Source organism: Plectropomus leopardus, chromosome 9 (assembly GCF_008729295.1).
Source record: "Plectropomus leopardus isolate mb chromosome 9, YSFRI_Pleo_2.0, whole genome shotgun sequence".
Taxonomy (NCBI): Eukaryota; Metazoa; Chordata; class Actinopteri; order Perciformes; family Serranidae; genus Plectropomus; species Plectropomus leopardus.
In genome coordinates this window covers 4,114,055-4,258,233 of record NC_056471.1, presented here as the reverse complement: position 1 = coordinate 4,258,233, position 144,179 = coordinate 4,114,055, and the positions used below count along the sequence as shown (strand labels likewise).

General features: G+C 39.4%; 1 protein-coding gene across 1 annotated transcript; it reads right to left on the bottom strand.

The window, feature by feature from the left end:
• Positions 1-39,961: 39,961 nt before the first annotated feature.
• On the bottom strand, positions 39,962-104,033 carry gfra3 (GDNF family receptor alpha 3). The gene is made up of 8 exons (XM_042492760.1): positions 103,993-104,033; positions 72,317-72,613; positions 65,306-65,377; positions 63,119-63,473; positions 61,792-61,901; positions 58,222-58,356; positions 52,102-52,238; positions 39,962-40,203 (listed from the first exon to the last, which is right to left on the bottom strand). Exons 1-8 carry the CDS (start codon positions 104,030-104,032, stop codon positions 39,988-39,990), a joined length of 1,362 nt encoding a protein of 453 aa, XP_042348694.1. The 5' UTR covers position 104,033; the 3' UTR covers positions 39,962-39,987.
• Between the last annotated feature and the right edge of the window lie 40,146 nt (positions 104,034-144,179).

The following is a 144,179-nucleotide window of genomic DNA, read 5'->3' as shown; positions in this document are numbered from 1 at the left end:
GAACAACATTTAGCTTCAGGAATTTGGCTTTACCTCATGTATCTTTGACGGGACTAATTGACTGGAGCACATTGATTAATGTGCAAGCCTTTATTATGACAACACATTAACATTTCAACAGGCTCTGCGTGTCTTCATCAGCACAATACATGAGCTCAGTCCACCGGCTCTGCGATTATGGTTTGATTAGATAATAAATACAGTAGGTAGGTGATCTCAGAGGCAAACTCTGAAAAAAAGCGGCGGCCTATGTCTAGTAATCAGTCACCAGAAGGAAATGTTGGTAGTATACGTTTCTGCAAACCACAAATGTTATATTTGTTTTATACATATCTTTTTTCTGTACATATACCATATGTGTAAAAACCAGAATCAATATGGCTTGCGCTCTCACAGTACTCTTTTAATAACGGTCAGTCCCCGAGGTTTGCACAGAATTTGACAAAAAAGCTTTTAACAATAACTGCCGTCCCCTCCATTTGGAATAACGTACAGACGGACTTAAAACTGTCTGAGCTGATCACTATGGGAGAATTTAAGTCACTTTTAAAATGTCTTTAAAAGGTTAACTGGAGATTGTACTTTGTTTTGTGTGATAGGTGTATTCGTCTGTCTGTATTTATTGTTGTAACCTTGTTTTAAGATGCCATCTTGGCCAGGTCACTCTTGGAAAAGAGATTTTAAATCTCAATAAGTCTTTTACCTGCTTAAATAAAGAATATATATATCACATTAATGTTTCTGCAGTGATGCAGTAGCCTATATAAGTGGACTTATCATCTGGAGGTTGTGGATGGTGTGTCACCTAGGTGAAATGACTGTCAAGCTGCAGACCACCATTCAAAACCAACAAACAACAAAACTGGTGCATTTTTTTAGTGACCTATCCTGACCTTTTTATTGAGACACAGCTGTGTAAACAGCTGGATTAGTGCCCCCAAAACCAGGTTATAAGCCAAAAATGTGACCTTTCTCTTGTGAAAACCAAGACGTTTTTGTGCTTGAACCTAGCCATATGTTAACAGCATTGTTGAAACATGAAGTCTCCATTTTGAAAAAATGTATGATGCCATCATTTTTTCTGGAGATTGGGTTGCTGGTAATCCATGCTTAAGTCAATTTTGTCATGATACTATTATGTTTTTAGATGAAAAACAAAACAACGCGCGCGCGCACACACTAATAAATGAATTATTTTCAATATATTATATATATATTTTTTTACCACTGCCTGAGCCGAGTCTGCAGCATTTTTCTCCTTATGGAAATATTTTGAGTGTCACATATGAGATGAGATGAGGACCCAAATGCAAAACAAAAAAGGGAAGAAAGGTGTTCAAAAAACAAGCAGGTGACCGAAACACAAAGTACAATTAAAACACAAATCAAAAAATAAACTGAAGCCTCCAAGGATCAAACATGGTGAAGATAACAAGGAGGATGAGAGAGCAACTGATGAGGAACAAATGGGGGATACAGATATATATACACACTGAACTAATCAGGAGAACGAGACACAGCTGGGGAAGGTGGATACAGAGAAAAAGGAGGGAAACACAGGGATTGGCTAACAATCAAGGTGTGGCAGGGAACACGAGGATGGAGCACACAAGACTAAATATAACATTACACAAAACTTAGGATCATGACATCCGGCCAGTGTAGCACCTTTGCCCTTGCGGGCCACCTTTAATCACTGGATTGTGTTTTCTCGGCCTGTCTTATTGTTTTATGCCGTAAAATGTGATTTCCTTCAAACCCATACTGACCATGAGACACACACAACTGACACTTTTCTCACACATTAGGGGGTGAAAATTTGATGTCTTGCAGCAACATTCTTTTAAATTTCTCTTAATCTTAATATAAGAGAAGTCGACTCCAGATGCACCAAACTCTAAACCACCTAAATCTGCTCTGATCAGGTGTGCTCTATGTTAAATCACATGTGATCATGAGTCACCTGTTAGGCACAGTTAACACTGTAATAAGCACAGGTTTTGTGCTGTGTGTAAAGACTTTGGTACATGATCAAGACTGGAGACATGATACCATGTATCTCTGGAGAATCAATTTGGAAATTACATGTAATATTGGAAAAAAAAAGTGAAATTCTGTTATTTTAGTGCAGATGCATTAGAAAGCAATTAATTTGTTTGTAAATATTAATTTATGCTTGTCCATGTAAGGGTTAATGGAATAAATGAAAGAAAACGTGAATAATGACCTGCAAGGAAAAAAAAGTACATCCTACATCATCACGCTGTTATCCTGTTGTGTATATTGTGTACAGTCAGCTAACAAAGCCAAGCTGACCTAATGTAATCATCTCCAGGTCCATGCCTTCATTTATATATTAAAAAATGCTCTGATGACTCATGTGGAGTATTATCAGGTGAGGAGACCAAGTCTGTGGTTTGTGTGAGCTGAGTGACGACATGTCTACTTTGGGCTATTATCCTCACAGCAGTAAATGTACCTTCCTCCAAAAACAGAGGAGAAAAAAGTTCTCTGAATGCACCCAGAACACAGTGAATACAGTGCTACACACAGGTTACACTCATGATTGTTTCATAAAAGTAACATTGAGAGAAGCAGCTGGGATGTTTATGAGCTGTTTAGTGGTTGGAATACCATGGCAGCACACCTGCATCTGTCCTTCTGTCCTTCTGTAGCTGACAAATATAGCTGCAAGGTGGCGAGCAAGAGCGCGTCAAGCCGTGTATACTTCACACAGGTACAATTAGAACAAGTCTACCCCACTGAGCAATTTCGAGATATAACCCACTTCCCGCTTCTGTCTTTTCCTGCCATATTTGTCACAGCCAAAATAGGAGATGAAGAAAAGTCTCTGCAATAACTGAGCGAGTGTGACAGAACTGCACGAGTGTTCAAAGTATTTGTTCACTCACAAACTCAAAATATTATTCAACCTTCTTGAATTAATGCATGAAGTTTTAATTCAAAGAGCACACTGTTCAGTGAACGTTTCCTGCTTTGAACCAGGAATCCAGGTAAGAAGTAGCGCACTTCAAAACATACATGGGTAGGAATGTTCTTATGTGCTTGTTAAACAAGATGAAGGGGGACAAACCCGAATGTAAGTTATGCAAATTCAATTTGTGCAGAGAATTATCATGGAATTTGGATTATGTGGTTGCATCTGTAATCCTGTTGACCAAAGTATGGATCAGTATCATCTGGACAAGTTCAAGTCAAAATCATCAAGTCACAGCCAAATTGTCAAAAGCCAAACCCTCTTGCCAAACATAAAGTTGATACTAAATAAAACTATAGTACCCCGGATTTTTTTTTTGACATCAATCTTCAGTGTTTAATGCCTTCCCTATAAGCGCACTTGCGCATCTTATATTATGTGACTACTGGCACCGTTATTATCTTTATCTTATCTATTAGGATTAGGGCAAAGAGGCACATAAGGTGTAGAAAAACCCCCACATTCAGATAGGAAGCAAACACCACACTACTGCATGAAAGTCCAGGTTCTGTTGTTGCATTTCATGCGGATGTGACAGGTTTTGTCTGGCTGTGTTCTCAAGTGATGCCGGCTATGTTGTGCATCACACAAATGTGGCGGGTACCGTCCAGCTGTCCGTCAGCGTATAATAATACTGCAAAAGGGTCTGTCCGGGTGTGTTCTGAGCTGATGCTGTCCAGCAGTGTATCATGCGGATGCAAAAGATGACTTTTGGCTTTGGGATCTTACCACTGACAGCTTTCAGAATAAAAGCTGAACAGGCTATACCCTAAATTTCACTAAACTATATTTATAGCATGTCTTGGCACACTGAACATTGGCATTGGAGGTAAGCATGTGCTGTATATATGAGCACAGATTCTCTAAGTAAAATGGGCTGAACATCCTTGTGAATAGCTAAAATTAAAACTTCACCAATAAAACAACGGAATTCATTGACTGAAATTCACCACCCTCTATTTACCTAACTTTTAAAAATCCCTTTCCATACATGAAAAGAGTCAAGTTGTGGGCCAAAGGGTTGTAAAGAAACTGTTGAAATCTGTGTACAGATAAATGAAGGACTTCTATTTCTGCCGAGCAGTTGTGACTTTGATCAGGCACGGCTCACTACCTCCCTTGCCAAATCCATTGGCATGCCACAGCTGAAGAGTTTAGGCATCCAAAGATGCTTTCTTTCACATATGGTGAAGATTGGATCAAATACGTAGGAGAAGACACAAACCATTTGTTTCTGGCAAAATTCGGAATGGCAGCTGAATGACTTGGCTGAAATTGACAATATCTGTTGGGCTTGTGTCGAAACAACTTGAGGGAAAAAGAGTTTTACTAAAACACAGAGCATCTCATGACTTTAAGGACAAATGAGAGTTGAGAGTTTGAACTGATGGTGAAGCTAGACTATTTGTGTTGGTGCCATATTTAGAGTCCAACCAACTGCATACATTCTCAGTGTAAAGATGTCGTTTTGTCAAACAGCCAAAGCTTAGAAAAATAAGCCTAAGACTTCTGAAGTGAGATAATCTCATCAACAACCAATTACTTTCTTCTAGAGTTGTTTCATTGAATATATATGATGTTATTGGTCTGTCTAAAACACACACACACACACACACACACGTATCAGTTTTCTTAGTCTTTCATTCCTCTATTTCCTCCCCCAGTAGTATGCCTTCTACTGCCACTGATGTCTTTCTATCCTCCATTACTTTACTCCTCAGTGGAAAGTTAGTTTTCTTAATAAAATTACATTTTTATGTAATTTGTCTAAAAAGTCACATGTAAAACCACCTTACATTTCCTCTGTGTCAAAATATATATTGGTTATTGTAATGTATCAAAGAATTACTCGCCCCACTAGTAGTCGTACCTGGATGGCCATGTTGTGCAGTTTGATGTAAAATTTGGTCTAGGAAGGGTATCTTGCCACAATATCCATTTTAGTCAAGTCACATATTGCTTCTTTTCAGTGGACTTCTGCATTTACGTATAATGCCCTATCCTTCTGTGTCTGCTGGTGACATTCAAGGATGCAGCTGATGTCAGTACAAGCACATGGTGGGATGAGGCTGCACGTGGTTATGTTTAGGCAACAACAGCACATAGCAACCAATGCCAGGACGTCAACAAAATCACATGCTGGCACAGATGGTTAGGATTAGGCAACAAGGGCATGGGTTAGGATTAGGGGAAGGAGGCACATGATAAGGTGTCGAAAAAAATAAACATTCAGATGGGAAGCAAACACCTGACTGCTGCATGAAAGTCCAGAGTTTGTTGGACCACCTCTCCTGTCCTGTTGTAATTGGCAGCATTTCAACCTGATGCTGTCCAGGGGTCTATCATGCGGACGCGCCAGGTTCCTTTCGGCCATGATGCCAAATGTCAGCATATCATGCTGCTGCAGCAGGTGCCATTTGGCTGTTGGCCAGCATACAAGATTGCATACGTTTCTGTCTGGCCACGTTCTCAGGTGACACTGTCCAATGCCGTATCATGCTGATGTGAATGGAGGCTTTTGGTGTCAGGATCTTACGCTGAAAGTACTGCAAAAGTGTTTGATGACTTGATGACTTGATGACTTCGGAATGAGATTGGGCTTGATCCTTTTGCCAGGATGGACGGACATGCATTGATTCATGAAAACTGCACTCTGTATTATTCCAACATACATTAATTGCATGCTGATCTCCACACTAAAATAATGTTTTCTCTCCGCACTGTGCAGGTAAGGTCTATGTTTATCTGACCCCATCAATACACGAGATGAATACATTTAGTTGAGGTGGAGTGTGTGCCATGTAGCAGGCACTCATCCAGGTGATGGTATTAAGCTTTTTGCACTGGCTCAGCTCATTGTAAAACAATAGTCAAAGATTGACTTTATAGATTGCACACCAGATGCAGAGCTCATATCCATATTATATTTGCAGTTCAGCTCCATGGTTGGCTGGTTGGTTGAATGATTGGCTAGTTGGCTGGTTGGCTGTAATAAGCTGCAGATCAGCAGTATTGAGTTAGTTAAATCTGGTCGAATCTATTAGTTCTGGAGAATTTCAAGTGAATGTGCAAATAGAGGGGACACTATCAGCTGGCTGCACACCTGGAGACAGAGAAAGAGAGGGGGAGAGAGAGGACGGGGGAAAGGAGGAGAGAGAGCGGTGAGATGATGCCTAATGTGGTGTGTAATGCTGTTTTTCTCTCTGTGATTGGCTCTATTTAACCCTGAGTAACCCCCCCACCTCCCCTGCCCACCTCTGTGCCAGCCAGCTGGATGACTGGCTGAGCGGCTGCCAACCTATAGGCTGTACAGATCGGATATGAGGAAGTGTACTTTTGCCGCTATCTCGACCTGCTTTTGGAAGAAAATTCATCTTTATCTGTCCTGACCCAGTCGCTGTTACCTGACCGTGCTGTCTCAGCCACATCTACTGTGAATCAGCACAAACCACAACCCATCGCTGGTCACACAGAGGGAGATGCGGATAAGAGGAGAGAAGTGGAGAAAGTGGTGGGAGAGAAGACAACGAACTAGGAGAGAGAGAGAGAGAGGGAAAGAACTAATGAAATTATTCCAAAGATCATCACGAGGACATCTATTCTGATACACATATCCACCAACACCCACATCTGATATTACAAACATGTCATTTTAATTTAATTTCAATTTTAAAATTAGGAAGATACTGTAGAGAGATTGTTATGGTGCAGCTGCAGATCCATTTACTAATGCCATGAGCAAAAATAATGGTATGATAAGGTGGTGTTTTTTTTTTCTTTCTAAATGTAGACTAGCCTACACTGTCAGCTGTCGTATTCACAGGGGATTAATATTCTGGGGGAATGTGGGTGATTAAACATTAGTCATGCTGAACTGATCATTCATAACCAAATTTTGACCGGTCCCAAAAAGAAAGAGATTCCATTTCACAATCTGTTGAGGATGTGTGCACAGCCAGGGGGCAGGAAAGGCACTGGTACCATGCCATGAACAGATTCAGACTCAGCTTTAATGGCCAAGTATGTGTGCACATACAAGGAATCTGACTTACACAGCTAAAAAGCTAGGTAAACGAGGTGAGGTAAACAAAGTAGAAAACATTTTACTACAATGTATATGAAGACGTATAAAAAACAACAAAAAATAACAAAGTTTGTCAAAAAAAAAAGCAATGATAGGATTCAAATAGACCCCTACTTGCTGTTTTTATTAGTACATTTACTATGTATTACTCATGCCAACCTTTTCATAAAGTTTTGTATGGCACACCACTCATTAATCAGTGACGACCAGTATGACAAGCCACAAGAAAATACAGGTATAAACGCAACCAAAATGCATTGAGGACAGATTGTAATTTGATCTGCCAAACCACCTCCAGAGACCACATCGAACACAAGTGTGAATGCGTTTTCAATCCACACACAATAACTAAGTGGGCAAGAATATGTTATTTTACTTTGTTCTAAACCAGCAAGGTAGCAGGCCTATAAAGGAGGATGGCTACAGCAGTTTATGGACTGAGCGATCGGATCTTAAATGGATCTCAATCTAATCTCAATTGAATCTTGATTGGACGTCAGAGGACAGGTTTCTATTAACCCTAAAACTGTGCAGATTGAAATTGCAAATATAAAATATGTCTAATGGAAACATGTCAATTTTGAAAAAAAAAAAAAACACTTTTATCACTAAAAAGGTTTTACTCTCACATGAGGTGGTATTTCAGGTAATTTTACAAAGCCATATTTTGCAAAATTGCGATGGAAAAATGTCTTTTGGCTCTTCTAGGTCACATGATTCTATGACTATGTGCTTGTCAGTAGGAACTAGCTCCCTCATATTGCAGAAGGCGCTACAAGAGGTGTTATTGCATCGCATAGCTCTTTAAAAATTGAACAGATTATCCGTAAATTTTGAATCCACAATTCCTCTGTGAAATTGTGGACTAGAAATGCCTCATACATGGCCAATCCCACGTATAAGGGCCTAACCTTTCCATTATTGCTCACATAGCACGCCGGCTGGTGCTGTGACGGCAATAAAAATAAACCTGCTAAGGTTCTGAACATCCATCACCATGCTTCTTGGAATGTTGCCGTGGGAGAAGTTGCAGAACATCACTCAATGGAAATGCAGTCATCTTGCAATTGTTTTTTATAGACATTTCAAACATATTGCTTAAGTTTTGCACAAATCTGTGATGGAAACCCACCTTGTATGGATACAGATATTAATACAAGGTGTTTTATAGTAGATGCTCTATCTTTTCTGTCAGAGCAGCCTGTTTACACCTTACCCATTTCATGATGAGTTGGACAAGTGTTAAGTGACCATCCATCGTTTTGCCCTATGGAATTAGACATGTTAATTTCTGCTGAAAGCAGTATGTCCTGTTGTACCGACACAACTGATAACATGACTAGTGAGCATGCTTGTGATGGTGTGGACTTCATAATCTTGCGCTGGGCCCTTTGACCTTCCAAGGTAAGTGACAAAGGCAGTTATGAAATCTGAGCACAGGTAGTTTGATGGTGACACATAATAGGCACAGCTGTGAATGGTGATGTTTCTTGGCTGTGTTAGGATCACTGAAACACATGCTAATTCTTGGTGTAAACAGGCTCAGGTTTTGTATTTGTTATTCGCCACTTTGCATATGTATGTTTCTGTGCACTGTCTGTTAAATTTCCCTGTGGTACAATAAATATAAATCTAAATATCTATTCACTCCACTGTAACCTGGAAATAAAATGCAATCTGTGTGTGGAATATGTTATTTGGATAAGAAATGAACATGTTTAAGTCAGGTGTAAATGCATTTATTGGTTCAGCTAAGCCAGTCCAATTGCATTGCAATCACAGTGTGTTCTGCATGTATTTATATCTCTATCTTTATTTATATTAACATGTTTTTTTCCTGCTACTGATAGGATATGTTAATGCAGATTGCATGAATTAATGTATGGTATAAATAGGATATAAAAGACAGCATTAGTTGCTTCTGTGTCTACTACCATTGCTACTACTCATACTGTATGTCTTAAGCGTATATGACCTTGGAAATGGTTTGTTACCAACAAATTCTTAGCACAAATTTCATTTGCTGAAAATTTCCCAACATCTTAATGCCTGCAGATGGAGTTTGCTTCACAGATCAGAGTAGGAAATAGTCCTGAAATCAGGAAATAAGTTTCAGCACCTCGAGTTCCCTCATCTCAAAGTCAATACGTTTTTTGTTTCGATGCCTGAAATAAGGATTTCAATGTTTTGGTCTACAAAATAAAATGCATTAGTCAATACCAACTTGTAAATTTTGAAGCTTTTATGTGCCTTATAAAGGTGGTTGCTAACATGTGAATAAACAAATGTCTTTGCTCAGAACACGGCTGCACAGCCTCGTCGGGGTGGCAGCCTTGAAGTCATGCAACCATAGTGTAGTTCAGTTATATCCTAACATTAGCTTTTTATATCTGGCAATCGCATTCAAGCTTCAAAAGTCATAAAAATGGTGTTTATTTGTGAAAATGATCTTGCTCAACAAAGCATGTATTGTAAACATTTGTTTTCCACAGAGTTTGTTTTCTACAGTTATCCAAAATCCAATGGCAAAATCCCATAGGCCTTTTGTTAGCTTCATGTTGGCCTGCATGAAAATGACATCAGCACTCTGTTGTCATGGTTCAGTTGTCATCATGTGACCCAAGTATTGAGCTGTGTCACATGATGGTGATGGGAGACAACCCCTACAACTCATGTCTACTCAAGGATGGTCTCAAGTGTTGGAGGTGAATGTCCTTTGTCTTCCCCTGGTCACCAGCTTTCTTCTGGTCACCAGTTTTCTTCTGACCTTTGACCTCTTTGAAGTGAATGCTGTTAGAGGTTATGGTGTGTTTACAGGCAGTTGATGTTTTTTGTTTCTGTTCATTCAGTCCCTTGTCTGTGGTCCTTGGTGAAGACAAGAATTGAAAGAGGAAGATGCAGCATGAAAAGGGGCTCTTTACAAGTACTGGATAATAAGAGATGACCCTGAACACGGGTTTCACATTGGTCCCATGCCAGAATGCCAAACAGAAGAGCTACCCAAGCCAGCCCCAGATAGGTAATTGCACCCATGTGGACAACTGGCATGTGGTCGTGGTGGCACTGACATGGTCCTACTGGACGCCAACTACTACTGCCATTATTATTAGTAATAACTACACTAATATTATAAAAGTATAACTGTTACTGCCTCATAAATAAGCTACAATATTACATTAATAAATGTAATTTGTAATAGCATGTAACATTACATGCTATTACAAATTACATTTATTAATTTTTATGTCTCTTACTATTGTCATATGTTATGTTATTGTTACCATTATTGTTGCTGTACATCTCTAACACTCACATTCATTTTTTTCAAATTCAAATTGTCTTTATTGGCCTGAATGTTTAAGTTACATTGATGCCAAAGCAAAATAACAGACTACTAAATGATTACATTTTGCACAAGAAATACATTACAGAAATACATTCATCACATAGAAACATTTAGTGTAGAGCTTGTTTCTCTTAGATTATGACAACATTTAACATATTTTGCTCTCTCTCTCTCTCTCTCTCTCTCTCTCAATCTCTCCTATGTATCATTTTGCTATCTACTGTTATTTTATAGTTCATTATGACATATGAACATGACATGATTTTTTACCCCATTAAAGCTCTTTCCTTAGATGATGTGAGGGTCTAAGGACAGAGGGATTTAATACACTGTAAAGCCCTCTGAAGCTAAATGTAATGTGTGATAATGGGTTTTAAAAATAAAATATAATTAAATTGAATTGAATTATGGAACCCATGGACAATCCCACGTAGAGCCCTTTTTTCAGCCCAAATGCTACCTATGTGGGCCCCACATACAGGTCATGTGCCACCTGAGAAAGGCATTTACTGAAGAAGGCCATGAGATACCTTAGAAAGAACTGGGAAATGTGAGCAAGTGAACCTTGAGTTTAGAATATTGTATGGCAGATGTATTTCCAAGGTCAATTTTAACAACCGAATTTTCTAATTGTTATATTATCACAAAGTAAATGTTGGAACTATAATATATTATATATATAGATCTCACCTTGAAGTGTTTTCAACCAGTAAAATTGACTCTGGTGTTTTGGTAAAAATTGGAAGTCTTCACACTTTTTGTCCTTCACGACACATGATTGAACACCACTGCTCTGACATATCATATTAAAAACTTACCACAAACTATAACAATATAAAAGTTACCACAGGGTATTATCTAACTTAATAGCTATCTCAAAAGCTCACCTTGTAAAATCCTACTATTTTCAGCTGTGAAAGTAGCAAGTCATGAATTTCAGAACGCACTCTGCAAAATGAAAGTGTGGTGTTTTGTGGGGGAACCCTTCAGAGAGACGGAAAGATGTGTTTAGGTAAAGTGTAATTTACATTGTGGTATATTCTCCCTGACAGCAACACGCTGCACTTTATTTGCACATTGCACGATGACTATTTTAAGACCTAATGTATTTTTCTTTGTATTCTTCCCTTTCTGTCTCCATTTCTCACACTGTCACTTCGTGTTCTCCTCTTAATTCTGCCCCCCCCCTCTCTGGCTGGCTGTTGCCCTCCCTCTCTCTTCCGAGTAGAGCCCTATAACCAGCAGTGATTTGATTACTCTGCGCAGCTACGGTCTTTCTTTGTTATCAGCCTTCATAAATGTTTAAGGAGCATTAAGGAGACGCAAACAGAGCAGACGGACAGGGGGGATATCTTAATGCTTAAATGACCATTACCCCTCTCCATTTACAGATTAAAAGCTTTACTTTGTTTCCTCCGCCTACTGCTCATCCTCCCCTCGCGCACCGTCATCCCTCTCACTGCATTTGTCAGGGCTCTGGAGAATCATTTTTGTTTGGGTAGATGAAGAAAGGATTCAACGGACGAGAAGCAGAAGAGGAGGGACGAAAGAGAGAAACAGGCCTCTGACAGAGTGAAAGAAAAAAATGAAAATAGTTTTGAATATAAGTCAGATGCAGTAAGTTATCGAAGGTCAGATCTGGATCCATTTATTCACGACTCACACAAAGGCTATGATGCAGTAGATTTGAAAGCTATTAATGGATTCTAAAGAGATCATTCAAACAAAAAACACAGAAGTATGAATAAACTGTATTGTTCACGATGGCACTGGCAGTAAAGTTAGTCTAAAAATTCTAGTTTTCACTGATGTAGCTGGGTTTCTCCTTGTGTTACTGCTGTTCAAATTACTTCACAGTACTTGCTGCTCTTTGCATCCATGCTGCTCATGAGGCATTCACAGACTATATTCCAATTTTTTATTGAAACAAGTGTGTGTACATAGAGCAAATAGAAAACAGACAATGTTTTCTTTTCATCAAAGAGTTATCAAAACCTTAAACCTAACCGTAAACCTTTTTCACTCCAACCCCAGACTTTTCCGCAGACCTCTTCTATGTGCTCTGATTTGTGAAGTGAGTTAGTAATTTTCCAATAAAAAATACATTTACTGAAATCAAGTGAAGGTTATCTCTTAAAACTAGATGATCCTTCTTTCACAAAAAAGCATAGCAGCTTAAAACCCATATAAAATGTAAAAAACCTTGTTTCATCTGAGGAATTATGAAGCAAAATATTTAAATATCATAAACTCTCGTTTGCCACAAAGCTTATTTTCCGCCATAATCCAAAATCCCATGGGCTTTTTGATGAGGTAACCCATGTCGGCCCACAAAGACACTTCATCCCTAGAACACTCTGTAAAAGCTGTTTGCAATGCCAATGTTTAAGTATCATTAGGCGGGTTTCCATTACAGATTTGTGCAATAAAACACAATTGCGAGATGACTGCTTTCCACTGAGTGACGTTCTGCAAATTCTGCAAACATTCCAAGAAGCACGGTGATGGATGTTCAAAACATTAGCAGCTTTATTTCTATTGCAGCCACCACATTAACCGTCATTATTCAAGGCAACGTAGGCATGTTATGGAGCAAGCCCCTTACACCTGGCCACATGTGAGGGATTTCTGGGAGGTGATAGTCCACGATTTGAAAGATCTGGTCAACTTTTTAAGTTATGTGATTCAGAAACACCTCTTGTAGCTCCTACTGCATCATGTCTGAGGGAGCCAGTTCCTACTGACAAGCACATAGTCCTGGCATCATGTGACCTATGAAAGCCAAAAAAGTGTTTCCATTGCAGTTTTGCAAGATATGGCTTTGTCTATCATCATTTTTTTGCAATATATGGGAGTTTTTTTCAAAATGGACGTGTTTCCATTAGGGGTATTTTATATTCGCAATTTCAATTTGCGCAATTTGAGGGTTAATAGTAGTGTGAACCTTTAAAATAAATGTGTTATATCAGTATGCATCAGGACAAGAAGAACAAGAAACATGAGAATGGAGGGTGGGTTTCAAAGTGTACAGTGAGAATGAGCAAAGATGTGTGTGTGTGAGAGGGGGTTTGGGTTTTTGGGGTTGGGTGGGGGGTTGGTAGTTTGAGATCAAAGGGATGGAGGTGGATTTGGAGGTACAGAGAAGCTCAGGCCTGGATTCAAACAGGGTCATTGGTGAGAGATGAGCCATGGAGGCTGAAAATACTCAGCGCTAATTCTGGAGCTGCTCCTCAGAGACTGAATGGCAGCGCTGGAGGACACACAGACACACACACACACACACACACACACACACACACGGATAGACAAACAACATAGACCTCCGGATTTGTGCGTGCACACCTACACACTGACATATAAAGAATCCTGCCTGTGTTCATGCACAGCTTTCCTCTCTGTCTGTCACACACACACACACACACACACACAGTGGTTTGCTGAGGAGCAGCCGATTGGTTCTGATTTTTGCCAGTGGGGAAGAAACCTCTCTGATTATTTAATAGGCCTTCAAAATGGACCTCACAGGGAGCTCTGTGTGTATGTGCGTGTGTGCTCAGGTACTTCTGTCTTTGTGAGGACTGCTCAAAGTTTTATGACAAAATATTAGCCTGATGGTCAAATGTCTGGCTTTAAAGTTAATAACCCATGACATATAAATAAAAGCTCACTTTTCCTATTTTCATCCCAAATTGCTAACACATAATAATTCAACCAAAACTCACTTTATGAAAGCTTCTGTTTGCTCCTCCAAACACCTGAGGCTCTATCAGTGTGAACCAATGGCGCACGGCACGAGAGCACGGGGTGTGGCGGGTGATTTGTGGTAATTTTTGTGGCCTGAGGTGCACAGTGTAACTGCAGCAGAGTTGCAAACACTATGGGATTAGTCAGAATACATTAACGGCCGGTGTGGTGATGACCAATCACATCACCCCTTCTCCCTTCCCTGTAAAAGCAGAACCCTATCAGAGCAGAATGGAGCCATCTGACAGAGTTGGACACCAGTGTCCTTGTGCAGAAGTACGTGCAGAATTGCCACAGCACTTCAATTTAATTATCTTTTGATGAGACAGAGCATTTAGTTACTATGTTGCTCTCATCGTAGCAGAAGCGCTGTTAAATGTAGCAAATGGGAATTAATAGAGGATGAGGTCAGTATCTCTGGACTCATTGCAGCACATTCTGTGGATGACAATAATTCACACCAAAGACACATAACAAGCTAAGGGACACGTGTGCTTCAATGTAATTTCTTCTTTACTGTCTTAATAAAATGATATGAAATGTATTTTCTGCTGGAGGTAGGGCTGAGCATTGTTTAAAAGAAACACAGACTTTGTGTTGGTTTTAGGCCTGTGTCCTGTAGGCTTGTTCAGTAGTCCATTGATGCCATTATTAGTACCTGTAAGGTGATAACTGTACCAGCTGAGTATTTATTTCAATACCATGATGTCGATATCGTGGCCTGTAGTATGGCCATACCTTTTAACAGTGCGGTGGCATCTTGGTATGTTAAACTGCCAACTCTGTCAAGAGTTCATGCTCAAATTCACCACACCGCAAACTTAAACGTTATGGCTTGTAGCTGCTGCAAGATTGAATGGGCTAATTGTTAACTTCACATGGCTAACAGTAACTCACCGTTTCTAGAGTCAAGCTATTTTGGTGTTGGTATAACACCAAAAAGCCTGTGTAAATGCCAAAAGATCAGCAAAAAGATCCCAAGGTCCAGAGCCACCTTTTGCTTCTCCATGATCTTAATCCTGCTGGTTCCTGCTCATCAGCAACAACTGGTGAGGGCAAGGTGGGCTTGGAGGAATATGCGTCATTGGTTTGTGGATACTTCAGCAAATGCATTGATGACGTCACCACCACCAGGAAAATAACCGTCCGTCCCAGTCAGAAACCTTGGCTGAATGGAGAGGTGTGGTCTCTTATGAGGGCATGGAATTCAGCCTTCAGGTCTGCAGTGGCACTGAGATCAGCAAGGAGGTAACTGGAGGCTGGTATCAAAAGGGCTAAGGCTACTTATGCTCTGAGGATACATGGTCATTTTTCCACCAGCGACCCCCGAGTATGTGGAAGGGCATAAAGAGCATCACAGACTATAAAAGGAGGGATGTTGAATGCTCTCGGGACCCGTCTCTCCTTGATTCTCTGAAAACCTTTATCCAACTCCTCCCACAGCACCAGGTGAGCTGCCCTTTAGTGTGTCGGCTGTTGATGTGAGGAAGACACTGAGGAGGATCAACCCCCCAAAGCAGCAGGCCCGGACAACATCCTGGGACGGGTTCTAAGAGACTGTGCTCATCAGCTCACAGAGGTCTTGACAGACATCTTTAACATCTCCCTCTTCCAAGCTGTGGTGCCTGTTTTTCTCAAGATGTCCACTATTGTTCCAGTGCCTAAAACCTTGTAGTTAAAAGCATGAATGACTATCATCCCATGGCTCTCACCCTGATAGTCCGGAAAAACCAGTCTGTGTCTGACGCAGTGTCAGATGTCGTCCACTCTGCTCTCACCCACCTCGAGAGCAGGGATTCCTATGTCAGGCTGTTTTTCCTGAACTTTAGCTCTGCCTTTAATACTGTCATCCCGCAGACTTTAGTCAATAAACTGCTGCTGCTGCTGGGATTAAAAACATTTCTCTGTAATTGGGTCTTGGACTTCCTCACAAACAGGCCACAGTCTGTTGGATCCATGGCATCTCATCTTCCATCATCGCACTAGACACCTGCTCCCCACAGGGATGTATCCTGAGCCCCCTGCTGTACACCCTCCTCACATATGATTGCTCTACAAGGTACCGAAGCAATCATATTGTGAAGTTTGCAGATGACACGGCCGTGGTTGGACTGATCTCCAACAAAGATGAGTTAATGTACAGGCAAGAGGTGGAATATATTGTAGACTGGCACAGACTAAACAATCTCTGCATCAATCTAGAAGATGGTTGTGGACTTGGGGGACTAGGAGGAGAAGACACACCCCATCTCCCCTTTTCAGCGGAGGAGCAGCTGTGGAGATATTGTCCACCTTTAAATATTTGGGCTTGCACATCTCCAACGACCTTACATGGGCCACCAACACAGCCAGCATAATGAGGAAGGCCCACTAACACCTAGACTTTTTGAGGAGGCTGAAGCGGGCTGGTCTTAGCACTACTGTCCAGACCTCCTTTCACTGGTTTGTGTTGGAGAGTGTACTGACATCCTCCATCACTGTCTGGTATGGGAACTGCTCTGAGGCTAACAGGAAGGCGCTGCAGTGAGTGGTTAAATCCATTCAAAAAAATCACCAACAGCAGCCTCCCTTCCTTGGAGGAAATGTCAGCAGGTGCAGAAGCAGAGCTTCATGCATCATGAAGGACCCCACCCACCTGGAACACGAACTGTTCACGCCCCTCCCCTCAGGCAGTAGGCTGCACAGCCTCAAAGAAAGAACAACAAGGCTAAAGTGCAGCTTCTTCCCAGAGGCTGTGAGACTCATGAACTACTGACCTGAAGTCTGTCCTCTGCACTTTGCTTCACTGCTGCTGTTACGTATTGACATGCTGCTGTTTAATTTAATATAGGTTTTACGTTATTTATTACTATTCATTTCTTCGGTCTATTTTAGTTAATATTATTTATTCTGTAAGCTGCTGAACCTGGGAAACGAATTTTGTTCCTTCAGGTTTTTGTCAGGTTTTGAATGACAATAAACTGAACTGAACTGATATGCCTTGGATGATGTCAGCTGAGAATGGGACCAGACAGGACCATTTGTGGTGTAATTATATGACAGCGGACTGCCGGATGGCACCTGCCATGGCAGTACAGTATGTTGCTGGTCAGTGTCAATTGAGAACTTTATGCTTATAATGTGCTTCAGGACGGCATCAGGTTGAAATGCCGTCAGTAACAATGTAATATAAAGAGCACCAAGGTCCATACAGGGCAGTTGAAAGGTGAGGTGGATCCAACAAACCCGAGATTTTAATGTGGAAATCTAGTGTTTGCTTCCCTTCTTAATGTGATGGGTTTTTTTATACACCTTACCATGTGCCCTTGTTGCCTAATCCCAACCATGTGCTTTTGTTGACATCCCAGTGTTGGTTGCCATGCGCTTTTGTTGCCTAAACATAACCATGTGCAGCATGATTACACCATGTACATGTGTTGACATCATGGTAGCTGCGCTCTAGAAATACCTAGAGCATGGTATATTGACACAGAAGTCTACTGTAAAGTGGCAACATGTGATGACTTGAAATGAGACAAACAAAAAGGATCTAATAAGGTGTCATTTGACGAGAGGTTTTGATTTGGTACTAGGTTATTTCGGCTGATACCTTCTCAAATGTATTGAGTACTGATACTCAGCCTTACCTGAAGCATGCATTTTGCTTCATAAAATACATAGTTTTAAAAGTTTGTATTTCATATTTTTTGATTCACGAACGTGTGCCGTGTGCCGTGTCAATGGTCAGAACACCATCGTCTGTGTAGCTGTGAAAATTCTTTGTATATAGCCAATCAAACAGTTTGTTTTATTTCCATAAAGGCTTAACGTCACTGTGCATCCCTGGCTGACGGTGACGCTGACACGCATCAAAAAAGAGCAAAAGACCCACAAAGCTGTAATGTCCTTTACGAGTATGAACAAATTTCGTGTTGCACTTGAGTTTGCTAATTGTGGCCCCCCCCCAAAAAAAACACTTAAGAAAAGTGCTCTGCTGACATTTAGCAGCAGATCCCAAGTTGCTAAATGGTGTGGTCCTTATTCTTTAACAGCAGTGCTAACAAAACACCTGTCCTTTGCTTAAAAGCTACAGAATCCACTGTGTCTATGCATCTAGCTGTCACTCACACAGGTACACTGGGCTGCCCACTCACAGGCTTTACGGCTAAAGAAGCATTTTTGATGTATCTTGAAAGACCCTGTTTTCTGTGTAATAGCATACAGACTTTCAAAAAAAAGTATACATTAATGCCTGGCATGGCTTTGTTGAATATGAAAGTTTAACAAACTTTCCCAAGGTTCAATACACATAACTATACCATAACTAGCGCTGGTTATATAAAATGTCATCTGAGATTTATTACAAAAGAAAATTATAGCAACCGAACATTGCAATACCAAAAACAATACAAAAAGTAAACTAACTAAAAAGCCAAAAACAACAGATTGTATGGTCTAAAATTACAGCTGCAAAAATATACAAATAGAGTCCACACACTAGGTAATGCTCCCATGAACATTTATCACCTCCACATGTGTGACAGTTTGGGATCAAGCCCTTCTTCAAAAAAGAAATGTCACACATGTGGAGGTGATAAATGTTCATGGGAGCATTACCTAGTGTGTGGACTCTATTTGTATATTTTTGCATATTATTGTTCTGTCCAGCATCTTGTATTTAAGTGCCTCTGGATGTTTGCGCTGTCAGACATTTTTCTTAAAATTTCAGCTGAACATACATATGGGGAAGACTTATTGTGATATCAATTTTACAAATTGGCTTTGTACTAAAGGTTGAATTAGCCGACATTAAGATGCAAGGGAGTATGTATGTAACTTTTGCTGAACAGTCGCCACTGTGGCCACATTTGACAAGTACTGGGCAAGGTTTAAAGTTAAAATCATAGATTACATTAGTAATGGATGTAGCTACACTGACACCAGCCATTGGTTTGTGGATAGCCATTTTGAAGCCTTTAGTCTGGCATTTTGGCCTACGATATCTTGTTTTATTTGGAGCCAGAGGTGCCCATACTTAGATGAAAGGTTGGAGCTGTGGAGGACATGTTCCTATCCCTCGTCATGACATGTTGCAAATTTGTAGTGGACATACACGTCTAAATGTTATTCTCTCGTTATCCTGCTGCTTCTGCTCTTTACGATCTGGGATGCTGCTTCTGTGATGTCAACACAAGCACATGGCAGGATTACGCTGCATATGGTTATATTTAGGCAGCACATGACAACCAATGCTGGGATGTCATCAAATGCACATGCTGGCATGAATGGTTAGGATTAGGGTAAGGAGGCACATGGTAAGGTGTCTAAAAAAACATCACATTTAGACCGGAAGTGAACACTGGACTCCCGCATGAAAGTCCAGGGTTTGTGGGACCCATCCACTACTCCCCCACACATCTCATGCAGATGCGTTTTGTCTGCCCGTATTCTCAAGTGACGCTGTCAATGTGCATATCATGCAGAGGCAGCAGGTGCTGTCTTGCTATTCGCCCACCGGAATATGTTAACACCATAACTGGTTCTGTCTGGCCATGTACTCCCCTGACGCCATCCAGCGGCATTTTATGTCAATGCAAAAGGTGGTTTTTGCCATTGCGATCTTAAGCCGAAAGCACCATCAAAGTATCGGTCTCTTACAAATTCAGAATGAGAATGGGCTTGTTTACCCCTATGGGCCCCTAATGGGTTATGCAAGGGCCTGGATAGCAAGTAGGTATGGGCTCAAAATTCACATCTTATCTAGAGGCACTTAAGTGAACCCACCCATGTGGGCAATTGGCATGGGGCCATTATGGAACCCAAAGACAATCCTATATATAGCCTACTTTTAAGGCCATTTACCACCCGAATGAGCCCCAAATACATACTGTATGTTGCCTGGAGTGACTTATATAAAAATTCACACCTCTAACATGCTGTTTTCATGACTGTTGACTATTAACTTCAGAGACCTAACCTGTTTTTTTTTTTTTTTTTTTTTTTCTGTTTCTGCCGTAAAGTTGGTTATTTTAATATGGGGTTTTGCGGGGTTTTGACTCTGATTTGAAGTCAGCCTCAAGTGGCCTGTAGAGGAACTGCAGTTTTTGATTAATTTCATTTCAGCAATGGCTTCATTTTACAGCCCTGGAATTGTGCGCTTAGTTATAACATAGTAGCACAAGTAGAGGGTGGTCACACCGGTCTGTAGCCACATAAAACCCTGAGTGTGCTTAACTGAGTAGGTTTGTGTTTTATTACTTATGGCTTCAATGTTTCATTTTTAAGAGGAAGACTTTAAAGGCTGAAGGCAGTTTAAGGTTGAGGCAGTGAACGTGACCAATGGCAGGTCCTTGCAAGTATAGCAAAAATAGCCTCCGGTGTGTGTATGAGTGTGTGTTCTTGTTTTCATTGTGCCAACATCAAATGAGTTTTTAGATATCAGTGTGTTTTCATCAGTCCCACACTGACAGGCTCTATTAAAAACACCCTTGGACTCATTCTCGTCACAGTTTGACAGGAGTAATTCCCATGGCAAGCAGGGTGATGAGATGGAGAGCAGACAGGAGTTAACACATATCCAATTTTAACATATTTTTATGGAGCTTGATTTATTTACTACATCAGGCTAACATTAACATGCAGGTTCTTAGCCTGCAAATAGAACCTACAGGGCAAATCATTTGCAGTGAATTGCAAGAAAAGCACAGCAGCGGTTTTCTAAGTTTCTCAGAGGCAGACTTTTTAGTGAGCTGAATGCGGGAATGAAGGTATTGTTACTGAGGACTGGATCTTGCTGTATCAGGCTATTTGTGTGGGCTGCAATCTGTCCTGTACTTAAAACTACTGCCTGAAGGAAAATCAATCTGCCTGTAAAGTCGATTCAAATTACAGCTATCCCTGCATGTAGTACGTGTGCATCATTATGTATGTGCATGCTTATTACTATGGCCATATGTTCGAGCAGAGGCCCTCCCCAGTGAGCTCGAATATCACTTCGCTGTTTGGAGTCTTGATTAATGCAGACTTTTTTTTTCAGATGCATAGGATTGTTTACTCCTCGCCATCCATCTGTATGCACCACGTGCAGCCGAACATGTTCAAAGCAACAGTTAGTGTGACTGTCAATCTCATTATCCCGGCGGGTGTTATAAATCGCTTTTGTTCACTGAAATCCTTGTATCTCCAAGTTTTCAGCTTTTCAGTGAACAAAGAAAAACAGTTCTATTGTGTTTTTAACACGTCTGGTTCATGACACTGAGAAAAGTGTTTACCCAACAGTAAAGAAACCATGTTTTTCTATCTCACTGCAAATCATTGAAAGCTGGAGATATGCAACCATCCATGCAGTCCTTTATGTGACATGTATGACAAAGCGATGTGAAGGAATAACCTTAAATAAATGAAGTAGCCTATAATGGTCCAATATTCACTCTCCTTTAACTTCAGAGAAAAAATATCTGTATCTTCAGCAGCTAAATGCTCCCATATTTTACCTGCTAGTTCAGCCTGTTCCTACTCCAAACTTGTCAAATAGCGCCGCTCTGTCAGTGCTTTCAGTGTACGAGCATGACACCAAATGCCACCTTCCACATCCCGCTGGGCCTCGTCAGATGAGACAGCACTCGGACACAGTGTTGATTGGAATTGTTAAACTATTGTACCGTAAGAAAAAATACCGTACACCAGTCACAATCACGAATAAGAATTGGTTGCATTTATAAGTTTATTAAACAAGTATTTAGTAGTATATTTAGAGTATTTAGAGTCTTTCCGAAAATGAACGACAGCAGTGCGTGCTCGACTGTGACCCAGCACATTCATGTCGTCATGGCCCACACCAAAGGCGACTGACTGCAAATAGATCATGTGATAAATGATGCTGAGTTGGAATGCTGTTTAATGCAGCTGATGTCTGGGAAAAAGCATGAAGCCATTCGTTGTGTAGCATAGACCTAGTAAACTGGGGATCCATCTGTTAAATATAGTTAAACCTAAACCAACAGTTTACATGAAAACTAAAGGCAGCACTTTTTTGGAAAAACTAAAAGGTGTGGACAAGTAAAGTGTTTGGACAGTTACACAGTCTCTGTTGTCTTGGCTCTGTACTCCAACTTGTTGGGTTTGAAATGAAACGGTATCCAAGAATTTGCTGACTCTCATTTTTAATTTACAGCCCATTGTCATTCTCAGGGCATAAAATACAGACACTTTGTTACACCTGTCTGCATGTGATATGGACACAAAATGTTTGGAGCCAGTTCAGCGGCAGAAATCAAAGTCTTTACTTTCAAAAAAGGTTTGGCACACAGGCAAACAATCCAAAGGGGCTGGGCAAAAGACAAGGTCAAAATACAAGCACAGCTCTATCGGGAACACCAACACTGTGAAAACTTGGCACAAGTTTTGTCCAAGGTACAAAGACAAAGTGGCACAGGGAGCAGAGAGCACACTGATTAAATACACAGGAGAGGCTGGGATAATTGGACACAGGTGAAACATATCAGGGTGGGACAGACGATCACAGAAGAGGGAAACACATGAAGGCAGGAAGAAGTGGGGATCTGAAACAAGAGGAGAGTAACAAAATAAAAGAGGTAATTAATCTAAATAATGAAAACAATGAAAAACATAACTTGGAGCTTGATGAGAATGTAAATCAATCCATGGTAAAACTTGCTACTGAGAGCTACTGATATTATGAGAAGTATATGAAAGTTACTGTATTGTGGGAGGGAGGGGAGGTGGACGAGTCCAACAAAACACGACTTTTACTCAGGAGATTGCTGTTCATATCTAGTGTGAAGCCAAAAGCCATTTATTTTTCTTAATGCAACATTATGTAGTTATGTAATTTCTGTATGGTTGTTACACACTGACGTGATGTGTTTACATCACGTTACATCACAAATGTCTTTATTTTAACCCAAAACTTTTTTCTTAACCAAACCAAGTGGGCTTTGCCTAAACTGAGATGCAAGTGTTTCACAACATTAACACTTTGAAACCTGGATCAACATCACATTTTTTTTTGTGCTTCACCTTTCACAAATATTTAAACCTTTGAATCTGAGTGCAAATTGATATCAATTATTTCAAAAACATAGGAAAAATAAAGCAATGAGCTACTTGGCGAGGAATACCCCAAAAACTGCAAAAAGTAGTAGATTTATTTATTTAGAGTATTATTTTCAAAAAGCGAGGGGAAAATGTCTGGAGCACTTTATTTATAATTAGAAAAAATAAACAATTTTTCAGGTCATCTCCTTTTTTAACAATTTAATAAATTTTGCTTCACTTTCACATTTTTTGTTTGTCTTCATTCTAATTATGCAATTATTTTCTTGTATGTTTCCTAAGTTCCTTGCTATTTTTGGGGTAATTTCTTTTGTTGCTCAGTTCCATTCTTCCCATGTTTTTGAAAGAAATCAAGCCAGTTTGCCCAAATTTAAGAGGGGTTAACCATGTGTTACATGTTTTGTTTTATGTTTATGACAATTTGTGTGCACTTGAAGATCTGGAATGAGCACTGATTTGTTAATCATGTCTGATAAACAGACTTCCTTATTCATAATCCCCAAATTTAAGGCAGGCATAATAGTTGGATCATCATCATAGTCTGACGCTGAGGGAAGTGACAAATAAAACTGATTCTGATTAATACTTTTTTTGTAGAATGTGAATGCAGTTTATGATCCATAGACATCAGCAGGCTATTATATTTCTGCCTTCAGTGAAACAGGTGCTCAGATGGACTGAAGTCAGTCAAAAAACTTCTGTTTGCCCATAAAACCAAGCTGTGTGTGAAGGACCATTACTCTGCCCATTATTATACCTTTATATTTACTCGTATCAGGACAGACAGGATGTTTTTTGTACAGATTAATCTGAGAGAGTGGGCAGAGGTAAATAAAGCCACCATTGTTGAAGTAGGGTCTCGCTTTTAAACCCACGCAATAATTCTGTAGTCTACAACATTTGTTCACGTTTGCTTTCATTTAGACATTAAAGTTTGTTTTCCTGTCTAACACTGTGGGCGTAATTGGCATTTTAGACTGACATTTGTCAAATAATGCATTAACTAGAATTTCAGCCTTGTGTTTGTATGCAAACTGCTCAAGTTGCACTTTTACTATTACATCCATGTCTGTGAAAACAATGATACTTCACACACAACTTATATATATTGCATTAGATTTTTTTTTCATAATTAGTGTATGAATTTTTGACTTATGGCCACAATCACAGTGACCTTGACCTTTGACATATGACCTTCAAATACCAATCACGTCATTCTTAAATCCACGTGGATGTGTGTGCCAAATTGGAGGAAACTCCCTCAAGGCCTTCTTGAGATATTTGGTTAATGAGAGTGAGATGGTCATAAGGCCACAGTGACCTTGACCCTTTGACCACCAAAATCTGATAAGCTAATTGTTGACTCTGGATGGAAATTCCCTCAAGGTGTTATACAATATTTTGTTCATGAGAATGTGATATGTGGGGTCACAATGACTTTGAATGTTGACCAAATAATTTTAAGCAGTAAATCAATGACTCGAAGTGTACGTTTGTACCAAATTTAAAAAAAAATCCTTTAGGTTAATTAGAATAAGACAGACAAGGTCACTGTGACCTTGATCTCTGACCAAATCAAATCAATTCATCATTAACTCAAAGTGAACATTGGTGTTACATTTGAAGGAATTCCTTCAAGGCATTCTTGAAATATTGCTAGACACAAGAACAGGATGGACTGACAACCTGAAAAAATAATACCTCCAGCCATGGCTATCGCAGGTACAGAGGCATTACAAAGTCCAGTTTTACAGCATTATCTTTACACCTTCTGATAAGCTTCTTTGTGACTCAAGAAACATTGAAACAAAACACCTGTGAGTGGGGGGGTGGGGGGTGCTCTGTAGAAAGAGCTTCACTTATTACACACAGTCAGATTTTATGATCGAAAAAGTCGAATTATTGTGTCAGTCCAACTAAAACTTTACTTTGAAAATACATTAAAACACGTTAATCCGACTGGAACCGTACCACGTCAGATTTCTCGAACTCGAACTAATACACCTAGATAATGTGTTTGGGGTCGATTAACTCCTTCGTGTATACCCCTAAATCGAACCTAATCCAGACATTCTGTCCCCACACTGGGCTTTAACCTGGAAGTCGAACAGCATAAATTTGTAGAAGAAAGCTGGGAAAAACAAAAGAAGATGAAGAAGAAGGGAAGAAAATTGTTTTGTTTTATTTAAATGTTTTTAACGACACCTGTTGCCATCTGTCCATCCTGGAAGAGGAATCACTCCTGAGCTGCTCTTCCTGAGGTTTCTATCAATTTGTTGTAGGGTTTTTTTGGGGGGAGTTTTTCCTTAGTCTATGTAAGGGTCTAAGGACAGAGGGGTGTCATATGCTGTAAAGTCCTCTGAGGCAAACTGTGATTTGTGATAATGGACTTTATAAATAAAATTGACTTGATTTGAATTGACTAGAGCTAGAACCACACATGCAGCCTGTTTGTCACATGCTAGCTTGTTTGCTATGTGACTTAATAGGTAAACCGAAAGAAGGTCAAATAGCAACTAGCTGAAAATGGGGATATTAACTCCTACCATGGCAGTGTCGTACTTAACATATTGGATAGCTGTCCAATTAAATGGTGTTATCAAGCTGTAACTGCAGCTCCTCTTAACTTTGCATGGAAACATACTGATGGATATGGGTGTGAAGAACATCAATTCAAGCTAAATTGACACTTAAACCTCACAGTTGCTTTTTAATCCAATGTTCTTGATTATGAAGCCAAAACAAGATGAAAGATATGTAAATCCGCACAGCAAAATTGACAAGAGGTCACTGGAGAAGAACAGACACACTGAAAGTCAAGGTAAGGAAATGTCAGCTTGAACATTTATTTTAATATTCACAGGTGAAGACAGCAGAGGTATGGAGTGTTTCATATCCCCTCTGGGGGCACATTCAGCAGGGCAAAAATGTTAACGAATGATCAGAAATAGAAATATTTAATGCAGGGCCACATACTGTATATGCTGCCCCAGAGATACAGAGTTTATCACCAACACAGTTTTAAACCAATCGACCACCGATCTCTATTAATTATTTTTTTTAAATTCATGTGCAAGAGAGTCAAGTGCCTAAGAAACAGTTAAAGTTTCACCAACAGGCAGAAAGCACAGGACCAAAGGAGGATGGATCACACACTTAGAATGGGAGAAAGCGGGAAAAGCCCCGTGGTGATGTGACTCCCTCACTCTGGCACTGTACACGGACATGCTTTAGACAGGAAGTGTGTGAGGGCTGGGGGACGTGAGGGAGTGTTTTTAGCCTCGGTCAGTGTTCTTTAAATGGAGTACATTTATCTCCACCTGCTTGTCTCCTGGGCTTTAGTTTGGAATTACCCAAAGGAAAGGTTTACATTTGACAGAATGAAAGAGAAAAGAGAGATCCGTCCGTTTCCACATGGAGGGATGAAAAGAGCAGAGCAGAGTTCCCTTCAAGTGACAGCTCAATCCGCGCGGCTGTCTTCCCTTTAGAGAGACAACTTTTCATTGAGTCAGACAGCGCAGCCGCTCGCTCAGGAAAGCCAGTCTCATTTCCTAGTCTGTGTGTATGTGTGTGTGTGTGTGTGTGCGTGTGAGTGTCATCGCCTCAATCTCCATGGCGATGATGTCCCATTCAGCCAGGCACCTGCCGGGATAAGAGGTAGGGGGAGGAGGGGGGGTGAAGGGGCTCAGTCAATCAGGGGGAAAAGAAGCATCAAAATGGCCGCCGCGCCCTCGCCAGGTGTTGGTGTATTGAAAAGACTCCTGAAGATTATTCAGCTCCATTTACCTTTTGGGATCACCCAGGGTGCAGCAACCTAGGTGAGACCGAGGTAACCATGGCGACGCATGCAGACGGTGACAAGCTTGTGCATCTGTGTCAGCTGGGGAAAAAAACATTCAGCGAGAGGCTGAAAACGCTTTGTGGGAACACGTCGGAAACATCTTTTCATGTGAAGGGAAAGAGGTTCTCAGAGAGTCCAGGAAGTCCCAGGAGTGCACGGGGGGATCCAGAGGGGGTCCTAAAGGGAGCACCAGGAAGTCCCAAACAATCCATCCACAAGATGTTTAATTATAAAGACATGATCCATGCTGAGCGTGCAAGAATGACAGTAAAATACCAGGGCTGTACTGAATATTATCTGTGTTTTAACAGGTAGTTTTCAATGTCTGACGTCATATTTTAGCACATCACTACCATAAAATAAATACATAATCCTTTAAAACTTTGGGACCTGACAAAATTGATTTTATTTCTTTTAAAAACAAAGGCATTGTGCAACTTGGCAAGAAATCGGGCTGCATGAAAAAAAATTAATTGTTCATAGTTTTTTCTAATTTCTTGCAAATTTTTAGGCCATTTCTTCTTAAGTTGCTCATTGTCTTCTTTCCATGTTTTTGATTTTTGTTTTTTTTAAGAAATAAAGCCATTTTGCTCAGGTCTCAAAGGCTTACAGGTCAAGTGTGTGGGAATTAAGGGAATATTTTAGCAGAAATGGTACCTAATATTCCTAACTATGTTTTCTTTAGTGTATAATCCCTCATTAATAAGAATTGCCGTGTTTTTGTCACTTGAATGTTGATTTATAAATGCGAAGCCTCAGACTATTCAGTACAGCCCTGTTAAAACACTAACTGAACAGCTGAAATGTTCACATATAAGTCTGGGAAATTAATTACATTTCAGCAATTAAAGCCTGTTTTCATTCCAAAGTCATCAAATACCTCCACTTTTTTAGTGTTTTTAGTGCAAACCACCAACATCAAAAGCCAGATATTGCCAAACCATGATAACTTATCTTTTAAACATAACCACTTACCATGTACTTTTGTGGACATGCCAGTAGGCATCCTAGCACACAATATGTAGATGCGGCGATATGTGACGACTTGTGGCGAGAACGAGAACGACAATGTTGGCATATACCATTATCCCATAACTGGTTCTTAGGGCTGAAGTGACCACTGCTAAGCAAAAGTCAAACAGTCTTAGTCCATCTGACCAGCATGACTTTAAGTAAAGCCCCATGACGGTCTAAATTCAGATACAGCAGGTTGTACAGGGTTTAGTCAAGCTTAGCGTGAAGACGAAGCTGGGGAAAATAGCTAACTTTAATGGACATTATAAAAAAAAACCTTGCAACACCTCCAAAGCTGTCTTTTTAACATGAACCAGCTCATCATGTAATCTTTGAAAATGACTGCTTATTTAGCACAGCAGTATACAGTTTCTCTGCATAGCTACAGATTCTCTCTATTTCTACACAGCTGGTCTATTTTTTGTTTTTTCTCTACAGCCAGCTCCCTTCAATAGGTAAAAACTTCATAGAAACACACTTCAGAACAACTTTGTCGGTCTTTTTTTACATTTCATATTAAAATAAATCAATCAAATCAATGCACCCTGTTGTTAAAACGATCCAGTTGATTAATTCAGTACCAGTAAATATTACATACGCTCCCAAACCCTGCATACCTAACTGTATTATCACTGGGCAAAATTCAATACACATACCGTGAAGCAGCTGTGAGAAACATAATATTCTATCCCAATTCCAGATAGGTCCCTCTATGACGAGGACAGTACATATGAGATGTTGTGGTTGGTCAAATTACATTCCAAAATTCTATAAATTCGACATTTGATAATGAATGAGTTATGTGTTGTTTTTTGATCTTTTGATGAAGTCAAATATTCCCCTGCTTCCAGTTGTTATACTAAACTAGGGTAAACATGTAACCTGAGACACAAATGGGAAATTAATAACATGTCCAAAAGAAAGCAATAGATTAAAATGTCAAACAGCTTCTTCACATATAATGGTAAAATAAAATAATCTGAAACATTAGATATCAAACGTTCAGTTCACCAAAATGACTCAAATAAATAAGTAAATAATAGGGTATTAAAGTCACTGTGAGCAAAGATAGCTGACATTTCAAGAATAATACACTAAAAGTATTGTTGTTATGAAAAAACCCAAAAAGTTGTTTCTTTTTTTCCTCATGGTTTCACAGGAACTATTACTGCAAAGGTCTGATGATGATCCAAAATAATCTTTAAAATGTAATTCTTCAATGCCAAAATCTATAGACCAAATCACAATGTTTTTATTTGCAACAAATTTTGGGTAGAAAACTGTCAAACTGTGCAGAGCAAACGTTCCCCTTGTTGGTTAGTTTTTAGTCGCCTAAAAAAAAAAAGTCCCCCAAGAAGTTTATTTTATAGTTTATGTTATATTATTACTGATTGTTTTTACTGCTTTACGTCACCGTTGGACAGCTCTCTCTGACCGGGGAATGTTATAAGTAATTTTACTTTGCACAGCGTGGGAGTTGCTGGTCTACCACTGCCACGATTGATTAGTATGAAATAAATAAAATAAAAAAAATACTCCAAATATGGCATAAACTTATGCTGATACTGATTTTTTTTTGGGGGGGGGGGATTGAAATATGCTTTGGTGTGGCCCCAGTCCACAACAGTGACATTGCATTGCATAGCTTATGTGCCAGGAGATTTGGTTAATCAAAGACATAAGTAAAGCAACACAGTACATTAAATGAGCACAGCAGAAACATTGGATAGGCCATTAACTTACATCTTTATACTTTAGAATTATGGCTGTTTTCACGAAATATTCCTATGTTTTCCTATAAAAAGTGATGCACCAAAATTTGTGTATATGACGCCCACTAATCACCCTCTGATAGAGTTTGGTTGTATCGGTAAGGTTTAGGCAAGAGGAGTGGTACTGGTTAGGGTTAAGGTAAGTATGTCAGGGTAAGCTGATCAGAGGCAGAGTAACATGGGCCACTCCTTTGCGATCCTAGGAAATGCAAATACGCCCCCAGGAGACCAGTGTTCAGAGCCCTGTGAACTTTGATTGGACTTTGAGTTATTTTAAGCTACATCCTCACTTTTTTTTAACAACTTGCCTAAAACTAACCTCCATAACTTTACAGTAAGGACATATTGTTATTTGTGGGGCACTAATTTGTAGGATATTTTATGAACTGTTGTCGTATGAACCTTACCTTGAGGTGAAAATTACACCAGAAATAAACAAGTCTGTCAATTTCACATCTCAGCAACTGATATCAATTGCCAGTTGTCTACCCAGAAGTGATTGTCATGGTGATTTGGTCTATTCCTCTGGATTGTGGTAAGGTGAATGCTGGAATCTCAGAAACAATATAAATATAATAAACATGAGCAAAACCCCCCAAAACCATCTGAATGCATAGACACAACTTGAAGTTCATTTTCATACAGTCTCCTCTCAGTACATGCTGTTGTATTGTGATGTCAGCTGACAGATTCCTAAATGTAACAAAGTTGGTCACTGGTGCAGGAGAGCAGTTCTGGGATGAAGCATTTAAGTAGATTCTCCATCACCAAAGCAGTTTTAAAAAGCAGCATTAATATGATTCAGGGGGAACTCTGCTTTTATAATATTTGGTGTAATAGACTGAAAGCAGGGATCCAAGCAGCAGAGAGAGTCAAAGGCAAAAGCTGCAGGAATTTCAGTTTAGCCACTGTGACTATGTGTTTGTGCATCTTTGTTTATCTGCATGCATGACTGAGAAATGGCAGCGAATGAGTGTGTGTGCATGCGCAGAGTGTGTGTGAATTAGAAATCAGAAAAAGAGGGACAGAGGCTGTGTGTGCGGCTGTGTGTTTGTGTGTATTTGAGTGCCGATGCGTCAGGACCTACAGAGTGTGAAATGGAGCAGGGAGGTTCAGGCTTCAGCCGTGACACACTGCAACACACACACACACACACACACACACACATCTCTCTCTCCGTCTCTATCTCTTGCTCTCTTGCCCCGGCAACCTCTCACCCTCCTCTTCTCCCTGCCTTAATTTCCCCACTTTTCCCACTCACATTTTCACCTCCTTTCTCCTCCTCATTTTCTTCTTCTGCTCCTTCCTGCGTTCACCCCCCACCCCCCTCCCCACCTCTCTTTCCATCTCTTCAACTTCCTCTGTATCTCTCCGTCACCGCTTTATTCTGCCGCTTTATCTCTCTGGATAAAGCTCTCCCTGCTGTGGAGTTTGTTTTTCCCCCTGCTCTGCCTTTATCTTCCGTTTGGATGCCGTGTATGTGCAGTAGCATGGAGAGAGACATAGGCGGAGAAAGAAAGGAGAGAGACAGCATCCCCATGTCAGGCCAATGATGGATTAGAATACTAAAATACTGGAGAGAGAAAGCAGACACACTAGACGCTCAAATCTGACATGGTGTGTGTGAGCGTGTGCGTGCTTCCGTGCATGTAAATCTATTGCACGGCAATAGAACAATAAAAAGAATGCTTCTTTCCGAGCACACACACACACACACACACACACACACACACACATACATCCTTCTGTGTTCCTCTCTCACCCTGGAGGCTCGCTCTCTCTCTCTCTCTCTCTCTCTCTCTCTCTCTCTCTCAGTTGATTTAACGCATGGCTTCTCTGCTTGTTTATTTCAGTACATATTAATGTAAATCACTGGTGTCCACTCCCTCCTCTCTCTCCCTCCGCTGTCTCCCTTCCTTACTCCGTCCATCCCTCTTGTCGTCCTGCCATCGGGTGTCGGCCTGACGACAAACAGCCCAGACAACAATTAAAACGAACAACGGGTTCTGGTAAAAGGCCGCCGCCCTGGCCACGCCAATCAGACAACCCCCCTCACTCCCCTGCTGATCTCAATTAACCCCTGCTATGGGGTTGGAGGCGGTGGGGGTGCTGGAGGGGTTCTGACCTGGCTATCTTATTCTATGTAATGCAGAGAAGGATGGATGAGGGAGCAATACTGAGGTCAGAGAACTGCTCATTGCCTTTTGAGCTCATTTACTGTGAACTGTGTACACTATCAGCTCGCTTTTGTCAAATTAAGAAGAGAATGGCCTTGCTGTTACAGCTCAGCAGCCAGTAGATTCGCCACATTCAGAAAGTAGTCAGACCCCTATATATTCGTCATACTTGTTATGTGCAGCCTTAAGTTAAAATCAGAATTTCAACAACGTTGCAAATTCAGCACCTTGAAATCAGCTCATCCAAGTCTCAAGACGGTTCTCTGCCAGAAAGAAGTGGATTGCCACCTCTGGGTTGGGAGAGAGTTCCTGCCGCAGGCATAGGAGGTCAAGTATCTCTAGGTCTTGTTTACAAGTCAGGGTAAAACAGAGAGTGAGATGGATAGGTGGTTTGGCGCAGCGTCTGCAGTGATGCAGGTGTTGCGTCAAAGGCAAAGAGGGAGCTGAGCCAGAGAGTAAAGCTTTTGATTTATTGGTCCATCTACATCCCAACTCTCACTTATGACAGCCTGGTCTCCGAACTTGTCAAATATGTCTGCTCTGTCAGTGCTTTTGGCGTATGAGCGTGACGCCAAAAGCAACCTTCTGTATCCAACTGGAACGCAGCTGTATGGTGACAGATGAGAACACACTCAAACAAAATCCCTGCCATTGTTATCATACACCGGTGGACGGCCGGACGGCACTGGTTGCGTGAACATGAAACTCTGAAGGACAGCGTCGGGTAATAGCGCAGCCAGCAACCATGTTATATAAGGGGCGCAAGCGCTTTTAGGCTGGGTGGGAGTCCCACAAACAACTAACTGTCATGCGAAAATCTGGAGTTTGCTTCCCATGTGGATGTGTGTGTTATTTTTTATACACCTTACCGTGTGCCACTTTTACAAAAGCTAATCATCTATGACTTTGTTGCCTAATCCAAACCATGGTTAAAGTATGCGTTGGCTGCCTTGTGCTGTTGTGTAAACATAAGAACCATGCTGCTTCATCCCACCATGTGTATTTGTTGACATCATGGTAATGGCATCATGGTAAACAGTTGACACAGAAGGATACCTAAAACGTCATAAGAAGACGCAGAAGGTTAGTGACAGAATGGCACCATGTGACGAGTTTGGATGAGAATGTGTTGCCTCTCATCATGAGCTTTCGGTAGTGATTGAAGGAATGAGATCACGGATACAAGTGGCTGAAATGAGTTTCCTCCAGGGACTGTGCCTTAGAGAGTGGGTTAGGAGCCACTGCTCCTTCACATCAAAAGGGGCCACCTGAAGTGGTCTGGGCATTTGATCAGGATGCAACCTAGGCACTTCCCGTTAGAGGTTTTGTATCTCATCGGACCTGGGAATGCTTTAGGGACCCGCAGGAGGCACTGAAAAGTGTTGCTGGAGAGGGGAGAGGGACATCTGGAACCCAGCCACAGATAAGCGGATGAAAATGAATGGATTTGCAGATTGATTAAAAACAACAAACTGTAATACCACATTAAAATAAGTATTGAGACTCATTGCTATGACACGGGAAATGTATCTCTCTTCCTTTTTTCTTGATCATCTGTTAGGTGTTTCCACAGCTTTATTGGAGCTCACTTGTGGTAAATGCAGTCGATTGTACATGTACTGGAAAGGCATACACCTGTCTATGCAGATTGTTGTCATGCATTTTTCTACAGCTTTCCTACAAAAAGTAATGCATCAAAATTCCTACATATCCCACGAAGGATGAGCCAGCAATTTGGCCATAACCCACATATTTCGGAAGGCTGAGATCACTTGACCAATGTGCTGATGGTAACAAAGGGTGGTCGATGGTTAACAAAAACACAGGACTTTCTTTCAGAATTTCTCCCAGAAGATATGTATTCAAGTCCAAACAAATTTAGAGTAAACTTTTAATCATTTTAAGTACATCCTTACCATGCTTCTTCTTGTAAACCTTATCTCCATAACTTTATGTTAATTACATAACTTTACGTTACGGACATAAAGACAATTGTGGGGCACTAATATGGATATGGCTGTACTTGGATATCAATCATACAAACTGTTATGATACGTAAGTCTATGTAAGGTCTCACAGCTAACAATGTATATCAGAGCAAAAAACAGCCATGAGGTGGAGGGAACTGCCTGCAGAGCTAAGGGACAGGATTGTGTTGATGCACAGTTCTGGGAAGGCTACAAAAACATTTCTGTTGCATTGAAGCTTCTGATGAGCAAAGGGCCTTCAGAGCTGGCTGCTTGGCTGAATTTAGCAATCAGGGGAGAAGTGCCTTCAAGAGAGGAGATCCAGAAACCTGATGGTAACTGTGGCTGAGCTCCAGAGATCATGTATGGAGATGAGAGAAACTTCCAGAGGGACACCCATCACAGCAAAACTTCAGCAATCTGGGCTTTGTAGCAGAATGGCCAGACGGGAAACTCTCTTAGATAAAAGACAAATTAAAGCACCTTAAAGGACTCTCAGACTGGGAGTCTCTGGTCTGATGAAACCAGCATTGAACTGTTTGGCATTAATTCTTAGACTTCAGATTGGGCAGAAGATTCACCTTCCAAGAGAGCAATCTCCCAAATCTCAGAGCCAAGACAATGCAGGTTTGAGATAACTCAATAAATGTCCATAGCCTTCAGCCAGATCCTTGACTTGAACCCAATCAACCATCTCCAAAGAGTCTTGAAAAGGGCTGTCCACCACCAATCCCAATCCAATCTGACAGAGCTTTAGAGGATCTTCAGAGAGGAATGGAAGAAAATGCCCAAAACTACAAGTAGAAAGCTTGTTGTGTCATACACAAGAAGACTTGAGGCCAAAAGTGCTTCAATAAAGTATTGAGTAAAGTTTTTCCTTTTAAATACATTTTCAAAAATGTCTTAAAAATATTTTTATTGTTTATAACAACAAAATGTGAAAGACGTGAATAAGAAAAAGCCAACACATCATGTTAAGTACATGACGATGCTCAATCAAGAATCTTTTCCTTAAACTCAACCTAATAAGCAGTGTTGCTGGTTTGTAAGATATCTTATGAACAGTTGTATGTGGATACATTGGTTTCAAATACCCTCTCAATTTCAAAGCATATCTGAAACGTCTTAAATTCTGATCACTGCCCTTTCCCAGTTCAAATAACCCTATTTAGACTCACCGGTGTGATCCCACATCAAAAACTCTCAGACAGAGCTGAACCTAAGGCTGTGTATGATCTCCAACATACAGCACCAGTTGTAAGCTCATCAAACCATTTCTAAATTTTCCTCCAAGAAGTCCTCTCTAACCAGACACCTCAGCCATTTTGTCAATGGAGCCTGTTGAGGTGTGTTCAGACCAAAGGCAAAGCAAATTTTTCAAGCAGCCCAATAACAGAAAGTCAATGAAAAGATGTCAATAGACACAAACAAGTATCCGCATAAGTTGAAGAAACTATTGTCAGGCATATTGGTAGGCATCCAAAACTCTGACTCAATGTCAGTACGGTACAGACAGAACAAGAAAAAAGGACTCAGGGAAAAGCGAATGATAACATGGTAGGTTCTGCAAATATGTGATTCTATTTCTGACTTGTGTAAGCTTTATTGTTGAGTTCCTTCTTAGCAAAATGCTCTTAGAAATTTAAGCTGGGCTTCTGTTGTAAAAAAGGATAAAAATGAGAGGAGTAAAGTGATATATGCTGCCATGGACAATGTGAAAATTTTAAAAATTAAGGCTAAATCAGATCAAACAACCTCATTTTCACTGTGTTCACAACTGATTCCAGCTTTTTCTTGTACTTTACTACAAACTGAGTTAGCATTAGCTATTGGCTGCCTATCCTAGTCAGTTAGCACAATTGTTAGCAAATATATGCAAATTCTGAAATAGTCCAAAGAAATACTTAAGTGGCTGAATTTGCGCAATTAATACTAGAAGCAAATTTGCTTTGTGCTTGTTTTGAGCATACTACACAGCCTTGGAGACTGATCAGAAGACCTACTTATGTATCAATTTTCTGACTTGAAACTTCCTTTCCTCTCAGATTTCAATGTCCTCACAATGCAGTCCATTAGGGAAAAAAAGCAATGCCACAAAAGCTGTTGCAAATTTGTGTAATTTAGGCTGCAATAATCACATGAAACAATAAAATCCTGGAGGGATGGAGAAAAAAAAAGAAGAGAAATCTGATGAGAAATTTTTTCTATTATCTCAGTGAATTGGCAAAATCCTTTCTACAGACTACAGTGCATGTTGATGGTAATGAAGGGACATGTCACCCAGTGCAACAGCGTGACTCACTGATGTGTTTTTAACAACAATGGAGCTCTATGGCGCAGAGGAAGAAGATATATCAGACTTTGATACACACGCTTGTTAGAAGGATCAATTCATTGTTGGTGTGTGTCACATGCGCATGGGATTTATTGAGAAAAATATAGAATTGCACCTCGCTCTTTCACTGTTCCTTCAAAGTTGACACCAAATGACTTTAGTCGGATGTTTTAAGGTGCTTTTTGTGTGAGTGAGCCCTCTGATGATTCCCTGTAAAGCTTAATGAAAACACTTCATTTGCAGTCATTACTGCGAACCATTGTAATCAGTATCTTCTGTTAGATGACAGTGCCTGATTGCTGTTTATGTCTCTTAGTTAATACTTCGGCAAACTCACAGAGCAACACTATTTACTGTTGAGGCTGCTAAATGTTTAAAGAAATGTCTCAGGTGAGCCGACAGAGCTTTACTCCGTCTCTTATCGCTGCTGCGCTGATTGACAGACGCTTTGTCTGAGGGGTGTGTTCAGGCGGAAAGGCCTTTGAGATCGTGTGTTTGCGTGTGTGTGTGTGTGTGTGTGAATTTCTCAGCAGTGGCATGCTGGAGCAGCGCCTGAGGAAAGGGAAAGAGAGGTCAAAGTACAAGGTAGACCTGTCACCTCTCTCTCTGTCTCTCTCCTCATCCTTTCATTCCCGTCGCTGTGTGTTTCCTCTGTGGCTTCACAAAGCAAAGCTCCTCTTCCTCCTTCCTTCTCAGTTCTGCCTTTTCTTTTCTCCTACATTTCCACTGTTTTTGTTGCTTTTACCCTTTTTATTTCTGTTTCTCTTCTGTCTTAGTGCACTCTTTTTCCTCCTTGTCTCTCCTTTCATCCACCCCTCCTTGCTGTATTCTATTCCTCTCATCTTTCCCTCCTCTCCTTCTGTTTTGTTCTCTCTTTTTGTCTCCTATCCTCTCCTTTGCTTTCTTTAGTTTGGTTTCTGCCTCTTCTCTTTCTCAGTCCTTACCTGCACTCTTTTTATTCCTTTTCGTTTTTGTCGCTGTCATTTCTTGCAGGCTAACTCCTTTTCTTTCTTCTTTCACCTGCCTCTCCTTCCTGTGTTTTGTTTCTCTCCTTTTTTCCTTCTCTTCCTCCTTTTTGTTTCTTTTTCTGTCTCCTATCCTCTCCTTACTTTCCTTATTTTTGATCTGCCTTTCTTCTGTCTGTCTTTTCTTGCTCTCTTTTTCTTCTGATTCTTTCTTCACACATATTCTACTTGCTGCATTCTCTCCATCTTTCTTCCTCCCCCTGCTTTTTTTGTCTTCTATCCTCTCCTTGCTTTCCTTTTTTTGAGTTTCCCTGTTTTCTTCTCCTCTCTTCCTTTGTTCTCTCCCTTTCTTTCCATTCCCCCCTTTCCCATCTTTCCCTCCTCTGTCTCTGTGCCCTCCACCATCACTTGCGCCCCTGCAGATGGAAGTTGATTTTACACGTTCCAAGAAAAAGGAACGGAACAGAGAGAGAGAGAGAGAGGAAAAAAAATTAGTGTCAGCAAAAGATTTATAAGACATAGAAAATCAAGAGCCGGCGATTCTCTCTGCTATGTTTGTGCTCCAGGGTCTTTTCTGTTCTCGCTATAGCACACTATTTCTATCACTGCCTGGTACCCCCACTTCCCCACCCCAACACACACACACACTCACACACACACACACACACACATACACACTCCACCCCCCAGGAATCTGTCAGATGATAAAGAGATGTTGTCAGGGACTGATTATTAGCCTCCCAACTAAAAACAAGTAAAACATCAAACGCACAAAGACCACACGGGGACTTGGCCTTATTTTTTTCCCCTAATTTCTCCTCCATACATCTATCTCTTCTGCTCCCTCTCCAACTCTCATTTTGTGTCTGTGTTGGTGTTAGAAGTAGCGTGTGTTTTGCGCCTGCTGGGGAGCTATTTGATTTGTTCTGCCGTTTTAGAGCTCATATTGTTTCTGGTGTGTTGTTTTTATTATGACGGCTTTATTCATATCGGTGCCTGTGGCAGCTCGGGTCCCGGTCCTGAGTCACCGGGGATGGGAGATGGGGACGGGGATAGAGCAATAAAGCAAGAAAGAGCTGCATCGGCTCAATACGTGGCAGGCAGTATGTGTGCAAATGCATGTGCGTGTGTGTGAGCGCGTGCGGTTATGTGTGGCTCTGCTGACGTGGGTGGGAACGATGAAGTGCAAGTCTCAAATTATAACAAAAAGCTTTACCCCAATTTTCTTTGCAATCTCGCTTGCCTGATCCCCGCACGCACACTTGCGCACAAACACACACATCACACACTTGGCACTTGATGTTCATTAAACAATGAGAGACAAGTGTGTAATTTGTCATTCAGCATGGCTGTAGAATAGGGACGGCGGCAGGGAGAAGAGGATCACTCCATTCATCACCGTGATAAAGTTAGACTGATGCGTCGTATATCAACGCCTCTTCCCCCTTCAGTCATTGTTAGGATGACCCGGAGACAGGTGAGTCGCAACCAGTGGGACAAATCATCATCTGTCAATGACTTCAAAAAAACAAATAGACAAGACAAAAAAATAACAAGGTCCAACAGCAGCTGCTGTTTTTCTGAACAAACCCAATCTGCTAAAACACCGTTTATGCTCTTTACTGGCCCATCATCTGCTCTGAGTCCAAAAAACATGAAATACACTGCCTATTTGTATTGTGTTAACCTTTTGATACATGAGCAAACTGGCATGATTTCTTTCAACAATCTTAACAAAAATTGCCCAAAATAAGCAATAAAAAATAAGCAAAAAAAAAAAAAAAAATAGGGAAAATTATATTTCCATTTATCATAATTACATATTCAAAATTATCTTGCACTTATTCCACATCATTTCCTTGTTTGCTTTTCTTGTTTTAATTCCTTTCATTTCATTTTTCACTAATTTCTTGCTATTTTTTTGGTTATTCCTTCTTTCATTGCTCCTTCCCATATTTTTAAAAAGAATCAAACCAATTTGCACAGGTTTCTTTTAAAACATGGGGAAAAGGCAATGAGCAAGTTTGCAAGAGTTGTTCCACAAATTGCAAGAAATTAGTAGATTTAGAAAATTATTTTTTAAGATGCTAAAAAAGCTAGGGAAAATATATATTTATAATGGTGATAATTATAAGGATGCTACAGAGTTATTATAATTTTAAGCACTTTTCCAGTCATTTCCTTGTTTTTTCTTGTTTTAAAATAATTTTCAGCAATTTTTCTTGTACTTTTTACTAAGTTTTCTTTTGCTAATACTTGGGTCATTTCTTATTGTATTGATTATTGCCTTCCTCCCATGTTTTGGAAAGAAATCAAGACAATATGCTCATGTTTCAAAGGGTTAAGGACCAGCATTATGCTAATATGTTAACGGCTACTCATGAACACCTACCACAGCTCTGCCTTTTGTGCTCCCAGGACTTTATTATGCCTCTGCAGCTGCTGTCCGACCTTGTTAAACAAAGTGCCGTTTTCAAAAGAGGGAAGGAAGGAAGCAAGGAGTAAAGTGAGGAATCGAGGGGATGCTACTGACAAACGTGAAGTCCATTTCTTCACTATGTTTCCTAGGATTTTTACAGCGATCAGTCCAGGACTGTTGGCAGGTCCATCATATGTGAGTGTGCATGGTGCATGTATGTGTGCATGTGTGTGTGTGTGTGTGTGTGTGTGTCTTCTCTAACTCCTCTGTTCTAGCCCCAGCTGAGGGAGGCAGACAGGAGCAGGAGGAGCAGTAGTATGACTTTAGGAGGGCCAGTGTTGAGGGATGCAGCCCCACCTGTCCCAGAGGAGCCCAGGTTGGAGACGGTGGCCTTCTCGGAGTACAGCGGGATGACGTCAAACTGGCCACCTTCATCGGTCTCCTCCTCCGTTTGCGTCAGCTCTTCCTCTTCCTCACTCTCCACCACCTGACAGGGAGGAGACAGTGAAAAACTGTTGGCACATTCCTCTTTTTAGACATTTTCACAATTCTAAAAACAAATAGCAGATACAAGCACCCCACTGCATTAGGAAATGTTCTCAGATAAGGTTGATTTATCTGAATTTTTTTGGGGTGAATACTTGTGCCTATTTTGGTAACTCAAAATTTGTAATAAATAGCTTTGAAAAGAATATTGAACTTTAATGTTAAGATCCAAAATTTCATGCCGCGACCTTCAGACAGGTGCATCAGGAAGTTGGTTCGAAATTGGTATATTTAGGCATCGCTTCCTCTAAGTTTTCATTGAGACACTCAAGTGTTAACTGTTAATAGTTTATTTGTAATTCTGTTGTTTCTGTTGTTATACATGTATGCAGCCAGGCCTTCTTTAAAATTATTATTGTTTTAGATTTTATTAATTTCTTTAGTTTTTGATTACATTTTTTGTTGTTGTGTGTTTGTTTGTTTTTGTTTTTTTCTCACTCTCTCCATCTGTTCTTTCTTTTCATTGTTTGATTATTTCTTCTCATCATAAGAAAACACACATCGCATGTATACAATTTTTCAACATACACTTCTGATTTATTTTTGATTTTATTTGACCTCTCTCCCACTTTATTGTAAAAAAACACAGAAAAATATAATGAAGGTATGCTGTGCTGTATGATGTGCACCAATTTTGATTCTAATAAAAATTTAAATGAAAAACAAGGAAAAAGAAATTTGTAATTCTCATTTTTATATTATAATTTTAAATGGTTCGACTGATTTGATCAAACTGAATACATATGACCTAATCTGAATTGAAAATGAGCTTTTATTGAAAGAAAGAAGAAAGAAATTAATTCAGTCAAGCAGTGGTGAAAGGGGAAGTCATCTCTCTTGAGACGGCATTGAAGCACTTTAAAAGAACAAACAAGCTTCAATCAAGCAAGTTTCAATCAGCTCATCCCGTATGATGCATGGTGTGCAGCCATTTTTTAGGACCACTCAAATTATTTTTGGGGCACTAAGCAGAATTGATTTGCCCCCCATCTCAATATTAAAATCACTGAAAGAAAGAGAATAAATTGTCGTGATCAAACAAGCAATCAGTGCACTTTTTTTGCATTTAATTTGTATTTTGTAATTTGCATGAGAAGTGAATTATGAAGAAAACAAAAGACTTTGTATTTTAAGTTTGTTTGTTTGGGGCGGACATTTTATAATCAAGCTGAGTCTGATATTTTTCTACAGCCCTCGGCCAACTCACTTCTGGAGCCAAATTGTTTTTGTTCTAATTATTCTTCTTTCCTCTTATTCCTTTTCCCATCTATAAGTATTTCTGCAGCAAAAGCCTTAAGACAAAAACGAATCTAAACTGGCAGACTGCAAATTCCACCCGCTACTCAGGCCCAGAAATGACACTCAATGACCTCAAGGTGGCGCTGTAACAAATAAATTTGCTTTTTTTGCAGTTGTCTAAAAAACATGGCTTACAGTCAAGATTATTTAACAATATTATTTTCTGAATGTATTTGCATCTTTGCCCAATGATATTCTGCTTTAAAAATGTCAACTTTTGCAACTTTTTCTCAGTTTTCTTTTAATCCTTTTATTGTTAATTTGCCCCAGATTGTTGGTCCAGCTGTTCAGAAACTTTGACAGAATCATTTACAGACATTCCTGACCTTAAGCTATTAATACATTCTGATATGTCAATCCATTTTGAAGTTATACATTTTTAAACGTTTTTCTTTAAGTTCAATTTTATATATTTATAAGTTGTTATTGATCAAAAATGGCTTAAGTGATTATAACCAAACTCGATGCACATGTGCAGATGCTTTGTTGCTAAGCAGTCTTGGGTTATTCTGCCACTAGAAGGCACCACAAATATAAAAAGTTTATATGTCTTAATCAGCTGCTGGGATACTGTATGTATGAAACTTGGCTTGCACCATCTGGGGTCATGACTCAGTCAATGCACAAAATTTTGTTGATTTAATTACTTGAAGTGGGTGTGTATTATTAAAATAAATCTACATTTGTTGAAATTTCATTTTCCGAACTTAAAAAATTCACAATAAATCGCCAAGACATCGTACAGCGCTTAAAGTTTTCAGCACATCCCCTGAATTATGACAAAAGTTTGCCTCACTGCAAATCTACAGGACACACAAACAGACAACTGTTGTCCCTCTTGAGTTTCGGATCTGAAAATGCATCTAGGGGTCTTTCTAAAGGACAGTTATAAAAAACATATTTTGTTATTTAATTTGGAGGATTTGACTTTTATTTTGTTGTGTCCCTGCTGTGTGCAAGTATAAGACAGACGCAATTTTAAATGCAGGTTTGATATTTTTTATCAAATTTGAAATTGAGATTGAAATTCATAATACAATGCTACATTCCATATAGTATTAATGATGCCATTTTTTGGCAGACATTTAGCTGTAAAAAGCACATAAACACATTTATAATACAGATTATTGTTCCATATGTGCTTGAACAAAAATCAGCCAATAGAAATCTGATGTCATATTTTATTACACATATTTGTGTTTGCTTTTCTATTAAACATGATGTAGAATGCATCATGTGTGTCCATGAGCACTTTGAAGTTAAGTCTTTATTTAAAACTTTAATGCTGTTGATGAATATGATTCACTGCGGTGTTATGGGTGTTGACGCCCAGCTGTTCAGCCTCAGTGATATGCACCAACATCTGGAGCAGCCCAGGGCCCGATGCAGGGTTATTGTGCGCAGATTGTTCTTCTGCTGATAATAATACAACAGCATCATTTCATTGAAATACTGCCTGTGATACCTGCTTGTTTCATGGCATTCTGATGTTTTTGACTCATTTTTAACTTTTCATCAGCGAGTGTGACAGTTGCAGAAGCTGTAAATTAGGCAGTCGTCTCGCTCTCCTCCAGGGTAGAAACACATTATGGGTTGGCTCTTTTCACTTTTACAAAGTGATGTGAAAATAATTTAGCAGTGAAGTAGATTCTGATATGTATTGTGTACAGTGTTTGATAGTTGTTTAAAATGTATTTTAGCCTGAGCAGCAGGAAAAGAACCTTCTTTCTCGACTGTTCTCCAGTCTGCAGTTATTCTTAGTCACCATCTTGTACTGCGAGTCTTGTGACCTTTCCTTTGATCTGCTGCTTTTATAACACATTGGTAGGGGACAGAAAAAGCCTCAAGAACATTGTTAATATTTCTTTGAAGATAATTGCAGTGAAGAAGACAGATTGGGTTCCTTTTAGGACCAGCACATGTCCAGGGAACACGGTCATGTACTTATTATATACAGTGCTGCTACAGTATGTCAGGGGTCGCATGCTCAGTTGCTGTTGTAAGAATGAATATAGTTGTTAAAGTAATTCATTGTAGATTCACTTTCCACCTTATATTAATATGTTATGTGTATCTGATAGAGAAATGCATCTTAATACATGAGTAAATTAACAAAGAATGCTTTGGACTTTTGCCTGAACCTAACCCTCGTGACAGTCACCGCTGTTGTGTAAACATAAAGACCCCGCTGCATCATCCCATCATGTGCATTTGTTGAAATAATGGAAACAGCATCCCAGAACATAAACAAGTGACCATATAGATACCTGAAATGTCATAGGTGGACACAGAGGGTCACTGACAGAGCGGCACCGTGTGACGAGTTAAGATGAGAACATGTTGTGTATTCAGAATGTGAGTGGATCAGCCAGACCACAGCTTCACATGGTCTGACTGGAACTGAATTCACATAACTCACATAATTCGCTGGAGCAATATCACTTTTCACATGCTGTTTTCAGACGCCTTTCACAAGAAGAAGAAGGGGGAAAAAAAGCAATGAGCAACTTACTAGTAGATTTGGAATTTAAAAAAAAAGTTTTATAGCTAGGCAAAAAATGTCCGCGGGGAACAAAAAAGACAGAAAAAGCTTGGGAAAAATATATTTATAATTCAAAATTCAAACTGACATATTAAAAATATATTAAAGAATTATTATATTTTTTGAGGGTTTTTTTCCAGCTCATTTCCTTGTTTTTATTTCCTTCTCATCTTTTATTTTCAGATAATTTGCCTGTGCTTTTTATTAGTTTCTTGCCAATTTTGGGGGTCATTTCTTTTTTCATTGCTCATGGTCTTCCTCCTGTGTTTCTGAAAGAAATCAAGACAATTTGCTCAGTTTTTAAGGGGTTAAAGAAAAACAATAGATGCGGGACTGTCAAATTCTGGGCCATTACTGATACGATTTTGTTGTGTTATTGTCAATTCTTTTGCTTTTGGTATTTGCTTCTTCCTTTGTGCCAGGAAAAGGAAGAGATATTTATTATTTTAATGAAAAAACAGATCAATTTAGAAGCCACGCAGCTCCATCATTACACTATCACTAAACAAGTCAATCCTACAAATTTATTAAACAGCTTTTAATATGACTTTTTACGTTAAAAATAACTGCCTCAAAAGCCTTTTTACAATATACTAGAGTAGTGCTCGTTCAAAATATATTAAAATTCCAAAATAGAGAAATAGTGAAAAGGAAAGCAAAACAACGTTTGCCTTGGCCCCAAAATCACTAAATCCGCCCATGAAAAATACACCTTTAAATATTAGCGGAGGTATTAATTTCTAAATAAGAGTATTTTTCACTTTTTTTTAGCTTAGCTTGCAGCTTTTTTCCAGGATTGCTTATCCAAACTATTTCACACATGACTCTACATTTCCTCAGATCTGATTCTCAAAGTTTTATCGCTGGTGCTTGAAATGTTTGACTTTGCTACAATGTAACATCTTTCTGCTCAGTTCCAGAGAGCCCTGCGGCTGGCCACTGGCTGTCATGTAATGCAGAGCACGTGGAACAAAATGCAGGACACTGCAGACAACTGCAACTCAAACAGATCTCTTTTTTTCCAGGTCGGAACGAGAAAAACAGAACATCACCAAATCATAGATCCAACAGAGACTAAACCGAAAAGCAAAAAATACAAACCAGACTGACAAGCAGATGAAGTACAGGTGGAGAAAAAGAGCGGAGAAGCTCAGGTGAGGAGAATAAGGTGATGAGGCAGAAGAACGGGTAGAGAGCTGATTGGCTGGGAGAAACTTAGGAGCAGGAAGGACTAATGAGGCTGATACAGGACAGCTGTGACAGAAAAAAGGCGGGAAACAAGGAAAACAACGAAGGTGGAAAGACATACGCAAATGAGCAGCGAAATCTGGTTTGCTGGGTGTTTATCGGGCAACTGCAGACCAGATTTCACTGCACGTGTGCTGCACCCCAGTTGTGCGACATCATTGGAAACCGTGACTTTTCCTCTTTCCACCCTCCGTGGAAAAAAGTAGGAAAAGCTAACGCTGCAGTCATTTGATGTTGGAAGGTTGTAGTTTCCGAGATGGGAAGTCATTATTTGGACTTTGTTGTGTTTGTGTAATTTGAGGTGGTGGAGTGGGAAAAACATGGAAGCTACAAAGAAGATAAGTTGCATTAAGGGTGTTTAAACAATCAGTTGATAGATGTTTGTATTTTAATTGTTTTATATATATATATCACATATATTACTTTTATATGTTTTTCTATTTCATGTAAATCACTCTACATACACAGCAGTTAACATTAATACCATATTACACTTTAAATGTGATCAAGAATTTATATTTAATACGTGAATTAATAAAAATTTTTCTTAGCATTGAATAAACATTGACTTTTGTCCACCATGTTTATGCACTTATGATGTCAAGTCGGCAACTCTTGTTGTAAAATAAAGTTGTTATCAATGTTAGTATACTCATCTGGCATGTTTTATAGTTACACGTTTGCTTGCGTGCTACAGCTAATAGATGCATATACTAAAATGTCCAACTGCTAAAAGTAAAGAAAAAAAAAGAAATTGCATCATTCTTTTATATTCTCTGACTGGCTGGATAGCACACTGTCAGTAAAAATAACCCTTTGAAACCTGAGCATATTGGCTTGATTAAAAAAAACAAAACAACATGGGAATAAGGCCATGAGCAACGAAAGAAGAAATTACCCAAAATTTAGCAAAAAGCACAAGGAAAAACAAAAGAAAAGAAAAAAAAAACAAGGAAACGACCATAAAAGCAGAAGATCATAATAACGCCAATGTAATATTACTATAATTAAAATTATATATTTCCCTGTTTTTTTCTTCATCTTGCCCTAGACATTTTTTCTAGCTTCTTAAAAATAATTTTCTTGCAATTTGTGGAGCAGCTTTTGCAAACATACTCATTGGCTTTTCCCCATGTTTTGAAAGAGATCTGTGCAAATTTGCACGATTTCTTTAAAAAAACATCTGAAGAAAGCAATGTGCAATTACCGAAAAAAAAACAAAATATGTATTAAGATAAACAATTTTTCCTAGCTTTTTTGTCTTTTTTCCTCTACATATTTTTCCCTAGCTTTTTGAAAAATGAACTTTCTAAATCTTCTTATTTCTTGCAATCGCGGAACATTTCTTACCAAGTTACTAGTTGCCTTTTCTTCTCCATGCTTTTGGAAGAAAATGCACTAATTTGCTCTGGATTCAAAGGTTTAAATACTAGATGCTACCTATAAGAAAAGTGATGTTGCTCCAGGTTTCAAAGGGTTTACAGGCTACTGGTATTCAGAGCCACATTGAAATCCCACCTCACTCCATATTTGATGACATTCCTTGTGGAAATGTAACATTTGAAACAAAGAGCACTCGCCTGTGTTTCTAAATTTGACATTTTTCTTCCCACTGCCTGAGCAGATACTCAGCTTTCTGAAGTGAAGCCTTTCAAACTGGAAGAAAATCACTCCGGAGAAACAAGCCAAAGCTCCTCAGAAAGACAAGGCGAGCAGCTGGGTGACCGACGGATGAGGAGATGTGGAGCAGGTACGGATGAAGGGGGATGGTGGGGCGCAGAGAGTGAAGACTTGCAACACGTTCTCATCCCCAACTCGTCACATGGTGCCGCTCTGTCAGTGACCTTCTGTGTCTACCTATGACGTTTTAGGTTTCCCTCTGCGTCAGCTGTTTATGTTCGGGGATGCCATTACCGTGATGTCATAAATGCACATGATGGGATGATGCAGCACGGTCCTTATGATTGCACAACAACGTGGACTGTCACAGTGGTTGGAATTTGGCAACAAAGTCATGAATGGTTCAATTAAGACAAAAGCACATGATAATGTGTATAAAAAAAACCCACATACACCACCACACAGGAAGTGAAGTTCAAACTATCGCATGAAAACTGGTTGTTTGTGGGACCCATCCACCTCCTCATCTGCCCGCCCTATAAGCAAACTTGCACTCCTTATATTCTGTGGTTACTGGTAGTGTTATAACCTGATGCTGTCTTTCAATGTTTCAGGCGCAAGCAACAAGTTTCCGTCTGGCAGCGTTGTGTAGTGACGCCGCCTGTGAACGTTACACGTGGACATGCCCGCTGCCATCTGGCTGTCCATCAGCATATGATAACAACGCCACTGGTTTCATCCTGCCACTTTGTCAAGTGACGCTGTGAATGTGAACGCATCTAGTGCCTTCAGGCCATCCACTTACGTTCAATAACAACACCACCCGTTCTGTCTGACCACGTTATTATCTGACGCTGTCCATGGGCATTGCATGTGGACGCAGAAGGTGGCTTTTGCAAGCAAATACAGAGTGGCACAATTTGACAAGTTCGGAATGAGAATGGGCTGAGACTTGAGGATGCAAGAGAGAATAAACTGAGAGCAGAAAGAAAAGAACAAATGAGTAAAAGAGGAAAAGGTAGGAACTGAGAAAAGGACAGACGGAGGAAAGACGGAGGAAAGTGGGAGATTTAGGGGAAGGATGAAGAGGGGGGGGGGGGGGGGAACATATGGGCATGAATAAATTCATACTAATGAAGCCTGACTGATGCACTGCTTCCAACCAACACCTCATCTAATCCGCTCACTGGGAGAGAGACACAGACGGACACAGAGATGGAGAGAGAGAAGAGAGAGAGCAAGTGGAGGAGGGCAACTGCGGAAGAGAGAGAGAGTTGGAATCCCCTCTTGTCTGGCGGCCCAGATTATCTCTGGCAGTGAGGCATGCTGGGAGCCAGGGAGCCACAGCCACGGCAGATTGTGGTCTGGCCAAGGTTACAGTAGCCAGGACCGCGATTGGATTGGACCACGTTTAATGGTCAGTGATGGACAAGGGCAGCCAGGAGCTGTGGTGCTCTCAAAACATATGTGTTCACAGCACATTTCAGCATGTCTGCGGGTCGGCTACTGTCTGCACATTACTGAGCTGGCACACGCACACATGATCAAAAAAAGGACTGGAATCAAAGCACTTGAGGGCCAAGACTTGTCTGAGCGCCACAGACTGTGTGAAACCTGATTGGTTGGGGGAGGACAGTTTGAACATTTGTTTGGTTGTAGTTGAGGTCTGACTCTGATCCCCTCACCACCCACCTGCTGAGCACCACCAAAACATGATTATGAACTGAAGGATCACTTGTTTGAGACTGGAACATTTTCACACCTAAACTGGCTGGATCTGAAAATGCCATTTATGTGTAAAAAACAACGTCCAGAGGTTTTCAAACTGTGAGGTCTGCCTGCAAATTCATTCCCAGCACCGTGACAAGGGAGCTGGAGAATGAAATATTCACTATTCAGTCATTTCACTCATTGTTCCGGACAGCATTTTAACCATGGTGAAAATAACAGGATGTGATCTGTAATAGACATTCAGCAGGACAAAAGTGTCCACAGCAGGGAGTCGGAAAGCTGAAGAGGCTGCAAAGATACTGCAGGAGGTGAACTGGAGTCAACTACAATTGCCACCATGTTGTATGCTGCTGTGCAGAAGTCAAGCTGCACTTAAGTTTACATCCATGTCAGTGACCTTCTGTGTCTACCTATGAAGTTTTCGGTATCCTTCTGTTTACGCTCTGGGATGCCGGTATGGCGATGTCAACAAATGCGCATGATGAGATGAAGCAGCATGGTCCTTAAGTTTACACAGCGCGGACTGTCACGATGGTCGGGATTAGGCAAAAAGTCACAAATAGTTGAATTTAGGTAAAAGAGGTGCATGGTAAGGTGTAGAAAAGAAAAACCACACACCCACATGGAAGGCTAACTCCAGACTCCTGCTCGAAGTTGTTTGTAGGACCCATCCACCTCCCTCATGCCAGTCCTATAAGCACACTTGTGCTCCTTATATTCCATGGTTACTGGCAGTGTTATTACCTGACGCTGTCCTTCAGCCATTCATACACACACAGTTTTGGGCAAATAAGGCACTTGGTGAGGTGTAGAAAAAAAGTCTGTTGTTTGTTGATCCCATCCATCATGTACTTACACTGGTTATATTACGTTGTCACCAGCAGTGTTATTACATGATCTGTAGTTACCTTTTATACGCACTCAACCAACAAACCCCAGACTTTCATGCACGAGTTGGATGTTTGCTTCCCATCTGAATATATGATTTTCCTACACCTTACCATGTGCTCTTTTTGCATCCTAACCATTTGTTCCAGCATGTGCGTCTGTTGACGTCCCTGCATCAGTTGCAATGTGCCTTTGTCGGCCAAATGCTGCATACTCTCGCCACGACAAACAACAGTCACCATTTTCTTTTGAACAAATCAAATGACCACAGAAAAACAGATGAAAGTTCTTTCTATCCATTCTATTTATATGAGAATGCCTTCATCAGCAGTTTAGAGTCCTCGCTCTTTTACAATGTCTTCACAGGTGACCGTGCTTAAAAGATTTGGGGCCCTGTTTGAGAGTAAATGTGTTCAAACAAAAGACGAGTACAGCTCTGGTGTTCTTTTGAACACTTTGTTTGGATGGCTGGTGGAAGCTGTTTGCTCTCAGCTTAAACCAAGCTCCTCTCAGCTGTCATTGAAAGATGGCAAATCACTTATATATTTCTATACCCAACTTCCCCCAGGTTTACAGGTGAAGATCGCACATTTGTTTGTAGGGCTAGATAACTTCTACTGCGTTCATGAGGCCTCTCCCATCATCTGGACCACAGCAGTGCTAAAAACACTGCTCCTGCTGGATCGTACACACACTCTGTAAAATCTTTTGAGTGCTTTGATAACTCCTGCCTCAGAGCTGCTGCTTTGATCTTCAAATCAAATCCCGACTTACTATTGTGTTCCACAGATGAGAGGTTTGATCTCCTCGTTAGGACCACAGCTACCAGATCAATCCTAACCATTACTGAGTGCATCACTGAAAATGAATACATCACTCTTTCACCTTCATGTCATTTGCAACTTCCCTCAAAACATTCCTCCTTTTTTTCTATTTGCATACATTATATGGTATTTATTAGGTTTGTGTGAAATGTCTGCATTAGTGCACCATATCTTGTACTGCACAGGAATGGCTTCCTGCTGCTGCCTTACAGTAAAAGCCTTTCCAGCTGCACAGCTGCGTTTACTGCAACCTTTATGTCCGTCATTTTATATCTCTCAGGTCCTTATAATAAATCTAAATCAATCATTACATCGAATGACTACTTTGTCTTTTATACTGCACCTTGAAGCATTTAACGTTCCCCTGTGGAGTTTAAACAAACTAAAGTTATGTTCATTTCACTTTCAGTTAATCACCATAATGCATGTCCTCGAGCTCTAACTAATATTTTGAATGCATTTCCTTCCCTACTGTAAAAACATTCTAATACTTACATACATGGTCATATTTTATACCCTTATAGTATGGTTCAGGTCAGTTTTGACCCAGCCCAAAAATCTTGTGATAACAAGGGTCTATACAAAAGTTTGAACCACAGATGTATTTAGAATGTATAAGTAGCCTACGTGACATTAATAATTGGGTGATTGATTCTTAATTATGTTTCAGAGAACAGGAGAGTGTATTTTTTACACCATATGGAGAAAAAACTTTAAATGCACAACATTGTGTCTTATTTTAGCTATGACAAAAACATAAAGTAGATAAATAATGATTTGAATATACACTCAACAGCCACTTATTTAGGTACACCTTGCTAGTACCGGGTTGGACCCTCTTTTGCCTTCAGAACCGTTTTAATTCTTTATGGCATAGATTCAACAAGGTGCTGGAAACATTTCTCAGAGATCTGTCAGCCGCACATCCATGATTTCAATCTCCTTTTCCACCTCATTCCGAAGGTGAGCTACTGTCGTCATGTCACGTCATGTCACGCCACGCCACGCCACGCCACGCCACGCCACGCCACGCCACGCCACGCCACGCCACGTCACGCCACGTCATGTAACAAAACTGCTCCCAAAAACAAATGATAAGCATTTAGCCATTTCATTAGCTCATAGCCCCTTTCTAACCTGTATTCATGAGGCTTATAACAGCCATTCAATTAAGTAATAACATCAAAATAAAAAAATTAAAAATCTAATATGTTTTGTTAAACTGTGACCAAAACTTCTAAAGACAAACTACAGTCTCCTTTAGAAATCCTTGTTTTTTGTAAGGGTGTCAAAACTAGTTTCCACACATAGGTGAAATTGTGAGATAGAGGACATGTGGTTGTTTGTATTAAATTGAAATTAAAATTAAAATCTAAATTAAATTGAATCGACAAATGCAAATTGAAGGACTTGGCAAATATATATAGAAGAACATCTGTATACACAAACTTAATCTTGTGTTGTCACAAACAAAAAGTGAATAGTAAGAGTAAAAATAATAAAACTGATTTTTTAAAAAAAAGTCCCAGCAATGGAGATAAAACAAATACAATAAATAAAGAACAGACAGTGTGACAGTGACAAGATGAGCTCAAACAAAAGATAATAGAAAAGGCCTGGGGATAGAAGTCTGAAAGTTAATTTAAAATGTGAAGGCGATGAGCGTGATGAGCTGGAGTGTACTCACGATGTTGTTGTGCTCAGGCAGGTGGTTGTTGCTCAGCAGCTCATCCTCCTGAACCAGCGGGGAGGGCCTGGGAGCAGGAGGGGGGGTGATGTCTGCAGGCAGGGTGCCGGGGCTCCCCATCCAACTGATAGAGTTACCTGCACGGAGACACAGCCTCATCACTGCCTCTGCGTGTGTGTGTGTTTCAGTGTGTTTTTGCGCTCGGCTGGCCCGCGTGCTGCGATGCTGCATCTGAGTGGGCGTGAACCTACATATCTATTTGGCAGCTTTATTGTTTGAGCTGTCGGCAGCTTGATAAATCACCAAGCTTTATGGGAAGTGCATTGACACATCGATCCAGGCTTTAGTGTTTGGACATACAGGCTCAGTGTGTATCGACAGCCTTATTGACAGCTGCTGTGATTGAGTGACAGCTGGAGGGCTTTACCCTGCGGCGCCTCTCCTCACACCTCTTGAGCTCTGCAGAAGCCCAAAGCTGCAGATACACACTTTAAGACTCTTATGAATGCTAAATCTTGAGCATGTAGCTGACATATGAAGAGGTAGAGTTCAGATCGTGCTGTGAGCATCGCTGCGGGAGTCAACCACCCAGACAGATCCAGCAGACACCGCATCTAAAAAGTTTTTTCATTTATTCCTTTTGAGATGTTCCTCGGGGTATCTTTGACTGTGGCACATTAATTTTTGTTTTCATGATTCTGATCCTCAGATATATTATTAAAAACAGGCTTTTGAAAAACAATGAGGAAGCGATATGTTTGGTGAGTCTTCAAATCTCCCCGACAATCCCCAAAAGTCTAATTACTCAAGTGATTTAAAAAGCATCTGAAACAGCAAACAGAGCTTAATAGGGCAGTGACACATGCCATAAAACCATAAGTAATAAGATCCTTTTTTTTAGGATATTTTTAATAAAAAATGGTTCCACAAATTTAGCTTAAACTATGTCCTTTTTTTTAAATAAATAAAATCCTTACATGCAGTGAGGCTCTAAGGAATTCTTTCAACCCAACTTGCACAAATATCCTTAGCAGGAAAAATAAGCCGACTTTGGGGAATGTGCTTATTATTGTTATTTCCAAGAGTGAGATGAGAAGATTGATACAAATCTGTGTTGAGAACAGACCTGGGGCCAGATGTATAAAACTCTGTGAGTATGCACAAAGACAGAAATATGCCTTTGCTTTCTTTTTGTTCAGATTCATAAAGCCACACATACGACTGGTTCTGTTTGTAAATCTCAATTATTGTGGTGGGCGCATGTGCATGAGCCTCTCACAGTTTGTATTAATGGATGTAGAAACAATTCCGTTAGCATATTGATACTTGTGCCCAGTACACCACTTATCAGACCTGTCAATAGGCAGGTTTCCATTAACCCTCAAATTGCACAAATTGAAATTGTGAATGTGAAATATGCCCAATTTAAAAAAAACAAAACAAAAAAAAAAAACTCCTATTCATTGCAAAAAAAAAAGTTGTACGCTTACATGAGGTGGTATTTCATGAGAATCAAAAAAAGTCATATTTAGCCAACTGCATTAGAAACACTTTTTGCCTTTTATGGCTACAAGAGGTGTGATTGCATTGCCAAAGTTGAGCCGATTATCAAGAAGTTTTGAATCCACAATTTCTCTGTGAAATCGTGAACTGTCACCTCCCAAAAATCCCTCATACATGGCTGCTCAATCAAGAAGTCTATGTTCCCTTCAATCGGATGTCTAATGACGGCTAGTGCGGTGGCTGCAGTAGAAAGAAACTTGCTAATGTTTTGAAAATCTGTCACCATGCTTCTTGGAATGTTGTTGGGAGAGAAGTCGCATAACATTGCGAGAGTAGTGCCATCACTTAATGGAAACGCAGTGATCTCGCAATTGTGTTTTATTTACATTTCAATAAATATTGCAAAATTTTTGCACAAATCTAGAGAGATACAGTGAAGAAAGTGCAATTAGTTCTTCCTAAGTCATAAGTTCCTCTGTGCTCCAGTAACAGATGATAAGAAGTTTGGATGGCACCAATCCGTGAAGTCAATTTTCCATAATGGCCAAAGGTGGAATTACACCATCCTTGTCTATCATGAGGCCCAAAAAGACTTCTTCCCATAGATTTCCATCATGAAAAAGACGTGTGCCCCCACATCATTTTATTATCGAATTTGATCCATTTAGTCTGATAACATTTTAGAAAGTGTTAAAAAGCTGCACAGTTCAATAATTTTATCCCATTCAAGTTAGCTGGGCACTAAACTGAAAGTAAGCAGTTTGGCCGGCATAACTTAACTGTTCCCCACAATGCGGAAAATCAAAGTAATTTCATACCATCGAAAAAGACATTTTCTAGCCTCATATGCTGCTGAGCAACTTTTGTAGGAATGAACGGGCACCCGTCTCCAACATTGTATTCATGTCTATTAATACATCAATGGGCAGAGCCACAGTAAACTTGACCATTTTTAAAACAGAATTCAAAGACGGTTAAAGGGGGTTCTGTAACAGCCTTTAAAGACATATTATATAACAGTCAAATCCTAAGTTAGCTATGGTAAAAAAATGCAACCTAACTAGCTAGCTAATGTATAGCCATGTCAAAGTCATTCAAATGTAAATAAAAAGGGATTAAGATGAATCACTCATAAACAATTTAGAATAAATTAGTTAATAAACATGCCTTTGATTGAGATTATAAGGCCATGCAGCACATAAAAATTATAACGCAATATGTAAAACTGGCAACACACACACACACACACCACCAGCTCTAAAGCTCACTGACTAACGTGATGTCACTTTTTTGTTTAGTTTGTACCCAAACAGAGATGGAAAAAACAGTTTGGAAGAATTTCTTCCGAACAGCTTATCATCCACCCAACACTTCTGTGCAGTCTCCAGCTACAGAGTCTGTTGCCAGATTGGATTGCTTTTGGTCTCTGTACAGGTATGTTGGTACAAGCCTGGCAACCTCACTGTGACAACAAAACTCTGGTAAGCTGTGCACAGTCACGGTTTCCAACTGTTGTTTGCCACAAAATAGTTCCAGCACATTACTACATCTTACACGAAAAACTTGGCATTTTCTAATTTCACCTTGTGTATGGATTAAATAGACAAGATAAGAAATGTGTGAGCTTTAAAGGTGTTAATTATTATTATGTATATTATTGAAATTTAGACGGACCAAGGCTAGCTGTTCCTCCTGCCTCTGGTGTTTATGCTAAGCTAGGATAACCACGTCCTAATTTCAGCTCTCACATAAAGGAATGCTTTGCCAACAAAATGATCAATGATTCAATTTCAATTAATTTTAATTTCAGTTCATGGAGAATGTTAACCTTTTTTTAGATTCTCTGTCTAACATGAAAAAAGAAAGTTTGATCACAAATTCACATGCCATGAGTGATCATTATACATAATAATCAGTTTGCGGGTATGCAAATGATACTTCCAAAAATACTGAACTATTCATTTCAGGCACCTTAAAATGAACTAAACCCTTCACTTTTGGCTTGAGTGCCTCCTCCCTGGAATGTGAAACATGTTTAAAAAATTGGAACGGCTGGGAGAGGGCTAAGACACGCCCAGTCACCAAATCGTGCCACCTCTTGATCCACAGTACCTCCCTGTCTCCTGCACACTCACAAAATAGTTGTTTGGTGAGAGGGTGATGACTGGGTGATGACTGGGCGATGATAGGGGGCTTGGCTGGTGATAAAAAGCAGGCTCCTGCTACCATCATTAGCCAATAGAAAAGTATTTTGTATTTTGCAGTAGTAGGTTTCAACCTTTAGAGGTCAGTCACTATTTACATTTATACACAATATGTAGAATTCTAATAATTTAAACTCAAAGTCAAGAGTTGGACCTGAATCAAGCAACAACACTACTTAATAACCATATATATTACTTTTCCACTGAAAAAACAACAAGCAACAAATTATTTTTTTTCCATTGACCAACAGGATGAAGATGTGCCAGTCTCCTCCTATACTGCTGCAACATATGTTGCTTCAGACTGAAACACCTTCTAATCACATTTACTTTGTAGTATCTGTTTGTCTAAGGTTAGATTCATCTACAATATCCAAGTTTCACCTCCTCAGGACAGTGTGGCTCCTTTCTGTCTGATTTTCACCAGACATTTTAATAACCTCACTATAAAAACAACAACAATAAAAATGAGCTGAGGGGCCTTATTGAATTCCTGCTCTTATATGTGAATTAGTGCACACAAGTATCTATCAAGTGCAGTACACATAGTACAATCCATTTGGCATTTTAATCACATTTTGCTGATAGAATCCAAGAAGGACTCTGAATATATTAACTGGCCCAAGGTCGTGTAGAAATTATTTTGTGGTAATTGGACTAAATGCAGATTTAGGTGATACTTTGCTTTGTGTGTGCATATACCCATACAAAATTGCAACTAATCAAATTACCACAATCAAATGAACACACTTTGAACCAAAGACTTTGGTGGTCCTTGGTTGGTCTGGGGGTCTTTGCCCAGTTGGAAGCCCAGCCTTGACGTTAACAGTTTGGATTGGAATCAGGATTTGTTTAACCTAAGCAAAAAAAGGTTTCATTTTCCTGCTGGAAATGAAAAAAATAGGTTGGATACAAAATTTTATGATGGCAACACATCAACTGCAAAAACAGCTTACATTACAAACAAACAAGGCTGTCTGCCACCACGAACCTGTCAAGTAGCACCCACGATTTACGTCCCTGTCTTCCCCCGGCAACACAGAAGATCCATACAATCACCAAGTTTCAAGGTGGACACCCAAGATTACTGTCACCACCTCAGTATCTGACTAAATGTCTCCCCTTCTGCTCCTGTGTTATGATGTTGAGTAACAGTTAGAAAAGTGTTTTTGCAGAACATCATGGTGTCACAGTGAAGCTGACCTTTGTCTAATATGTTAAAATGATAAAGTGCTGACATTTGTCATTTGTGTGAATTTTTGATAGATTAGCACATGAATTTCTGACTTATGGCCAAAAAAGGTTTTCTGTATTACAGAGACTTTGACCTTTCACCTTCAGCCACCAAATTCTAACCATTTCATTGTTAAGTCCAGGTGGACGTTTGAGCAAAATTTAAAGAAATTCCCTCAAGATGTTTTTGAGATACCACTTTCACAAGTATGGGACAAACAAGGTCACTGTGACCTTGACCTTTGAACTCAACAAACTCTATTCAGTTCATGGGTGACTCAGAGTTGATGTTTGACGAAATTCCCAAAAGACGTTCTTAAAATATCTCGCTCATGAAAATGAGACAGATAAGGTCACACTGACCTTGTCCTTTGACCTATGACCACCAAATTGTAATCATTCCATCATGATATCCAAATGGATATTTGTGCCAAATTTGAAGAAATTCCCTCAAGGGGTTTTTGATATATCATGCTTGAGAAAATGGGACTGACGGATGGATGGATGGATGGACGGATGTATAAATTTAAAAATGGTTAGGTTTAGCATAAGAAGCACACAGTAAAGTGTAGAAAAAAAAACTCGCATCCACACAGGAAGCGAACTCTGGCCCCCCCCTTGAAAGTCAGTTGTTTGTGGGACCCATCTACAGTACCTCCCCACCCGCCGGACAGGCCTCTAAGCGCACTTGCAGACCTTATATTACATCATTAGAGACAGCGTTGTCACCTGATGCTGTCCTTCAGCGTTTCATGTGTACACAACCGGTAACACCTGGCCACGTGTGCGTTGCATGCGGATGCGTCCAGTGCTGTCTGGCTGTCTGCCAGAGTATAATAACAATGCCATTGCTTCTGTCCCAGCGCGTTCTTCTCTGATGCTGTCCAGCTGAGTTCAGGTTGGACACGTAGGGTGGCTTTGGATCTCATGGTCATACGCCAAAAGTACTGACAGAACGCATGTATATGACGAGTTTTGAGTGAGAACTGGCTGCGCCGGCACAGAGGCATAAAAAATAATAATACTGTTATCCCTGAATCAATTCACTATAAAGGGCCCATAGACAACAAATACATAAATCACACTCATCATATCTGTCATAGTCCAATTCTAGTAAATCACTACATAGACCAAACATGAAAAGACCAGTAAATGTAACATGAATAGAGAGTATACTCACGCAGACAGCTGTTGTGGGTGAACATGCGCTGCAGTCTCAGACAGTCTTGCCACTGGTTGCCACTGCCTTCACAGTTGCACCACAGTGACACGTCTGCAGAGTTGTTGCTGATGTAATTGGGGGTCATGATGGTTCCTACAGGTCAGAGGGAGAGCAGATTTAGCTTCCATCAAGTCAAAGAACGTACATGTTTTAGCTTTATCACAGTCTTTCAGAGACATGAACACCAGAAACAAACGAGACCATGTCCAAAAAACCTGAAAGCTTCTCCTGGCTTCTACACTGCATTTTACTTTGAGCAATTTGGGAGGAAATCAGCTAAAATTGCTTTATGGCACGACAAAGAAAGAGAATATTGTTCTTTCACTTCAAACAAAGCTGAAACGTAGCCTGTAGAAAAACATGATGTAGACTCTGTGACTTCTCCTCGGGGAGCTGAAGGGACATTTTGAAGCCTGGGGTTGGTGTTTTTTTTCTGCTCAGTGCCATCTTGGCAATTTTTAGAGGCAGAAAGCCCAAATTTTGACAATAGGCTGATGCCTGGATGAAGCTGAGGTAGCAAACACCACAGCTGAGTGCAACACTCACTCTGAAAAAACATCCCACTTCTAAATCTTGAAGAAACAGTTCAACATTTTGGGAAATACAATGACTGGATTTCTTTTCAAGGGAGAAATGACAAAAACGACTCTTGTGTCTGTGCATTAACTTTGACATTGGGTTGAAGAGCTGTAGATTGATCACCCTAGATTAACATAAACACTAAAAGCAGGGGAAATGGCTATCTTGGCTCTGTCTAAAGTTACATTTAAGGGTTTCCTAACATTTATGTGTTTGTGGCGGCCCACCACGATTAAAACATCTCCCGCCACAGAAAAGATTTTCTAGTTTTGGAACTGTTGAACTGTTCATTAGGAGCGCTGTTTGGTAGAGATGTCAAATTCGACACCCAAGATTGAACAGTTTCAAGCCATTTAGTCACTTTGGGCTTCGCGACATAGCTCAAGACGGGTTTCGAAACATCACGTGATTGGCCACCAAAACCGATTTATAATAGATCCATGTACCAAACCTGACTAGCGGGAAATGCGGGAGTTTGAGGTGTCATGGCGAGGAAGTAAAGGGAGATATGTGCGAATTGAGCTGAGTTGTTGGCCAATTGACAGAAAGAGAGATAGATAGATTGACAGATACATACATACATACATACATACATATAATATAATAATATATTATATATAAATTGATATACACACACACACACACACACACACACACACACACACATGCACACACACACATATATATTTGTAGATTTATATAGATTCATATAACTATATTATATGTATACAGGTTTTTGGGCTGGGGAAAAGGGAGCTCACAACAAAAACAATGATAAATGGGTGCAATGCAAGCTTCTACCAGCAGATGCCAATGTAGAGCAAACAGGTTTTGAAATGTTTCAAAATGTTTCAAAATGATGGTTTAAAAGTATTGAAACGTTTTAAAGTGTTGAATTTGCCATCTCTACTGTTTGGTTATTTATAGCATCACACCATCGGTGCAATCTAGGGGCAGAGACGGAGCAGCTAAAAGTTTCACATTCACAACAGCATCTGCTCTTCTCATCCTTTGATCTGAGCTCTGGATGGATCAACAGATGAATCAAACTACCCCGCAAGTCACAAACTGCTGCTGAGGAAAAAAAGTACTCATAGAGAGCTCTGCCCGCACTGCGTTCACAATCCCGCAAAAGCCTCCGAATTTAGAGAGGGGTCACAGAATGATACATAGGGACACGCAGTCATTTAAAAGAATAAAGAAAATTTGCTTTAGCTAGGTTAGCTGTTTCCTTGTGCTTTCAATGAGTGCACCAGAGAGCGGAAAAACAGGCAGAGGTAACGGGAATCCACATTCATAATAAAAGATGACGGTCGTCTGGCCTCCCCTGGTCCCCTCCGTGGTCCCCTAAAATGTGGTTGACCTTTTATGACTGTGTGCAAAAGTAAAAGTCAATTAAAAAAAACTAAAATGAATACATTAGAAAATAAAAAAGCAAATGCATAAATAAATAAGTGAATTGATAAATTAATAAATGTCAAGAAATATCATAAAAATCATCTAATGATCAGTGATAGAAGTGAGTTCTCATTCTACTCTTGTGTTCAGATGTTTTTTGGCCCTCTACAGGAGTTACAGCTTCTGTAGAGGGCCAAATAAAACAAAATACAAACAATATGTTTTTTTTTTATTTTCTTCAGGGAAACCATGCACTGCATTCATATTGTTTGATTATCTCTGGCATATGTCCTTTTGTATGTCTGTATGTCTGTGGATTATGCGGGTTGTGTCTTTAAGAAAGCCACAGGCCTCAAAGAAAAGTCATCCATCATTGTCAGAGCGAGTAGAAAGCCACTCAATGCCTTTCTATCCACATCTCTTGTCAGCTGTCATGCCTCCTCACTTTCTATCTTGCTGCTACTGCTCCTCCACTTCTGCTCCGTCTGATCACCTCGCTCACACACTTTTATTCCTCTCCAGTCATTACTCTCCTGTTCAAGCCATCTATCCTTCCACCCATCCACTCCGTTCTGTTCCGCCACTTTTATTTGGAGATGTGCACATTATTAGCTCTGGTTTAGAGAATTTTAAGACAATATTATATAGATACATAAATTTCCCTGCAATTTTACAGGCTGGGCAGGCTGCCAGGCCAAAGGAAAACCTCGCCAAAAATGTCAAAAATAACACCAAATATCTATTCTCCTACACTGATGCTTAAGTGATGCATTGCTGTGAGCCACTTGTGCATGTTGGTGCATGTGAGATCCTGTGTGTGTTTCCCACTGGCTACTTAATTGCTCCTACATTAGGCTTGGGCAGTATCAAGGTATTACAGTATACCTGGGTATTTAGAAATCCCAAAGGAATGTCTTTCCAACACACTGTCATCCCAGCTTGTCACATGGTACCGCTCTGTCAGTGACCTTTTGCGTTTACTCATAACTTTTAAGATATCCTTCTGCATCAGCTGTTTTTGCTCCAGAATGCCGTTACCGTGGGATGAAGCAGCATGCCCTTATGTTTACACAGCACGGACCGTCACGATGGTTAGGATTGGGCAACAAAGTCACCGACTGTAGACAAAAAGCCTTGTCAGTCTTTCATGACTGAGAGAAAGTTGACTTCAAAAGGTGTACAGTTGTATTTCTCTGTTTAATACAGAAAACAGTTGTGAGAACATTACTTTTCTCAACATTTTGTGGGTTTCTATTGTGTATTCATTAGTCTGAAAAGTAAGTAGCATACTCACCATCGAGGTGTTGCGCCGCATACTTATACCATCATATACCTCAGTCAAATTTCAGGAAGGTATTAAGATATGAAATATTACATACCACCCAAGCCCATTCTACACCTAACTCATAGGGCGTTTAATCCATGCCAAAACAGCCTCTCCTGGAAGTTATTTTCCTGTGAAGGTAAATTGCAGCCTTGCATTTCATGTAATTCTCATCATTCCTCCTTTCCCAACTTTTCCCTCCCCTCCCTCCCCACTGCATCACGTACCAATAAGTCCAGCGTAGGCTCGGAGGCACAGGCCTGCTGAGTCCTTCAGACAGCCGGTGGCCGACAGAGTAGATGGCTGGCAGTTATAAACGAAATCAGCCAGTCTGGACCTGGCAATAACACAGACAACAACTCAACATCAAACACAAGAAGTGGGCAGCAAATCTGAATGTGTAGGTTGGGGTGTGTTTGCATGCATGTAAATTTGGGTTCAGCAGATTTCAGGGTTTACAGTCTTACATTTTTTCCTTTCCCTTTCATTATTGTTTTCCTCTTGATACTCTTGCTTTGGAGCCACTTTTCCTTAAGCATCTTTTCATTCATATAGGATTACGGTGGTCATATGCATTTTGAGGGCAAAATCCAGCTATTATTCTATCTTATTTTTCATATCCTACAATGTTTTCCTCATACATTAAAATTTACAGGAAAGGGACAGCAATTAAAACATCATAGTGCACATCATCATCATTATTTGCTGCTATTCTAAATTATTCGCTCTTGTTCATTTGGTCTTAAACCTTATCTTGCCACCTGAAGTAGCCAAGTAATCCTGCAAATAGTCACTTTGTCATTAAGTTTCCAGCACAAGCTTTTTAAAAGCTGTGCTACTTTCTGGTGTGACCAGGCGTTAACTGTAATAATGGTTTAGTCATGCACACGTGTGCCAAATCTGTTCAAAAGCTCTGTTTACATACTGCTGTACTTTAAGGCATTCATTTGCTGGATGATGTCAACAAGAACAAAGATCTTTACATGTCTGACACAATGACGGGATACCAACAATATAATGTCAACTTGCTGTCGAGTGTTAGTTACTAAGTATTAGGCAGAGATATTGTCAGTGGGAGATCAACACTGGCAATATCATTTAGAGACAGTAGGTGGGTTTTCTTTACAGATTTGGGCAAAAATTAAAAAACAAACAGTTTTGCAAAATATGGCTTTTTTGAATCACCTGAAATACCAACTGATGTGAGTATAAAAACGTATTTGCAAAAAATTAGTTACTGCAAAACTGGCATGTTTCCATTAGGCATATTTTAAAGTTGCAATTCCAATTTGTGCAATTTGAGGGTTAATGGAAACTACCTTTTTGCCTGCATTCCATGATTTTCTAGCACCCAATAGCACTCCAATACTCCAAATTTTTGTTTTTAACCTCAGAACAGTTTTACAGTTCATTGACAGTGAGCTGCATGAAGCTGATAGATTTGGAGAAACTACTATCATTGCTAAATATATATTCACATAAATAAACATATTGTACTGTATGCAAGCCATGTTACATAAAAATGCTGTGAACTGTCGGGACTTCATGTCTAACCTGCAGAGGTCATCTCGGCGGCAGAAGCTCTGCTGGTGGAGGCAGTTAGGTTGCAGACCCTCCATCTCCTGATAGGAGCAGGAGGGTACAATGGTTTTCCTCCTCCTCTCACCACATAGGGTGTTGGTGCAGGGGCAGAACAGGACACCCAGGCTGTACTCCTCAGGCACCCGCTCCAGAAAGCGCCGCAAGGCCCGGTGACACTTGTGCTGGTTGCATCTGGTGGTCGCGGGTACCCGTTTGGTGCAGGCTAAAACATACTCGGATCGCAGAGAGCCACACTTCTCATACAAGCCGCAGTCCTGTGCTGCCTTCAAGCACTGGTTCTCACCATCTAGTTGCATGAAAGATGAGGCTGATGGGGCAAGAAAAAGTTAAATTACCCAAACAGAAAATCTGTGTGTTCAGAAAATTGTGCAGAGGGCAATGGAAGTGTCAAAGCTTATACAATAATTGCCCGAAAAATACATCTTATAGCTATTGGCATTTAATCTGTAAATTGCAGCAGGAGTAGAGAACTACACACTTAACTTAATGTGTATACGGTGTTTAAGCTAGAACATAAAACTAAAAAAATGAGCAGTGGTACACCATGACTTTCAGAGGCAACATTGGCCTTGTCTGACAATACACTCCCACACAGTTAGGGGAAACTTCACTCTCTTTCAACCAGCTCTGTGTCACTGCAGAGTGGATAGTGTGTGCAGATGACCAGTGTTTGGCTATACTCCATGCTGCCAGCACCCCCTACCAAGACCTCCCTGCCCAGTCATGGCAAAAGTCTGCTGGGTTACATGAAACGCATCATCACAGTCCACCAAGTGATGCGAAATGAGTCATTGATACATGTTTCACTTCACTTTCACTGCTGGCAAATGAGCAGGGCATTACAGGTACTCACGGCACAGGGGGAGAGCCAAACACTGTTCATCTGCACACACTACACACCTTGTGATGTCGAAAAGCTGGTTGCAGGTGTAAGAGTTGTAGGACTATAAATCCTGTTGTTAGATTTTACATTCAGACAGAAAGGAGGCTTGTGAATTTAAATCTATACTTTTGTGTGCAAAGAGTGACAATTATGGGACTGAGAGCTATTTCAGCTTAGTTTTTCTTAAAAAACTTAGAGACACTTCCAGCCATCCTGATGTTGTTGTGGCTGGTAATAAACTACAGAATAACATACAAATAACATAATTAGATGTTTTAGAATAGGGTTAAACCCACCACTGCAGGCTAGGTAACAGTGGTAATCCCAGAATAAGTAAATCTTCAGTAAATTGTGGTAGTAATTGAGCTAACAACATGTAGTAAGTCCTAATTGGGCCCAGACTGGCCTAGGGCATTCCCACTTTTTTGGAAACCTTACCAGTATCTATGGGTTGATCCTCTGAGGTGCATATGCTCAGTAAACTTATAACTACCCCAAGAATTAAGGGAAAAGAAATTGACAAAATTTTGACAAAATGATCGCAATAATTATTCATCATAATTATTCATCCTCTGGAAACTACGAATAGGTCTGTTAATGTTATGGCCATGGCATCGCCTGGAATCAAGGCTTAAGATGTCATAATACCTGTAAATCCAAGAAGACCTGGGAACTTTGGGGGTGTTGTTAAAGAAACAATTAGGAAGTCCTAAAAATCAAAAGGAATTATCCTTTGGAGTACATCGATGTCAGTGGTGATCTGTCAAGCAGTAGTTTATATTTACTCTGGACCAAAGTACTGGATTAGATCCTTGGACCTCATTTCCACTTTAAGTGTGTCAAAAGAAATGTAGTGACTGACAGCCCATTGGTCTATGATGTTCAAATCTAGCTCAGGGTGTACACTGTATCACTGCCCTGTAGGTTTCTAATGTTTTCCAACTACCAACAGTTATCAACATTTTTTATGTTGAACAGTCTGGTAGGCCTAGCTTATCTAGACCATGCTATCCATGACCAACAACATGTATGTACAAAGACAAAGTGTGAGTGTGCGAATGGATGCTGAGACAGGAATGAAAGCTGTGTGTCCCCAGCTTCACTGGAGAACTGCTACGACTGCATTCGTGACAGTGATGAACAACAATTATAACTACCTAATCATAACAAAGACTGCTCAAATGGCTCTGTGTGTGTGTGTGCGTGTGTGTGCGTGTGTGCGTGTGTGTGTGTGTGTGTGTGTGTGTGTGTTTTACCTGCCACTAAAGAGGCCATGCGAGTATCAATTAGTGTATCATCATAGGGAGATATGTCCAGCTCATCTTCCCCTGGAAAAAAAGGAACACAAAAACATTGCCGAACGATTGAGTGATCACTCACAATGTGACCCACAGCAGCCTGGAATGATCAAATGTAAGACAAACACTGTGGTAAGAGGAGCAAACAGTAACTGAGAAACACTGATGAAAGTCAAAGTGACCTCCCTCGAATGCACTTGAAGAAGGTCATTGATATAATCTGTAATGAGGGCATGAAATAAAATGAAAAGATGAATTGAAGAAGTGTTTTTCACAGTTTTCATGTGAAAGAAATGGTGTTATTACCATTAAGAAATGGTGGTAATTACTAAGGCCATGACCAATTTGAGCCAGAATATTTTCAAAAATGCAGACAATGACAAAACATCCAAACTACCATTTGAAGGGAAGTTTTGAAAAGCTGTCCCGCCCAAATAATAGGATGACATTTAAATCTGTGGGGCCTAAGGTTGAACCTTGGGGCATGCCACAATAACTTTTTATTCCAGTCTTACATTTATACCATACTAGAACTGTGCTAGAGAACCCCAACCCCAGTGACTCTTTTCAGTGAGGTGGCCCAAGTGGGGCACTGACTTATGCAGGGGCAGCATGGTGAATTAATGCTGCTGTAGAAACACATAGCTTTAATTCACCACTTTTGTCTCCACTATGCAAACCTACTGTAGTTACTAACATTGCAGTGTCTTACATTCCTGTTAATAGTTGAGTTTAAAAAATAAATAGACCAACCAATCACAACACAACAGAGCAACACCACACAAATTCAAAATAAAGCTCTGCTCTGCAGCTCCACATCAAAACAGATATTCATCCTCTTCTTTGGCTTTTTGGCAGGCTAGACACAACTCTCGCACATCACTGCCTCTCAGGTTTATGGCTGAACTGCACCTATAAGCAAACATTCTTTTTTATTTATTTTTTATTTTTTACTTTTTTATTTTTTCAGTTCAAACTGACTGAGCAGACAGCCAATCATAATGGGGTGGCACCTGGGGGTGGCGCCTGTGCGACCCCATGCCACTCCCTAGACACGCCCCTGCCCAGGCTACAATTCAAATAATTAGATAAATAAGGAGATTGTGACTGACTGTATTAAACAAAGTAATGTCCACAAAGTTCAGGAATGGACAATTTTTATTCCACTGATATACCTGATGTAATTTACAACTTGGAGCAAGACTGTGTCCGTGTTGTTTATGGTACAGAAACCAAATATAATTTTTTGAGGGACACAGAATCGATAAAAAATTTTTTAAAAATAATAAAACCAAATAAAATTTAATGGGCAAAGCTTAATCAAACCAAAACAAACAAACCGGGGGGAGAGGGGGGCAACAGCAACAGGATCATTAAAAAACAGGAAATACTACTGGTTGTTTTAGCATCTGACCGGATTTACTGAGAGCTACCTTGTCTCTGAAATAAAATTTCCGGGCAAGTATTTAGCATGCATTTAACTGCTGAAAATAAACATTTAATGATCACTGCTTGAGACCTAAAAGTTTGACCCCAGCATTTAATTGCATCATTTTTCCCTTAGATAAAGTGATTCTGGTGCTTATGTCATCACATTAAGAGCCAAGATGACACCTTATTGGGGTATGAGTAAGCAATGACACACAGAGGGGTAAATAAAATTAAATAGAAATAGAACAGAGAGTGATACGGGAAAAAGATATGACCGTGGTGGAAATCTTCCAATAATAAGAAGATTATGGATATAAACATGAGTCATATACAGTATATCACCAACCAATATAATGCAGTCAAAAATGAATGATAATCAAGTAAAACTGGCCTCACCGTCATGCTGCTCTGTGTGAACTGCTCGGTGATATATTGAATTCTATCTCTAAATGAAGCCGTTGGGGATTTTCTGAGAGTTCACTGCATTTAATGGACACAGAACAAAGGCCCCCCAATGCGTCTCCTGCAGGGTGGGGTCCCTGAATATAAAGCATCCCTTTGCACATTAAAAAAAATGTTACTTTCCAGTATGGGTCTACCTTTTCACCTTGGGGAAGGCATTATAGTATCTATGCCTAGATTCCTACTGTGCATTTACTGATTTATAGGTCGGTTCTGGTTGATGTCAACATATCTCACTGGATGAGTGAAAACTGATTTGGTATCTGGTGCTGGATGAAAGTCAAGGACTCAGCTGTGATTAGAATTCGTCCTGCGGGGAAATTATGCACATAATATCAGCACCAAATTTCATGGTAATCCATTCAATACTTGTTGAAATGAAGAGTGAGGAGATCACCAATGGCATTAAGATTCATCTTCCTCAAGTCCATAAATGTCTGGACCACAATCACAACTAGTGTAGCCAAAAACAACCCAACTGACTCAGCTTTCCCACACTAGACTGAGTGCTTATTGGTGAATGTCACAAAATATTTTCAAGGCACAGCTGTGCAAGTTTGGTTAAAATGAAGCTAAAATATGAAAGCAGTGTTCAAAGATAAAGTACATTATTAGAGGGATAAAGCACACAGACTAGAATTTTCTGCTGGCCCAGCCAGCTACTTCAGGTTTAAGGTATACCAACACCAACATCAATACGAAAACTTTTAAGTTAAATTTTCTTTGGGTTTCACCATAACATGCCATGAACACATACAGTGCTACTTGAAAGTTTGCGAACCCTCCAGACATGGTCACTGTTTTTGTAAAAAACAATAAAACAACCTTATTAAACATACATTCAAATCCCAATTTGAATGTGTAGCCTGTGCCTCCTCCTCCTTTTGCAGCCATTACTTCAACCAAACGTCTTCTGTAACCACTAACCAGTCTCTCACATCTGCTTATGGGGTTTTTTGCCCACTCGTCCTTGCAGAACTCAGCCAGTTGAGAGAGGTTGGAGGAACACCTTGGATGTACCAACTTCTTCAGGTCTTGCCATAACATTTCAATTGGATTCAAGTCCGGACTTTGACTGGGCCAATCCAGAGTATGAATCCTTTTTCTCTGAAGCCATTCCTTTGTAGTTTTGCAGGAATGCTTTGGTACATTGTCTTGTTGCATAATCCATTTTCATCCCAGCTTCAACTCTCTGACTGATGGCAGGAGATTCTGGTCAAGAATTTGTTGATAGGCCTAAGAATTCATGGTTCCCTGGATAATATGGAGTCGTCCAGGTCCAGAAGCAGAAAAGCAGCCCCAGACGTTCATCACCATGCGTCACTGTTGGGAGGAGGTCCTTTTCTTGATATGCAGTGTTGGCTTTTCTCCAAACATGGCGGTTTTGATTATGACCAAATAAATCTATTTTGGACTCATCTGTCCAGAGAATGGACTTCAAGAAGGCCTCTGGTTTGTCCAAGTGTTCTCTGGGAAAGTTGAGACGGGCAGCTTTGTTTTTTTTTTGAGAGCAGAGGCTTCCTTCTAGCAACCCTCCCACGAATGCCATGGCTATTCAATTTTCATCTGATTGTAGATGCATGCACATTTGTCCAAGATGTCTCATTTCATTTCATTTCTCACTTTACCAGTGTAGCTGGGGGTTCACTTACTTTTGCAGATGCACTAATTCCATTTTTCATGTAGTGTTTGGGCTACCTAAACAAGTCCCACTAAACAAGTACATGCAATTGATAATCTGACATTTCATATATAAAAACTAGTGATGATAAATCAAGAAAATCATGGTAAAACAACAAAAACATCTAAACTGCTCAAGGGGTTCACATACTTTCAAGCAGCACTGTACATAAAAAAACATACATAGGACAACATATAGGCTACTTAAAAGTAGAATTAGGTTACTTCATAGTGCAGCAAAGCTTAGCAGTCAGCTAACTGGAATGAGGATAAAATAATTTCATTATGCAGCCTTTTCTCACTCCAAACTCATCAAATAGGTCCGCTGTGTCAGTATGATGTCAAAAGCCACCTTCTGCGTCCAACCAGAACACTGCTAGACGGCGCCAGATAAGAAAACGCTCAGGCAGACCATGCTGCATCATCCCACCATGTGCATTTCTTGACATCACGGTAAAGGTATCCCGCAGCGTAAACAGCTTAAGCAGAGGGATACCTAAGACATCACAGGTAGACGCAGGGGGTCACTGACCGAGCGGCACCATGCGAGTTGGGATGAGAATGCATTGGGCTCTTCTCGACTTTCAAAATTCTGTTGGATCAAATGACTCAAACTCTGATAGCGCACCAGTCATTTCGTGGGGGATGTTATGCTCATATGTTTATAGGTTTTTTATGTTTTCAACTTGTAAAGCACTGCATGAAAAGTGTTCTATAAATAAAGTTTGATTTGATTTGATTTGATGATAGCGACTTGTCAATCACAAGGTAGCCAACCTGCTTTATCATCTATTTTACTCTAAATGGGACCACATTTTACAAACCGCACATCATGCTGTATTAAAAAGGACTTGAAACTAACAATTAAGATCCATTGGGAAAATGGTTTACTGAGGTACTAAACCAAGTGAGAGTAGGTTCATTTTGTCAGTGACTTGGACCTATTTTTGTCGCACCCTGTCGGCCATAAGAAAGAACCTGTATTGGCATTGTTCTCAGACCCGGAGATAAGGCCTTTAATGACGGACAAAAAAAATAAAAAATGCAAAATTGTGAATGCAATGTCATTTTAGAGGGAGTTACTCCAGGGAACTACTTTTTGCAGTGCGGCTTATAGCCCCCCAGGCTCGAGCTCTACTTCATTACATTCATAAGAGTGCTATTAATCTTTGCGTTTCTCCACAACATCATAAAAACAACCTGTATCACTCAACGCGTCTGTCATTGAAATCTCATCAACATGACCAAAATGAGGATAAAGTGAAGAAGAAAAGGTGGGCAAACCCACAGTCACCATGAGCTCATGTTATTAAAGACAGCCTTTGTCCAGTTGTGAAACCCATTAAGCACAGCCTTGATTGAATAGTGGACACACCGTTTGTTGCTGCAAATTATTTGAACACACTCAAAAGTTCAAACTCAATCAAGAATGTAATGGCATGTAAAGTGTTTATGTATGTAAATCCTATTCTGGGCTATATATTTATGGTAATGACACGCTAGAGCAGCCTAGCAGCGTTAGGAACTGAAGAGTGTGTAATTACACTAATGCTCCGCTGACTAATAGGCCACAGGGGAGGAGGAGTCCGCTGGCTAGTGTTAGCTCACTTACTGATGCACACATCACACCAGCACTCGGGATATACTTCTGTTCCCGAGTGTGTTTGTGTGTGCGTTCAGAGTGAGGTCTTTTTGACTGGAATTCACTTCTACATGAGAGTGGTTTGGGATGATGACACATTTTATGACTAATTTAGAACTGAACCTATTTTGCATTAGAGTTGTGAAATAAATACACAGTAGTGTCATGATCACAGATTGGCTTTCTATTCTACTCTTGGTTCTGGTTCTGGTTGTCTGTGTATGTGTGTAAACTGCAACAAAACACTCAGTATGTTCACATGCACAGTAAAGTTGAGCCATAGTTATAGCTCGATTAGGCCATTTCACTGGACTACTGTCCTTGTCCCAGTATACAAGCACCAGGACAAACCATTTATTGACGGTATGTCCGACTCCATCTCGGTTAGTGTTGACATGCTCCCGTTCAGCTAGTTGCTATAGGACTTTCTTCCAGTCAACCTAATGCGTCACATACTAAACAAGTTAGCAAGTGGCAAAGGGGTTGCATGTCAGTTGGTGAAAAATGCATGGTTTCTGCTCTAGCACTCAGGATGTTGATAACTTTGTCTTGTTTCATTTTCTTCCCTTCTGCTTCTGTCGTTATTCGAGTCTTCTACAAATTCATGCTGTTGGTCTTTTGGGTCAAAGCCCAGCATGGGGACTACAGAGTATGCGCAGAATATCTGGGCAAGTTCAGGTCCAGTACATGAAAGAGTACATCAACTCCCAACCGCTCTATCAAAGTGTGTTCGTCTGACTTCGAGAAATTTGACTTGGTAAGATTTCAGTCTGACTTACATGTTTATTTATTTCAAAAGTTTTAGTCAGACTAAGACAATATTTTGAGTTTTTCTAACATCATGTACAACAACATACTGATTGGTGGGGTCTGATGCTCCTTGGTGCACCTGTGCATATTGTTTTCTAAACCTAAAACAGCATAAGGTGAGTATTATGGCCAACTCACTTCAAATGATTGGCACAAACTTTAGGCCCAGTCTGATTTCTTATTTTTACCTCTGTACCCTTCTTTTCACCTTCTCCTTTGCCCCTTGAAACAGAGTGACAAGAAAGGGATGGTAGTTGAAATCTTATGAAATACAACAACCCTTAAAGACCCTGATGGCTTTCATGCAAACAGATATTACTTTGGTGATAATGTTGATATGATAACGAGATTTGAAATTTATCTGATGGAGAGAGAACACCATGTTTCTCTTCTTTTGCCCTGAGCTGAGCTGCCAACCAGACTGATTCCTTTCACAGATGGGCTCCACAGCTGAACATGCTGAACTAGCCATAAAAAGCCAACGAGGGTCAACAGTGCTTTTAGCTCTGTTTTTGGGTTCCATCAACTCCCAAGAAAACTTTAGCTGCTAAATGCTCCACTTTTCACCAGCTCGTCTCTAACTGCGTGTGCCTGCTGTTTGGAGCGGAGCTGATTGTGTACAGGGAGGGTTATCAGAACTTGTTTGCTGTAAGCAGATGCTTTTGAGACTGAACCAACAAAAGCTGCAGACTGTTAAACCATAACTGACTCAGCTGAGGGAAACTGCAGAATTTGTGATAATTCTGTCTGGGTTCATTACTAGAAGCGACCCTTTGCACAGTCCACAGAATCATTTGAGTCTTTCATTATAGAAATATTATTCCCAACTAGAGAAGCAGGTGTGGATAATGAATAGATAAAGAAAACCCAGGTTATGATATGCCACCCCACAAACACTTGCACGCATATTTTGACACCTCAGCCCGAGCTGAGGCCTGACTGACCTGGCAGCAGGCGAACCCGCCAGTATATGCGCAAGCACTGCTCCTCCCTGCGATGTCCGCGCTGGCACTTGCAGGCCAAGAGAGCGGGGTGTTTAGCCAGCAGAGCATCCTGTCTCTCCAGGCACTCAGCAGCCACCTGCTCCCCCAGTGGGGACATCGCTGCATCGGCCGCACACAGATCCAAGCCCCGGTATAGCGCCTCGCACCGTGGATCAGCGGAGCACACTCGATGGGCTTCAACACAGTCAATGGGGGAGGGACGGAAGGGGAAGACTGGTGCTGATAATGGCAACACACCTGAAGGAGGAGAACAGAGATGGAGAGAGATTGTTAAAAGTGTACAAGGGGAGAAAAAAATGTCTAGAGAACCATGTGTCAGTTTTCCCAAAGTGAAGGTTTTCAATCTGGATAGCCCCCTGGTGTCTGACTGCAGTATAGGTCATAGAACTCAGCCCTCCATGTTAGTGAATGGGACATGGGCCAAACTATGAACTCAAAGTGCACGCCAAATAATGATAATAATTAATAATAATAATAATTTCAGTGACGTAACAAAAACACAAACAAGGGAGGCAGCAGAAGTGTCTCACATCAGAAGTGATCATCAGATCACTTCAGGAAACATCATTTTGTCTTTCTATAATGAAAAAGGCTGCGTATCCTCTACTCCACCGCTCCCCTGTCCTACACGGTGCAGGGTTTACCACACTAATGTGTTCCTTGCAGCAGCATGCTACTATTAAAAAAATTGCTCTTTCACTCACTCTGCACTCTGCTTCTCCTCTCATCCATTGATCGGTTCAACTCAGAGCAAATCAACTGATCAATTATCCATGTTGTGACTCAAACTGCTGCTGAGGGACATAAATATCACGATGAGTTTCGCCTGCACTGCGTTCATAGAATCGCAAAGACATTGGCAGAATGATAAAAAAAACTGACACATGCACACGGGATTAAAAAAATAACGGGAGGTTTGTCGACACTGAAACAGAGTCTCCCCTGTGTTTCCAAACATGTTCAAAGCGGAAGGAGGAACGGTTATCAACTTGTGTGATATTTCCTCTAGCTCTCATCTGCCATTGCTGGTTTCCTTTTATAAACACAGGCACCTGCTCAAATAGCATGCAGTGATAAGTAACCAGGATCATAGTCATGGATATGAATAACCAGATTTCTCTGTGTTCCATGTAAACATCCTATCCTAGATATGATCACAACTCAGATAATCCTCATTACCGAGATATTTATGTAAACATACTCAATGGCAGGATTATATTAAATTCTACAACAGTGCATAGGTGTATTCAATTGGCACGAAGAGCATATAGTAGATGCAGCCCAGTTCTATACAAAGTCAATTAAAAAATGGCTTTACAAATCTCTTTCATAGACAGAGATGAGAGGAAATGATGAGAGGCTGGCGAACAATGAGTGGAAGAACTGGAGTTTCTGGTGAGTTCTGAGACCAGTTAGAGCCAAAATTGTCACACAAACACACACAGTCATTACCTATTGTGGTGCTAGCTAGCTACACAGTGCTGGAAGAAGTATTCACATCCTTTACTTAAGTTAAAGTACTAATAACACCCAGTAAAAACCTCTGTTAATGTAAATTATGGAATGATAATGTTACTTGAGTAATGGGGTGGTCACATCGAGAAACATCGCACCAGGTGCAACCAATCCAAAAACGCCTTGAAAGCACATCTGGAGAAACAGCTGGGAGTGCTTGGAGCGGGGGCTACACTGTGCATGACCAAAAATTACATTAAGGAGTGGTGTGACGTGCCTTGAGCTGAAAAGTTGAAAACATATTAACTTATATGTGCAGAAAAATGTGTAACGTAGCAGCAAGAAAGAAGTGCCCTACTGGCATGCTGTACAACAGGGAAACAATAGTTTTGCTGGCAGCACTTTTCTAGTGATGTATCTCTGTGTTATCAGACCTTAAGTATAACCAGGAAAATGTACTTAAAGTATTACAAAGAAAAAAAGTACTCAATGCAGAGACATTTTGGAGAAAAAAAACATTAAAAACCCCCAAATTGTAAAAATAACACGACACAACTCAAATGTATCAATACATTTAATTTAAAAAAAAAAACCCCCAACCCCCCCCCAAAAAAATAGAAACAAGACTCAGCTGTCAGATAAATGTAGTGAAGCAAAAAGTACAATATTTCCCTCTGAAATGTAGTGGGGTTATAGTAATGCTCAAGTAAAATTCAAGTACCTCTAATTAAGATGACGTCGTAAGACAGGGAAGTATTTTGTAGTTTTCAGTGATTTTTCTCCATTAGAAGCAGTTATAGTAACCTTATAGGAACAGCTCTGCTCTGTGGTTATTGTGGTGTAGTGGCTGCTGACATTTCTTTTATGTCCCTCAATGACTGTTGTTGGTTCTAATTATGAGTTTTATGGGATTACTATGTCATGTTTACCACCCCATAAATCAAAAGATCTTACAGTCAACCAATAGGCACCTCATGTTCACACTAAGGCCTAGTCCACTTGGACATGTATATTTTTGAAAACAACCCTTTCACCCCTTTTTCCATAAAAAAATCCCATCCATGCAAGCACTGCTATAGAAGAAATTTCTGTCCAAATAAAAATGAAAAATGTAATTGAATAGCTGTCAAGAGCAAATGATCATGCGCTGATATAACCTTAACTCTAAAGCCATGCAAAGAAGATGTTGTGAATCAGAAGCCTGACACAAAGCTTTTACCTGAGGCCACTTGAAGCAGCAACCTCTGCAGCTCATTCTGACATCTCTATTGCCCAGTATAGTGGAACAGTAACTGCCCATTCATGAGTAAACGTGAAAAAAATCCTGTAAGCGAGGTTAGAACCAGCAGCATTTAGGTCAAGTCCTCCATTGCACCAAATGTCATCTTATTTGAGATACCTCAGAGGAGATAACGGCTGTTCTGGCTCTTTGTGTTCTGTGATGTTATCCCTTGCCTCTCCTGCAGCTGCCCAGGTGTGCTGCATCACCTAATGAGCTGCACTGCTTGGCGAGATGCAGCTGGTCCAGGAAGGAGATACTTAAGAGCTCCTGCTCAATCCGGCAGTGACATGACCTTAACTCTACAGCCACACAAAGAAAAAGAAGAAGATGTTGGCCAATCAGTAGCCTGAGATATAGCTGTTTCTGGAGTAGCAACCTCTGTAGCACACTCTGACGTCCCTGTTCAGCAATACAGGGGAACAGTAACTGTATGTTTGTGTGTAAACGTGAAAAGCCCCATTAGCAAGGTCAGAACCAGCAGCATTTGGGTCACGTCCTCCGTTGCAAGAAATGTCGCCTCATTTTTGAAGCCTCAAGGAAGATGATGGCGCACACTCTGATGGCGGACACCCTGATGGCAGACACTCTGATGTTCAAGGTTCAAACAAAAAACACTGTTTTCCATGACTACACGTCAACACTGAAAACAAACAACATCACCCTGAACAGAGTTCGACAAGTGATCCATTCCAGTAAACTAAGAGTGCTTTCACATATAGTCTTATTTAAAAGAACCAGACGCAGTCCCCTTAAAGTGGACCAAAGAGTGGTCTAACAGATAAGGGACTCTTTTTGTGTACTTCAGCTCTGATAAAGAATTATAATTTTCTGGACTTTTTCCCCTATCTATCTATCTATCTATCTATCTATCTATCTATCTATCTATCAAATTACTCACTGCTTGTTTTTAAATAAAATCAAAGCAATTTCCTCAGGTATAAAGGCTTTGTGACAGGTGTCTGAATACAACACAACAAAAGTGATGTCAATCCAGGCATTATAAACTTTACAGAACACAAACAAATCACACCAGAGTTTGACCGTCCTTTTAAGGACTGTCCTTTTGGCTGTCATCAGAGTTCAGTTTAAAGCTTTCAATGAGCCTAAATGAACCAAACCAAAAAGGCAAACTACACAGAACCAGAGTTTGTTTGAACCACTCAAAGGTATGAAAGCACTTTAACAGATGAGGGAACACTGCAGGCCAGACGTCATGCCAATAGTCACGGACAAAGCACAAAGGTTTCTTTCACTCATCGAACTTTGAATGGGGAACATCCCATTTTGCTCTTAACTTTCCCCCCTTTGTTTTGTTGCAAACTCCAGTGGATGTTCTTCAGCCAAGATATTCAGGTGCAGCTGATACTCTAAGCTCGCTTTCACTTATTCAAAACAGCTGTTGGATTGTGTGGAACCCGAAGTTTCTCCAGGAGGAACTGTTGTTTTCCGAAGTGTGGCCGCTTCGATTTGCAATAGCAAAAAGCCAAGTCTCCCCTGGTAAAATCCAATAGCTGATATGCACAGGGGAAGTGTAGAGAAGTTGTATGAGGACAGCAGAAATGTCATACGGGGAGGAGAAATAGGGGAACGGAAAGATGGATAGAAAAAAGGAGAGGTGGAAGCAGAGGAGAGGGTGAGAGACACCAAGGCTGAGATGGAGAGCGAGCGTACCAATGTGAACCTTGATGGGTTGGACACGCGCACAGTATGAGGCGCAATCAGCATGCACCGCCAAAAATGATGTTCTTAGAATCACACAAAGGTGCGCGTGCACACACATGCACAAAAAACAACACACGTACACTCGCACACATGGCTGCCCTGAGAAGGACCCTTTTATGTGTGTGTCCTGCTGGGAGGGAGACTGGGAGGCACAGAACCCATCATTACTAGCAGAACACAATACTGCACAGCCACAGGGGAGGGGGGCGGAGGGGGCAAAGCAATCTGTCTAAGACACACACATACATAGTCGCATAGGCTTCCACACACACATCTCAGTGTCAGAATAAAGTGGCTGAGAGAGCATAAACAGCTTAACATTCAGTGCCGGATCAGTAGACAGTATGTAAATTGAATACTGAGTGTGCTGATGAAAGACTAACCACATACATAAAACATTGTTGGGTGAACAAACAGCCTTTGTGGAACGCCGCATCCCGGCACTCCGCCGCAACTCACTTTGTCCACACATCAGAGCGAGCGCTCAGCTTGATCCTGACCACCTCTCTGACCAGAGGCTGTCCTGTCTCACGCCTGTGTCACATCATCAAACTATTACCAGTGTTTTCATCTCTGCTGCACGGCATTTTCCCCCTTTTAAACCCAATGTTCCTGTGGGGTCATGACAAGCTCAGGTCATCATGTCTGACAGTAGCACACACACAGTTTGAGTCTCAGTTGAGCCGCGCTCAAAGCAGCTTGCAGTCTTTTTTCCTGTGTGGGGTCATCTAAGTCATCCAGGGATGTCAATTCAAAATATTTATAAAAAAAATAAAATACTAAAATACTGTTATTTCACATAAAAAGTCTCATGAACTCTCTTCAGTGCTTTGAATAAACATTTTCAAGTGCACCTGTTGTCACATGGGAAACACATTTTGGAACTGAGATCAGTTGCTAAGCCGAGGTAACAGATTCATTAACTGTGTCCAGAGATTGAATTGTCGATAATATGTCATCACTTCTTCATGTAACCGTTTTAGACATTAATGCAAAATGTTGTCACAATCAGTCAATTAATTCTTTTGTTTTGTGAGGTCACATTGACGTTCACCTCTGACCACCAAAATCAAATCCGTTCATCCTTGAGTCCAAGTGGATGTTTGTGCCAGATTTGAGGAAATGTCCTCAAGGTCAGCTTGAAATATTGCATTAATGAGAATGAGACAGATTCAAGGTCATGCTGACCTTGACTTTTGATCACAAAAACCAAATCAAATAAGAAACATGTTTTGTTAGGTCACACTAACCTTGACCTTTGACCACTAAAATCCACTCAGTTCATTCTTGAGTCCAACTTGAGGTCTTCTTGAGATATTGCAGAATGAGACCAATGAAAGGCCACACTGACATTGCCATTTGACCATAAAAATTGAATTAAGTCATTCTTGATTCCAAGTATGAATGAGCAAGATAAGATCACGGTGACCTTGACCTATGACCACCAAAATCGAATCCTTTCTTTGTTGATTTCAAGTAAACGTTTCTGCCATATTTGAAGAAAATGCCTCAAAGTGCCAAAGCATTTTTCCCCTATAAACCCAATGTTCCAATGGGGTAATGACAAGCTCAGGTCATCATGTCTGACAGTAGCACACTCACAGTGTGAGTCTCAGTTGAGCTGAGCTCAAAGCAGCATGCAGTCTTATTTTCCTGTGTAGGGCCATCTAAGTAATCCAGGAACGTCAGTTAAAAAAAAAAAAGGTAAACACTCTGCTTCACAATTTTAGACCAACAGCAAAAAGATGTTTGATTTCATACAAAAGTCTAATGAACTCTCCTCGGTGGTTTGAATAAACATTTTCCAATGCACCTGGTGTCACATGGGACACAAATATTGGCACTGAGATCAGTTGCAAAGCCGAGGCAACAGTTTCATTAACTGTGTGAATGGATGGCTAGACTAAACACACGGTTTATGTGGAACTTTGAAATGAGACTTCAAAAATAGGCACCTGGCATTCAGAATAAAAGCATGTAGTTAAAATTTTGTAAAACTAAACAAAACAAAATAAAAAACATTAAAAAATAAAATAAAAATTTAAAAGGCACCATTTGATCTTCATAGGAGTTAATTAAAGCGACCGGCTACAGTGGTCAGGTAAGATCATTTCTAATGCCACACCTCTTGATCTTTTTACTATATCTGACTTGTTGTCTTCAGACCCAACCAACAATGACTCAAGTGGCATCACTTCAGGACATTTATTAGCCTTTACACAGCTCCTTCTAGGAACACTTAAGGCTTTAAACTACTTCTTTCACAAAAAACTCGGCAAAATCAGACTTCCCCTTAAGTAGATGTTAAAACCAGTGACAGTGTGGAAACTAGGGTTGAGCCAAACACTCAGATTAAACAAGTATCAAGTAAAAATTGCGTTCCATTACAAGAATTAGTTATGTCTGAGTAAAACGTGTCAATATCCATTCTTGTTATGATGGAAAATCCTCATTTGGTAGTTATGTTTTTTCTCATACATTTGTGATAAAAAAAAATATTGAATGCTTAATCCTAAAATTGAATTAAATATAATGTGTCATCACTTCTTCATCTCATCCTGTTACACATTTTTGTGAAAGTTTGTTATAATTATTCAACAAGTTCTTAAGTTCTGGCCAAAAACATGTTTTGTGAAGTCAAAGTGACTTTGACCTTTGACCACCAAAATCTAATCAGCTCATTCTTGAGCCCAAGTGAACATTTGTGTCAAATTTGATGCAACTTTCTCATGGCTCTTGTTGATATATTACATTAATAAGAATGAAACTGATGCAAAGTCACACTGACCTAGACCTTTGACCACCAAAATCTAATGATTGATTTTTGATTCCAAATTAGCGTTTGTGCCAAATTTGAAGAAATTCCCTCAGTGTTCTTGAGATATTGTGTTCACAATAATGAGACTGTATGAGTCATAGCGACCTTGAACTTTGACCTGTGAGCCCCAAAATTAAATATGTTCATTGTTAATTATAAGTAAATGTTTGTGCCAAATTTGAAGAAATTCAGGATGCTCTTGAGGCATCATGTTGACATGAATGAGAACCACAAGGTCACAGTGACCTTGACCTTTGATCTGTGACTACCAAAATCAAATCAGTCCAACGTTGAGCCGAAGTGGACGTTTATGCCAAATTTTAAGAAATTCCCTTAAAGTCCTCCTTCAGACAGATGGACGGACCGATGGACAGACAAGACACTGAAAACATAATGCCTTTACCCATGACTATAGCATGCGCAAAGGCATACAAAATTACTCCTTCTTTGACCTCTGACTGTCGCCGGTGGTGCTGCTGAACTGTTCATCAACTGCTTACTGTCCTCTATGCTAAAACATTTCAATGTGACTGGCAACATATTTTCTATTTTTTTTTCTTTAGAACTAGCTTATTTGAAAGAATGGTTTCACTGTTTTCTTCAACATAGGTTTGCTTGGCTAAATACGTTGCAATTTGTTTTTATGAGTGGGATATTACAGTTATTACAGCTACATAACAGTTACATGGGCTGCACTCAGTGCTTTTCTAGTCTTCTGGCCACTCAAAGCGCTTTGACACTACATGTCACATTCACCCATTCACACACATTCACATGCTGTCGGCTGCAGCTACCATACAAGGTGCCACCTGCTACTCAGTAACCAATCACACACACCGATGGCCCAGCATCGGGAGCAATTTGGGGTTGAGTACCTTGCTTCAGGATACTTCGACATGTTGACTGGAGAAACAGGGGATCAAACTGCTTATCTTGCAATTAGTAGAAAACCCGCTCTACCTCTGAGCCACAGCTGCCCTAGTTATGAAGTTTAAAATGAATTAATCAGAAGAAGAAGAATGCACCGCCCCCTCTAAAATGAAAATCTAGCTCCGCCCCTGACATTATATATCTTGTTGTTTTAATAGGTCAAACTCCTGGAACAGTATAGAGGAAACTTCAGATATTAATGTCAAGCATAAAGATGACAAGATAAGAAACTAGGTTAGAAAGAAATCTAACCTAGAAAAAAGGCAAGTGAAACTGACACACTGTGACTCATTCACGTATATTTTTTCCTCAATAGATCATGTCATTCTTTGACATTTATATTTCTATATTGTGACGCTAATCAAAACAGCTTTCTTCCACGCCACACAGACGAGTGGATCCAGCAGAAGCAGAGCACTCTGGCTCTGTGTCAGTGCTGCAGACAGACTAATGCCACATCAAAAACAGTCTGCTGGCCTCTACTGAGCATTTTGTTGGGATGTATGTATGGACACCATCTATTGTACATCCACTGCAGAAAAAAACTGTATTAACCCTTTGAAACCTGGAGCAACATCACTTTTCTTGTGCTGCTGTCAAACGCCTTTCACAAGTGCTAATCTTTGAACGCCGAGCAAATTAATACATTTTCTTTCACAAACATGGAGAAAAAGGCAACAAACAACTTAATTAGAAATGTAAGACAAATTGGTAGAAATAAGTAGATTTGAAAAATTACTTTTAAAAGCTAGGGAAAATTGTCAAGAGAAAAAAATATTTCTGAAGATCAAAAATTAAAGAGTTAATTTCTAATTAATTAATTTATTCATTATTTTATTTTATTATCTATTATTAATAAATGTATTATTTAGGATTTTTAAGCACTCTTTCCAGGTCCTTACCTTGTTTGATTTTTGTTACACCTTTTTTTTTAACTTTTTGTTTTTACTTTTAATTGTCTTGTATCTATATTTTTAATAGTTTCTCGTTTTTTGGGAGGTTTTTTTTTTGGTGATTTCTTCTTTTATCACTCATTTCCATCTTCCCATGTTATTTATTTATTTCATGTACAATGCATTAAAAAGGGACACAGCATATTAATGAACATCAGTGTAAAATACAAATGTAAATATGCTGGATTTAGCAGGACCGCTAATTTACATTCGTAGTCAAATTGCGCAGGATTCAAAGGCTTAAACAATATATTTTCTATAAATGCACCAATCTTATCTTGACAAATGAACCACACAATCCACTGTGTAAGGTCAATAATTTGCATTATTACAAATGTCAGTGTAATTTTCAATGAGGCTTTACATTCAGTGATTGTTTTCTCCAAATCTGTGCTGGCGAAGTAAGAAGCAAATGAATGCCCCAGTTGCAAACACAGAGCACAGTGCCAGTTAGAACCAGAACCAACTTTTTTGCTGTACTCTTTTGCTGCCTCTGTGACAGGACCCCCACACACACTGAACCAAAGTAAGTCCCACTGAAATGAATAAGGTAGCCAGTGTTTTTGTTGCCTAGTGATTGTAGTCGTAGACCCCTTTAGGAGTTTCTCAAGAGGTGTTCCCACAGGAAGTCCAAGCCACAGCGTGTTGCCAAGTCAGAGGGCCAGGCTGACTCCAAAGAGGGCCAAGCATGGAAGTGAAATTGTTAAGCTAAATCTAACTTTGGCAGTAAGCCTTTTTCTTCTCAGACTCCAAAATGTTCAGAGGAAAAGGAATAAAGCTCTTCACTAATTTATCTTCAGTGGAAAGAACAGGGAGTACATGTTGATAAATAATTGTACGTGCCTCCATTTTGGTAGAACTTTCAAAACCTGTTTGTCATCAGTAGACAGCAGAAGGGAAGATAAAACTTTTGTAGCCGCGCTGTGTCTGTAGGCGGCGGGCAGCACTCTCCATCAGTGCTGGTGGAGTTTATTATTGTTTTCCCATTGAAAACAATGAGCATACAGTACGCCATCTGCTGCACACCAGCACTGAGTGAATACACAGAAGAGTCTGGAGAGCTGCTTTGAGGAGGCAGAGCTTTCAGACTGAGCACGTTTGTCAAACATTCACTCCATCCAGCAACCATGGGTCACGTTTTCTACCCAGTGTTCCAGGTTTGGAGCAGAAAGTGATGTTTCATTTGGACTCACATCCTGACAGCTAACACATGTACAGCTCATACATTAGAGAATGAAAACAGACTGAAAAATACATTAGGGCTGCACCTAACAATTATTTTTTTATCGATTAATCTATCGATTATTTTTTCGATTAATTGATTAATCTATCGATCATTTTTTTATTGATCTAACTATTAGTTTTTTATTACTCAATTAATATCACAACAAATTTACCAAAAATAACATTTTAAAACACTGCAGGGCATTATTTCCTAACAAAATATAGCCCAGTCTTAACTGGTAATCTGTGCTTTACAGTCTGATATAAAGTCTCAATAAAATTAATGCAAGAGCTTGTTCCACTCAAGTAAAAAAAATGTAGTGCAATCTACATTTAGCATCCAGCAGCAAAACATATAAAACAATGTAAAATACAAGTCACTTTTAGGAGGAGTAACAAAACAGTAAGTCTTTGTTACAGTAACAAACCTCAAATCTAGCAGACCAACAAAACATCTTACAGTAAAATTAGTGTGATTTGAATAACACTATAACTTTTCTCTAACATAAATAATTATAACTAGTACTTTCTTTCTGCATCAAAATAGTCCAGCCTTAACTGGCATATTGCTGCCTGCTAATATGAGTGCTGTATTTTCATATTTATAAGCACATATTCCTCTCATTTATGAAGTTATATGAGCTCCTGCACAGCTGACAACCCCGTCCTGTAAATATTTCAAAATAAAATGCATTGCATCAGCAACTGATGGCATTCTGTCCAGAGACACAGTCAGGGGGCTTTTGTTTTGAAAGGGAAGCAAGGAAGTTGAGGTAAAACAAACATCTTTGTATTTCCTCATCTCTGTGACAGAGAGAGACTTTAAACTGCAGTAAAAAGTGGTATACAGTTATCAAACGTGAGCATCACACGTTAAAAACGGCGAGCCAACGTTTCTCTAGATGTGCTGCAGCTGACGTGGCAGTGTGCAGTGTGCACGCTCTAACTCGATAACATGAGCGCCAAAACAAAAAACAACACACCCAGCGCTGCTCATGCTCTCATGACGCGTGCTGTGTGAAACCAGAGCCCTGTTTATTCTAGTGCACTATGTGAAACGGTGCATCATGTTGACGCACGTTACGTGAATCGACGTATTTACGCAACCGATTACGTCATTACGTCAACGCGTTGCCCCAGCCCTGAAATACATACATGCAGTCTACAACAGTTTACATCCATGTCTGTGAAAACATGGATGCTTTACACACATCTTACCCCCAGCGGCACAAAACATTTATTCATTCACCACAGATTCAAGATGGGCACCCGATATTACCCAAGATCATTCAAGACTTTGGCCATAGACCTTCAACCCCCAAATTATATCCAGAACATTCTTGAGTCCAGGTGGGCATTAATTTGATGAAATTCCCTCAAGGCTATGTTGAGATGTTATGTTCACAGAATGAGACAGACATAAGGTCACAGTGACCTATGACCTTTGACCACCAAGATCTAATCAGTTCAATGTTGGGTTCAAGTGGGTGTTTATGCAAAATCTGAACACATTTCTTCAAGCAAATCTTGAGATGTTGCATTCACAAAGACAGACACAAGGCCACATGTGTCCTATGATCTCTGACCACCAAAATCGAATCAATTCATTGTTGAGTTCAAGTGGGCGTTTGTGCCAAATTTAATCAAATTCTCTTAAGGTGTACTTAAGGTATCGGGTTCACAAAAAGAGACAAGGTCACAACGACCCAGACCTTTAACCACCAAAGTCTAATCACTTCATCTTTTAGTCCAAGTAGGCATTTGTGCAAAATTTGACAACATTCCCTGAAGGCGTTCTTGAGATATGACATTCACGAGAATGAGGCAGACGGTCAACAAACAACCTCAAAAGGTAAGGCCTCTGGCCAGGGCTATTGCCCGGGTGGAGGCATAAAATTTTGAAAATTATACAGAAGTTTTTCTGTGATTCTTTCAGCACTCTGATATATTATGTGTGAAGGGCAGATGATAACACACATAATCAAATCAATCACATATAAACAAATCAATCGATAGATACCCTAAGGCATGAAGAGTGATTCAAAGGTCAATACAATATCACCTGAGGCTACTTCACCTATCAGCAGTGGAGCCTTAATGAACAGGCTTACCGGGGCTTACTCTTGCCTCCGACCAAGTACCAGCCCTCACATGTGATAAGTGTAAAACCAGGATTAAATATATACATCTTACAAATTAAAGTATTATGTATTTGCACCACCCACATGAACCATATAGGGCCAGCAAAAACACATAGGATTGTCATGAATAGCTATGATGATCAGCGCACTATAGAGTAGAAAAAAAATAATTAATGTTTTGTAATTTCTCAAATAATATGGTGCAGCAGGCAACCGGATGAGACCATGAGCTGCTATAAGACCTCTCTGCTACTGTGAAGGACTTGTGCTAAAACAGAGTAAAAAGAAGGAGCAGTGCCCTCAATTGGAGGAGAAGCCCCAGTAGGAGATAGGTGGGGTCCTATCCTTCACCCAGTGCAAAGTGGTGCACAATGTAGCAAACTGTCATTAGGTGGGTTTCCATTGCAGATTAGCGCAAAATTTAACTGAAATTTTCAATAAAACACAATTGTGAGATGACTGTGTTTTGATTAAGTGATGTAATGCAACTTCTCTCATGATGTTATGCAACTTCTGATAACATTGTGATTGGGGCTGGGGCGACGCATCGACTTAATCGACGTAATCGTCGTTATCAATTACGTGAATACGTCGATTCACGTAATGTCTGTCGTCACTCTGTTTCACATAGCGCCTAATGAGAGCGTGACCAGTGCCGGGCATGTTGTTTTTTGTTTCGGCAATCGTGTATCAAGCTACAGCGTACATACTGCTTGCCTGTCAGGCACGTCTGAGCTGCGTGTCAGCTGCAGCACATCTAGAGAAATGGTGGCTCGCCGTTTTTTTACGCGACACTCTCGTTTGTTGACTCTATACCACTTTATACTGTAGTTTAAAGTCTCTCTCTGTCACAGAGATGAGGAAATACAAAGATGTTTGTTTTACCTCAACTTCCTTGCTTCTCTTTCAAAACAAAAGCCCCCTGACTGCGTCTCTGGACAGAATGCCATCAGTTGCTGATGCAATGTATTTTATTTTCAAATATTTGTATAACTTCATAAATTAGAGGAATATGTGCTTATAAATATGAAAATACAGCACTCATATCAGCAGGCAGCGATATGCCTTAAGGCCCAGTTAAGGCTGGACTATTTTGATGCAGAAAGAAAGTACTAGTTATAATTATTCATGTAAGAGAAAACTGACTTAAATTTTAAAATGTTTTATTTGTTTTGCTGTTGGATTGCTAAATGTAGATTGCACTACATTCCTTTTACTTGAGTGGAGCAAGCTCTTGCATTAATTTTATTTTGGAGAGACTTAGGTTTATTTCTATAGCAGCCACCGCACCAGATGTCATTATTTCCAATCAAAGGCAACATAGGCGTGTTATGTGGGCAATAACGCTCTTGGGAGCGGCTATGTATGAGGGATTTCTGGGAGGTGATAGTCCACGATTTCACAGAGTAATTGTGGATTTAAAACTTCCAGATGATCCACTCAACTTATAAAGAGTTATGTCATGCAATAACACCTCTTGTAGCGCCTGCTGCATCATGAGGGAGCCAGTTACCTCTGACAACCACATAGCCATAGCATCATGTGACCTATAAAAGGCAAAACAGTGTTTCCATTGCCCTTTTGTGAAATGTGGCTTTTTTGATTTGTGCGGAATACCATCTTATTCGTATGTAAAAAAAAATTTGCAATAAATCGGACATGTTTCCACTGAGCGTATTTGGCTGATAACCTACCTTTGTCTTGATTTATTGTTGACATCATGCTTAATATTTTATGAGTTTTATATTCAGTTTACTGTGTGAGGAGGGCACTCCTCACTATTTGGCACGGTCTATTGATGGGGGGTTTCAATTCATGTTGCCATGGCATATTGTAAACGGACAAAGGGGCGTCCAAAATGCCCGCAACCCCAGAGCCTAAAGTAATAACAACCGCCTCTGCCTATCAGAGGTTGCAGCTCAAAGACCAGCTCATCATCTAATAATGATGCACTTCAGCAACAATAAATTATTTCCACATAAATTCTGAGGTGCTAATATCATTACAATAAACAAGCAGCAGCGTCTCCTCCCAGCCTTTACAGTGTACATTACACGGTGTGCCACAGGGTTGGATTTAATGTGAAAGCAGCCGGATTAGTTTACAGCACAAAGCACTACTGCAGCTAATCCACAGTGTGATTCCACTTCTATTATTACAGCTGCACAGTCTCACAGCCTCACCTGGTCAGAGTATACTAGCTGCTATCAGCTCTGATCCGTCTCTCCGAACAAATATCTTCCTCTGACAGTCTCCACAGACACACTCAGAGCTCGCTGTGCTGAAGAAACAGGGTAAAGAAGTGTTTCCCTGGGTGAAAGTATTCCCACCACTATGGTGAAGTGGAAGTGATGCGTTTCACATTTCGGGTTGGTTTGGAACAAAGAGAGGAGTTAGTAGTTGGGAAGAATGAGAAGTGATGGCGACCACAGCTGAATGGAAAGACAAAAAATAAAAACTCAAACTGACACTGAACATCCTAGAAAAAACTCTGTAGAGAAGTAGTGACAGAGTGTTTGCTGGAAAATAGAGCTCTATGGAGTGCTACCATCGAAACGACAAACTATTGACATAGTCCTATGGATTCTTACTGAAATGCTATGCCTGTTTTATATGGATGGCGTCAACTTTTGGAGACTGAGAAAATCAGTACATCACCAGAAAGCTAGTACAATTGTCTTGAGTATTTCACTATATTGTAAAGCTGAATTAACATGCAAATTCAAACAAAAACTAGAAAGGTTTTTTTCAAACCCCGAACATCCCTGATCAAGCTGTTGCCCTGGATGGGCAGACCTTGTTCAGAGCCGACAGGACACAAAAAAAAAACAACTGCAGGAATTGTATGATGCCATCAGCAGCAACATGTCAACTCCAAAGATGTAGCAGGATCAAGGACACATTTTTATTTCATCTTGTAAACTGCTTTTTATCACTTGAGAACTGGAGTTGTCCATTCATCCATTTTCAGTATAATATGCCGCCGGTTGGCATCCGTTTGAAATGAAACTGGACAGAACCTGCCGTGTTTTGTGACATGCCGCCACACAGTGTCAGGTTAATAGGTTCGACATGATATAAGGAGCACAAGGTTACCTAAAACAGTGTTTGCTTTCTATATGAATGTAGAGTAAAACCACTGTTTTTTTCCTAACCAACTAACCACCAGCTTGCATTGCTTAACCCTAACCACTTGTGTCATTGTATTGAAATCTTGAGCATGGGCTTTTGTTGATGTCCTAGCATTGGCTGCCATGTGCTTTTGTTGCTTAACCATGTGCTTTTGTTGATATCCTGGCATTGGCTGCAACATCCTGCAATGTCAACAGGAGACACGGGAATATCTAGGGCATATTATGTAGACAAAGTACACTGACAAAGTAGCAAAGTGAGAAAACTTGGGATGAGAACAGGCTGGGACGCTCTAACCTTATTGGAAATCCAAGGCCTTGCACCAGTGATGCAAGTTTTAAAGGGTCCAAATATGGCTGATTGCAGAGTTTTAAGAGGTTAATGCTGAAAACAGAGTGAAGACAGAGTGAAGCCTGTGATTAGAGGACATCTAAGGGTTGTTGCATGGACTTTGGCTCCCTATTCTGGGCTTCCTTAGTCAAAGCTTAAGTTGAGAGCCAATAATTGGAGTCTGAGTGACCTTTTAACAGAGCAAAAACTTCATCTTACTTCAGCATCATATTGGTAAAATTAGTTCTGCAGCACCAGGGTAGGTCAACCAATCAAATAATAAAAAAAAATGTGGGAGCAAGAGCATGTGGAGCAGTGTGAAGAAAATCAGTGATATGAGCTGAGCTCCGGTTCCCCTCTCTGCCAGAAACCTAGCACTCCTCCCCCTCCAAAATGAACCGGAATAATGTGTACAAAAGTCAGTGTGTCACCTGCAAATTTCTAATCACATTTCACAGACACTCAGAGGCTCTAATTCACTAAGCCTCTACATTCTCACTTCCTTCACTTCCCTGTTTATGAAAAACTGAGGTAATCTAGGAGCTATAATTAGCGTAATTGTGATCAGAGAGCAAAATAATGGATAATGTCTAAATGGTTGCAAAGGTCTGAGACAGTGATAAATGCCTCCCATTTTTTTTGCATTTTGCAAAGGAACTCCTGCCGTGTCCCTTTGTATTATAGAAGTTGGGGTATTGTGATGTCAAGCTTTGAGACAGACTGTAACGCTCCGTTCACAATTATGAACCCATACACTGGAGACACAACAGGATGCCAACTGTCCTGAGTTGATACTCGAAAATCATGTTGGCAAAGCTTGCCACTGCTCGCTGACTAAAAAAAGTAAAGTTAAGAAAAGAAAAAAGATAAGATAAAGGGTCAAACGTCTTCTGACAGGTGGGTGGGTTGTGTTCAACTCCACTCACTGAATCTATTCCTCCCACTCTATGTACTGTATATAGGTTTTAGGCTAATATGTCACACATTTGTACCTATCAGATTGACCTACTCTGCATTTGACGCTATTTATACAGGTGGTAGGCCATTTCCATGGATATTTTTCCCTGACAAACATTTGTACCTGACATAATGACCCTCTCATAATATAGCTCTATTTATATTGGTGGTAGGCTATTTTAATAGACATTTATACCTGACCGAATGACCTAAGCTACCTTTAACTCTATTTAGACAGGTGGTAGGCAATTCTGATAGACATTTGTTTATATTAGATTGACCTACGCTATATTTAACTATTTTACTCTGAATAATGTGCCCGAAAATGTCGTTAATCACATCAAAATATGGAAAGGTAGAGCAGCTGGAGCTTTTCATGAGTTTGCATCTTTGAAAAAAATTCTGATGGCATACTTGTTGGACCGTACAACCACAGCCTCCCTTTTTCACTCCTTCAACCACGCTCTTGAAAAGATCGGTGTTGCAATATTTGTGCATATCTAAAAACCTCCTGATTTCCAAATCTTGCATAATGTGTAAAAGCAGGTGTGTTTCTTTAGTCTTATTCAGAAATGTGGGTTTTCCTTTTGGGCATACATATTTAAACCAGCAATGCCAACACATTATCATCCCAACTCGTCACATGCTGCTGCTCTATCACTGACCTTCAGCATCTACTTATGACATTTCAAGTATCCCTTTGCCTCAGCTGTTTACGCTGCAGGATTCTGCTACCGTGATTCAACAAAAGCACATTCCTATGTGCTCCTGTTTAAAGTTGCTTTGCATTTACAAAGTTACAGTGGAGTTTACAAGAAATGACAGAGAGCTGGTGAATGACATAGAACAAAGTTGCAACATACAAAGTTGTGATTATATGGTGTCCATTAGCTTCAGAGGAATGTCCCAAATCTCTTCCTTTTCGGAGCAGATTATCCAACAAACACAACAACTTTGTTGTAGCTTCTCAGAACAACTGAGTGCAGCCAAAATGTCACATATCACTGCTTTGTCAGTTGACTTCCATGTCTATACATATCACACTCTATGTATTATCCTGCGTTCACTATTACAATCTGGGATGAAGCAACTAACGGGGATGTCAATAAAAGACCATGGTTAGAATTGGGCAACAAAAGTGCATGGCAACCAACACCGGGATGTCAGCATGGTCAGTTTTAGGCAAGATAAGGATGTTAAGTTTAGAAAAAAACATCACTGCTTGGCATTTTAATTTATACATTCATACATTCATACACCAGGCCCAGGCAAAAGTGAGGGGTTTGTTGGACCCATCCACTGACCCGTCCGCCATACCAGGTGGCTTTTGGTGTCAGTATCTTCTGCCAAAATCACAAGGCGGGTTTCCATTACAGATTTACGCAAAACTTAAGCAATATTTTTGAAATGGCGCTAAAACACAATTGCGAGATGACTGCATTTCAATTGAATGATGTTCTGTGACTTCTCCTTTGGCGGTAACATTCCAAGAAGCATGATGATGGATGTTCAAAACATTAGCAGGTTTATTTCTATTGCAGCCATCACACTAGACATCATTATTTCAAGTCGAAGGCGACATAGGGGTGTTACGGAGCGATAATGGAAGGGTGAGCCCCTTAAATGTGGGAGCAGCCACGTATGAGGGATTTCTGGGAGGTTTCACAGAGAAATTGTGGATTCAAAATGATGATCTGCTCAGCTTTTTAAGAGTTATGTGATGCAAAAACACCTCTTGTAGCACCTGCTGCATTATGAGGGAGCCAGTTACCACTGACAAGCACATAGCCATAGCATCATGTCATCTAGAAAAGGCAAAAAAGTGTTTACATTGCAGTTTTGCGAAATATAGCTTTTTCGAATCAGAAAAAGATTTTTTAAAAATCAGAAAATCAGAAAAAGATACCAGTAATCACACCTACAATTTGTGCAATTTAAGAGGTTAATTGAAACCCGCCTACTGACAAAAGGTGTTATTTGACAACTTAAGAACGGGAATAAGAACGGACAGTCATGTGACAGTTGACTGCCTGAAGTGCATAACTGACATGATCACAGTCTGCTGAAACAACTGCATTAGGTTATGCAATTCTTTTCTTAAGTATAAGTACAAATAGTGTTTAAGAAACAGCCAACAAACACACACACACACACACACACACACACACACACACACACACACACGAAGCTTATAGGACAGCTTTGCCGGGACAAAGTCACTCATTAGTCAACTTCTGACTGATTTCGTGCTGATGTGTTTTTGAAAATGAGTATTAACTGCCTATGGACAACCCTCTCTATCATATAGTTTAGTGTTTCCTCCTCATGCTGTCAGGCAGAAAGTAGAGAGGAGAAAACACATTAGATTTAGAGTGTTTCCAAACATATTTAGGGTTTGAGAAACCAAACTAAATATCTGGCAGAGGAGCTCCTGCCAACAGGGAGGGCAGTCTGTCAGAGAGACTAACAGGGGATTGTGGGCGCAGCCACAGATCCAAAGCCAGTCTCTGACACATCTGTCATCATGATAGCAGATGGGCCTGAGGTCAGGCCGCGGCTGACCTGGGATCAGCCCTGGCTCTGACCACAGAGAGCAGCGGTACCTTCAGGGACCACTGACTCGTGTCCGACACTGAGTTTGAGTAAGGACACACCAACACACACACGCAGCAGCACTCAATCTAACGCCTTCGCACACTTGACACACACACACACACACACACACACAGCCATGAAAGCAGAAGCCAACACACCATCTGCCGCCCCTGTGTTTGAGTTCCAAATCCCGGTTATCAACAAAACACACAGAAGACCTCCAAACTACCCCCTTGGATACACCATTCCCTTTGAGAAGAACGCTATCTCACACGCACACACACACATGCACACACACCTCCGCAACCAGATCAGATGGATCCAGGTGGATGGAGGCCAGGTAAGTTACTCATTTTTCATTAAATGTGACAGAAGAAGGATGATGGATTTCCTCACTTCTTTCACCAAGTTCATGCACCTCACACACACTTCTAATCCTCTTCATCTCTCTCTCTCTCTCTCTCTCTCTCACTCTCTCTCAGTTCAATTCAATTTCAATTTAAAGTGCTTTATTGGCATGTAAGCGCCAAGAACAAAGTTGCCAAAGCATCAAAACACATCCACAATAATAGATGTACAAAGAGTAATCACCAATCAATTGTAAAAAAGAAGAAATAAGAGAAAATACAAATCTCTCTCTCTCTCTCTCTGTCTCTCTCTCTCTCTCTGTCTCTCTCTCTGTCTCTGTCTCTCTCTCTCTCTGTCTCTCTCTCTCTCTGTCTCTCTCTCTCTCTCTGTCTCTCTCTCTCTCTCTGTCTCTCTCTCTCTGTGTGTCTCTCTCTCTCTCTGTCTCTCTCTCTCTCTCTGTCTCTCTCTCTCTCTCTCTCTCTCTGTCTCTCTCTCTCTCTCTGTGTGTCTCTCTCTCTCTCTCTCTCTCTCTGTGTCTCGCTCTCTCTGTGTGTCTCTCTCTCTGTCTCTTTTTCTTTTGTAAGTCAGGGTCCATCCAAATGTAGCAAATGTAAATATGACAACATTTTCAAAAAATAAGCAGAAGAAAATACAAATGTATGCACTCAATATTGGGACTTGGGTCACTGAGATGAGCAGTAGGTGGCACTACTTCACCAGTCAGGTGACACTGCAGAGGAAGCGGGGGCAACAAGATGACGTAATTAAAAAATGTGGAGCAACAACACTGTTTTAAGAAATGTTCCACATAAATTAGTAGATATGAAAAACTGATTTGATAAAAGCTAGGTAAATTCATTTAGGGAAAAACCATATGTATAATTCTCACAGTTACAAATCTGAAATTATGTCACAAACTTCTTATAATCTTTAGCACTTTTCCAGGTCATATCTTGTCCACTAAATGACATCAATGTTTTTGAAAGAAACTAAGTCAATTTGCTTGGGTTTAAAAGAGTTAATTGTATTAAAAGAACACCAGTCAAACCTCAAACAAAAGAAAACATTGGATGTGCAATAACAGAGAGCACACTAGACGATGGAAAAAGAGAGTTTTGAACAATATTTCAGCTCTGTGCTGTTGAAGCTCCGATAACAACCCTGTGTGCAGAAATGCGCTCTTAAAAGCCTCCAGAAATGCAGGAAAAAAAGCTTGAAATGGCCTCTGCAATGACTGTAATGTTATTTCAACACTCATATGCTTAATCTGTTTCCATGGTTCTAAGACACATTTACCTACTGATACATCAATTTTTCCTACTTTCCCATGTTAAAAAAAAAGTTTTTTTTGCGATAATTTGAGAACAATGTGCAAAAATTAAAAAAAAAAAAAAAAAAAAGGGTGGATGCAAATGCGTGACTCCTCGTTGTTCTGTGGCGAGAAAATCCCCTGCAGCCCAATTAAAGCATGTTAGACCACCATTGTAAAAGAAACATCTGTAAAACTGTTGACAGGACATCTCCACTGCAAACAAAATCAATTATCTCTTTTTATTCTGAATTCTGGTGGTTTGATACTTGTAAAACTTTCTGTCATTATTCTGGATTTTGTTAATATTGTGGGGGGTTTGGACTTTGTTTTAGGGTTTTCTGTTTGTGTTTTTACTTGTGTCACATCTTCATCATGCTCAGTCTGTTTCCTGTTTTATTTTGTTGGTTATTTTCTTGACATGTGTCATGTCTTGTGTCACTTCCTGCCTTTGTTTTCCGCCTGTTTTCTGTCACAGCTGTCCTGTACTAGCCTTGTTAGTTTCTTCCTGCTCCTCAGTTTCTCCCAGCCAATCAGCTTGCTGCCTGTTCTTCTCCCTTGTCACCTTATTCTCCTCACCTGAGCTTCTTTGCTCTTTTTCTTCAACTGCACTTCATCCCCTCGTCAGTCTAGTTTGTATTTAAGTCCTGGTTTTAGGTTCAGTCTTTGTTGGATCCTTGATTTGGTTGTGTGATATTCTGGGGGTTTTTTTTTTCGGTTCAGACCTGGAATAAAGATCGGTTTGAATTTGAGTTGTCTGCTGTCTTCTGCATTTGGGTCCACCTGCTTTGCAGTACATGACACTTTCCTCAAGCGGAGAAAAGCAATTTAAAAATCTGTGACATCACCACAATGTAAAATCAGTGATATGTGCAGGAACAACAGGAGAAACGCTGCTGTGCACATTCAATGGTCTGCATACCGAAGAAGTAAAACCCAGAAGTTTAAAAAATATTATTATTATTATTATTATTATTATTATTATTATTATTATTATTATTATATTATTATTATGGTAGTAGCAGTATGCTTCTCTCATCCCCCCATTTGTATTTATTTATTTAATCTTTCAATTTATGTATTTATTAATTAATCTATTGCCTCCTTTTCTCCTTTGTTTCTCTCCAATGTATCACAATAATTGGTTCAGAATATAGGCACATGCTTACGCACACACACACATACAATGCACCAACATCAAATCAACGTCTGTCACTGGAGATCAATACAGATAAGACATTCACTCTCTCCCCCCTGACTGGAGGGACTCCTGTTGTTCAAAGCACACTCCCCTGCAGAGCGGTGGAACAGTCAGTAAAAGGCGTGTTAGCATGCTGAGATAGCCTACAGCATGCTCCTCCACCTCTTCCACCTGACACCTGTGTGTGTTTTATCTGTTATAAAGGTAGGTGGTACGTTCAGATAAAGTAATTTCTAAAGTTAGAGCAATATATTTATCAATATATCAACTGATATTTTTATTTTACTTAAAGGAACATTCCATTCATTTTTCACATGAAAGTCATGTTAAGTGCTCCTCATCCTGTGAAAACAACTGTGTATATATATTCTGTGGCTCTGGAGGAGCTTTCTCAAATCCAAAGGCGCACACACACAAAAGCCTCATTCGCACTGCACAAAAAATACACTAACACCCACAAACATCTGTCTTTTTAATGCATTGAGAATGTGAATAATTGGCATTCAAATGACTCTGCAGTAGAGACAGGTTTTTATCCGCTTTGGTTCTGATTGGCATTGATGGGAACACAACAACCGGGTGAACGTGGTAATTTCAGCTCTTTAACCAGCCAGATGCAATGACCCGTCGTCACTAATTACTCTCCATTTCCTCCTCCTAAGCAGCACTACGACACTGTTCCAAGTTAGTCCGCACCGAGTTTGAAACAAAAACAGAATAAATAAGATATATATAAAGAGAGGAAACCACTGAAAAGTTTCCTCTGTTCCTGCTGCTGTCTACTGTTTATCTGTTCTCCTTTCTGTCCGTGACGTTGCACGGACACACCAACAAACCCCCCCTCACCACACCCACACACACACGCCAGCTGACAGGACAGCACTCTGGACTCATCCGCTGGAGAGCTGTGTTCACTGGCATTTGGAATAAAGCCTATAATTAGCAGGTTTACCCGTGTTTGAAAAACCTGCACACAAGCGCTAAAAGGAGAAAACTATTGTAGCTTTAAGAGTACCCCGTTTTTCTAGAGGCCAATGCTGAGGAGGTTTTGTTCTGCAAGATAATCTTCACAGTTGAACACCACTTTTAGAATTTTTGAGGCTTAAATACATTCATCAGAAGTAAAGTAAGGCTGTGTCACTAAACATTTTACTGATAACTGAAAGAAGTTTTCAAAGATCGTTTTGCTGAAACATTCAGTGTCATTATTTTTACGATTTGCCAGATACATAAATCAGTAATATTTCATTATTATGATAAAAGAAAGTATAATGGGCTGAGCATTATGTTTCCCCTTAAACGTATTGACTTTGAGGCAAGGGAACAATGAGTGCTGAAATATGTACTTATTTCTGGGTTTTCAGACTCATATTAACTGTGTGCTACCATTCACTACAAGGTACAAGGTACAACGTAGATTTATTGTCCTTTTTCTTAAACGTGGTTTGAGAAGTAATGAAATTAAAGTTGATCCTAAATCCTACAACATCTTTTTGGCATTGAGGGAGGAGTTAAGGAGTCTCACAGTCTGGAGAAAGAAGCTGCTCCGTAGTCTGGTGGTTCGGCAGTGGATTCTTCCATATCTTTTTCCAGATGGCAGCAGCGTGAACAGACTGTGTCTTTCACTAGGGATGGGAGTCTAGGAATCGCTTTTTAACTGGAACCAAAGTTCCAAAATGTCCGCTCCATCGGAATCGTATGCCTTCAAGCTTATCATTTTCTTTTATCAATGCCAGCATGTTTTTCTGTCAGTTGTAAAACAGGGATGACAAACTCATGCGTCTACATTGTTGGAAATGTGCAACAGAAAAAAGAGAAGATGAAAACAGTGCAGCACAATGTCTGTAAAATGATAGTTTCAAGAAAAAGTGGAAACAAGAGCATTACACTGAAACTAGTCTACCCAAGATGGTCAAAAAAATTCCAGGAATGCCATGTATCTGACACTACACACATGCATGCCACGGCTCCTCCAACTGAGCAGCATTTCCATCACATAACTATGGTATGATAACCTTAACCCTTTAAATGCCAATTTTTTGTCATCATGTTTTTAGATGGGAAAAAAGTTGTTTATATAGCATCCATAGCATGTATTTTCTCCATATGCCAAACATGGTAAAAAATAAATAAATAAATACATTTTAAAAAGGAATTTTTTTTAACTTAACAGTCTGAATGTAACAATTTCGTTTACACAGTGTATTTTAGACTTAGGAGCTGAGCTGCAAATTCCAACATTAAACAAAAATACACAATCTTGCCAAAATCTATGCCGTATGCATGAGCACAGCCAAAATGATCAAATATGAAGAATAAAAAGCACTATGCACCAAATAGTCCATAGGGGTTTTAATGCCAAGCAGTATTTTTTCTTTGGCTAAGAAAGCAGTTAAACAGTGGAGCTCTTACACACCGTTGTCACATTGCAAGCCTTTCCTCTACTGTTTCTACACTGTGTTCAGACTCATATGTAAAAAGCAGTTGCATTAAAGCTTAAAAACTCTTGTAGAACTACTTTTTTCAACCACAGAAAACTGGTAAGAAATCATTAAGAGACACATTAAAGAACCTGACCTATAAGCACATATGATAATGTCACTGGTACCAATAAAATCTTCATTCATTTCCCATCCTGACATGATTCACAGATAACATCCTCTGCTGGAGTAAAGACTGTTCCAGGAAACAGCAGTGGTCTGCAGAGACACTTGTCAATGGAAGTCAATGGTACTTCAGAATGAACTGCTGAACTAAACTGATTGTCCCATCAATGACCAAGCTAAGCTAATGAGCTTGCAAACTTGGAGAGTTTTATTTCCCTTTTTTAATCGTGTTTATTGAATGGAATGGTGTGTAATGCCAGGGAGGAGTAAACGAAACAGAAGAGAAGAGAAAAGAGAGAGAAGCTGTGACTGATTAGTGCTAGTCCAACTGGCTAGCGTGTTAGCAGTTAGCCTGCCAGCTCCATTTGTTTACGGTTTAGCCAAGCCAGTAGTCACTTTGTCTTCGAGCTTAAACAATCCAATGTTTTGCAGTTTAACTTTGACACTTTCTGATGTGACCTGACCTACAGAAAATGACCCCGATGATGTCCCAGTGATGTCATCAGACTTATCTCAGTTAAGTCTCAGACTAAACTGAAAGTTGCAACTGGATGCATTATGGAAAATGTAGGACCCATCATTTTTGGAGCTTGTCCAGTGTTAATTAATAATTGTTTAATGGGTTAACCATTAACCATTCTTGTGTGTCTCTAGTGAGGCCCTCAACACCAGGTATTGTGACACTATATTGCTACATTTATTGTAGCAATATATAATATTTAACCCTTTGAAAAATATGTTGATGTGTGTTTGGTTTCTTTCAAAAACATGAAAAAGCAATGAGACATTTTACAAAAAAGACCCAAAAATTAGCAAGAAAAGGTAAAAACTGCACAAGAAAATTACCTGAAAATAAACAAAAAGGGAAAGTAAAAAACAAAACAATGAATTTGCTAAAACAAGTGCAGAAAAAATCTGTAACTGTATTTTAAATATATAATGAAAAACATTTAAAAATAAACTTTCATCTTGTGTTTTTTTTCCCCATTTTTTGAGAATTTTCTAATAATACTCCTCCTTTGTTAAACTAATTTCCAGGTCATTTTCTCATCAGCCTTTGACTGATTTCTTGCCATTTGCATAACAGCTCTTGCCAGGTTGCTCATTGCCTTTTTCCCCATGTTTGTGAAAGAAATCATGGCAATTTGCTCAGGTGTGAAAGGGTTAAATAACTTGTGAAAGGTGTCTGAAGGCAGCACAAGAAAAGTCGTTCGGCCCAGGTTTCAAAGGGTTAAAGGACCCCTGGGTTCGTGTTCAGACTCCTGGGTTAGGTTTAGGCGACAAAAGCACAATTTGGAAAAGATTGTGGTTTTGGATGCATTTTAATTACCAGAATCTGGTTTTATTGACAAGTACATTTGCATATACAGGGAATATGACTTGGGGTTTGGAATAAAATACTAAATGTAAATAGACTAAGACTAAATGTAAATAGACTAATATAGAAGCAATATTAAGAAAATCTAAAATGAAAAAATAGAATATAAAGAATCCGAAATGTATACAAAAGGTGCAATGGAGAATAAAGGGTAAAAAAAAAAGGGCAAAAAATAATGCCACAGTCACTGAAGTGGATACTGTGTTGCTAAATTGCTTATTTTGGTGGAAAAGAAAATGTGACATAACAGAGTCCCGTCCACTTCAAACTAGTGTGAAAAACACAGTCAAAGTGCTTCAGACAAAAACATTGTTCAAACTTTGTCTGTAAGAAAGTATTTTTACGCTATCACGCTGAGTCAGAGCACACTCTCTTTAAGGGTAACCAAAAGGGGAAAACTGTATGTTAAGGGGTTTTGACGTAAAGGAGAGGTAAATATTCCCTGTGCAGCTCCACTCTGAAGGATCAGTATCAGTATGGGTCTTCAAAAAGCCACTAGAGCCGTCTAGGCAGAATGAGCCCTGTCACGCACCCTCCCACCCCTAAAAAATACACAAACACGCACACCTGCTTGCGCACCGATAAGACGTCAGCCACCGCCGCTCCAAATGTGTTTGCACACCGGCGTCGGTTGGCTGCACTTCCTCATTGAACGACTTGAACAATTTATTCTGACGCGCCACTGAATCCGAGGGGGAATTTAGATTGAGATAGAAAAAAAAAAAAAAAGGAAAATCAGACACGACCTGAAAGCCTTGAGGGAGAGAGAGGAGGGAGAGGAGGAGGAGGGGGGTAAACCTGAGGCGGAGAGACAGGGAGATATATGAGCCTGTCACTCAACATTACAGTGTCACTACAAGCTGGACAATCATTAACAGGGCTAATGAACACAGCGGGCCGTGCTGCAGTACGGACGGCGCTCACAGAAAGCCACTGTGGGGGAATTTCATTAGTCCTGCTACAGCAGTGATATAATCCACTGATTCCCAACCACAGAGTACATCTGCTGTTACTGGGTACCTGAGGGGCTGTGCAGCAAATATGAAAAATTGAAATAGAAGAAATTACGTTTTGATAATACATATCCACATGTGTTTCCAGGGAGTAAAATAAACACACAGATATGCTCTGAAATTGGTGGGATCTTTGGTTTGTTTACTTTCGCAATAACCCACCAACTATATTAGCAGCCAGGCTGCCAGAGGAATATGTTGGTATTGCATGTTTCTGCAAACCAGGAATATATCACTTTTACACATTTCATATGCATCATATCAATGCTTCTGAAGTGACATAGTGTATATGAGCTGACTTTATCATTGGTAGGCAGAGGGGATGGTAGATGGTGTGACACCTTGGCGAGACACCTGCTAAGCTGAAGGCAGCTGTTGAAAACCAAGCAAACAAACAAACAAACAAAAAAATAAGATTTAGTGAGTCATTGCTACATATCCTGCACTGTTGAGGCATGAAAAGCATTATTTATTTATTTTTTTTACAAAGGCATCGTTGATACTTTTTTCCCTGTAATTATTCATCTTTTCATCCTATTTCTGTATTTTTTTTATTATTCTAAATTTTACAACTTACACCTTCATAGGTCATTCCAAACTAGCCAGGGGTGAGTAGGGGAGGGTTAGACAAAAGGTTAACTTTCCCTCTGGAGTATCAATACCCACAAAATTTGTGAGATGAGATGTATATATGATTTATTATTATAGTGCACAAAAACATGTGATAAAGAAAATCTGATCACAAAAAAAAAAAAACACATAGCTGTTTTTCCAAGTGGGAGTCCATGACTCTACCTTAATTATGTAACTTTACTTAAGGGACATGACGTCATTCATGGGCCACAAATTCGTATTATCTTAAACAAACTGCTGTTCACGCATTTTCATACAATATCATTTTACTCGTTCTCTGAGAATACATTGATAAACGCAATTTCTAGGAGGCAGGGCTGCCTGACCATAACTAAGTGATTAACCGCGTTAACCAAACCGTTGTTGAAACAATACATTTCAGTGCATTCGTTACTCAATAGCATGCAAAAGTAACATATCAGTGGTTCTCAGAAACATTCAGTGTCATAATTTTTCTGGCAACTGTGTTGATATTATTCTGACTGTAAAGAATCATCTCCATCTTCCAACTGGCCTGAATCACTGGTGACACCGAGAAGAAGCAGTGAAAAAACATCATGGATAGATGGTAAAACCAGAATGACAGTGGATTTTTCTTTGAAGCACATGCCGATACCGATATTGGAGAGTAAAAACTTTTGATATTGATTTATTGGCCAATGTTATGTATATATGCAATTATTCGATGCAATTATCCCTCAGATATGATTATCAGCTACTTGTGACAACGATAATGTAATGGAAGCCGGATATTTTATAGTTTGATAATAAACTTTTACTGTCAAAAATGAAATCAGTGCACTGAAACACTAAACTTCATTGAATTATTATTATTATAATAATTATTTAATTTGATGATTCTAAATTACTCTAAGTATCTCTTTCTGCATTGTGTTCTGTTAAACATAAACTTTACAAATATAATATCGATCTGATAATATCCACTGAGCGATATATCAGTTGGGGTCTGGTGACAAACATTTTTGTCAAGAAAAAGTGACAAAGTGACAAATCATTCCCTAACTTTTTATTTGTCCATATCCCACCATACAGTTTTAATATCATGTATGGATGTTTGTATATCGAAAGAAATAAAAACGCTTTGAAATTAAATACCACACTGAAGAATCAATAAGGGAAGTTTTGGCACAAAAAGTCTGATTGAAACTGATTCGTCATTCCTTGGACTCCACCTTTTAAGCAACGTCAGGTGACTTCCCATTATGCTCCGTCAGAGCTTGTCTTGTTTTTCTGTCATGGCCAGACTTAAAAAAAAAAAAACCCCAACAGCAACCAGACACGGGCGTGCCCTGTTGAAGTGCTGTTAGCGAGCACTCACAATCTGAACATACAGCCACAAAAGAGGAAGACAAAACTTTGAAATCTGGATTTCAGTTTTTGTTTGATGATTGCAAATCTCTGCCTGAGTACTCATTCAACACCTTGTTTTTCTTTTCTTTATTCACGATCACTCCCAACATCAGAGATCAACACATCATTCTTTGTCCAGCTCCAGTACATCTGACTCTGTACACTGAGTCATACTCACTATGTGTAATGTATGTGATAAAAGATGTAATAAAAAGCCATGCCTCACCAAAATGCCCCTTCAGCTCTTTAGCTAAAACTGGATTCACACATATACATGACTCTCAACACAAACTCTGCCATAAAACACTCCAAAGTGGTTGTTTTGGGCTTTTACCATGACCCGCTATAATGCAATAAACAATAGAGAAGTTCTGTCAGCTGAGTTTATGACGCTGTAAAGACGCCTCTTTTTTTCTTTCTTTTCATTCACAAGCTCTTGAGTGGCCACACACAGGCGCACACTCACCCTACACAATACACACAAAGAGACAAAGGAATCAACTGAACAAGGTCATCATCAGTACCACGCTCACAGCCACAAAGTCAGGTCTAAATGTCAGTACAAGACTTCATATTCAATGATGTAAGAGGGTCCAGTTTTACATATGGTTTGAGATTTTGAACTTTTTGAGAAAAGTGTCCCCGCGTGTGTCTAAAAAACATTTAGAGCAAAAATTTACGGCATCAAGTTGTTGTCAATCTTTAAAAATCCTTCTCAGCCCAGCCATGCCCATAATTAACGATATTTCTATAAATGAAGGGAGAAGTGAAGCGTTATAAAGCAGTCACGACTTTATCAGGGTGGATAGCCTTCATTAAAAACCAATCAATGGAAAGAAGAGAAACACTTAAAAAACACTCCATAGGTCCAAACAAAGGTTTAGTGGTTTAGTGGTTATATCTTAATAGAACATTTACGCTAAATAGAAATAAGAAACTTGATATAAATGTTCCATAAAGGTTCCCTTTTTACAATAACCAAAAAAAAACCAAAAACAAAACCCAACTCTGGAGCTCTAAAGAGATCCATAAGAGCAAATGAACTGCAAGCACAAAGGGAGAAAGATTCCTTAAAATGCCCTCATTGTCACTTTGTATTACACACATACAAACTATGGGCACCTATAATCAACGAATTTAATGCCCAAGTATTTTGCTAATATACAGCTGTTCAGCATCTTAATGACTGTGATCTTTGGAGGATCGAATTCTGTTGTTCAACGATTATTTTATTAGCACTTCCATAGTTTATGTGTTTTTTTGTTTAGGCTGTATGTCACATGGATATATAGGAACTCTAAGAATTCCTCTGATTTGTAAGGACAAAAAACAAAAATAACATTTACATTTTACTTAAATAGTCAGCTTGTAGACTATGTAGTTATTGTTTATGAAATAATGCAGTTTTTAGGCCATATTTTGTTTTATTGGCAGATAGATAGATAGATAGATAGATAGATAGATAATCAGATAACATTTTAACAAAAAGTCAGCTTTTTAAAGTCTAGTTAGTGACTTTGAAATATATCATATTTTGTCCCATATGCAGATGAAAAGGTATACGAAAATATATATAAATAATTACAAAAATGGCTCCTTTTTCATGTGCAAAAATTTCAAAATTGCATTGTAACTAAAATGTTATTTTTGTATATTATCCTAACAAATCAGAGGAATTCTTCGAGCTGACATATATCCATGTGTCAAACAACAGCTCGCATGTGTTTCTGCGGGTTTTGCAGTGTTTCAGCTTGTTTCTGTCACAGTCTCAAAGTTTGCGTGCAGGGCTCGGAGCTGGAAGGGCGTAGCCTAGTGGCGCTTTGGATGAAGAAAAACGCTGGGTGTCTGGATGACTGGATGTCTTGCTTTAAGAGAACATGACTGCAGCAGAAAACTGAATTATTAAGACAAAAATTATACTTGAAGATTTGAATAGTCGGTAAGAGCCATGTGAGGATTTCTTTTCAATGCTGAAAAGTTGGGAGGAAATTTAACGCTCCTCTCCATCCCCGTGGCTCCGAGAGCGTGAAATTGACTAAAAAATGCAACTGGGAGTAATGGGAGCAGACAAACAAGAGGCAAAAATATCTGTCTGTACTCCTATGAACTCCCTCCATCCTCATCTGATCCAACTTGTGAGCCAAAGAGATTTTTTGCGCCTCACACAATAACCGTTCCTTCCTCTAATAATGTGTGAGAATGAAATGAGTGAACGTACCTGAGAAGAGAAGCGCGAGCACAGTCCCGAGGAGGATCATGTTGAGAATTGTGCTCGGGACACCGGCGGGGGTAAAGCGGGGATGTGGGACGGGACTTGGTGCGTTCCCGGCTGGTCCAGCAGCACCGCTGTGCGCCCCGCACAAAGACACCCAGCCTGTCGCTACATTCACTGCACACACCGCACTATCCGCCCGTCCGTCCTTTCCTTCTCTCTGCGCAAAAAGTTTCAAATCCCCAGCTGGAAGAAAAGAGCAGCGTAGTGTCGGAGCAAAGTGCGCGCCGGAAAGGCAGCCTCTGAGTGTGTGTGTGAGAGAGTGTTTGTGCCAAAGCTCCAGCTCCACACCGCGCGGCGCGGAGGCTCTGAGGACTCCAACTACTGGCTGGAAGAAATGTCAAGCGTCACCGGGCTGCAGCTGTGCCCGCGGACAGTCATCACGGACGCGGCTCCGCTGGTGAGGGGGTCCCGGTACATTCTGCGATCATGATGCTGACAGCCAGAGGAGGCTGGGGTTATTAACTGGTGATATCCCTCCTCCTCCTTCTCCTCCTCCTACCCCCTCCTCCTCCTCCTCCTCCTCCTCAGATCATCATCGTCACCACCATCACCTTTAGGGACAGTAAAGGATGACAACAGGCCTATAGCTACTCAGGTTATCATGAGGGACACGTCAGCTATTTTATGTATCTTCCACATCAATGTAATGCCAAAAACTTTGCGCTGGATGCAATCCAAGCATATCTGCAGCCAAGGTCAAAATTCTAACCTTTTATGAACTCCTTGAATCCTTGAGTGACATCACTTTTCTTGTGCTGTTTTCAGACACCTCATTCACAAGTATTTAAAACTTTGAACACTTTGAACCATATGCACATTTGCTGTTTTATTCAAAATGAACAACTTGGTAAGACTTGTTCCAGAAATTGAAAAAAAGGTACATTTATTTTAATTTTTTTTTAAAGCTAGGGGAAATATCTATGGGTAAATAATATGTATAATTACATATCTAAAATATTTCTTTAATTATATTTTAAGCTCTTTTTAGAAGGTCAGTTTTATTTTATATATATATATATATTTTTAAATATTAATTTATTTTTAATCACCTGCTGTTTTGGCTAAGTCTCCAATGTCTAGATTCACTCAGGACCACAAAGGAACAATTAATCTGGATTCTTCTTATGCACTGTATGTGGAGTTTAGCTCCTTTTCCTTTTATCCAGTGATCCATTGCACATAGATGCATCAATGAACTTTATGCCATACAGTTTCCATTACTACTGTAATATATATGTATATATATATATATATATATATATATATATATATATATATGTGTGTGTGTGTGTGTGTGTGTGTGTGTATATATATATATATATATATATATATATATATATATATATATATGTGTGTACAGTATATTAGTTTATTTATTATATATTATTCTTTTTGACCTTGCCCTCCGAGCAGTTTTCCCAGCATGTTTAATAGTTCACACAGAATGCTTCTACGCTACAACAACAGCAGTGAAGTCTCTTACACGCAAAGCAATGTACCATAGTCGTTATTCAACTGAAGAATAAAAATTGCATGATGAAACGCTTCTGCGTCTTGTACTTTTCTGAACAATGAGATCCTGCAGCCTACAGACACCTTTTTCCTTGATGCTATGTTTGGAACATTGTCAAAGACGTGTGTGGGCTTTAAGCAACTCAATTGTGTTCATTAATTGCACATGGTTGCTTTGGCAGCAACACAGTAAGCTTGTTTCAACATTATTTTCATGATTAAATGTAATGCAGCAAATTTTTGTCATGTTAATCACACCAACATCCTTTAGCCTTGTCGTTTAAAGCTGCATGTGTGTCAGCTGTAAGCGACACACTGGAGATAACTTCCCATAAGCCTCTCCCAAATATAAGCCTGTTGAGTTCAGCAAGCAAATACTTATCAGGGCTATTAATTGGGACAGAGGTCTAACTGGAACAGGCTTTTATTTCCTTTCACACAAAACTTTTGCTCAGCAAAGATGGAAATACAATCAAATTCTTTCTCTTTCTGCAGGTATTATGGTAATCTTTGGTGCTCATTGTTTAAGTAAAATAAACTGAATGATTGAATTGCAGAGAATCTTACCAAGCTAACAATGTGTGTAGCATGTTCATATTGGCAAAAGTTTAAACATTTATATTTGTATATGTGATCTGTGCAGCTAACGTAGCTAAGTGGACAGCTAACAATCTGGTTTTATACAGACAAAGAACTTCTATAAAATTTAACTTCGTAATCAGAGCGGGCCGTTATTTTCCAAAATGTGTAGCTACACCAGGCCAGTTAAAGGGACTGAGTGTTTATTTGGGACTAGGCTTTTGTTTGAAGTTTTACAGTATGTAAGCTGATGCACAAATTAAGATGAGAATGTATTGTTTTTCCATAATACCTTTCTGTCAAATGTCCTTCAGTTAAAGTTAATTCAGGTGAAACACTGCATTAAAACATCATAAGAATAACTTTCTTACAAGTGTGTAAAGCTTCGCTTTATCTCTGCGTAATATAATCATGTTTCAATATTGTGTCGACCGGATGGGATTTAGTATAAAATATTCCACTGATTCTTCATTTTTCACTCAGCGCAGACATATTAATTCCCCAGAGGAATATCATAGAAATATACACTGAACACATACAGTAATAGAACCATTGTAGTGATTTGAATAGCCTCAGGTGATAAGAACGGGGCAGAAACCATTAAAAGGAAGCAAGTTTGGGAGGATTATGCATTAATCCAATATTTCCCCTCATGTAGCCTTCAGAGTTATTTTGTCTCTTTGAAGCAGTGGAGTACAAAGTGGGGTCATTTAGAGGGCTGCAGGGGCTCCACCTGTTAAACCACTGTAGCGTCACTTTCATTTCATTTGCACATAAGAGCAAAACAGAATAACAAAAGGATGACACTCACTGCCTGCAGTATGAAAACGTAAAACCAATTCATGCGTCTATCTCCTGTTAAGTTCCTCCACTTTTAACAGACGCCGATCTGCTGCAGACTCTAAAAAGAGAGATAAGTCATTTTAATTGAAGTCATATCTTTTCTTCCTTTAATTATTCATACTAATCATTATTTTAGGTTCTATATTTTTATCTGTACCTCTGCTTAATCTTCTATATCACTATCAGTAACAGTGCAGTCTGCTATATGGGTGAAATGATTAGCTCTTTGCATTCTATAGAATATTCAAAAGGCATATAAATTAATTAAATGTGTCCTAAATTCATTTTCGGATCCTGATATCAAGTCAAATATATATACTTATTTTTATTACTGATATACAATTACTTTTTACTTTTTATCAACTTTTTTTGTGAATATATATATTATATATATATATATATATATATATTATATATATATATATAGTTACATAAGAAAAAAAGCATTTGGCTTTTAAAAAGAACCCACATAATATTAAAGACAGCTGAATATACCAATCACCAATTTACAAACAGACAAATATTTCTAAAATCTAGGAAAAAAAATCAATAAATAAAAAGAAAAGACTGTGACTGCCAAACAATTGATACTAAAAATAAAAAATAAAAAAACAAGGAAGAAAGGTAAAAAGATAAATAAATAAATTAATACATGAAATACAATGCATATATTTATGCACTAGTTTCATATATAATTTTGGTTACTGTGGCCTATGCCTGAAAGTGAAAAAACCAAACAAACAAACCAAAAACAAATAGTTCCGATTTTCAGTAAATATGGTTATTATGAATGTGAATAATAAAGAGCACAGGCCATTGCCAAGGCCCAGTGCCCTATCTCGCAAAGTTATTAAAACCCCAAAATAATTTGTGTATTTGCTCCATGATTTGGATCAGCTCCAAAATTCATTGGGTTTTTCCTTGGCCCATGCTTCACCTGTCCACTGTGTTTTATGACAATTGGCCAGTAGTTTTTACATCATCCTGCTGACAGTCAGACAAACTGAACCAAAAAAATAACCTCCTGTGTGGTAAGTAACACATCTTCAACAAACATCAATCTTCAACACTATGACAGGTTTAGGAGGTACTGTGGGGTTAACCCTTTGATACCTGAGCAAATTGGCTTGATTTCTTTTAAAACGTGGGAGGGGGATAAGCAACTTATCAAGATATGGCCCAACAAACAGCAGGGAATAAGTAAAAAGTTACAAGAAAATAACCTGAAAATAAGAAAAAAAGGTAAATATATTAAATGAAATTTTTATTTTATTATTCTTTTTTATTATTATTATTTTAGTTTGTGTTGTTGTGATGTTTTTTTCCTGTGTTTTTGGAAGAAATCAAACAAATTTTTTTAGGTTTCTTGTGCTAGGGCAGAACATGTAGATTCAGATGTTAAAGGGTTATTGGGATACAACAGTCAGTTTTTCTGTTTTTGTTTTTGTCTTCTTTGCAATACTAAGGAAAGTGAGAAAGAGGAAAGCAGGTGTGTTCCTCATGCACAGTGCTGCGGTGTGAGCCTTTAAGGAGTGCTGCTAGACTGGATGATTGTACAAACGGAGGAGAGAGGAGCTGGAGGAGACACTTTTATGACTGGCCAACCATAAATAGCACAAACACATAGGCAGAAGGCAAGTGCACATACATGCGACACTCACACAAATACACACAGTCAAACACTCTATGTGCTTAAATTCTCTCACATGCAATTTCTATAATTGGTGATGGAAGTGGCGAAGATGGCACTCGGTTTTGCGGGTGAGCATCTTCAAAAATGCTAAGGCCTGGGTGTCATAGATTAGGCTCACTGACAACAGGAGGAATGAGATAATAGAATTAGAATTTTCAACCCAACTATCTGTTTTTGTTTTGCACAGAATCACAAGCGTGAGATCAGCCCGCTCTGCAGGCAGCGCGGCATCGAGGAGGGCATGGAGACAAAGACTCACAGGAAGCTTTTGTTCCTGTATTAACAGCTTTTTCAGCTCCACTTACAAATCACAAACTGTAATCAGTGAGTCCATTTTAATGACATGCACACACATGCATGTACGCACTCACACACACACACACACACACACACACACACACACACACGTGTTACAACCTTGTCCCATCAAGCAAATTACATGGCTCTCTGTTCACCCCCAGAGGTCATTCAACCTCACGGCCTGTTGGGCAACAAGCTGTTGTGCTAATCAGTGGAGAGCCGCCTCTCTCCAGGGAGGGACATATGGTGAACAACACTGTGACATCACAACAAATAACAACCGCTGCGACACCTCAATAGAGGCTTTGCAGTGGCACCATCAATCTCTTTGTGACCACATCTGGCACCACTGTGGAGGTCTGCTGCCACACTGGCTGTAAGGTCTATATCAATAATAATCAACCTATGGCCCGCTGACCAAATCTGACCCCCAGTAGAGTGCCGGGTGGCCCCTTAAACCATTTTCTAATTCACAAAAAATAAAGGGATACACACTGAGATTTTTTTCTGTGCTTTTAGTATACATACGGTGACAGAGTGCATAAAACAGCATCAAAAGGGAGGATCACCCACACCCCCCAACAGAGGTCCTAGCTAAGCCCCCAATGTCATAAAATTCTAGAAATTTCCAAATTGCAAAAACTTCCTAAAATCCTATAAATGTCCTGAAATCCTAGAAGCATCCAATAATCCTGTAAATGTTCTAAAATTCTAAAAATTTCCTAAAATCCTAGAAACTACTTAAAATCTGAGAAATGTCCTAAAGTCCCAGAAATATTTAAAAAGCCTAGAAATTTCCTAAAATCCTAGAAAGACCAAAAAACATCCAAAAAATGTCCTACAATCCCAGTAATGTTTCTAGATGCTAGAAACAGCAATCTAGCATTTAAATGCTAGTTTGTAGAAACTACCCACAATCCTAGAAAAATCCCAAAATCCTAGAAGCATGTTTGAGGAACTACGAGGGGGCCCTGGCCTCCTATAATTTTGCAAATGTGGCCCCCAAGCAAACCAAGTTGAATATCCCCCAGTCTGTATATACAGTTACAATGCAAGAAGGATTTAGACATTTAACACACACATGCATGTCCTACATTGAATCATTTGTAAAAACTTTGGTGATCTTCTGATTTTTCATCTTGCACCATCATTGCATTACATTTTGAATCACCAGATCCTCCTTTCAGAGACCTGACTGTCTCTCGGGCTCTGCACTCTCTCTGTTCCTCAAGGACCACACTGACATGGTTACTCTGACAGAATCTGAATCTGTATCTGAATTCACTTCAGTTAAATTCAAAACAGTTTATTTGTCCCAAGGGTGCAATTTGCTGTGGGAAGGATAAGCTGTACACAGAGAAAGAGAGGGAATTATATTAGTGCAAAAATAAACTCTATACATTACAATAATAGTGGTAATGATATGAGAATCAATCAGTCATCAACTATTTATTCATTTGTTACACGGAATCATACAGAGTACTACTCCAGTGGAATGCAATCCCATAATCTCCTTCAACTTTGCACTGCAGTTTGGTCTTTTGTGTGCTTCTTCTCACATTTTATTCTCCTGCTGTATAATAATCCATGTTTGTGATAGTTCTGATGATTATTGTTTCTGGTTGTGAAATGATTTTAAGGTCCAGTGTGAAGGATTTAGGAGCATCTATTGGCAGAAATGCTATATACTGCTCAAAACTATGTCTAAGTGCCATACCGTAGGCAACCAGAGTCACTTGAGTTTCTTTAATACATTTAACCTTTGAAACCTGGATTGACATCCGTTTTCTTGTGCTGCGTTCAGAGGCCTTTCACAAGCATTTGAACCTTTGAAATGTGAGCAAATCAGTTTGATTTGCAAATTGGTATAACATGTCCCACAAATTGCAAAAAACAAATGAAACCAAACCAAACAAAACAAAACAAAATGAAATGAAACAAAAAACAAGAGAATGGCCAGCAATTTAACTTACAAAAATAATAATCACCAGATAATCACCAATGAACAAAGGACAAAATATCAAGAAGAATATATCTTTAATTATTATGATGACATGTTTGAAAATTAGGTTACAGAAAAATACTTATCATTGTTTAATTTTATTTTAGCACTTTTTTCAGGTCCTTTCCTGTTTTTGTTCTTTTAAGTTCCAAAGGGTTAACCTGTAATCCGAGAAGCTTCTGCAGTTCAAGAACTGAAGACCTAAAGCTCTGCAGTAGCCTGCTGAGGATATTCTAACAGTCTGTGGTGGCCGCTGCCGTCTGTTTTGCTGTGGTTTGCTAGGGGAACAGGGTGAGGACAGTCAACATCATCTAAATCAACAAGATCATCAGGAGCACTAGGAAGATTGAGGAAGAGGATGCACAAACCCTGGAGCATCATGGACAAAGACTCCACCATGTCCACTTGTCACACACACAGGAGCACCTTCAGCAGTAGGCTGGTACCACAGGACATCTTTTCTTCCTGTCCAAACTTATAGTAACAACTCATCTGCCTCATGCAGGGAGATGGACAGCTGAGACACGGAGTGCTGATGTGGCTCCAGCTTCCATTTCATATCTGTTATGCTCTGTTTGATCTTTATCACCCCCCACCACCTCCCCTCCTCCCCCACCTGTCACACACTCACTCTCGCTCTGTCTCTCTCACTGTTTCTCTCTCTCTCACGGGACATTAAGTGCAATATCACGGACATAATCATGAACATTCTGTATTATGCACTCTTAACTCTTATGCTATCTTCACCTCAGATTCGATACATATACTGTCTATGCAGAGCTTCTCATGTTGGCATTTTATATTTTCTAGACTTTTTGTATTTGCACTCTATTTTGCACTTTTTAATTTTGTATTGCAACTCAACTGCACAGCAGTCCCCCTCAAGATTCATAAAATTTTACCTTATTCCTGATTCTTAAGGCTCTTTCTTAAAGAGGGTCCCTGTGTTTACAGCAATGAATGAATTACTCAGAGTGTGATAGAGCGACAGCGACACAGATTTTGAGATGTGAAATCTGTTGTTCTTCCTGTATCGAGTGCTTTCATTTGATGTCATAGTGATGCAAGTCATCACATGATGCTGCTTTGCAGTGGACTTCCATGTCTACATATTATGCTGTAGGAATCCCTCTGCGTCTGCTGTTGAAGCTCCAGGATGCCGCCACTGTGATGTCAACAGAGACACATGGTGAGATTATACTGCATGTAGTTTTGCTTTGGCAACAACAACACATGGCAACCAATGCGGGGACATCAACAAACGCACATGCAGGCATGGATAGTTAGGATTAGGCAACAAAGTCACGGATGGTTAGGTTTAGGCAAAAGAAGCACATGGTAAGGTGTAGAGAAAAACGATCAGAGGAAACACCCAACTCCCACTTGAAAGTCTGGGGCTTGTTGGATCCATCCACCAACCCACCCGCCTCAGAGAGACCTTGGTGCTGTGTATATATTATGTCATTACCAGCAGCATTTCAACCTGACGCCATCCAGCAGCATGTCAGGTAGACGCTACAAGCATCTTTTCAAATGAAGATTACTCTACACATCTTTTTTTTGCCATAAATACTGTATGTGTGTATTTAAAAATGTACTGTGACAGATGTCTTGATAAAACAATCAAAAGGCATTGAAGAGGTCAATTTTATGTTAAAATGTTCCTTTGGTAATGGAGTGTGGTTATGCTCAGCTACAGGGGAGAGATGTGGAAATGGTTCAAGGGAGCAGTGCCAGAGTTGATTGACACAGGTGTTTTCTGTTTGTTGATTGCCCTCCTTTGTCTCTCTGCAGTAGCATGCTGGACTGGACACACACACACAACCACAGAGTACAGCCGGGAGGCTGTGCTCCTTGCTGGAGAAACTTGAGTTGGACTTTGGTAAAAAATAATCTTTTTAGATGAGCTCTTCAGTCACCGGGCAAATTGTGGTGAAGACCATTCATTTATGTTATTTCAAGTGTGCATGTCAAAATTAAAGCTCCTGTGCACCAAACCCCAGAGCCTTGTTTGTGTGTTGGATGTGCTGAACTGAACCTGGTGACACAGGCACGTGTTACAGTTCCATTGTATTTTTATGAGCAAACACGGAGGAGCCGAAACCAACTCAGCCAGCCATCTTTATTCAACACTTTTTTTTGCAAAGGCAATTCTGACCCCCTTTAAACTATAAAGTGAAATGTGTTTCATCCGATGGCTCTGTCCAGCTCAAGACTGCCACAGTCCAAACAGGTCCCGCCCACACCTGTCAATTACTTTTATGATCAGAATAAAAAAGTTTATCATATTAGTAACATATACATAGGATGCACATTATGATTGTCTATATTTTTTCAGAGAAAATGTTGGGTATTAAAATGAAACAAATGTTTGAAAAAAGAATCTCTGCTGGTTTTCTTTGTTATATACATCAGAGCCAGTCAGAAAAATGTGGAGGGCGACATTGGAGTTGATGAGGATAAAATGAGCCTATCTGATTGTAAATACAGTTACAGACAGGTAAAACATATTACAAATAAGGGAAACACTGCAGTAGTGTTAGCATCAGATGAGAGAGAGATCAGTGTGTGCCCTGACTGCTTTTGATGTCAGGTGAGGGAGAGGTGGTGCTGGTTTGGAACAGTAATGCTTAATTAGGTACTTCCACGCACATAGTGTTTGTATGTGGATTGTTCATTGTGGTCACAATGCGTCCCTGAACACTTTTGGAGGTGGTTTTGGCCGAAGAGATCACAATCTGTCGTTAGTGCTTTTTTGATGCATTTGTACTTTCATGTGGTCAGGGACTATCTGATCACAATCAAATCACCGAAAACCACATTTAAATACAAGCTGCTAAGGAGGACTTAGTGATCCAAAGTCCCCTGTGTCCAAGACTGAGTCAAGACCAAATAAAAAGCCAAGGCCTTCAAAAAGTGTTCTAAATTTTTCTTGAGACCTCTCCGATCGCCCAAATACACATTTAAATACAAAGGGAAAAGGAGGACTTAGTGATCCAAAGTCCTCGTTGCCAGGACAGAGTGAAAAATGTGGTCTTACACCAAACCAAGACCTTAAAAAGTGTTATTAAGACCAGGTTGATCACCCCAAAAAACATTTCAATACAAGGTGAAAAGCGGGACTCAGTGATCTGAAGTCCTCTCTGTCTTAGACCAAGTCAAGACCAAGTAAAAAATGTGGTTTAGGTCCATCACTGAACCAAGACCTTCAAAAAGTGTTCTTGAGACCAGTTCGATCACCCCAAAATACATTTAATACAAGGTGTAAAGGGGGACTTGATCTAAAAGTTCTCTGTATCGGAGTCCGAGACAAAGCCAAGTAAAATTGGGTTTGAGTTTAACACCAAACTGAAACCTTCAAAAATTGTTCTAAAGTGTTCTTGAGACTAATCCAATCACACCAAAACATTTAAATACACGGTAAAAACGGAAACTGATGTAATGTAATGATCTGAAGTCCTCTTTGTCCAAACCTAGACAAAACCGAGTAAAAAATGTGGTTCAAGTCTTACACCAAACCAAGATCTTCAAAAAATGTTCAAAAGTTTTCTTGAGAACAGCCCGATCACCCCAAAACACATTTAAATACAAGGTGAAAAGGGGGACTCAGTGATCCAAAGTCCTCTCTGTCCAAGACCAAGTCAAGACCAAGTAAAAAATGTGGTTTGAGTCCGACACCGAACCAAGACCTTCAAAAAGTGTTCTAAAGTGTTCTTTGGACAAGTCCATTCATGCAAAAACACATATAAGTACAAGGTACAAACAGGGAATTAGTGATCCAAAAGTCCTCTTTATCCGAGACAGAGACAAGACCAAATAACAAATGTAATTCAAGTCAGACACCAAACCACCTTCAAAAAGTGTTCTTAAGTTTTCTTGAGACCAATTCAACACCCCAAAATAAATTTAAATACAAAGTGCAAAGGGGGAATTAGTGAAATAAATATAAATAATATTAGTGAAAAGTCCTCTTTGTCCAAAACCAAGACAAGACTGAGAAAAAAAAATGCGGTTGGAATCTGAAACCAAACCAAGACCTTCAAAAAAAGAGTTCTAACGTGTTTAGACCAGTTTAATCACCCAAAAACACATTTAAATACAAGATGCAAAGGGAGACTTAGTGATCCAAAATCTTCTTTGTCCAAGACCAAGACAACACCAAGCCAAAACCTTCATGAAGTATTCTTAACTTTTTGTGAGACCAGTCACAAGAACAACAACTCAGCACACTGGCAGGCTAAATTTATCAGTGCTCACACTCCTTGGTCTAAGTAAAAGTGATAAAATGGAGATATTTCAAAACTGTTCATTTATTTTCAATCATGGTTTCCTGACACACAGTAAACTGTCTTGAATTTACCTGAAGTTTCTGCTGAAATCCAATCACTGTAATCAGTGCAGCTGTGCGGTGTGGGTTAGCTCATGCTTATTACGTTCTTTGAGAAGTGAACTCCCTGAAGCAATAACCTTGGCATGAATGTTGCTCCGCTAATATTCACAATGTAACAAAGAAACCACTGTCACAAAGGACACAATCATCTGCAATCATTTTAATGCAATTATTTTAATTGATTTGTCCATATTCATAGATGGTGATGATGTTGTCGTCCTTAACAAATGTTATATTTAGCTGCCTAGCAGACGGGGAGGAGGGTTTGGCTGGTGAAAAGGTTTCACCGACTAAATTTCATTTTTGTCAGGTTCTTCAATGCACCTCCTTCAAATGCAGCATCTAGCTCCCCTGTCTTATTGGATAAATGCAAAGAAAGACAAAAGGAAAAGAAAAGAAAAATAAATAAATGAATAAATAAGTAAGAGCTAGTTGGCATGACATCTAGTTGAGACACCTGATGAAGGAAGGCCCCACTAGCAATTTTTGGTTCAAAGAACATTCTGAGAACATTACAATGCAACCACTGAATGTTTTAGTAACATTTTCCGTGGCAAATTTTCTTTATGTTCCCAGAATGTTTTTCTTAAACTTCTGGCCACATTCTCCATAAACATAAAAAAATGTTATTATTAGTACTATTTTTAAAATATTTTTTATTGTTAATATATCAGATCACACTGCATACAAAAAAAAGTTCTGTAATCTTAGGCCTTACAAACATGTTCTAAATGTTGCTTTGAAAGCATTCTTCCTTTGTTCTCATGTGACATTGTGGGAATGTTTTTCAAAAGAACATTCTATGATCTGTCACCTCTCAACATCACCAAAACATCCTCAGAATGTTGCAATTAAAACGTCATGTCTAAGTCAGCATTTAACCTTACAAGAATGGTATTTGAAATGATGAACATCCTTAAAATGTTCGTTGAACACTAGATTAAAATGTTTTCCTTAAAACAACTTGAAGGGAACGTTGGCAAATGTTATGGCAATGTTCCCTGCATTTTTTAACATACAAATGTAATGTAATGTGATATGTTAACAAAATAAAAAATAAATAAATAAATAAAAACCTGAACGTTCTTGGAACACAGAGAAAACTTGCCACTAAAATCATTACTAAAATATTCAGTGGTTGCATTTAAACATTCTCAGAACATTTTTGGAACCAAAAAATTTCTACCTGGGGTGGCAAGAACATTGCCTTTGTACATGGTGCACCCCCTCTCCCCCTGTTCCCCTGTTTCTTGCTTATTTTTCCCACTCCTCTTTTGTCTTCTATGTCCCTGATTGGCCCTCTGTGTGTATGTGTGTGTGTGTGTGTGTGTGTGTGTGTGTGTGTGTGTGTGTGTGCGTGCGTGCGTGTTTGTGGTCATCACACCTGGCTCCAGCAAACCAGCACACCTGCCTTCAATCAGCTCATCAGCCCTCCAGTATATCAACTCTGGCTTTCCTCCCACTCTTCTTCAGATCCTTATTCCAGTCGCAGAGGTAGCCTGGCTCAGGCCAAGCTCTTTAGCCTTTGAGAATAATTTTCCTCGTGTTGTCGTTACCAGTTTAATGCTTGTTTATTCCTTTTTGCAGTTTACCTGCTCTCCTGCCTGCCATGCTGCTCTGCCTCTCTCCATACCACCTGTCCTCTCTGTTGTCCTCGCCTCTCTTCAAACTACCCATCTACAATTCTGTTCTCTAGCTGATCTAATACACCCTTCCTTTTTAATCTTTATTTCATGTGTTCTTTCAACTGTTTTTTCCCCTTTATTTTACTCTATCAGTTTTTATTTTATCTGCTCACTTGTGAAGCACTTTGAATTGCCGATGCATTGTTTTATATTAATAAACTTGCCTTGCCTTTCAGGACTGTTACAATTAAACTATCAAACTATACCTGCATCTTTTTTTTGCTTTCTTTATGTAATGACTTGGGATGAGAACGTGTCAACATTAACGGCAGAACCATCCAAATACATGGACAATTACAAAGCAGCAGCCAACAATATAAGAAGATGCAAAAAAAAAGGACTAATTTACAGTGCACAAGTCAGGAGTTGTACCATGTTTATTTCCATGTGACAAATAAATGATTGAAACAGAAAAATGAGCTTAAATTAGGAGAGAAAAGGTCATTCAGCCTAAAAAGACATACATGTTATTTGAGTGGCTTGACTGATTGAGTGTGTTAGATTACACAGCTGTAGCCTAAATCAAGTGACATTAACAATTCATTACATGTTTCACATGTATACACGTGTAAACCTTGAAGTAATCTGAAGTAATCCATCAGTGCTCAGGCCGTCTCCTCAAAGATACAGCCTAATTAAAGATCTGTAGTTGGAACTCCCTGCTGACAGAAACCTACAGTCCATGAATACCTAAAAGTCACCGAATTTTAACTTGATAAGAAAACAAATATGCCTTGGATGGGAGGGGACCACGTCATTGGGTTGGATCCAGGCTATGGCAGCTTGTTCCGGTGATTGCTGCCTGAGCGACTGCGACTCAATAAGCTTGAATGGGAAAATCTGACATCAAAGTGAAAATTCTCCACATCTATGAGCTATCAGCCGGGTCACTGAAAGACAAGTTATGTAACGTGTGTGCTAATGTTCAGTTATTTCATGTGGTTTATCTATAAAACATGCCGCCCTCACAAAATTTCTAAACAAATGTAAATTCCCTACAGGAATCCCCCCTCCTCTGCTGTGACATTGCTTCATGCCTCCTTGTTTTCTGCTCCTTGTCAAGCCCGCTGTTTGATGATACTGATCAAATGGGTAGCGCTTGCGGTGCAGAGAATCGGCCTAATAAAGTTATTAACATCAAATACACTGTGTTGTTTTTTCCTTTATTTCACATTCGTTTTCGAGGCTTTGTCTTGTTTTTGTCTGAAATGGGATCTCTGAAAGGGTGTGGAACACAATGCTGAAGTTTGAAAATAGCGCTTTGATGGAGTTGAGTCAATGAAATATGCTTCGCCTGTTTGGGTTCAGCAGCACCGCCATTGTTTCAAACTTCCATCTCATATCTGTGATGAGATAATCTCAACTTCACGTTAATTTAGCAGCTTTTCCCAGTGTTTTTTACTCCACCCATGGCCTTCAGCAAATGCAACCTGCCCAGGAATCATAATGTAACCTTTGTACAGAAATTGATTATGACGACATCCCTTTAAAGTCCTCTCTAAGAAAAAAGCAGAATATATTTAAAATCTAATTAATATGATTAATTTGATTTATTTTATATTTATATATCACAAATTGCAAATTGTGTTCTCTCCTACACCAGCAGTCAGACTAAAGCCTGGTAAGTGTCAAACAATATTGTCCAATTTCAGTCTTGCCAAAACCTAGTTTTTGAAGCCTTTTCAGTCTAATACAATAGAAAATGTGTTTGAAAACTGCAGTATTTTGCCCTGCAAAGCTTCAGTTGCTAAGAATTTAAAAAAAATCAGACAAATCACACATAATTTACAATCCTTTTCATCCTGTTTGTGAGTTAAATGCTGTACACAGCAGGGACCACATATTTTTGTGATTTGCAGACAACAGGACCTATTATGCAGATCACAGTTGAAAGCCATAGGTGAGCAGGAAACATTCAGCTACCAGCGTGTGATCTGAATGCATTAATTACAATAATTGACATGTTCTTGGCTCGCATAAGACAGTTTCATAACAGCTCCATATTGTACTGAATACTTTGAACATTCCTGTCAGTTCAATCACCACAGGTCAGTTATTGCCAAGCCTTTTGACTGCGTCAAAGTTGGCAACAATAGACACAAACAGGAAGTGGATTATTTCTCAAAATTGCTCAGTGGGTAGACAAGTCCTAATTGTACCTGTCTGAAGCATGCATGGACTGACACACTGTTGCCGGAGCAGCTGCTTGCAGTTTTTTTTCCCTCTATTTTTTATCTCAATCATTCACATTGTTTGACAAATTTTCACTTGTCTTTTGCCTTTGATTTTCTTTGCACATCAGCTCAGCTTGTCGGAGCATGCACATAGTGCCACACACAGTAAAATCATCTTTGCAGTAAACTCGGACTATTGAGTTCCAACCTAAAGACCACTTTTCTGACACGTTCAATGGACCTGTCATAATCTTTCTCACCAACTGCATGTTGCATTACCTTTTTCAAAATTCTCTTTCTTTCCATTATGTTCCCAATTATGTAAATCATCTGCTGCACTACAAGGAATGTAATTTGTAATCCATCCATCCATTCTCTGCAGCCACATATCCTATCCAGGGTCATAGAGGGGCTGGAGCTGATCCCAGCTAATATTAAGCAAGCTGCAGGCTGTACCTCGAACAGGTCAGCAGACTAGGGTTAACACGTAGAGACAGACAAACATTCAAAATAACACAAACAATTTAGAGTCAGCAATTAACCTGCACGTCTTTGGACTGGAGGAGGATGCCAGAGAACCACACGAAAACCCAAAGAGAACTGGTTTAAATTGTCAAACCCAGAAAAAATAGGAACTACAAATGTATTTTTCAAACTATAAAGATGTCCCAAGGATGCACTTTGCCTAAATGTATATTTTGCAGTGTAAGTAGACTTGTACACATGTATACCATCCTGCAAAGTCCGGACGTGAGTGACTTTGGACATCTGAAAGCATATTTCTCTGGTCCTAGGGGAGGATTTGTCTGTCAGGAGCCACTCTTTCTTGGTGTCCAAAGAGAAGTTTTCAAATGGTCTAGCGGACTCTTTCCAGAGGTTCAAGGATAGTACAGTCGTGGTAGTGGGGTTCAGAAAATATAGCCTCTACTTTCTGGACCTTCAGACATGGGGACCTCCTTACTACCTCTGCCAAACTTCCTTTGCCACACCTGATGGGCCACCTTTTTCAACATCCCTATCCACAGTTGCCTCATCCCTGAGCCCACCTGTTATAACACCCCTTCGACAGAGTCAACCTAAGATCCTAATGCCAAAAGCCACCTTTCATGGCTGTATGATATGCCACTAGGTGGCATCAGCTGACAATGTGAACTATTATAATATGCCACCACATGACCTGCTGTGGCAGTATTACATGCAGATGGGTGTTGTCAGCTGAGAATGTGGATGGATGGAACCTATCGTGTCTGCCTGAAACGCCACTGGACGGAGTCAATTTGAAATCATCTGTGCCAGTATGTGCTTTTGTTGACGTCCCAGCATTGTCTGTTGTGCTTTTGCTGCTTAAACATAACTGTAAGAGCCACTTAAGTAAACATATATTCTTAGTATTGGTTCGGTATATTAAGGATAATATACGTTTCGATTTAAGTTTATATAACAGTTTATGTGGGTTTGTGTTGTGTTCTTATATTGTTATTGCATTTAATATTTTCTTGTAGTTCATGCTGTACTGTGTACCATTTATGTGGTTGTAGTTCGCATGTCACATGGGTGCTAGAATGACGTCACAATGGAAAGAGCTAGAAGTCTGTGGTGGCCAGATGAAATTAGTTTTTGACCGTACCATAGCATGAAAAGGACTGTGCTATAGCATAGAAAGGACATCAAGTCAGTAGTGGACCGCGCTGGATGTATTATGGACAGATTTAGCCCGCTGTGCTTTTGTATTTTTGCTTTTTAATAAACATCATGCAGGTGTCCTTGCCTCGCATGAATAATTGGATTCATTCGCAGTTGGAACACGAGTCAAAACCCCTGTGCCTCCAGACTAAGTGGCCTAGAAACTGTGGTTTGCACTATATTAACCACATGCAGCGTCATCTCAACATGTACTTATCACAGTAGCAGCACCCCGGAATGTCAACAGCAGATGCAGAAGGATACCTTGAGAATAATATGTAGACGCAGAAGTCCAATGCAAACCAGCAATCTGTGATGACTTTGGAAGAGAACGTGTTGGTTGGCTCTGGTGCTGCCAAAACAAGGATGATATAAAGTCAATACTGTACCTGAACGCACCCCATCTAGTCACAGAGAGAGTCCTGAAGCTGCTGCTGTTGCTTCACTAATGTGCTGCTTGATTTACACTTCCTGTGTAGACATGGTGTCACAGAGCCACTAGCATAGCTGCAAACTCTGGCTTGTGGTTGAACTTACAAAATAATGGACTTGGTCTTGGACTTTACTCGGGCTTGGCACAGCTAAGATCCGGCAGGTGGTAGGTGTTTGTTTCATGAAGGAACTCCATGGGCCCTTTCAGCTTTTTCTGAAACACGCCAACTGCATCCTGTCACTGCTGCTGAAGCGTAAGACAAAAAGAAGTCAAACAGGAGGGGGTGCAGATCCACACAAGCATGAAATAACCAGATATTGTTACCAAATCTCTCAAACAATTTCACGTGAAATTTCTCCCACTCAACCTCTCCCTATCTCTCGTACCTACACCTCTCATTTTCTCCTGTGCCCTTTGTCTCTACTCATCCATCTCTTGTTCTCTCCTCACCTCTTCCTTCCTTCCTTTCTCATTCTCTCTTCATCCTCCACCCCCCCTCTGAACTCTCTCTCTCTTCTCTAGGTCGCCCTCCGCCTCCTCCCGTCTTCCTCTCGTTACCGTTTTATAGGCTTGTTAGTTCCACTTGAGATGCCAAATGACAAACAATCTAAACCCAGTGAGCCGCTACCTTGCTGCCCTCATAGAGCTGCAGAGTCTAAACAAACAGGATATGAGCTGAAACACTCACACAGCCCGCCCTCGCCCGCCCACCATAAATCCTCATATAGGATTTAGACACTTAAACACACACATGAGCTGTGTAACGACAAACAAAAAGTCATTTTTTAACCTTTGAATTCACAATGTGAGGAGGTAGTGAGCGCTGTTACATCAGCTACTGTTGCTGCGATGTATTTTACCTTCCATTTTCAAGTTAGAGTGATTGTATTATTTCAACAATAATGCTGAAATATTCTAGAAACAATTTGAGACTTATCATTTGGCTTTTCCACCCAAACAAAAATTACATTCTATGCAATACAGAGATGTCAAAGTGCAGAATAGTGAAGGTGTACTGTAAAGTATAGTTTACATCTATGTTTACTAGCTTGCAGTCTTCTTTCTTCCTGGCTTCCAAACTTTGACCATTTACAGAAAGTGATTGTGACTAATAGTCTTCCACTGACCCAAACCAAGCAAGCCGAAACCACATGCAGGTCTTCCAGTAGTCCATTTTTTGTCCAAGGCTATGTAAAACTCTTAAAAAGGGTAGCATTTTTAGGATCTGAAGTGGCCACTGTGCCCTTGCGTGCTACAAATTTTCAGTCCAGTGTCCTCACGTCTCATGGACCTTGCAAGGTCTTCAACTTGTGGAAGAATAACATGGTTATCCGAAGGGAGGTTGAGGACATGGACTCAGTGGTGGAGAAAACAAATGACGTTCACTCTCGTTTCTGTAACAAAGTTGTTGTGTGTGTGTGTGTGTGTGTGTGTGTGTTCTTGTACTTTTTTGAGTGTTTTTTAAAATCGGTAATTTGACCTTTTCTTAAGTACTTTTTATCACAAATATAGTACTTTGTTACATTTCGAGTCGCATCTGTTGCTGAATATAAAGCAAAGTTACATGAATCAGTCCTGATAAAATGTGTAAAGAGAAAGTAAAATCAGTGATTGCAGCAGGGATGAGACATTGGATGACTCAGGAAGGGAAACCAGTTCTTGGGTTAGACTGTGTCAACTGACCCTCCTGTGAAAAGGGTCAGTTGAGATGGTTCGGACACCTGATGAGGATGCTTCCTGGGGGCCTAGACGTTTTCTGGGCATGTCCAACTGGTAGGTAGACGCAGGACATGTTGCAGGGATTACATATCTTATCTCAGCCTCATAGTCCCTTAGGAGGAGCTGAAAAAGCTGCTGAATAAAAGTTGTTGAATGAATGTCCAGCCCGTTCTCTTTCTGAACTGGACTAATATGTTGGCTCTGTCAGTGCTTTCTTAGTACGAGTGTGACGCCACAAGACACCTTCCACACCGAACAGGGTCAGATGAGAACACAAATGGACAGAAGTGGATGCATTATTATTATACACCGAAGGATTGCCGGACACACCAGGACTGCTTCATTTGAGAATGCGGCCGGACGGAACCGTCCGAGCGTGCATGAAACATGAAAGGATGGTGTCAGGTAATAATGCTGCAACGTAAAATAAGGAGCACAAGTGTGCTCATAGGGCATGAGGGAGGGGAGGTGGCTTGGTACCACAAACAACTGACACCCATGCTGGAGTCTGGGGTTCTATTCCCGTGTGGATGTGTGAGTGTTTTTGTTTCTTTCTACATCTTACCATGTGCCTCTTTTGCCTAAACCTAACCATCCATGACTTTGTTGCCTAATCCTAACCATCATGATGGTTCGTGTTGGTTGTCATGTGCTTATTTTATGAAGGCATTAGGACATGCTTACTCATCTCCCATTGTGCATTTGTTGACATCACTGTAATGTCATCCCAGAGTGTAAATAGCTGATGCAGAAGTATGCCTAAAATGTCATAAGTAGATGCTGAAGGTCACAGACAGAGCGGCACCATGTGACGAGTTGGAATGAGAACACGTGGAATGCCCTTTAGATTTAAATCCCATTTAATGTCTCTATTTTGGTGTATAAGACATATATTTAAGATTTGTTTGTTGGATTTTTTGATTTTTTTTGTTTGATAGATGCAATCATGTATCAGAGTGAATGATGTAGCAATGGGAACCATCTTTGGGCGTGGTATAGTATTGTGAAATAAAACTTGAGAAAAACAAAAACATAAAACATAAACATAAAACCACGTGACACTTCAGCTCCAACACACAGACTACTCCTGCTTTATCGAAAATCTGCTGTTACTGTGTTTTTGCTGAGTGACTGTTCCATGCTACTATCTGAGCCATCAGCACCCGGCGTGTGTGTGTGTGTGTGTGTGTGCCTGTGTGTGAGTGTGTGTTGGAAGCGTGTGTTTGTTTTCAGAGGTGGAGGGGAGGTGCAGATTGAACAAACATGTACTATTGTCTGTGGCTGCAGAGCTAATATTGACCAGCGCGCCTGGCGACGTGCAGCAGGTCAAATTAAGCACAGTAGCGACAGTCGCAGGGCACAGAGAGCCAATGACACGCCTTATCACCTGGATGAATTAGCCTCCGTCTGTCACACTGAACACAACACAGAACACACACAGTGGGAGGGTGAACAGGCTTGACATCAAATATACAAGCTGCAGGGTGTTTATTTGGATCTGTAGTTTGTCTTTTAAAAGATACTCATTTCCTTTAGTCATGTATGGTTTTCTGCCAGCTTGTGTTCACATAAAACCTGGAAAAGTGGATTAGCATGTCATATGTTAGGTAGCACTAAATTTCTTTTTCCTCTTTTTGTCATGTAAAAAACAAAGAATTCATCTTTAATTTATCTTTTATTTACCTTTGAAAACACAGTCAAAACATATGTTTATTATAAATTGAGGAAAGACACACAAGAGAAAACCAGTTTTTTTATGTAGTTTTGCTTCCGTAACAATTATTTTTTTGACTAGTGGAAAAAAAAGAAAAAAAAAAGAAAACCACATATAGATGTTTATTTTAGTTCAGATTTATTTTTCTGGGAATTTAAGAAAATAGATAAAACAAATTTCATTAGATAATGCCTCACAGGCATATTTAAATATACATTTTCAAAAGGCTTGCAATACAAACAATTATTCTAAGTCTAAATGTAATTGATAAGCTGTATTATATTTGTTTACGGCAGTTTCTTAGTTCTCATTTTTACTCCATAGTGTCTTTTTTCTTTGGTCTAAAATGTATGGTATTTGACAATACATATCTTTGGAAGTAATTTTATCAAAAAGAGATTTTTCTCAAAATTTTATCTCCATAAGCACTTGCATACTCTTAACTTTCCCATTTATTCCTGTCTATATTTTGGAGATTTTTACAGAGGGGTTTATTCATTTATCATTTTCAGCTTGATTTATATTTTATTTTATTTTATTTCTAAAAGATGGTGAGCATGGATTTTTTCATGGCTATTGTCAATGTTTTTCTGATTTATGGATTGATAAAAAGAGATATGCACAGTCTTATCTAAAAAAACTTTGACTCAACAGAGTGAAAGTGCTTATTTCAATGTTTGTGTACACAAAATAATTTCATAAAAAAATAATAATAATAATTATATGAAATACAAATTGCTGTCTAAATAGCCTAATACCTACACTGACACAGAAAAAAAATTTAAAACTTTACAAAACCAGATACCTGACAGAAATGTCAACAATTTGGACAATTAAAACCTTGTTTGACGAAATATCACAAAAATTGAGGATTTGAATTTTAGTTTGACTTTGAGGTCTTTTATTTGCTGACCTATATTAGATCTTGAAAATGCATTCATATATATTTTAGAGTGTAAATGAATAAAATAAGGAGATAACATATGTATGGACAGAATACATTGGCAGTTTGGGCTGTTATCATTTTTTTTAAAGTTTATAAGCTTACTAAACTAAATTTTATGCTACCCCCTTGTTTAGGTCTACTGTTTCAAAGTTAGCTAAAAATACATCATAAATGTTCACAGCCAGTCAAAATGAAACATCACGTCGAGCCAGCTCACAACAACCCCACAGAGAGAGAGACTTTTTTTCCTGTCAGTCATCAGCAGTGAACACGCCACATACATGCTCTGCGCTGAAAGAAAGTGAAGAAACCATCACAGTGATGAGTCTTATTTTAGTCGCTGTTACTCAAGATAATATATAGTCTCAACTATAATATATTGTTTTATAAATGACGCCACAGATAGAAGACATCAAAGCGTCTGCAAATATAAAGACTGTAATTAGATTAAAACTTTACAGATTCCTTATTTTAAAGTTTGTCTTGTGATACAGGAACAAATGTGGATAAAAATGTTTAACACAGATTCAGAGAAAATAAAAAAGAACAAACTCAAAGACAGATGAACTCATACAGATTACTCTGTCGGACATACATCAGCATGCAGCACTGATCACATCACATAATCTGACACTACAGAGGGAAAAGGGACCTTTTGGCTGGAATGCAGAAAAGTCTGTTGAGTGAGTGATAAAGTTACATCATTGGTCAGAGTGACTGACTTAGTGAGTGTTGGTGTCTTCCCAGTGGCTGTGGCTCTTTTGTAATGAATAGATGGCGTCTGAAGAGCTGTGGTGAGGCAGAGCTCAATTTTTGTAAACTGGAACCCATTTCCCCTAAAGGAAATGAGGCTTTTGCTTGAAACAATAAATTGTAAAGACAATAAATCTTGGCTTTATTTACAGTCATTTTTTAAACATAGTTTAAAAAACAATGTTATAAAATGAAGGTCAAATTTGTCTTTGTACTTGTAAAAGGCATGTGAATGCAGCACAAGAAAAGTGATGTTGATCCAGGTTTCAAAGGGTTAAATAGCATCAAATGTGATGCATCCCAGCAATCACAGAAGACCCTATTAACCCTTGAAACCTGAGCAAATGGTTTGTGGCAAGAAGCAAATGAGCATATTGAGAAGAAATTACCCAAAATATTGCAAAAGTTAAAAAAAAAAATATCTAAAAAGTAAAACAAACAAACAAACAAAATGATCATTATAAATATGTGTTTTTAACATTTTTCCCTGGCCTTATTTTTTTCAAAATTACTTTCCAAATCTACTAATTTCCTGCAACGCTTCTCGCCAAGTTTCTCATTTTGTTATTTCTCTTTAAAAAAAATTTAAATAACCCAATTTTTATCAGGTTCCAGAGGTTTTAATGCTAGTGACAGGCATCTGAATTCAGCACAAGAAAAGTGACGACGATCCAGGTGTTGAAGGGTTAGGACCCTGCATCAGGGTCTCTTGAATTTATATGAAAATTATATATCAATCTTTAAATCAAAAGACAATAGCTGCTACCTGCATCATTCTGATATTCTTTGGATCTACTTTAAATAACCTCTAATTTAGCTTTAAAATAAACTATAACATAATGTTATAAAAATTAGGGACTAGCTGGGATTCTATGTGGTGCTGAACTTTAAAAAAAAACAAAAAAACATCTCCCTCAACATCAAAATGCAATGTGCACTGTCAGCTTAGTATGCATGTGCACAGCAAGTCCCATGAGTGAATTTATTGAGCTTATTACCGTTGCTAATTGAACAAAAGAGTTTCAGCAAGACGTGTCTCCATACAGAGAGGCAAACTAACACAGGCAGAAAGATCTCCCAAATCAAAGCAACAAAGAGAAGTAGAAATACAGTGAAGGTGCTGTGGGAAATTCACACTGTGAGGTATGAAAAAACACACTTTGGTGTATTGATTAGTAAAATACAATATGTTTACTCTAAAAAAAAGTAGACTTTGATTTATGACGTGGCCAAGTATTCCTGACATCAGTAATAAAGGGAAAACGCTTGTGTTGATGTGCACACCCCTATAACTGCTGCTGCTGTAGCCTTAATTGTATTTTAAAAGATTTTACTAATTACATTACAAAGGAAACAAAAGCCAATTTACCTTTTCCTGAAACCAACTGGAGGGTTCCTAATTAGATCAGTGAGAGCCAGGATTTCACTGGAATGTCTCTTTTGTGTATTTAAAGCTGAGGTCACTTAGAACACGTTACAGACAAACTGCTCGTCACAGGAGCGCATACTGTGTTACTGTATAAATACAGCTGCATATGTTCAGCACGAGAAGGATTTTAAAGTGAGAATCCTGTGGGGAACCATCTGTAACCTCTGCTCACTGAGCTGAACGCGAGCTGCTGATGCAAATGCTTTTATTGTTGCACTGTGACTGTCTTCTTCGTATCATGATGGAAAATTACCGTCTCTTCTTCACTCCTCATTTTAAAACACACCAAGGAAAATTCAAACTGTTGAATGTAGAACATTAACATGATATCAAAATATTAACCCCCTGAAACCTGGAGGGGCATCACCTGTCTTATGCTTTCAGATGCCTGGGGGGGGGGATGAGCAACATGAGCAAGAAATTAGTAGATTTAGCAAATTATTTTTAAAAAGCTAGGGGAAAAACCTCAGTATTTATAATTATCATAATTGCATATTTAAAGTTATGTTACAGAATCATTATACTTTTTAAGCACTTTTCTTGTCTTGTTTTGTCTTGTTTGCCTTTAAAAAAAAACGTTCTTTTTCTCCTTTTTTTCATTTTTAAAATATATTTTGCTTTCTTCATTTTACAGAATTTTTTAAAAAAAAATTTTCAGGTCATTTCTTGGTGTCTTTACTTTTTCTTCTTTTCTTCTTTTTTTCAAATTTTTAGGTAATTGTAGTTTTACCAATTAGGGGTAATTTAAATTTCTACTTAAGTTGCTCATTGCTTTTTCCCATGTTTTTGAAAGAAATCAAGTCAGTTTTGGTCAAAGGGTTGATGAATGATTGAGAGCACCTGTAAAGCCGAGCAATGCACTCAAAGTTGAAAGTCGCAGTGCTGTTATACTCCGTATCAGCACTCATGGAATGCCTCCTGTCCAATCAAATTGCTCGTTCTGAACTAACTGTTGTACAGTGCTGAATAAGCGATGGGTCTGATGGATGTCTGTTATGTGAAAACAGTTGCTTGTAATGCCTAGTTGCTTAGTAACCCATCCAGCAGTTACAGAGCAACATTATGACTTGCTTGTCTCTCTCGCTTGTCTTTTTTTAAGCTCTCTTCATAACCTCTGCCGACTCCTGCTGTTTGCTGCTGAGCAGGTCTGTACAGTGGGTTTTTAGAGCTTTTCTACTCAAAACAGCTGCTGCTGCTGGAAACCAGGATGATGAGAGTGAAGCAGAACAGTAAAGTTGCAGCCGCACAGACAAACAATGAGCTGAAAGTAACTATAAAGCTGTTTAAAGCTGAGGGGAGCTGCAGATTCAGCTGATGATTCTCTTTAGTTCATCACTGTAAACCTCTGACACGTTGCAATGATGCATTGTTGTTGCTTAAAGACAAAAAATCAAATAGCAGCTTTAAAGTCCAGTCTACTTGTCATCTCAACAAAAACAAAACCCAAACAAAACAATAGTTTAATTGGTTCTCAAAATGAGAACGAGAATTAGGATGGTGCAAAACGGGAGAGAACTGTCAAATTAATAAATAATACAAATTCACAAATATTATCAATATAGGTTTGATATAAAATGAAAAAAACAAATGCACAAATAAATTAATACAAATATAAATAAATGAATAAAATAAATAAATGAATGAATAAATAAAATAACTAAATGAATAAATTGTAGGTTTTATGTTGAAGGGTTTTAAATTTTGGCTTAAGGGAGCGACATATACTTTTTTTTTTTTAATTGATTTTTAATACCCACTGAAACCCAAAACCCTCTGGCTGGTTTGTAGAGCATGTTTTCTTTTTTAAAAATCTCCAAAATTACAACATTATAGCCATAAACTGTAAAATCAGATATTATTTTTCCGACAGTCCTTGAACACTTTATGTGGGATGAACACTTCCATCAGGAAACATAAACAAATCTAAGTCTTGAATAGTGATATTGCAACATCACTTTATTCTGTGTCTCGTTTAAAATTTTGTCAATGGAGGGAGGGTTCTGGGTTTTCCTTCAGTCACTCAATCAGGCTGAAGGAAAAAAAAGAATTGTAGTTCCATGGAGGGTTATGGGAAAACAAAAAAAAGAGAACAACATATAATTCAAAGTGAGATCCCTGCCAGCCCCATCCTTTAATAAATCACAAACAGCCCCTTAACTAATTTAACTCTTTGAAACCTGATCAAATTGGCTTGATTTCTGTCAAACTCATGGGAAGCAGGCAATGTGCAATGAAAGAAACTACCCCAAAATTAGCAAGAAATACAAGAAAATTACCTGAAAATGTATTTAAAAAAATAAAACATAAAACAAACACCGAAATGACCTGGAAAAAGTGGAAAAATTATAGCTCTGTAACGTAATTTTAAATTTGAATTATGATGATTAGAAATAGTTTTCCCATTTTTCTTCCCTTAATTTGCTCAAAGGTTTCTGAAAGCAGCAGGAGAAAAGTGATGTCACTTCTGGTTTCAAACGGTTAAACTGATTCAGACGCCCACTTTTTGTCAGAAATAAAAGTTTAGTTATTTTTTTCTATAAAGAAATGTTTTAAAAAGAGATAACAGATAAAAGTCGGGGAGAAAAAATAATGAAGAGCATGCAGGGCCGGGCCCCCCAACATCAAGGTCCCTCCATTAGCGAGCAGCTGTTGAACTGCAGTCAGATGACTCAAGTTGATTTCAAAGTCTTTAAAGAGTTGTCGCAGCCGGGCTCTGGCTCGTGTGTATCGGAGGGGAATGAGGATTGAAAAGTGATGGAGAGTGACAGCCGACAGATTGCAGGCGCTCGCAGCTCGCCCTCAGGTGAGACTGGGGAAGACAGATCACCCCTGCTGATGTTTAGGCGAGGGAGGGCGAGAGCACAGCTGTGTGTGTGTGTGTGTGTGTGTGTGTGAAGGGGGGTGCGGGGGGTGAGTGTACAGTATAAGCATGTACTCACACACTCTATCTTAAGTGTGGCGGATCATGTGTTTCTGATAGTTTTGGCCTCTATGTGTGTGTGTGTGTGTGTGTGTGTGTGTTTGCACAAGGGTGTGTGTGTGTCAGAGAAGGCCCCGCGGCTGATGATCTGCTGTCGCTAAGCAGCTGACACTTCTTAGCGACAGACTGACAGATTTTCACAAACTAATTTGACTCTGAGGAAGACGACACAGAGACGCTCATGAAACTTTTCACTTCCTGTCAGTGGAGAGAATATACTGCAGTGCTCATGGAGATGATGAAGAGCCGACTTCGACAACACACACACACACATACACACACATACACACACACACACACACACACACACACAACGGAGGAGAGCGTTAGTGGGGGAGTTGCACCTCGTTGATAGAAGGAGGTGACAGAAGAAGGGAAAGTGAGGCATGCTCTGTGGACACAACACCTTTACTCAGTCTGTGTTTCAGTTTCAACTTGTTATATGAGTGCATAAATAAGTGCATTCACACAGACAAATGTGGCAAAATGCAGTGCACTACAATTACGTTTCCACCAAAAAACTTTCAGTGTAATCCTTAAGAACCAAAAGTAACACCTACGTACATGTACCTAGATCCTAGATCTGTTTCATGTTTCCGCCACAGACAGTACTCAACATGTGGCTAGGTTTTTTTGTTACTGACTGCTCCATCTGGCTCTCTGTATTTCCTCTTCACCATAACATTTGTTTCTAGAATTTTAGGATGTTTCTTGGATTTTGGGACGTTCAAGGATTTTGAGAATTTTCTAGGATATTCGAATAATTCTGGATTTTTAAGACAATTCTAGGATTGTCAGACATTTTTAGGATTTTAGGACGTTTCTCAGATTTAGGGTGTTTCTAGGATTGTAGGACGTTTCTAGAATACTAGGGTATTCTAGGATTTTTGGACATTTCTAAGATTTTCAGATGTTTCTTAGATTTGAGGACTTTCTTGGATTTTAGGTCATCTAGCATATAAGAATGTTTCTAGGATCTTAGGACATTTATTATAGAATTTTAAGATATTTCCAGGATTTTAGGATGTTTCTAGGGAAGTAGGATATTTATAGGCTTGTAGAGCATTCTAGGATTTTAAGACATTTCTCGGATTGTAGGATGTTTCTATGATGTTAGGGTGTTCTGGGATTTTTGGACACTTCAAGGATTTTTGGACATTTCTAGGACTTTGAGACATTCTAGGAAATTAGGATATTTGTAGGATTTTATGATGTTCTGGAATAAAGGAGATTTCTAGGATTTTAAGACATTTCAAGAATTTTAGGACATTTCTAGGATATGATGAAGTTTCTTGGATTTCTGGACAATTCTGGGTGTTTAGAACATTTCAAAGATTTTAGGTTTTATTAGGGACTTAGCAAGGACCTCTGCCAGGGTGTGAGTGATCCTCCAAAGGAACTTTTTTTTTTGACAAACAACCTCTATTTTGATGCCGTTTTATGTTCTTGGGCACCTTCTGTATACTAAAAGTACAAAAACAATTTCCAGTGTGGATCACTTTATTTTTATTGTAAATTAGAAAATGGTTAAGGGGCCACTCGACACCCTATCTGGCGCCAGATTTGGCCTGTAGGCTTTAAGTTGATTTTTACTGTTCTATTGTATTAAAAACAAGGAAAAAGTATCAGAGGACATTTCAAAACCTGCAGTAAATGAAACGGATCTATCTGCACTACAGATAATTTTTTTTTTATCTGTGTCTTTCAAAGATATGTAACACTGAGGATAACCTCTGTGTGTTTATCTGAATGTGTGAATGAAATCAAACTGGAGCTGATATTCTCTGTGTGTGTGTGCTACAAGCTGAGAGTGCTTCACACTAAACATAGGGACACTTGTAAAATATATAACAGCCTCTAAAAGAGAAAGATCGGCACTTTAACAGCAACTCATAAGGAAACGGTTGACACAGTCAAACTCATTTGTATCACTTTGCAGAGCGGCTATAAGTTTCAGCCTTGGCTGCTTTGTGAGGCACCAAGGCCAGTAAAACGAGTCTGAATCAAAGGCCGGACACACACAAGGATACCACATCCACTCATCAACTAACCAACACTCATCTAGCTCTTGGGGGAAATTACAAGGCCAACACACAATGGACTCGTGTTTGCATGTGTGTATGTGTGTGCTCATAGTAATCAAAAAGCGTTGATGTGAACCTGAGGCAGAGCAACTTAGCAACGACCTGAAAAGAGCAGGAATTAAACGCCACACACACAGAGCAACATGAATCCAGCCTCTATATTAACTCCACAGGGACCCTCGGATGGTCAATAAAAATGCCCCGAGACCTTGATGCAGATCTGATTGTCCTGAAAGCGGCCCGGGCTGCTTATCTGCTGCGTGGAGATAGGCTACAGTAATTCACTTAGATCCCAGATACTTGAGATAAACTCCTCTGCTGGGAACACAACCACAACAAGACAGACATGGCGGGAGGAAACACCGTATTCCCAACTCAATATTCTCCCCCCTTTTCCTCCCTCCTTGCTTCTTCTTCTTCTTCTCGTCTATCTTTCCATCTAAGTTCCTCTCCATCGCCTTTCTAAAATACCGTCCCCTGTCTCATGGATGAACTCCCCCACTCTCTCTTCTCTGCCCTCCTCCCCCTCCTCTTCCTTCTCATCTGCAACTTTCCATCTCCCTTTTCTGGCACAACGAACCAAGCAGACCACATCCTGCAGCAAAGGCATTATCTAAAAAAAAAAATCCATAAAAGTCATCAGTGTTTTTGTTGTTTTTCATTTCTGAACTCGCTGCTTCAGCGAGCTGTACCCCTCCGATGAAGGCGAGGAGAGAGAAAGGGGGTCAGTTGATCAGTAAACCTTCAGAGCAATGCCAGTGCTGCGTCCTCACTCACAGACACACACACACACGCACGCAGGCGGCTGGCAGGCAGCTCTTGGAACTCAGTGCAGTCAGTGGCTCAGGTCTCACAGCTTGTTTTTCATTCTGTCCTTCACACAAAAAAAAAAAAAAAACAGCCTAATTAACAACAGTTAGAGTTTGCTGCTCAGCACACATTTCACTCACTGCATCTGTGAAGACTCCAGTGGTGGAAGAAGAAAGAAGAATTCAGAGCCTTTAGTTAAAGAAAAAGGACCTATGAAACCATGTAAACAGACTTTGTTCTATGTAAAAGTCTTTCATTTAAAATCCAGTGTATGTATAAGTATTTTATAATTAAAGAAAACACTTTAAAAGTAAAATTAAAGGTACTAATTTGGCCAGAAAATGTGAATAATATGTCAACACGTTCTCGTCCCAAGTCATCACACGTTGCCGCTTCACAGAGAACTGACACATCTACATATCACACTCTAGGTATCCCTCTGCGTCTGCTATTGACTTTTGGGATGCCACTTCTGTGATGTCAACACAAGCACATAGTGGGATGATGCTGCACATGGTTATGTTTAGGCAACAAAAGCACATAGCAACAGATGCCAGATCAATTTTTAAAAACTTATTTGCACATATTTTATTTTATTTTATTTTATTTTATTTTATTTTATTTTATTTTATTTTATTTTATTTTATTTTATTTTATTTTATTTTATGTTAAAGGTCTTCCTTTATATTTGCATTATTTTGCCTTTTTAGCAAATATTTTATTCAGCTGCTGCTCTCTTATTTGTAACGAAACAATTTTCCTCATGGGATTAATAAATTATTTCTGTTCTGTTCTATTCTGTTCTGTTCTGTTCTGTTCTGTTCTGTTCTATTTTATGTCATATATGTCTATGTCAATTGTGCTATTTATTTTTCAGTTATCTATATGTTCTATTCACAATTTCAGTTTGCACCATTTGAGGGTTAATGGAAACCCGTCTTTTGTCACTTGGTACGTTACCATAAAAATCAATTAAATTCACTGTATGTAAAGAGCTAGCTTTTTACTAGATGTTAATAGAATACACTGGAGATCTCTCCTACACACAGACAAACAGAAAAGTAAACAGCTAAACACACTTGCAAGCATGCTTTCCCCACACACACACACACACACACACACACACACACACGCACACACACACGCTGACAAAGAATCTAAACACTCGCATCACTAACACCTATCACCTGAGGAGCTACAAGCTGTGCAGAAGCGCTCCCGTGGGGGCTGTTTTGTCTCCGTATTTCTACTCTGCAGGCTCTTCAAGGCCACATGAATGTGTTGATGCTCTTCATAAAATCAGAAGACACTTAGCTCCTTCTCAGGGCAGAGAAATATCTGCTGCGACTGCTAATGAAAAGGAGATGCTTAGCAGAACTGCGCCAAGAGGCAATGATCAAGGTAGCACTATTTAAAACCCGTCTATATCTGCTTCGCTTCATAACAACTATGTATCGGTCTAAAGTGGTGCTTAATGCAGTTTAAATCAAAAGAACAATATGCATTAAAGAAAGGACGTGACACTTGAGGAATACTATAACATCTGAGTGCAGTGTTTTCTTGCAAGTATTTCGGCTTTATTCTTTTTATTTTCTTCATCTTTTTGCTTTTTAATCGTTGTGTTTTCAGATATTTAATACATGACTCATGCATATTTAGAAATTCAATCAGGTAACCAAAAAGAAACCTAACACGGCAAACAGGCCTTTGGGAAGACATAAAAGACAAGACGCTTTCTTTCCAGTGGCTTTTCAGCCACAAACATGTTTTTTTTTTTTGGAAACCATTCCTGCTTTTTAGTCCCTTAACAAAGGTGTATTTAGGGATCCTTCTTTGTGTGTCCAGCGACTTTTTAGCACTAATCGTGGATGTTTTTAGGGACCCCTCACTGTGTTTCTTGCAGCTGCTAAGCCCCAAACCTGAGTGCTTTCTTAGGAGCCCTTCATTGTCTTTTCTGTGGGATTGTGGGATTTTAGCCCACAAATGTTGGTGTTGTTTTAGAGATCTGTCACTGTCTTTCTAGCTGCGCTTTATCCCCAAACAAGGGTGTTTTTAGGGACCCTTTGTTGTGTTTCCAGTGGTTTCAGTTAGCACCAGACATGTTTTTAGGAAACAATCGCTGTTGTTTCTGCACCTTTTAAGTCCTCAAAAGTGAGTGTTTTCAGGTGGCCTTCACTGTGTTTCCAGCAGCTGTTTAGCCCCAAAAAAGGTTGTTCTTAGGGAACCCTTGTTGTGTTTCCATTGACTGTTTAGCCCCTAAATGTGTTCCGTTGTGGGGGACCCTTTGCTGTGTTTACAGTGGCTTTTTGTCCCCAAAACGTGGGTGTATTTTTTATGGACATGTCACTGTTTTTCTAGCTGAGATGGCACCACGAAGTGTATTTTTTTAAGGAGACATCACTCATTTCCTGCCAGCAATTATGCCCCCAAAACAGGATAGTTTAGAACAAAAATGTTCCTAAATATTTTGTGCCTTAACTTACCCGTTCACCCATTAATCCTTTGCAACCTGGATAGACATCACTTTTTTTGTGCTGGGTTTAAATTTCAAAAAAAAAAAAAAAAGGTATATTTAGAAAATTATGTAAAAATAAATATTCTTGTAAAAAATGGTTTATTCAGAATCATAACAATATATATATATATATATATATATATATATATATATATATATATATAATTAGGTTGCAGAATTATTATTTTATTATTATTTTTTAAAACAGTTTTTTTCCAAGTCATTTTCTCATCTGTTTTAGTTTTTTTATTTTCCATTTTTCCTCTTTTTTTCTTTCATAACATTCAAGTCATATTTTGTACTTTTAAAATTTTAATAAATTTTGTACTTTTTGATTTCTTTCTTATTTTTGGGTCATTTCTTCTTAGTTGCCTGTTGCTTTCCACCCATGTTTTTGAAAGAAATTATGCCAATTTGCTCAGGTTTCAAAAGGTTAACCAATTCCATCCCCTTACATAACAATGTGTAAATATAATGTATCCAGTATTTGCAGAAACATACAAAGCCAACAGTTTAACTAGCAGTTGGCTTGTGTTCACAGAACAAATTTCACCCTGTTACAAAGTTGTACGCTGGCTGGACAAACCACCATCTGCAGTTGTGCTGAAGGACCATGCTGGTGCTTTTCCATATTTTTTTGTCCATAAACTATAAATGGCCTATTTACTGCCAGCCATTCTCCAGACCATACCATATGTTTGCAGATTGATTTCCTTCCTTCCAGGCAGCCAGTGAACTGTGCTGAGTTTTCAGAACATCAGCGGTGAGCTCAGAGGAAATGTTAAGATCTGGAGGCTCTGCTGGGCACTAAAACACAATCATTAGACTTGATTGTTTTTGAAATTCTTCACACATGGAGGAGGACCTTGTATCAGCCACCACAGCTTTGCCTTGCACATATTTTGCACGCTATGATTCTTGCTATGATGTTTTAATTATGCCATAATCAACCAAGTGTAATCAAGGAGTTTGTATTGTTGGATCTTTTGAAAATTAAGTGTATTAATACCTGGGTTGTATTTTTCCTCCTCTTTTTATGGATAATTGCTTATTTTTTAAGCATTCTGGTTAAAGAATAACCATTTTAACCTTCCTCATTTTTACCTAACCCTAAAACTCAAATCCTGACACGTAACTAATTTCATTGTTTTAAAATTCTCTGATCTCAACTCTAAATCCAAACCCTTTAAGAAGTGTTTTCAAACTGATTCCTGCAAAGATGGAAGAGAAACAAGAATCCACAGACACACAAACTGTCAGGCACAGACGGTTGTTACTGAATAAAACATTTGAAACATGAGTAAACTGACTTTTTTACCAGCTGAGGCCGGGCTGCAGGAGTGGTGCGAGCCTTGATGTGCAGATGTGACGGGGAGCTGAATGAACAGCGGGAGACCTTCCTCTCTCACTTCACACACTCTGAGCGCGTCGCCTGTCTCGCCACACGTGCTACCAGCAAGATGGCAGACGCACAGACAGACAGCACCGCCCATGTGCCAGTCAAGTCAGATAGCCGATCTGTGTGTGTGTGTGTGTGTGTGTGTGTGTGTGTGTGTGTGTGTGTGTGTGCATGCAAGTACTTAACATGATTAGGAAACATCTATTAAACGAAAATACATGGAAAACTGGATTTCTTTTTTAAATATGACTTTTTTCAATTTTGGTATTAATGAGAAAACTGCATACTATCATATCATGTGATGTGATCACTCCAGCCCTGATCAAAGACTGTAGAAATGATCAATGTCACTCAGTTTGTGGACTGGCTTGGCTGACATTACGGTCTTTTTTGGAGCCAGAGGTGACCATATTTGGATGAGAAGCTGGCGCTGTTGGAGAAGCGACGGGTTGATCTGACTGACTCGTACAGTCATGAATGAGTCATAGCTACAGAGACTTCCGTAAAAGAATATTTTTTGCTCTTTGCCACCTTCAGACAACATTTTTAGTGTTACCATAGACTGTATATAAAAATTGACAGCACGACAGCTCCCAATAGTGAAGCTAAAACGTCTTGAGTGCCCCCTGGTGGCTGGCTACAGTATAAGTCATAAACCCTGGCCTTTCTGAGTTAGTGGATGAGATATGGGCCAAACTAAAAACTCAAAGTACATGCCAATATTTTTTTCCCCCAAAGATGGATTTTGGCATTTTAAGTAGTTCAAATCACTTTGATGTTTGTTCTTCTGATAAGTTTGGTTTTAATTAGTTATTTGATGCTATAAAAACAGGGGATTTTACAACATGATAGACAGCTGTGTGTGCCAATCCGTGTTCTCGCAATGACAGTGTGCACTGATGCACAGTGTTAGATTCAAGTGGACACGTTGGTCTCTATTGATTGGTAAGGGAAATTGAATCCCCCTCCCCAATGGAAATCGGTGGAGTGGAGACAATGTCAGACTAAAGAACAAAAAACTGGAACAAGTTGACAATTCTCTCTGATATCAGGCAGGCTGTGGGCAGTATGCATAGCGAACATAGGGATTTCCTAAAATGTATGACTCCTCATTTATGGATTTCCAAACATATGATCTAATCAGGGATGTAATGTTTTGGATACAAGATTTAAATTCATTCATAATTATAATCTCTCTCTCTTTCTCTCTCTCTCTATATATATATATCTATATATGTGTGTGTGTGTGTGTGTTTGTGTGTGTGTGTGTGTGTGTGTGTGTGTTTTAATAACAATATATATACCTCTCTTTCCCAGTTTATCATATGTGCGTCTGTGTGTTTTTGTGTGTGTGTGTCTGCCCCTACACACACATACAGGCAGAGAGGACAGAGACTGCCTGTAACTAAAACAAATAGCTCAGCTGAAAATCAAAGTCAGCGGTATGGCAGCGTTTTGCTTTCCCTATAAGCTTCCGTATAATGCAACGTTTTGCAGTGTGAAAATAAATGTTTGTGGCGCTGACAAAGCAGCAATCTTCCATCCATGCCAGACACCTGTACTTTATCCTGCGACAGGCAGCATAACACACACACAGCACACAGAGAGGAAAGTGAAGGTGATGTGATGTCCTTAACCCTCTGCTTTTCACACTCACCATATTCACAAGCAAATGTTTTATTGAGATCATTGTTTCAACTCATTAATTAAAGTTTAGGGTTTAGTGTGTATGGTACATTAATATAAAATAAGTCTATTATTATATATATATATTATATCTATAGTATATCTTTTTTTTATATTTATATATATATATATATATATATACATATATAAAACTCACCTGTTTACATTCTATGAAGGCATAAGGTGAGTTATTTGCGGGGTCACTTGAGTGACAATGACATCACATCCATCCCTCACTCCTCCACAGCTCCATCCCCTCACCCAAATATGCTCATTTCTGGCTCCAAAAACCTAGATGGTGACAGCTGAAATGCCAAACTTGAGGCTTCAAAACTTTTGGTTCTAAAAATGTTTTGAGAATAGTATAATGCAACCAATGTAATGTTTTAATAATGTTTTCAGCTGCAAGTTTTCTTTTAGTTTCCAGCATTTTCTCCTTTTTTAGTTAGGGTAACATTATAAACATCATAAAACGTTACTTTATTTTTTGTTAACATATCACATTACACTGCATTTTCAGAAAAATGGCCTATAATCTCAGGCCTCAATAACATGTTCTAAATGCTGCTTTGATAATGTTCTCCTTTTGTTCTCATGTAACATTGTGGGAACGTTTTATAAAAGAGCATTCTATGATCTGTCACCTCTACACATCACAAAAAAATCCTGAGATTATTGCTGTTAAAATGTTATGTCTTAGTTTTCTTTTAACCTTATAGATACATTGTTTAAAAAACCTAAATATCCTTAAATCATTTTTTAGTATTAGATTAAAATGTTGTCTAAAACATTGTTGCAACTTGTAGGTAATGTTAGCAAATTTTGCAGGAACGTTCCCTGCTAGCTGGGGTGATGCCGTGGTACGTATGTCCATTATTTATACTGTCTATGGTATCTGGCGGCAACAACAATAAAACCGAAAATGCTGATCCCTAATTTTTGCCTCTTGCCGTGTCCTAAGAAAAGATAGAGGATAGAAGGGCTTTGGCTTCAAGCTATAGACCACACACCTTCGTTGCAGAGAACCAGTTTCTACACAACAGCTTTTCTGCATTTTGCTGAGATTCTAGCTCATAGGACACTAACTATTCACTGTCAGTGTGGCAAATGACTAAATGACGCTGGTGACAGTCACTACTGATGGTTAGCTAAAGTTAGCCTGAGTGGGAGGCTGCTGCAGCACAGTCATACTGACTGTCATCTCCAACTACATCTCATTCTATGGATTAAACAGTTGGCTATTAACAGGTTGCTGGAGACAAGACTGAGCTTAACAATACCTGGTGATTCAGACAAACATGCATAGATATCTGGATAAGCAATATTAGGTTGCTGTGCTGGACCGAGGAAGACTGAAGAGATGTGACAACAATTAACCTTAATTTTCTAAGGTATTGCGAACACTCAGGTTTGGGCAAGGTTGCACAATCAGTTATTGGACATTTGGACATGTCTGTAAAAGGGGCTTGTCCATGACATTTTGCAAAGTATTCCTATGTGTTGCTCTGATGTGTATTTGAGACAAAAATGAGAGACAAAGATTCTAGATCACCAACAGCCAGTAGGACCTGTTAACTGCCCCAAGGATCTCCTCTGGGACCAATTTTATTATGCCTCCAGGCTGGTGACAGCTTACCTGTGGCATTATGTTTTCGGGTTGTCCATCCATCCGTCAGTCCCATTCACATAAACCTGACATCTCAAAATGCCTTGGGGGAATTCCGTCAAACTGAACTCAGGGATAAAGGGATAAGATTTAGCTGGTTAAAGCTGTTATGCTGATGATACACTGTTATAGCTCTCATTCAACCACATGAACTGTACAGTCTAATGACACTGCACACGTGTTGGGACTGGACACCACTTACCTTGTTGGACTTAATAAAACAATAAAACAAAGGTCTTGATAATTGGCCCAGAGCATCATACACTTTGGATACAGTCCTGCCTTATGCCATGTACTTAATAATGATTAAGTACATGGCAAGGAACCTTGCGTAAGAAATATAAACAAAGCCTGTTTTAGCTATTAAGACACATTTCCAAAATAAGACACATGCTTAATTTCAGTGACACAGAAAAAATCATGCATGTTTTGATGTGTTGATACTTAAACTACTGCAACTTTCTCTTGTCAGTCTCACAATTTCAATATATTTAGTACTTGGCAGCCAGATATATAACTATTTTGAGAAGGTTCACTCAGAATACATTTTAAAATTATGTTAATTACCTACATGTTATCCACGTTGTGACATCCAATTATGTTCAAGATTTTTTAACCCCTTGCAACCCAACCAGGCCCCTAAGATCACCGGATCAAAACCCTTTAGCTGTTCCAGCGACCAGGCTGAAAACCAATGATGACCGTGCATTTTCAGTTATGGTCCCTCGGCTTTGGAACAGTCTTCCTCTCAGTTTGATATCAGCAGACTCGACTGCTTTTAAGTGCCTCCTGAGAACCAATTTTTACAAGATGGCCACACTTTATAATGTTTTCCTTTTCCATTATAGCATCACTTCATATTTCCTCTTTATGTTGTTTTATAGTGTTTTATTTTAACTTTATTGTCATTGCATATTATAAGTGTGCTTGTCTGAGTATTATCATGTAAGTATTTTTACACGCACCTATATATATATTGTACTTTCTTTAAATACATTTTTAAAGTCAAGTGTTGTTTCTTTGCATTCTATCTGCTTTATGTGAGATTATCTTGTAATGAATCTTTTTTTAATAAAATATGGCTTAAATTTCACCTGCTTTACATTTTATTTATTTATACAAGAACTTTATTAGTATTATTATTATTATTTTTTTGCACTTGCACCTCAGTCTATTTATGGGCTGCTTGATGTACTATATGTGCTCTCATGTTCCCAGTTTTTATGTCTTTTTTTTTTTTTTAAACAACTTATTCAGTAAATGTTTTTTTAAATCTAAAAAGAACTTTGTGTTTAAGATTGAAAAGTGCTATATAAATAAAATTTATACAAATATGCTCTGAGAACCAGGCCCAAAAGTTTCCTTTTTTTTCCAGGTGCATGTTGAGATAGTTTTGACAAAATAATTTTAATTCAAGGTCCACTTTCTATCTTTTTTCAGTGCTTTAAACCACATATAGCTATCTTCTTCTGCAGATAGAGCATCAGTGCTGCATGGATTTAAATGCACTTTATGTGTGCACTTGACTACACCATGCATTTAGTCTGTTTTTGCACTATGTGTTCAATGCACTACTTTTATGTGGCAGCCTTCATTTCCAAGACACGTTTTCCTCGCAACAATGATGGCATATTGAATTTTGAATGTTGTTACAGTCAACAGTGTTACATCTGGGCAAAGTTTTTCAAATACTACAAAGGACTGCAAAGTCCAGTGTGATCTGTAGTATTTATTCGGTGTGAACTTTTTTTTTAATGCAGCAACCACCTAAATGACATGCAGTAATTATGAAGCAACACATAAATTCAAGCGCTCATGGAGAGTGATATTACAAATCCTGTTTTGTGTGTCATGCGCCATCCCCCTGCAGGGAAAACACACACGATGCAACACTGACACCTTGTGGAAGTCTACATGCATTACATGTGATTTTTTACAGCCGCTGGTTTTTATTGTGTGCAGTCAAGCCCCTTCTTACGACGGAGGATTAGGGCCACATTAAGGGAAAAAAATTTAATTATTTACGAGATTAAAGTCATTAGTTACGAGAAAAAACTCATTATTAACGAGAAAAAAGTCATTATTAACGAGATTAAACTCATTATTAACGAGAAAAAAGTCATTATTTATGAGAATAAAGTCATAATATTCAAACCTGCTGCTTTTGGAGACACTTGTTAACATGAGGGCTACGGAGGATTTGTTTCTTGAGACACAACGAAACTCCTCTGAATAGCCCGTAGATGCATCCAACGGTAACCCTGCAGTTGACCAGTTCAGCCATTTCCCCCTCCAGAAAAGCAGCAACATCCTTCAAGTCCGACTGGTTCTTTCGCCGGAAAAGATGCAATTTCTTGCATATTCTTTTTAAAGTCCTGATACTTATGATAATGTGATGCTGATGTGCCAAAAGATTAAGTATCTCCTTGTTTGTGAAACCTATCCTAAAATACAACTCAACCAAATCCTCCGTAGCCCTCATGTTAACAAGTGTCTCCAAAAGCAGCAGGTTTGAATATTATGACTTTATTCTCATAAATAATGACTTTTTTCTCGTTAATGATGAGTTTAATCTCGTTAATAATGACTTTTTTCTCGTTAATAATGAGTTTTTTCTCGTTAATAATGACTTTTTTCTCGTTAATAATGAGTTTAATCTCGTAAATAATGACTTTTTTCTCATTAATAATGGCTTTTTTTCTCGTTAATAATGAGTTTAATCTCGTAACTAATGACTTTAATCTCGTAAATAATTTTTTTTTTCCTTAATGTGGCCCTAATCCTCCGTCGTACTTTCTCAAGTTTTGCATCTACTGATGGTTTTGTTTGCAGTCTTCTATATGAATAAGGTGTTTGGTGCCACTTTATGTGAAATGTTCAAGTAAATACTGACTGAATGTTGAATAATGACTTCACAATGATGCCTGTCTTTCACTTTTTCCATTATCATTTCCTTTTATATTTTTTCCATATTTTTACAGTGGTGAAATGTAACTAAGTACATTTACCCAACTAATACACTTCAGTACTTATACTTAAGTTGAGTATTTTATTTTCATCCAATTTTATACTTTTGCTACATTTACAGGGAAATGTTACTTTTTACTTCACTACATTTATCTGACAGCCAAACAG

Bases quoted from the DNA above. Each gene is read 5' to 3' on its own strand.
- gfra3 (XM_042492760.1), bottom strand. From the start codon at position 104,032: ATGATCCTCCTCGGGACTGTGCTCGCGCTTCTCTTCTCAG. The intron at 72,614-103,992 runs GTACGTTCACTC...CTCCTCCTTCAG, and splicing joins GCTCGCGCTTCTCTTCTCAG to GTGTGTTGCCATTATCAGCA. The intron at 58,357-61,791 runs GTACGTGATGCA...TCTGACCTGTAG, and splicing joins AGCCTACGCTGGACTTATTG to GAACCATCATGACCCCCAAT.